Source organism: Arvicanthis niloticus, chromosome 8 (genome assembly GCF_011762505.2).
Source record: "Arvicanthis niloticus isolate mArvNil1 chromosome 8, mArvNil1.pat.X, whole genome shotgun sequence".
Classification (NCBI taxonomy): Eukaryota; Metazoa; Chordata; class Mammalia; order Rodentia; family Muridae; genus Arvicanthis; species Arvicanthis niloticus.
This window is the reverse complement of record NC_047665.1, coordinates 8,873,790-9,008,789: the sequence shown is the minus strand read 5'-3', so window position 1 is coordinate 9,008,789 and position 135,000 is coordinate 8,873,790. Positions and strand designations below refer to the sequence as shown.

The window sequence follows — 135,000 nt, the reverse complement described above, 5'->3', positions numbered from 1 at the left end:
ATCTAGTTCAATCCAAGGAAGGTTTCTGTGTTCTACCTACACATCAGTCAATCAAGGAACATATACATCCTCTACCAAAATTCTGTCTGGTATAACCCATATCCAATGAAGTACTGTATGAATGCAGTAATGACAGCTACAGGTGAGTTCCTACATAAACCCCAATCCTTACAAAATCTTCAGTGTTCCACTTGGTGAGGAAGATTAGAATAGTATAAGCACAGCTGGTCTCCTCTGCTTCACTAGGACTACCTCCAGCTTCTACTGGGTTCAGTACAGGTGATATAAATATTTGTCTCACATCAAAAAATATCTGCTTATAAAATCATATTTTCTTGCCAGACAGTGGTGGCGCACACCTTTAATCCCAGCACTTGGGAGGCAGAGGCAGGTGGATTTCTGAGTTCAAGGCCAGCCTGGTCTATAGAGTGAGTTCCAGGACAGCCAGGGCTACACAGAGAAACCCTGTCTTGAAAAACCAAATAAATAGATAGATAGATAGATAGATAGATAGATAGATAGATAGATAGATAAATAGATAGATAGATTAAATCTGAAAAAACACATATAACCTGGTAAAATTTATATAAAGGTCTTCTAAATCACCCAGAAGGGATCTCTAAGAAGACTGTCATACAACTAACTCAGGCAAAGATTTGTGTCAAGGCTGCCTTCTCTCACTGTGAGGTTCAATCACAAAGTGATGTTTCTCACCAGAAGATTCTCATTTAATAAGTAAATGCTTTTATTTCATTGATAACTTGTAACTCAAACACTCGTGTAATTATGTTGATAGTTCCTAAATGTAAGTCCTTACAACCCCCCAAAACCAGACATCATTGGGTCCATTTTAACAATGAGCACATATTAAAAGCTTAGCAGTCTCAAGTTTGTATATTACTCATCTGGAACATGAATTAAAGTCAGAGAGACTCCAAAGCCAGTACTGCAATGCTAAAAAAAAAACCATCCCTGCTCAGGCTGCATGCAGTAAGTTCAAGTTTAGAGACGAGCTTGCCTATTTCCTCATGGTGGTGGGGATGCAACTCAGAGCCTCATGAATGCAAAGCAAATCCTCTACCACTGCTTACATTCCCAGTTTCTCTCTTAAGAGATGCATTTGAAAGAAAGTTCATCTCTTGACTCTAACATACAATGCTGCTATAGTTACCTCTGTGCCTAGTTTGTTCAATGTCTTTCCTAATAAAGACACAAAAGTATTCATATAAAAATATTCTTAGGCTGGAGAGATGGCTAAGACATTAAGAGCATTGACTGCTTTTCCAGAGGTCCTAAGTTCAAATCCCAGCAACCACACGGGATCCGATGCCCTCTTCTGGTATGTCTGAAGACAGCTACAGTGTACTCACACATACAAAATACATCTTTAAAAAATATATATACTCACCAATACTAGTTTACACCTTGAAAACACACAATTCCATATATTTGGATTTGAAAGTTCAGAACAATTAGATTTTGTTTGTTTGCTTTTGTTTTTCAAGACAGGGTTTCTCTGTGTAGCCTTGGCTATCCTAGAACTATATCTGTAGATCAGGCTGGTCTCCAACTCACAGAGATCTGCCTACCTCTGCCTCCTGAGTGCTGGGATTAAAGGCATACACCACCACTGGCAAGCACCACTTAATCATAAAATCATAAAAAGACCACCAAACAGTGTGTCCCTCATATCTTAATTCAATATGAGATTTACAGTATCATTCATGAAACACACTTGAAAGACTCAGAAATGTATAGGACTTATAAGGCCCTACCAGAGGTTTGACAAAACTGTAACCAAGGTGAAACTGCTGACAGGTTGGCTAGAGATCTTCAGGGATGAAGGTTCTGTGAGTGCTTATCCACTTGGGGGTGGAATGTTCCATGACACAACTGCCTAAGAGCCACCCATGCACCTATTAAGTAACCCTCAAAGCTCACTCTTTACCAAAGAAGACTTGAATGGGATCATTTCTTGGTCTGTTGTTGGTGTCCTATCTGGGGTTACACCTCTCCAAGAAAAGAAAAGTCCCACAACACTGGCTTTTCAACATCAAAGCAGTGAGTAGGGCAACATGGGTCAGTGTTAAAAACAAGATGACAAAAACAAAGATACTGGAGATTCTAAGTGGATTCGGCTGTAGGCAGACAACAATGTGTTTTTCATTATATATACATTATATACACACATTTTCTCCTGCAGCCCAACAACAGTCTCTCTGTATAGTCAAGGATTGCCTCTACTTCCCAGCAGCAGTATTACAGGTACACACTACCTGTACCTGGACATCAATCCACACACCATATCCATCACCAACTATATATCCAACTATGGAGTGGCATAAGCCTATAATTCTAGCACTCAAGAAGCTGAGACAGGAGGATTGGCAGAGGCTCAATGCCACCCAGGCTTCAAACCTGCAGTCGTCCTGCCTCAGCCAAAATGTATTTTTAACTTGTACCTACAGAGTACAATATATGAAACTGAAATAAACAAATAAATAACTTTGAAAAAACACCTTCTCCCATTCTGAATCTATGAGCTCAGGTTACATGTGTCTACTACCTTCCACACTGCCCACAGTACCATGTTAACTGTTGCTCTATTCTGTACATGCCTTAAAAGTTTGTATCTAAGTGATTTATGTTATCTTACATTAGTGCCCCTTTCTTTTAAATTTCCAATAATGATTTCCTCTGAAACAACACAGGATCCTCTTTGTGTAACTCCCTGAGTAGTTTTAGCATGAGATCACAGCTATTGATGCACACTTCTCGTCTATCCAGCTAAGCCATCATGTCCATGAGACTAGCACCTATTTCTAATTTGTGTCTCTCCCCACACCACCTGTCTCCTAAATCCACATTTTTTTCTATTAAACCTGTCCCATTTTCACAACTGTTAACACTTTAAAATAGGTACTAATAGCAATATAGTTAATCTAAGAATCCTGAGTACTACAAACTCCACACTAATACAAGAAAGATCACTGGAGAGCTTCACAAATTACATTCAGATCAGTCACAAACAGGCATATAAGACAAAAAAAGGCCCAATTTTGTCTAACTTGAGAAATATATCATGTATGACTCTATACTATAACCATCTACCTAGGCAAAAAGTAAACACAGTTAATGCATGTAGCTTTCTAAACCCTACTACTATGTATCTCTTACTAACTTATTTTTGTTTGTTTTGTTTTTGAGACAGAGGGTCTCTACCCAGCCCTGGTTACCCTGGAAGTCTCTGTGTAGACCAGGCTGGGCTTGAACTCACAAAGATCCACCTGCCTCTGCCTTCCAAGTGCTAGGATTAAAGGCATGGGCCACTACTCCTGGTTTAACTTAGTTTTACCATTTTGACTCTTAGGCCTTGATGTCCTTACTTGTACCCAACTTACAGCCTATCTACTCATTAAAAACACATACCCTAAAAATATTACATAGACAGTGTCAGGAGCCATAATGGGACAAGCTAATAATTAGCAGGTGATCATCCTGAAATGCTTGCCTTGGATTATTATATAATCTGCGACAAGTGAGCCCTTATTCAGCAAGGCTGTAAGGGACTTGTTTTAGGAAAGATTCCTGCTATTAATATGCTTTTCCTATTATTATTGTCATTATTATTATTATTATTATTAAACAAATATAACTATCACTAAGCAATAGCACCCCGTTGGAGCAGATCTCTGCAGATCCATGAAGATGTACTGTCTTGTGTGATGCTGTGTAGACAAATAGATTAATTTCTTAAGTCTTAATGATGATCCTATAGGAATTCCTAGAATTATATCAATGATTATTATTAAGCTCTTTTATATCGGGACTGCTATTAGGTCCCTTTCTGATAGTCAAAACTGCAATGAGAATTCTGCCAGTCTCCCAAATGTCATCAGTTAATTGCTCTTAGATAGTAACCAGACTTTCTCCTGCTCAGAGCACATTCCAAGAGGTTGTAAACAATTAACCAAAGGTCACTAATAGGGAACTAACGATTTATTATAGGTGCTGGGACAGAAGATAAAATATTACCTGGGTTTATCTACACAAAACTTCACTAATTTCTTATAGTTTTAAACCTTCAGTGAATCTGTGGAACTAGACAGGTGATGGATGTTTAGCCAGATAATTACTCCTAATGGATATGCATGTAAACATTCTCTGTTGTAAACTTCTATTTCAATTTATGATTTGATTTTTGGTGTGAATCTGTGATAAACTTTGAAACATATGATGAACTTTGTATCGTGTATTCTGAAGGATGTGTAAGTACTGAAGACAAAGACAGAGAGAGTCGTTTGTCCCTTCCTTTCCTTTTCCCCTGCTTAGAATTTTTTCTCTTAGAATTTTTCCCTTATTAGAATTTTTTCCTTTTGCCCACTTAGGACCTTTCTGCTTTTCCCCTCATATAGCTTTCATAGGAAACTTTTTACACTTAGTAATAAACTCTATAACTTCTCTAAGTGTCTTTTTCTTCCTGCGACCTCAGACTAGCAGGAAGTTTAGAGCCCAGCAGTTCCTGCTGAGATAGAACAAAGGCCACATTGCCTAATCCTCGGCTATTAGGCTACAGGTGTTAATCACCTAAGCCTGCAGTCTTTTACCCTCAGAAGTTTTTAGGACTTTTTAGAGATTATCATCGGCATTTCAGTACAGGTCAGAGAGCCAGAAAACCTTGAGACCCTCAGACTTTAAAGCAATCACCAGAATCCTACTCTGTGCCCCTGCCACTACCCCATCTGGGCTGGGAGGCTCCTGGCAAGACAGGAAGAAGTAGTTCATAATTTATTAAATACCTTGGCATAATGCTTTACATATCTAGCCACGTACATGAGTGCCTCAGATTCTCATGACCCTACTGTTAGACTAATTTTATAGATAAGGAGCCTGCTTCTGAAAGAGGTAAATATTACTCAACTAGCAAATATTACTGATAAAATTCGAATCTCAATATGGCTAGCTCCAAAGCCTACATTTCTTCCACTCTATCATACTGCCCAAACCAAAATGTAACCTCAAGTCTCTTAGCTCTACCCTGGTCCCCATTCTAATAACCCATTACCCAGCAGCAACCTGAGTGACATTTTTCTTAAATTGCCATCCTCTGCTTAAACATCCATTCTTTGCTCAAGTCTTTCCAGTGATTACTCTCAAGAGGAAAAGTCAAAGTCCCTTTTAGAGCCTAGAGCTCTGTGATCTACCTGCCCCTTCCCAATTTTTCTCTCATCTCTTGTCTCTCTTTCATTTGTTCTACTCCAGCTATACTTAACCCTGTTCACATGTGACGGTTCTGAAGCTACTTTTTCCCTCTCTATCTCTAACTGTCCTAGTTAGGGCTTCCGTTGCTGTGATAATACCTAAAGCAACTTGGGGAGGAAAGGGTTTATTTCAGCTTATAGTTCCATATCACTGAAGGAAGTCAGGGTAGGAACCTGAAGGCAGAAGCTAGTACAGAGGCCATAGAAGAGTGCAGCTTACTGGATTACTCTTCATGGCTTACTCAGCCTGCTTTCTTATAGCATCACCAGCTGAGGAGTGGTACTGCCCACAGTACCATCTTTGAAGTAGGCAGACATACGACTTTGATCCAGATCTTAAGGCAGAAAGACACACCTTTAATCTGGGCCATACCTTCTGCAACTCTATTTAAGGGCACAGAAGGAAGAGTATGCTCTTTGCTTGTTTGCCCTCTTCTTGCTAGCATATCTATTCCTGCATCAGAGCCACATCTTCAGAATCCAGCTGGGACAGCCAGCCTTGTGGACTGCGACTACTGGATTCTCAGACTTTACATTCACAGCTTGTGTGCTCAGTTTATTCAGTGTGTGTGTGTGTGTGTGTACTATACACACACACATAAAGAGGGGAGGGAGGAAGGAGGAGGGAAGAAGGGAGGGAGGGAGGGAGGGAGAGAGAGAGAGAGAGAGAGAGAGAGAGAGAGAGAGAGAGAGAGAGAGATTGATTTTCATTCTGTAAGTTTTGTTACTCTAGAGAACCCTAACTAGTACACTTTCTCACCTTAAAATTCCCTCATTTCCTTTAGGTCTCTATTCAAATGCCACCTTCTTTTTTTATTTTTATTATTATTATTTTATGTGAATGAGTGTTTGCCTTAACATACACATGTGACTTCAGAGGTCAAAGACAGTGTTGAATCCCCTGGACCTAGAGTTATATTTATGAGCCACCATGTGGGTGCTGGGAATCAAACACAGGCCTCTGCAAGCACAGCAAGTGATCCTAACTGCTGAGCTACCTCTCAAGCCCCAAATGTCACACTATCTGAAATGGGACCTTTCTGACAACTATTTTAAATTGTTACACTGTTACTCTCTATTCCCTTCTTGTGCTTTGGACTTTTTTTCCCTAAAATACTTATCACCGGGGTAGAGAAACAGTTTAGGCAGTCACATGCCACACAAGCATGATGGTATATCCTTGTAATCCTAGCATTAGGGAGGTAGAGACTGGAGGATTCCTGGAGTTCACTGGCTAGACAGGCTAGTCTTAACTATCAAGCCCCAGGTCCTAGTGAGAGACCTTGTTTCAAAAATTGAAGTGGATGGCTCCCAAGGAATAACAGCTGAGGTTGACCTATGGCCTTCATACGTATGCACACACATGCACACCCACACAAAATAAATTTTAAAAAATGTATTACCACTTGACATGTTACTTTCTTTGTTCTGTGGTTTACTTTGTTCTGTGGCCACCAGAACGTAATCTTCATGATAGTAACTTCTATATTAATTCAATGTATCTGATATATAGTAGGTATTAATACATACTGAGTAAGTAGGGAGCTTTATTTTGCCTATGTGTTTACATAAAATGATCTCCAATATGTTTTCCAGAAAATAAATAACAAAGGCAGTTCAGTCTTATCCGTTCTAGAACAATGTAGTGGATCTTATCCCCCACAAACAATCCTTTAAAAGAACATTCTATTTTTTTATAGTTCTGATCAGATATGTTACTGGATAAACTTGAGCACACAAGCTAGCTTAACCACAATGTAGTATTGTAATCAAATAAAACTTACAGCAAAGTTAATCAGACACATCTTTAATGACATGCATAATTGTTATTGTGCTGCACGGTAACTAGGCATAAATGGCAGACATTCCATGTAAATGACGCTAATTACTATTCCTGTTACACGGCAAACCAAGCACGTCTAGGATCAGCTTCAGGGAGACATAGAAGGGAGGGAGGAACCTGGGTATATAACTGAGAAGTAAGAACTCTCTTACTCTACTCCTCAGGAATTAGATAAATAGTCTCCAGGCTCCATTTTGGGGCTTATTCCCATTCTCAAGATGAGAAACCTTCCCTCTTTGGTATGAGAAGCCTGCTATTCAAGATTTAGAAATTACATTGAGAGGAACAAGAAACATCACTAATTTCTGCCTCTAACAAGGAAGCTGTGAACACACAGGCAAGCTGGCAGAGACTGAGAGATCAGATTTGTTGAGAACCAAGTAAAGGCCACACACACTAAAGTGTTTCACATAATTTCTAACTTGCCCAGCCTATCTAGATCCCCAAATGGTTCCCAAGACAACAGGAGTAAGCAGACTATGGGATGGTTCCAGTGAGAATTCTCTACTCCAAAATCTACAAGGCCTAAAATGGCAGTTTTCCTGATCCAGACTAAAAATGCAGTGTCTCAGGACATGGTCTCATCACTGCCCTCCTTTCTCTCACTGCAATCCTTGTTGCAGGGACATTTACTCTAACCAACTGTAATTACTTTCCTGAGTAAAAATTTACTTTCCCAATAAGACCACAAACCCCTTGGTAGCAGAGATCGTGTTTTAAAACTTCTCTAGTAACCTACATAAAAGGCTTGCCAACAATTTCTTTAAGTGTTCCAGGGCCTGGAGATGGCTTGGTGATTAAAAGTGTCATGAAGACCAGTACATAGTACACATGTAACATTTGCATATGCCTATAGGCTCATCTCTGATCAGAGGAGGAGGATCAGTGGAGCTTGCTTAAGTCTAGTCTAGCTGAGAGAATGTGAGTCCCATGTTCAAAGAGAGACTCTGCCCAAAGGAACAAGTGGAGAAGAGGATACTCAATGCCCTCTTCTAGCCCCTACATATGTGGGATTCAGGGATCAAAAATAGGTTATCACACAAGAGTACTGCTTCCTATGCCTGCCTTGCTCTGAATAATAACGTGGAGACTAATTATAAGCTTTCAGTACAATAGCTAAGCAGACTCTGAGGTATCTGAGGTTATTCTGTATAATCTGACTATGCTGGCCTGCCCTACTTCCCAGCCATGTGGCCTGTTACCTGCCATCTGAGTCTCACCCTGGCTGCTCCTTCTTCACCATGTCCCTCTGTCTCTTTCCTCCCCTCCATCTCCCTCTCTGGGCTCAGAAGTCCTGCCTTTTCCTCTCCTGCCCAGCTATTGGCTATTCAGCTCTTTATTTAACCAATAAGAAGGTGATGGAGAACAATGTTTACAGAATACTGAGTCAGGAGATGCTTCATAATAATGGCAATACCAAAGTCCAGACTGCAACCAGATCTCTGGGTACAGAAATCAGTATCTGAATACACAATGCACAGAAGTATCCCCAACATTATCAGGTTTAGTAGCAGAAGCCCTTACCCACTGGCTATTTTACCTGCCCTAGGATCTCTGACAGTTATGACATGGGTGATAAGCAAAGAAATCCAGCAGAATACTAGTTTACTCCAGGTATCTTTGGGAAGGGCACTCCTGAACCTTCAGGGTCATGGATTGCTAGGCTGACAACTCATCTATCACCACTGTAGCTGAGGCAAGGGGTCCTTTCTGATAATTTTAATATATAAAATACTCCACACAAATACAATTTCAAATTTAAATATATCTAAGTTATAAAAACCAAGAAGCATGAGGAAGTCTGCAACACTTCCAATTACCTAAGGCTTACATGTCATTTATATGTTAGCTCAGGGAGAGCTAGCTATGTTGACACTATCTTGTTAGACATTAAAACGGTAGAAAGGCAGAATCCAGATGTTATATCAAGGGATATGATTAACAAAAATATTTTCTTGGCCAACATCTCACACTGTATAATCTTTAAAAGGCAACACATTAACTTCAGTGTAACTCAGCAGATACATATAGGACAGAAATATAAATTACAGATATTTTTAATAGCTATTTCTAAATAGAATGTCTGTTGAAATAAACCACCAAGAAATCTATTTTAAATAAAAAATGGACCATTCTAGAACTTAAGCTTCAAGTTCCTCAAGAATGCCAATATTTAAACATGTAAGTTAAAAGAAAAGGTCCACTGCATTGTATTGGCTTTTCAGCTATTCACAGTAAACAGCAAACGGAACATTAAAAGAAAAGGCTTTTCCCTTTACCTTCTTCTGAGGAACTTGGTACTAGGTAATACACCTACTATGGACAAGGAACACGAATGTACTAGAAAATTAACTAGGTATAAACAATAGCAACTTTGAGGAAAGAGCTCCTGCACCGTATTATATGGGATTATAAAAAGTACCATGCAAAAAAGTTAGGAGTTATGCTGTCAGCTGGGTATGGTGATTCACACCTTTAACCCCAGCATAAGGATGCAGAGGCAGAAGGATCTCTGAGTACAAGGCCAGCCTGGTCTACATAATGAGTTCCAGGCCTGCCAAGGCTATATAGTAAAACCCTATCTCAAAACAAAAAACAGCTAGTCTCTCCTGGTGAGTTGTTACCTGTTTCCTGCTCCATCAGACCATTGCAGTACATGGCATGTTGTTCAATCTTTGTGGGAGGAAAGTCTTGGTTACACAGTGGGCAGGATACCCGGGTACTAGATGAGCCTGCAGCAGGAGGATTTTCTTTCTTACCATCTTCCCTATTATCAACCTAGAGAGCATAGCAAACAGCAATTGTAAATGACAGCTTTATTATGTCTTCTCCCACAAAGAAGAAGACACATTTCATTTACTTTCTAAGAAACAATACCTATCAAATTTTACCAGATTTGAAACCAAAATTGAAAGCAAAGACTTAAGTATTTAAAGATCTAAAGAAGTCAATTAGTTAAGACCATCAGTTTTACTGAAGTCACTTAAGTTTTCTCTCTTGCTCCTATAGTTGCTAGTACCTTACATAGATAGTTTTCAACTTTTGTTTATTTAGGATATAAGTGAGTGTATTTGTTGTGTATGTCCATGCCATATGTGTATACATGTGAAAGTTTGGAAGTTGGCTCTCTCTGTGTCCCTTGTTGAGGCAAGGTCTCTCTTGTTTCTGCCACATTTTATATTCCAGGGTGGCCGGCTGTCTGTTGCTGTGATGAAACACCATGACCAAAAGCAACTTGGGGAGAGAAGAGGTTATTTCACTTACAATTCCCTATCATAGTTCATCATCAAAGACAGTCAAGACAGGAACTCAAACAGGACAGGAACCTGGAGGCAGGAGCTGATGCAGAGGCCATGGAGGGGTGCTCCTTCCTGGCTTGTTCTCATCACTTGCTCAGTTTGCTTTCTTACAGAACCCAGGACCAACAGCCCAGGGTTGGAACCATACAAAATGAGCCGGGCCCTCCCCCATCAATTGCTAATTAAGAAAATACCCTATAGGCCTGCCTACAGCTCAGTCTTCTGGAGGTATTTTCTTAATTGAGGTTTCCTCCTTTCAAATGACTGTAGCTTGTGTCAGGTGACATGGAACTAGCCAGCTCTCAAGCTTCAGTTCTACAGTCTCCACCCCTCTTCTTGTAATAGGAGTCCTGGGATTATGCATGTGCAGCACCCAGCCTTTAATATGGGTTTCAGGAATCAAACACAGAGCATCAAGCTTGTACAGAAAGCACTTTACCTGCTGAGCCATTTTGCTGGTCTAAACTAATTGTTCTGTAGGAAGTCAGAAAATTAAAGTGGGTCTGAAAGTTCTACATGATATTCCAAGGTTAATCACTAAGTTTCTTACAAATCTAGGTTCTACTGTTCAAAGATCTTACAAGGAAACACTATAATGTACATGCAAAGCTATTTGAGCAAAAAGAGGAAAGAACATACACCCTAAATTTGCAAGCAGTCTTGAGTTACTGAAGGTTAGTGGTTACTGAGAAGCTACTTGACATTCTAAAGTTCACTAAGCACAAAAAATGTGGTATAAAAAAAGGAATGTCACAAGTGCTCACAAAAACACTATACTGCTTTGTACTCATCTGCCATTCTAAAAACTACAGTGAATGTACCCATAACTATTAATGTATTTAAGAAGAGGGAGTCTTTCTATTATTGTCTCACTGTGATTGAAATGACTTCTAACAACGTTATACAAAACTCAGAACGTTTCTAAAAATTCTTATCTTAAAAATAAAGACATTTTCCTCAATACCACTGAAAAGGTCTATTTAAATATTAACTACCAGAAAGGAATTACAAGGCAGAAAGCATGAGCAAAGCACTTTTCTTTATTAGGATTATGTGACTGATCAGACTGGTCTCTAAGAGCTGTTTCTTTTGTTTTAAAATACCATCTAGGCAAGATGGCTCAGAGGGTAAGGATGCTTAACACCAACTCTGCTGACCTGAGTTCAATCCCTAGAATCTACATGAAAGGAAAAACCTATGTCCTGAAAACAAACAAACAAACAAACAAACCTATCTCCTGCAAATTGTCTTCTAACTTAAACACACACACATACACACATACATACACACCACATATGTATAAAATAAATAAGTGAAATACCACACAATGAGATATCAAAAGTGGTACTCAAGACACAGAATTATAATCCTTTGTAGGTATGTCCAATATGTGACTCTCAGGCCATATCCCAGGAGAGAAATGAATTTTACCTACTATATTTATAAATGACAATATCATGTCACTATGTCAGAACTGAAAATCTTTTTTTTTGGGGGGGGGGGCGGGGAGAAGATTTTGTTTGTTTGTTTTTCAAGACAGGGTTTCTTTGTTGAATCTTGGCTGTCCTAAAACTCATTCTATAGACCAGGCTGGCTTCAAACTCAGAGATCTACTTGCCTCTGCCTCATAAGTGCTTCTATATGACTCTTAATTCACATAAAAACTTACTAAATTATCAGTGTGGCTTGGAACAACTTCTCCTAACTCACCTGGAAATGGTATCTATATGATAATACACCTAAAAAAATTCTCAAAAACAATAGAGAAAATATTATTCCATTATTTACAAAGAAAGTTGACTACTGTGAGAAATCAAATCAAGAGAGACTGTAGTCATAACAAGGATGCTCTCCATAAGTCAGTACTACCAATTGGCTACCCCATTAACAAGCTAATATCAGTGAACAGTGAAAAAACTTTCAAAGCAAAAAAACTATTCCTATATGTACACTTCTGCTTGTGTCAAATCAGCTATATGTTTTATACTCTGTGTAATTAAATATTTTAAGAAACCCAGTTTTTAAAAATGTATTTGGGGAGCCAGGCAGTGGTGGCACACATCTTAAATGCAGCACTCAGGAGACAGAAGCAGCAGACCTCTAAGTTTGAGGCTAGCCTAGTCTACAGAGTGATTTCTGGGATAGTCAGGGCTACACAGAGAAAGCCTGTCTCATAAAATGAAAGCAAACAAACAAAAAGAACCTGTTTCAAATGGCAAGGTATAGTACATTGCTTTTTTAATCCCAGTACTCAGGAGACAGAGGCAGGTAGATTACAGTAATCAAGGCTACTCTTCAACTTCCTGTAATGGAAGCTTCCAAGATTAGAGACATATACAAACATAACCATAACAGTGAAAAGGGCTCATCTGATATGCAGCAGTCCAGACACGCACATTATAAATTCTAAATAGGGCTTATGTTCTTTGGCCCAAAGAACAGTATGTTTTGTGGTTATAAATGGGTACGAAAGCAGCCCTGATAACTAAAGGCCTGTAGGGTTCCATCTGTATGTTAGGATAACTGTATTACTAACACTCTGTTCTTTATGTATCTTCAGCAGATATGCGCCAGAACCTCATTTTTCCTGCACTACCATTAAGAAATCCAGGCTCCAAAAAATTTATATGATTCATGAAAGCAAAGGTTCTAACCAATTACCTGCACTGCAAACACTAAGAAAGGGATCTAACATCTATTGTGAAAGTTGTTTCCAAATATCCCTTTACAGTATAAAAAGAAATGAGAGATTTAAGTCTCTTTTAAAGTGTTCAGGACCATAAACATAAGCAAAATTTTTATTTCTATAGAAAAATTTATTCAGTTCTCCATCAAACTGCTTTTCACAGCACCAGGATTACTGGGAATTACTTAGTCAGCCCACATGAAAATGCAGTGACAGACCTAGAGAGACAGCTAAGTGGATGAATCCTTAGTAATCACAGAAAAGCTAGTAGTGCATACCTGCAACTCCTGCACTAGGGGGGGCAGGGAGGGGCAGCAGAGATGGGAAGGACCCAGGGGTTGGTTGGCCTGCCAGTTTAGCCAAAATAGTGAGCTCCAGAATCAGTGAAAGACAGATCCTGTCTCAAAAAGTTAAGAAGGAGACTGACTGAGGAAGATAACATGGAATACAAACAGGTGAATGTGTGTGTGTGCGCGCACACACACACACACACACACAGGCTCTCTTCTCTTCTCTTCTCTTCTCTTCTCTTCTCTTCTCTTCTCCTTCTTCTTCTCTCTCTCTCTCTCTCTCTCTCTCTCTAACTCTAAGAATCTTTGTCTTCAAAAAAAAAAAAAAAAAAAAAAAAAAATTTCAGTTCTCTGTGTAGCCCTGGCTGTCCTGGAACTCACTATGTAAACCAGACTGACCTGGACCTAAGAGATCCATCTGCCTCTGCTCTTTAGTGCTAGGATTAATGGGATCCTGGATCACTCTAATAATCTCAACTTGATGGCTATGGCCAGGCCTGTGTGGTCAGGGATGGTTAATGATGCAAACAGAGATTCATTTATTTGTCTTCCCTTTGTATTTCTGATAACATTTATAAATTAATGTTGAAAAATATGTTTATGTTATATAGTGATTCCTCCATTGTTCATTTCTGCTACTTATCTGTATGTAATGGAAAATGTCTATAGATTTAGACACAAATCTATGTTCAGGTTCTAGTTCCATCATTAATAGTAATATGCAATAGCAAATCACATAAGCATTCTAAATCTTTCTTTTCCCATCTCTAACAGAAATAATGAAAGTACTCAAGAAATGGGAAGTGTCCAGCCTTGGTGGCACACACACTTAATCCCAGCACTTAGGAATCAGAGGCAAGTGGATCTCTATGAATTTGAAGCCAGCCTGGTTTACATAGTAAGTTCCAGGACAACCAGGGCTATGTAGAGAAACCATGTTTTAAAAAAACAAAAACAAACAAACAGAAGAAATGGTGATATTTTTAAACAGTGCTGAAATGATAATTTATAAAAATTTCTGAGATAAGTGATCCTAAAATTAAAACCCTATTACACCAAAATCTTCTAAGACAAGGTGAATGCTATATCATACAGAAGACTAATTGCATAAACAAGAGAAATTATAGAGAAGAGTATTCACCTGCTTATCACTCACTGCCATTCCTACTTCAATGGGGAGCTCTCTGCTATCTGGAGAGTCTTCTCTTCTGAGGTCAAGGGGCTCAAGGGAACTTAACTGTGTCTCTGTAATTAAAGGAGAAAAGGAAATACCAATAATTTTAATTTTGCTCCTTGCACTCTAAAAATTAGAGTATGATAATACTTCACTGACAATATAGATCTAGTTTATTTCCTCCTGAAGTTTTACTGTGACTTAATTTACATATAACAGAATTCACCATTTTTTCAGCTTGTAATTTGATGGGTTCTGACTAATTTATACTATGGAACTACCATCCAATACAGAAAATGTTTCCAGCATCCCATTAAAATCTTCCTGTGCCCTTTGAAGTTAACTGTACAAACCTACTGTATGCTCCTGCTATTTTGTCTTTCCTGGAATATCATCTAAATGGAATCAGCCAGATATGGCAGCACACACTGTAATCCTAGATATTCAGGAGGCTGAGACAGGATTCAAGTTCAAACCTGGGACAAGATAGTGAGACTTGTCTTTTAAAAATATACAATTCACACAGTGTATAGTCTTGAGTGTCATCTATTACTTAGTACCATGTAACTAAGACGCAACCATGCTGTCAGATGCTTCAATGATTCATCCCTTTTTTCTGGTAAGTAATACTCTATTGAGTAAATACATCACAGTTTATTTATCTATCTACCAGTCAATCTCCTTGGCTTATTTCACGGTAGTCCTAGTTTCAAAATCTACTGATTTGACAGAAACCAAAAACTCCCTTTAACTCTAAGGTTAAAGGGATAAATAGGAAAAATATAAAGTAGGGCAAAAAATAAGAATATGCATTCATTACAAAGAAATGCCATGGGGCTGGAGAGATGGCTCAGAGGTTAAGAGCACTGACTGATCTTCCAGAGGTCCTGAATTCAATTCCCAGCAACCACATGGTGGTTGACAACCATCTGTAATGGGATCTGATGCCCTCTTCTGGTGTGTCTGAAGACAGCAACAGTGTACTCACACATATAAAATAAACAAATCTAAACAAGAAAAACAATAAACAAAAAATTTTTTAAAAGATATGCCATTCTTTAATATGTTCTTTAAGCACTATCTACTAGTTCAACAAATATTAATAAAATAACAAGTTCCAGGCATTGTACTACTACTACTAACTCAAAGATATAGTGTAGATCAGGAGCAGCAAACTACTGATACCTTCTGGGCCCAATATGGCCAGCTGCCCGGTTTTGTAAATAAGGCCTTATTGGAACAAAGCCATATTCATTAACTATGTATTGTCCGTGGCTACTTTTGCAGTAAAACAGAGATGAGTAGCTTTTACAAAATATCTAGCCTAAAGAGCCTAAAATATTTACTAATCTTAAAGAAAAAAGTTTGGGGGAGGTTTGGTGATTTAATTCAAAAAAATTTTAAGTTTGCTAACTATAAGTTCTAGACACCTAACAATATAACAAGCGAATGCTAATTAAATTCTGAATGACAACAAATCTGGTAAAGAAATGTTATAAACTCAGTGCCTATGTCCCATTTGAATGAAGGATGCCATCATACTACCAATGATGGTAACAGGAAGTAGGAGGATTTTGGTCATAAGAGTGAAGAAATAAAAAGATGGGATGAGTGTCTTTACATCAGAACACTAGAGGCGGCTCTCACTCTCCATGTAAGGACACAGTGAGAGGGTACATCTGTGAGCAAGGAGGTGGGTGCTCACTGGTGAGTTCTGTCCATGTCTTGATCTTAGACTCCAAAACTCTGAGAAATATATTCCGTTGTTTATAGCAGTCTATGGCATTTTCTTTCCTTCTTTTTTAAAAACTATTTTAAAATTTACTTTCTTTTTTTTATTTGTTTGTCTGTATATATGTCTGTCTGTTGGCCATAGAGGTTGGAAGAGAGCACTGGAGCCCCTAAAACTGTTATCACAGATGATTGTGAGCCACTATATGGGTGCTCACTTATTTGGGTGAATGCAGGTCATTTGGAAAAGCAGTCAGTGCTCTTAACCTCTGAGCCATCTCTCTAGCTCCAATGCTTCCCTAATGTAAGTGTAACTAAGATAAAAAAATCCCATCCGGAAGATAAGCCCCATAAGTTCTACACTTCTGACACTTTCATGCCTCACAGATACAATGAACAGAAGACACTGGGCAAATAAACAATCCATAAAATTCTAAACTATCTTCAAAATGATAAGTTACTAAATACATTTATAGTATTAACTATATTTGAGCTGGGCAGTAGTGGCGCACACCTTTAATCCCAGCACTTGGGAGGCAGAGGCAGGCGGATTTCTGAGTTCGAGGCCAGTGGTCTACAGAGTGAGTTCCAGGACAGCCAGGGCTACACAGAGAAACCCTGTCTCGAAAAAACAAAAAACAAACAAACAAACAAAAACTATACTTGAAAACTGGACACACACATACTTTTTCCACTTTGGTGGTAAAAAAGACTCAAAAACTGCAAAATCACCTGTGTTAAATTTCCCTGAAAGAGCTTACCACCAAACACACTGTAAATCACTGTAATACACCAAATCACTCACCATAGACTACTACAGTAACAACAAGTATGAACAGATGAATGGTCTAACTATGAAAACACTTAAGAACCTTGGTGCCTCAGAAACAATACTGGTAGCATGCTGTGGCAGTTAACCTTGATTGTCAACTTGACTGAATTAAGAGTCCTAGAGATTAAAAGGCACAGATGGGTGTGTCCGTGACAGCATTTCCAGAGGCAATTAGACCATGAAGGCTCTGACCCAAAGAATGGGGTAACCTATTGGAGATTCACAGTGATGGCTTCATCAGGTGATAGAGGGAGGAGGGAAGCCAGATTGAAAACCATAGGCCACTCATCTTATGTCCTTAGGGAAGTATGGTATCACTGCTTTATATAGCATGAGGTAAAGAAGCTTCTTTGCCACACGTGCCCACCAGGATTATGTTGTGCTCCAGTGCAGGGAAATACGCAACTACTGACTAGAGCCCCTGAAACTGAGTCAAAATAAATCTTGAGGCTGGAAAGATGGCTTAGTAGTTAAGAGCACTGGCTGCGCTTCCTGAGGACCTGGGTTTAATTCTCAGCATCCATGTTACAATTATTTGTAGTAACAGTTCTGGGGAATCCAGTGCCCACCTCTGGCCTCCATGAGAACTGCATGCACATATGCATGGTGCAGACATGCATGTAGGCAGAACACTCTGTATATGAACAAACAGTGCTAGCTAATGAAAGGGGAAAGTAAGCTCTTCCTAACTAAAGTTAGGTAACTTTTATGATCATGACTTCCTATCATTAGCTTATAAATTCAGTCTTCTGACCTAAACCCCTTCCATCTGGATGCTGGGATTCAAACCTGGGTTCTCTGGAAGAGTAGATAGTACTGCAAGGCATGTCTCTAGCCCCTAGGACTTTCTTTTATTTTTTTAATTAGCATACACAACAATGGCTTTCGTGATCACATTTCATACTTGTTTTTATGACCCGCCTCCCTCACTCCCCGTCCATCCCCCTCCTCTCCTATTCAGATCCTTCCTTCCCCAGGTAGTTCTCTTTGCCTTTCAGGTCATGTGTATTCTATTACCTTATTTTTTTTCTTAGAAAATCTTTTTGCCCTTCCATGGCCCCTTTTTAGTTTTATCTCCTATCCCACACTCCCTTACACATGTAAAAATTAAAATCGATTCACTAAGACTTTCATGATCATTTCCTGAAAGATGCCACAATGACATCAGATGCCATTATCTCAAACAGGTAGACTGACTTCCCAGAAGGGTGGCAAAATTCATCAATTCTACACAAAGAAGGGGACAAAGTTTTCTTTTTACAAAGACAGCACCACATTCTTAAGTGCCCTTGCCATGGAGTCTTTTAGTAGGTATCATTAGGCAGTAATCCAAATACATTTCAAATGTATTAAGAAACCACTTTGATTAAAAAACAACAATACTTACATTCTTAAAACAATAAAAACCTTTTTGATGGGCTGCCAAGTGTTTTAAAGTATTTATAGGATTTTTCCTAGAGTGCATGTTAACTAAGTTTTAGCCTTTGTGGAAAAAATTAAAATAAGAAAACTATGACTACTCTGACAGGGCATATATGTTCTAAATGAAAGGCAAATATGACTGACTTGAAGTGGCATTTGTACAGTACTTATTTTCCAGTGAGTTTAAGTATCTATCAGTGAGCACTTCCTTTAACCTCACATGAATGACATTCCTGATGAATACAATGGCATCTTCTTTTAAAAACAAAAGAAAGGTAAACTAAAACAAATACCTTAGAAAATAAAAGTGGTTCATTTAGCAAAATAATTCTTCAGATTATATAATAACTCGCCAAAGAGTTCCCTTAGACAGTGGCTCTCTTAGCTCATTTTACATTGTTCTATAGATAGAAGTCCAGCCACGTGAAACTCTCAATTAGTGTATCTTATGCCTAGTCAAGGTATATACTTCCATCTTTATAATGACAAACTAAAGCATTTAACTAGGTCTTGTCTATGATTAAAACTATCCCAGTCATGAAACTGCACAAAAATTCAGTTCCCAAACTTATAATAACTCATATCAAAACTAACTAGTAAAGGGCAATGCTTAATAATGAAGGTGACTTGAGAACAGCCCAACTTTCTGAAAACACATAGACTAAACGTTTCTAAGTCCCCTGGGCTCTGAATTCACTGTTAAGTAAGGATTATTCTTGACTTTTTCCTGCTTCTTCAGATCACATAGTAGACAAGCAAGCAAAAAGCCATATTAATTTCAAAACCAAATTACTCCTAAGCAGAAAATAAGGTTGATAACAAGAACCTGTGTCCACTAGAAACAAGTATATGAGCGTGTATGTAGTGATAAACACATAAACACATAAATCATAAATAACCCTTCTCAGAATGGTTTGAATAGTCAGAAACTTAATAGGAATAAAAATGTAGGTAAGCAATATCAGAATTCAGTAAAGCCGTGGGGCACTCACCAGGGCAAACAGTGATTTCTTCTGCAGAACTTTCTGGCATAAGAACTAAACTTCTCTTACTGGTCAAAGCTGCAATACTGAAAACAGAATCAAATGACAAGTGAACTCCTCATAGAATAAAGCAGAGCAAAGGCCCACAAGCAATGGTGGGTCCTTTAAATATCTGCAAGTGAACAGATATATTCTGTACAGTGTCACAATCAGAAAGCAAGGCATCCATAGTGCAAGTAGCCAGACAGAGGGAAAATAAGAATGCTTTCAACTTTGGATCCAGTGAAATTAGTAAATGAAACGAAGCTCCCTTTGTTATCTTCACTCCAGAAGGTTAAAGGGTAAGGAATACCAGTAACTATCAGAGACGACCAAAATTATACTATAGTATAAAAACGTCAAAAGTGTTTTGCAGTCTGGCTACCAGTTACAGCCTTGAGAAGAGAAGAGACATATAAACGCAGAAAACCTGGAGATTTTCCTGACAGCACAGTACTTTTTCCTCACCTTACAGTTAAAAGTTTCTCTTTATCTTGATATACAGCTTTCCAAACAACAAAAATAAAATCCCAGACTATCCTACAGCAAGAATCTGCCCACCCAAGTTGAGTATCTCTTCTGGGAAAAACTTAATTATGAATGACTTCCCTTATCCAACCTTCTGGTTTTTCCTGCCTGTTTATTCATGGAGTGTGATCTCTTCCTGACACCACAACACATGGCTGAGAGATCTGAGAATCTGAAATAGTCCCTCATGCTTCACAGAGTTTTACGATTAGTTTGATCAAGTATGCAAGAAGACACTTTAAAAACACAAATCCTCACGTCAACCAAGAGCCACAGAGAAGAGAGACTAGCCACCACTGAGACTCATGATAAATAACTAAACCATGACAGGAAACCACAAGTGATTTCTCCCTCTAAATAAAACATTTCAGAACATTTGTTATAAACCCAAGCTAGACACAGTTTACGCTGCATGTAACATTAGGGCTCTATTCAAAAAGTCTATCATAAGACAATTTGCTGACATTTATAAAATGGGCTAATCAATTTGAAGTCAAACCACATTGTATGTGATTTCAACTCTCTCCTGGTGACAAAGTGTATAATCATTTATTAAAGCCTACATCTGCTCTGCACAGGCTCACCACAATAAAACAGAGAGGCCTACAGGGAGCAGAAGACCAACTCCAGTTTAGAACATTTCCAAAAAGTGTCTTAACAGCAAAAGAATCAAACTACCATCATATTCTTCAGCATAGGGATAGATACCTGATAGTATTCACAAAAGCTTAATAAAGACCACTACCTAAATTACAGTGATAGTAACTGGGCCTTAAACTCCATATGAGAGATGACAGTCACTCAATACAGAGATCAGCTCTTGAGAAATCCTCCAACTGTCAGAAAAGTGGAAAAGTGGCTAGAAACCTGACCCAGTTAATAACCAATTAGCCATTATCTATTATTAAAGAAGACTTAGAAGATAAAACTCCATCAACTAATCAAGAATGGAAGTATGCAAATATAGTAGCAGATAAGACACTAACCAGACACAAAGTACTGAGTAAAGGTGGTACAGAACTTGTGTGGCCTGAATAATATACAAGCTTAACAAATAGGATTTACGGGGCTGAAGAGATGGCTCAGTGGTTAAGAGCACTGGTTGTTCTTCAAAAAGACCTGAGTTCAATTTCCAGTAACCACATGGCAGCTCACAACTGTCTGTAGTACCAGCTTGAGGGGATCTGATGGCCTCACACAGACATATATGCAAGCAAACACATAAAATAAAAAGAAATCATTAAAAAAAGAAGTAAGATTTGGAAATGCATATAGTAAATGCATAAGCAGACCAGTAATATGGCTGTCTCTGTGGAAGCCAGTAAGACCATCAGAATAAGAAAAATCAGAATGCCAAAAAAGATAGAGGGAAACATTTGAAAATCTACCAAGTAAGTGAAAGCATACTGGAGAACAAAGGCATACTAAGTGCCTATCAAGCTGAGCACATTAACTACACAGGTCCTAAGTGCACAGAAGAAACTCAGCAGCCATTTCAAAATGCAAGCCAGATAAAAGCAAGGTAGGTCTACCCCTAGGATAAGTCTCAGTCCTTACAAGCCTCAAATCCAGTTTCAGATTTCCATGAGGCAGTGATTTCTCCAGTAGACAGATCTGTAGTGGAGACAAATCCCACTTGTGTTATACCATATGGCTTAGAATGCAGTGGGCAGGTGCCATTTTGAGGGAGTTGGGTGGGGGGGAATCTATTCTTAAAAACTGAACTGAGTCTGGAGAGGTGGCTCAGTGGTTAAGAGCACTGACTGTTCCTCCTAAGGACCTGGGTTCAATCCTCAGCATCCACATGGCAGCTCAGAAATGGCTGGGAATCTGATGCATTCTTCTAGCATCCCAGGGTACCAGACACAAATCTACATGCAGCTACAACACTCATACACATAAAAATAAAAATTCAAAAAACAAAAAACTGAACTACCCTGGGGGCCTGAGATCAAGGAACATCCACAAGATAGGAAGCCTCAATTTGGTCTGCACAAACCTTCAGTCAAGGAAGCCTCTTAAAAGCAGTTGTGGACAGCAGCAGGGCTGGACTCTGGCCAAAGGGTACAGGCAACATGAGACTGGCTTAGATTGGATCATGTTTAAGGGGAGACAATCCCGTCCATGCTCTGTGGTTGAGAAAAGATCTCATCAACAAGAGCTATGCTGGAGTTTAATAGCTCTGAGCCTTAGGCCAGTAAGCAGATCAAACTTTACAGTCACCTACCTAAATTCATTACTGTTAAGCTCAAGAACTCTGAAGTTCCTGGGGTGTAATGATACCAAAAAGGCATCTCTCCACAGGATGATTAATATACAGGAGACCTTGAAAACATGAAGGCAGGTCTTTTGCCTGAACCAATCTCAGTGCTATGATATGATTTCTACACTCCTTAGATAAACAGCCACTCAGGAAGATATAATATAGGCAGGCTAAAGAGGAGGAAAAACTCTGCCCAGCCCACAGAATGCAAAACTAAGTGAAAATGGTTGTGAAGAGAGCTCTGGAAGATAGCAATACAGACTTTAGTTTATGCTAACTGTAACAGCATAAACCAAAGAAAAGACGCCAGCAGTTCACAGTCAAACTGACCCTCCTCCTGCCTCCACAAGCATTACTCAAGGATCCAGAAAGAAGCTGCTGCAACAGCTCATCTCTTCTTTCTCTGCGTTTATATTTTGCTTTGTGTTTATGTGTGACTTTTCCCTACATGTTTACAGGGCCTTTAAATTTTTCATTTGTATTACTTGTGTGCATGCACACACGCACAGGCATGGGGATCAGAGGACACTTTTTCGAATAAGTACTCTCCTTCTACCACATCATCTGGGGGTCAAACTCAGGCCATCAAGCTTGGGGACCAAGTCCCTTTAGCCCTATTATCCAGAATTTTTTCTTGTTCCGTTTTGCTTTTTGAGACTGAGTCTCTCTATGTAGGCCTAGATGTCCTAAAACTATGTAGACCAGTCTGGACTCAAACTCAACAAAATCCTCCTGTCTCTGTCACCCTAGTAAAGGAGTTCTTTTCTTTTTTGTGTGTGTATGGGGGGTGGGGGGAGGGGGGAGAAATACTGTAGTTAAATATTTTTAAATGTTTTTACTTGTTATTTCTCTTCGAACATTTATCTAATTTTGTTTACCCGTTGTTTTTTCATTTAGGGAAAAACTTTTCCCTAGTTTCTTTTCTTAAGACAGGATCTCACTGTGTTGCTCTAACTAGCGTAGAACTCATTATGTAGACCAGGCTGGCCTCCTAGAAAGAGCTAGGATTAAAGGTATATATCAGCAGGACCCAGCTTTCTTTCTCACTCTTTTCCCACAATGATGTCTTCTTTTCCCCCTTTTAATGTCTTAAGTTTATCTTACTGACTTTTTAAGACTCATATTTTTATTCTTTTATTCCCCATCCTACATTTATTAAATTTTGCTTTTGAACTTTTCTATTTAGTGATGCTTTCTTTCTTACTCTCATGTTCTTGTCTCTCCCCTTCTCCCAAATTTTCCTCATGTCTTTTTTTAATTAATTTATTCATTTTATGTATATGAGCACAGTGTAGCTGTCTTCAGACACACCAGAAGAGGGCATCAGATCCCATTACAGACAGTTGTGAGCCACACTGTGGTTACTGGGAATTGAACTCAGGACCTCTGGAAGATCAGTCAGTGCTCTTAACCACTGAGCCATCTCTCCAGCTCCATCTTACTTCATTCTCCTTCTTTTCATCTATTTAACTTTGCTCCCCACTTTTCTCTCCTTCTCCAGTCTCCTTTTCTCTCACTCATTTGCTATTTCCACACTTTCTTTAAAGAGTGTTTAACTTCATACCACATTCTACAGCAGAATGGTACTTTCAGTTATATGATTATTGGTGACTATATATTCATGAGCTGTAATTGATTTTGTATATTTCTATATCTAATACAGTTTGATATTATTGCTGCTATAGCAGTGTGTTTCCTGTGTTTCCTCCCAAGTGTACACCTTCAAGAGTAGGCTGCTAAGTAAGAAGATCCACCTTCAAAACCCTAAAGAGCTAGCCAAACCAACAGATACATAACTCACAACGATGAAATACAAGAAATATATAGTCAGGACAACACAACGCCTCTAAAAGACCATAATCCTCAACTACAGAACTTAAAAGCACCAAAATATGTAAAATGCACATGAAGCTTTCAAATATTTTCTGGTAAAAATAAATGACTCATGATCTAACATGGCACACAAACATAGAAGAAAAATTCAGAAAGGAAATTGAGTTTTTTGGTTTTTTTTTTTTTTTTTTTTTTTTGTTTTTGAAAGGGAGAGAGGGAACAAAGAAAGAAGTAAGAAGCAAGGGAGAAAAAAGAAAGGAAGAAAAGTAAGAGAAGGTGGAAGGGAAAAAGAGAGAGAAGGAAAAAGGAAAAAATTGAAAAGTTTAATGGACAAAAATCACAGTAGAGGTGCTGGAGAGATGGCTCCTTCAGAGCACTGGCTGGGCTCCCAGCATCCATGCAGCGTGAGACCATCACAGTTTCCAAGGATCACAGACATACACACACACAGTAAAACAACTACTATTTTAGTACAGTAGAGGGCATTGCCAATAGACTTGACTAAGCAGAAGAAAGAGATCAAGGACCAAGGACGCCACAGAAGGAGGACAAAGTGAATCAAATACTACATTCAATTACTAGTGAGGAAAAAAATAAATGAGCATTTCCATAACATCTAAGAATTCTGGAATAAGCAGACAAGGTGGGCTAAACCTTTAATCCCAGAACTACGGAGGCAGAGGCAAGTGGATCTCTGTGAACATGAGGCCAGCCTGATCAACAGTGAGTTTCAGGAGGGCCAGAGGTACACGGTGAAGTAAGACCCTATCTCAAAAAATAATCAATAGGACAAAAGACACAGCTGCTATGAACACTAAAAACATAAACTATTCAATGAAACTACAGCAGAAATTTTCCCAAACCTTTTCAAAGAACTAGACCTTCTGTTTGAAGCAAGAGGCATTTATAACACAGACATGTTCAGAGACAAACCTCTGTACAACATGTTATAATCATAAAGTCAAACATACAATGCAGGGGCTGAGGAAACAGCTCACACATTAAAGTGCTTGGCACACAAGTCTAACAACCAGAGTTCAGATCCACAGAAACCTGCTAAAATGCTCCTGAGTGTGGCAGTGACCTGTAACTCTGGTCTCAGAAGATAGGGAATAGGAGACCCCCCAGAGCTAGCTGGCTAGCAAGACAAACGACTGCAGGCTCTGGGCTGAACTGAGACACTGCCTCAGTGAGTAAGGTGGAAGAGTAATCTAGAACGATGTTATACATCCGTCCTGGGCTTCTACATGCACACACCTACACACATGCAAAATATGAATATATACACACATGAAAAAAAACACAAAGCAAAGAAACAATATTCAAAACAGTAAAGGGGAAAACAGCAACTCATCTACAAAAGCAAAAACATCAGAACAATGTCAGTCTGTCATTAGCACTGTTCAAAGCCAAAGGAACAGGAAAGATATATTTTAAGCACTGAAAGTAAATAACTGTCACTTGAGGATATTATATACAGCAAAAGTATTTTCTAAAACTGAATATAAATAAATAAAACTGAAGAAAAATAATAGCATTTCAAGGAAAGTACAAACTAAGGCAGTTCATAACCTTCAAGCCGGCACTGAGAAGACATTTAAATGAATACTATGCACAAAGGAAGAAGAAAAGCAGTCTCAACTACAAGCACACAGGAAAGAATAAATTTTAGGAAAGAAATGACTAAACACAGGAGTTCTAGGAAAAACCCACCATGTCCGACACTGTAAACCAGCTAACCAATAATACTAATAAGGAAGCAAGAACAAACAGCACTCAACTAACCACAAAACAACCAAAAAAATTACGGGAATTAATAAATATCTCACTATAATAACTTTAAATATAAAATGGTCTCAATTCACCAATAAAGAAACACAGACTGTCTGATTTATTCCAAATTTCTGTGTTATCTCCAGGAAAAGCCAAGAGATGAAAAACTCAATCAGTCAGAAACCAAAAAAAGGCTGGTAGAGCTATTCTGGTATTTGATAAAGTATTCAAACCAACTTAGTCAGAAGACATAAAAGGTCACTACATATTAAAAGGGAACAATTTCTTGGGCGTGGCAGCATATGTCTTTCATCTCAGCACTTGGGAGGCAGAGGCAGGTGGATCTCTGTGAGTTCAAGGCTAGCCTGGTCTATACAGTAAATACCTAGACAGCCAGAGGTAAGTAGAGAGACCCTGTCTCAAAAAAAAAAAAAAAAGAAAGAAAGAAAGAAAGAAAGAAAGAAAGAAAGAAAGAAAGAGAGAGAGAGAAAAGAGAAAAAGGGGAGGGGAGGGGAGGGGAGGGGAGGGGAGGGGAGGGGAGGGGAGGGGAGGGGAGGGGAGGGGAGGGGAGGGGAGGGGAGGGGAGGGGAGGGGAGGGGAGGGGAGGGGAGACACCTTTCAATTCTATCTCACTCCAGCCAGAATGGCTACCAAGAAAGCAAATAACAAACGCTGCTCAGGATGTGTGGAGATTTACATTTTACAGCCACTATCAGTATGGAGGTTCCATGACAGACTGACAGACAGACAGATGAAAAAGGAGGGAAGGAAATAAAAGGAGAGAAAGGAGACAGAGAGAAAGAGAGAGACCAGAGAATTACCATACAATCTAGCTACATTAGACCATACCTGGGTATGTACCTGAAGAACTGTAAGTTGACATACCACAGACATACTTTATATCCGTGTTTAAAGTCACACTATTCACAATAACCAAAACATGGAATCAGCCTAGAATGATGGAATCCATCAGTGAATAGATAAACAAGGTTCATATACACAATGGAATGCTGTACAGTTATTTAAAGAAATGAAATCATAACATTTGCAGGAAAAAATAGATGCAAGATCACAAACAAAATAAGCCAGACTCAGAAAAAATAAAGACCACATACCATGTTCTCCTATTCAAAACCCTAGATTTATATATGTAATATATATAAATCTATTATGTACTAAATACATGTTAATGTATATTTGTAGATCATGAAACAAGGGGATTATAAGGGGAGGAAGAGACCTTAAGAGAGGGAAGAATAGAGGCAGGCAGGTAGATCTCTGTGAGTTCAAGGCCAGGATGGTCCACAGACCAAGTTCCAGGATAGCCAGGCCTACACAGAAAAATCTTGTCTACAAAAACCAAAAAGAGAAAGAAAGAAAGAGAGAGAGAGAGAAGAGAGAGAGAGAGAAAGACACACACAGAGAGAGAGAGAGAGAGAGAGAGAGAGAGAGAGAGAGAGAATGAGAATGAATGAATGAATGAATGAATGAATGAATGAATTTTGGACTAACCAGAAGAAAGTGGAAATATCTGGACAAGAGAGGAGAGGGGACACCGAGAGAACAGTGAGCAATGAGGGAAGCAAGTGAATGAGAACAATGATGACATGAAACCTATTGTTCTGTATGCTAATCTGAAAGAAAAAAGTAACATAACAGGAATAAAAACAAAACAAAGAAAGGAAGACAAGCCATAAAGAAGCAGTCTAGGAAGCTGGGAAAGATTAGAGAACAGCAAGTAATAAACTGTGAGATTTATGCTAAGATGACTAGAGTGGGTAAGAAAACCTTTATGATCTCTTCTAGGCTTAATATTTTAGGCTTCTAAGAGATACACATTTGCAAACTTACAGCTAAAAATGATTTCCAATCTCGGCACATAAAGGAGGTAAGAGTTCTCTGGCGAGTTTCTCATGTAATACAGTCTCTTTCAAGAGGTTCCTCTTCCTTACCCTTATGCCATAGGAGGAGACAGGAGACCCACAGCAGAATAACCCTCACCTTTGTGAGGCAGGCACAGAGTCGTCTCCTTCAGAACTCTTCAGAACTTCGTCAGAAGTTTCTTCAACAAATGGACTTTGGGAAGACTGGAAAGATACAGGAAACATCCTGAATACACAGGAGAACGTATTTCTTCCTTTGTTATTTATATAGTGCATGTTTATATGTACATGTGGAAGCCAGAGGTCAATCTTGGATGCCATTCCTCAGAAGCTCTATCTGCCTTAGGTTTTTTGTTTGTTTGTAACAGCCTCACTATATGAAGACCAAGCTGGTCTCCAGTTCACAGAGATCCTCTTCTAGAATTAAAGGCACACGCCACCACACTAAGCCATATTCATCTTGGGTTTTGCTGGTTTTTGTTTTGTTTTACATTTATCTATCTTTGGGGGAAGCGGTAGGGGTACACATGTCACCGGTGCACATGTGGAAGTCAAAGAATAAGTTGCAAGAGTCAGTTCTCACTTTCTACCATGTGGGTTCTGAGGATCAAATTCAGGTCCTCTCTCTTGGTGGTGACAAGCACCTTTTTCTTAAAACAGCCTCCCTCATTGACCTTATTGACTAAGATGGATAGTTAGCCCCAAGGTATCCATCCACCTGTCTCCAACTCTCCAGCCACCAACACACCCAGCCTTTTTTGACATGGGTTCTAGGATTGGAATTTAGATCCTCATGCTTGTATGGCAATCAGTTCCAACTGAATGTTCTCCTCAGCCCAAGTTTCTTCCTCTTAAAAAACAAACAAACAAACAAAAAACCACAAATCTTCCAAATTATCACTTAACTGTTAATAATAAAACAAGCTCTTAATCTCTTACTGTCTTACTCTCCCTCTCTTACTCTCTTGCCTCTCTGTCCCCTCTCCCGCCTTCCTCTCTCTCCACGTGGTCACGGCCGCTGGCCTCTACTTCTCTACGCCTGCTTCTCTGCTTCTCTCTCTCTACCTCTGCCTCTGCCTCTACTACCCTCCTGGCTCCCCTCCCCATGCCTTCAATAAACTCTATTCTATACTAAAAAAAAATAAAAAATAAAAAATAAAATAAAATAAAGGCCAGATATCGTAGCCCAGGCCTTTTATCTTAGCACTTGGAGACCTAGGAGCTCAAGGCTAGCCAGATATCAAGCTCCTGGATAGCCAGAGCTATATAAGGGACCCTGCCTCAAAACAAAATAATAACTCAGACATAATGGTACATTAATGCCAGCACTTGGGAGATAGAAGTAAGCAGATTTCTGTGAATTCAAGGCTAGTCTGGGTTTAAATAGTAAGTTCCATGAAGAAAGCAAGTAATGCTACCTTAAGTGGGCTTTCTAAGAAAGTACCCTGGCTATGCAGCTTCTTCCAGGAAAAGCTTCTTTGACTACTCGATAACATTTTCAGGGCGTAGCATGTCATTGATACCCTAAACAAGTTTGGGCATCCCTCTATGATTCCAATAAATGATGACTTATAGAAGGGGGAAAGAAAGGAAGGTAAAAGGGAGGAAAACTGAATCTATAATCAAAAGAAAAGTTGTACAGCAGCAATGGGCCAGCAAGATGGCTCAAGGGAAAAGGCACTTGCTACCAAGCCTGACAATCAAGAGTTCCATCCCTGGGTCTCGTACACCAAAAGAAGAGAAATGATTCCCCAGAAGTTACCCTCTGACCTAAACACACACACACACACAAATAGATAAATAAAATATAACTTTCTAAAAACTCTTGCATTAAAATACAGCGACAATAAATAATGCGTCCAACTCTTTAAGTAATGAATTTTTTCTTTGAAAAACAAAAACAGGAAACACTGACACCTAGTGTCCACATAACAGAATTTTGTTGACTTAGAGAATTGGAGAGATGGCTCAGAAGTACCCAGTCCCAAGTCAGACAACTGACAGAACTGATTCCTACAAGCATTCTTCTGACAGTCTCTAATGTGGTGTTACAGATACCCCACACACACCATATACATAATTAAATGTCTTTAAAAGTGTATTGCTTTTTTGTTAAGTAAAATGGAAAGTAACAAAGACAATGTCAACCTCTGGCCTCCAACCTCTAACTAACACACACACACACACACACACAGAGAGAGAGAGAGAGAGAGAGAGAGAGACAGCATGCACGCACGCATACATGCACCAAAAAAAACCCTCAAAAGCATTGTACTAGACATTTTATACAAACTCACTTTTATCCTTACAACTACATAAAGATGGGGCTGAAGACATGGCTCAAAATTAAGAACACTTGCTGCTCTTGCAGAAAACCAATTCAGTTCTCCACCGACGTGGCAGCTCACAAACATCCCTAACTTCCTTCTGAATATTACAAAGCATCATAGAACTACAAACCCATCATTAAGTATAATTTTTAGAGTATTCTGTTTTATTACTAAAGTTTTTATTAGTATTTGTTATTAGACTTTGAAATTTTTAGTTTCTCTTGTTACTGTATTTGTTTGGTTTTCCTTACAATAAAGATTTATGAAGTGATAGCTCTTAAAAGTATTCCTAAAGTATAGTTTTGACTTTTGTATTTTAGTGTTGGGGCTGACTTTTAGCAGAAAGCGGCTATCAGCTTTGCAGCCATCTTGAGCCATATACCCTGACATGAGACTTGGATTACAATAGCCTACAACAGCTGAGCACACTCCGATAATCTTGGTTTAGATACCTTGGGTGTGTGAGATTAAAGGTGTGTGAGATTAAAGGTGTATAACTTAGAAGTGTAGAGATCATAGTTAGAGACAAGATCTAAGGGCATGATTAAAGGTGTGACCAAAAGACATGGCTTAGAAGTGAGACATATAAAAGGCAGAGGCAGACGGTAGAGAATCAGACATTAGGGAGACACAGAAGAGAGAATCAGACACTTCAGAGAGAACAACTTGGAGTAGGAATTAGGCATTAGGTAGCAGGCACTTGGAAGAGAACTTGGAAGAAGTAACTTGGAACTTGGAGGCACTAGGAACTAGGAACTAGGAACTAGGGACTAGGAACTTAGGACTTGGGACTTGGAGAGAAGAAGAGACTGAAGAATAAACGGGATTGAAACACACTCTGTCTGGTCTCCATTCCTCGAGTCCGTCCTTACTCTCTCTCTTGCTGAACCCCAACCTGCGGACAGGAGCGGCAGCTTGGGCCGGGATACAGTGGCCGCCAAGCACGGAGTGGAGAGGGCCTCAACATTTTGCTCGGGTCGCAACATTTTAGTAATTTTGTGTCTTTCGCAAGCCATTTAGTATCAATTTTTACATCTATAAAGTGGGAAATAACAATCCCTTTTTTTAAATAGTTTAAAGGAAGGTAGAGAAACAAGATACACAATGTCCATACATAATACTATCTAGCCATATTAGAAATAGACTAAGACAGCAATCTAAATGTCTCCAAACAGAGATTGGGTTCATTAGAAAAAAGTCACCGGAAGCAAAATTAGAAATATACCATGATGAAAAAGAATAAACCAGGAAACTGTCTGAACTTATATTACAGATTATCTCCTCTAGGACTGACACGGTGGAGGAAGGAAACTGACCCCTGCAAGTCATCTTCTGACCTTGCACACTATAGCATTTGTGCACACAGGACACATACACACAAAAAGAAAGAAAGAAAAAGGAAAGAAGGAAGGAAGGAAGGAAGGAAGGAAGGAAGGAAGGAAGGAAGGAAGGAAGGAAGGAAGGAAGGCAGGCAGGCAGGCAGGCAGGCAGGCAGGCAGGCAGGCAGGCAGGCAGGCAGGCAGGCAGGCAGGCAAAAATACTATATAGAGATGTTTTCATCTTTATATCAAGAAATATCAGTCAGTCTAAATATCATGCTGGTGCAGTTTGAGAAGCTAGCATTCATATACCTCTGGTGGGAACACAAATATATTATTTTCTATAGATGGCAATTTGGTAATAGTTAACAAAACTGTAAATATAAGCAGCCTCTGATCCATCACTGTATCTGTAAGAAATTATCCTACGACTATCTCCCATGTAGATAAAGTGTCTTCTGTTCAAGGTACTAACACAGGACTACATGGGATAGAAAAATATTAGACACAACTTACATGCTAACCAGTCAGCTACTGAACAAGTTATGGTTTATCCAATACCAGTATATCCCATATCTCCAAATAAAGCGCTCTGTGTGTGTGTGTGTGTGTGTGTATTATTATAGAATGATTATTGTTATAGAATGATCACAGAATTACTAAATAAAAAAGAACAAAATAATGTATATAGTAAGCTATCATCTGTATAACTAAAAGGCAGAGAGCTACAGATGTAGCTCAGTTGGCAGTGCTTATTTAGCATGCATGAAGTCTTGGATGTCATCCCCTGCACTATATAAAGCACAGAATAAAAAACTTGCCTGTAGCCCCAGTACTCTGGAGATAGAAGCAGGAGGATCACAAGTTCAAGGTCATCCTTGCTACTTAGCAAGTCTGAGGCAAGCCTGGGATACATGAGAACCTATAGGAACTGAAGTTCCCAGAAAAAAAAAAAGCTACATCTACACTGAACACTCTACAAGGCTGTTTAACTGATTAGAACCTCAATGACTGTGGAAAGACTGTAACGTTGCATGTCTGGAACCAAATTTTCTTAGTCCCAAAGAAGCCATTTATTGGTCACCAGTGTGTGAATAAACATTCTTTTGACTATTAGATAATGGAATATATGAGCAGACCCCTAGCTTCCACCAACCCAAAAGCTAAGAATGTCATCAGACAGTATCTGAGGCCTATACAGAAATTTCCTCATTTTTACTGCAATCTACCTGATGTTCCCACCAATGTTATTTGAAAAATGTTTTCTTTTAAAATATATTATTATTTTTAATTGTGTAAAGGTGTGTGTCTACATGAGGATGTATGCACTTTGAGTGCTGGTATCCTCAGAAGACAGAGGCATTTAATCGCCTGGATAAAGATAGAGTTACAGACAGTTGTGAATTGGGAATCACACCCTGTCCTCTGGAAAAGCAGCAAGTGGTCTTAACCACTGAGCCATCTCTCCAGACCACTTAAAAAGTGTTTTGATTTATAACTTTCTTTGTTCAGTTACTATAAAACTGATACCTTGCTGGAACATGTAATATGGGGTAACCTAAATCTGTGTTCCCAGCTTATAGCAAGCAATTCATATTTAGCTGCAGAATAAATAAGAGATAAGAGCTGTGTTTTTCACATTGACACTTGTCAAAAAAAATTGGAAAAAGTGTATATATATATTACATAAAGTATCATGGAAGGATACACTAAAAAATAGCAGCATGGATTGAATCCAAAGAGGGGAAATGTCTGGCTAGAAGGTATAGCTGAAAGATAAATATATATATTTTAATTTGCATTTCCTTGAATATTTTAAAACATCATCTGTAGAAAAACAATTTAAAAATAAAAAGTTTGGAAAAGAAAATATGGTATATACTAACAAGATGGAATAATGTCTTAATGTATATCAAATAAGTGGAGAAAGATTTCTGGTAAATTATAAAGTGAAAGAAATGAACAAAGTTTGTGCAGAAGAGTTTCCATTTTGCTTAAAATTTAAAATAAAAATGTGTTTTATATGTATAGAAATGAAGGTGACTGCCTTTTGGTGGTTGGATAGCAGATAACTATTGTATTTTTTTTTTTTTTTTTTTTTTGAGACAAGGTCACACAATGCAGCCTAGGCTGGCCAGACTGCTCACCCTCCTGAGTGCTAGGATTATAGGTATACTACCACAAGGTTCTTTCTTTCTTTTTTAAACTCTTCTTATTTTATATAGTAAGCATGTATTATTTTAATAAGCAGATAGAAGAAAAGTCCACAAAAAAATAGTTAAAATAATTCTTATTTTATCTGTAAATCCTTAATTACAACACCACTGACCCTTACCTGACCATGACTGGTTGTTGGTTCTTCCTCCAACAAAAGTTTCTGTTTCAAGCTTTTAATAGGACTTTTTTGAAAATCCTTGGTTTCTGAGTGCCAGACAGATGCCCTAGATTCCTGCCTTTCCTCTTTGGCTTCATCTCCCATATCTTCTGAGATGCCTTCATTTTTTTCACTAGTCTGATCTTCTTGGCCACATTCATTCTGGATCAGAAAAGGAGGTCTAGGTAACACTGGTTCCCCAAACCCTCTTTTTTTAACAAGCTGTCTCTGAGCCATTTTCAGGCTCTTCTGATAAACCTCCAACTGGCAGAGAATGACACTGGTGTATTGATTAGGATCTACTCCAGCAGGGCAGAATGGAATACCCCAGTAGTAGTGCACAGTGCCCCCAACGTCCTGGAGATCTTTGGTGTCTGCTGGGATAGAAAGGCATTGCCTAGACGTGTCCCCCCTACCCTGGACAGCTTTGGAAAAAGCATAACCACTCCCAGTACTTTCCTGTGGCTTCCCACACTGTGTGTGCTCAGCCAAGTGGCCAGTACATCTGTCAAAACATTTAACGTTCTCATTCTCAAACACTGGCTGGCTTGACTGGTCCCAGCTTCCTGAGCTGCCAGAGACCGGCTCCTCTTCAGTGTTTTCATTGTGGTCCCAGGGCTCCTTTCTTTCCTCAGCCTCGTTTCCCTGACTGATAAGTGAGTCTTTACACAGAGATGGAGGTACCAGCTGCCATATGCCTGTAGGTATTTGAGAAAAAGTAGGGCTAAGGACAAATTTTTTTTTTTTTAAATTAAGACAGCTTGGTAAGCTATCACTTACCAAGAATTACAAAATGTGGCTATGAAAAGCCATTCTTTGGCTTTAGCCAAAGGGTGTTTTTTTCCTTGGAGATAAAAGTATGTTTCTTGAATATTAATGAAATTTCAACTATTTCTGTTTGAACCTCTTTAATATCAAAACAAGAATTTGGGGCATCTCTGTATCTACTCTCAGCAGAAGTAATATAGTTATACTTGATGTGTAGGAGTCAGAACAGGAAGACATGCCTTCAGTGGTTCCAGAATCTTTGGTGTTCTCTTGATGAGAATGTGAAGATGGTCCAGTAGCCAGAGGTCGAGATCTAGTAGCAGAATCATCAGAAGACCAGCAACTCTGAAACAAGTGATCCCGTACCAGACCAGGTTTATTATTAAAATAGCTGTACATGAAGAGTCACAGGAAGGACAAAAATAGGAGGCCAATGTCCCTAGGAGTTTCTCTTCAGATATAGCTGCTCAAGTCAAATGGATTCCCCAGTGTAAAGTGAATACCTATATATATTTACTATACTGTTCCTAATATGGAGGGTATATAGTATGTACTATGGTATATAGTATGGTCCCTAATATGGAGGGTATAGTATGGGTATACAGAATGGTTCAGATTAGAGATATATATTCACATGGTGATATATGCCTCTAGTCCTAAGCTTTTCAGAAGGCTAAAGTGGGAGACTGCTTGAACTTCCAAGCTGAAAGCCAGCCCTTTCAATTCTAGGAGGCTCTAGCTCAAACAAACAAGCTAACAAGCAAATAGAATCAAGGACTATGCAGAATCTGCCACTGGCAAGTATCCTTATTGTTTAGATTAATTTCTATTGAATATATCTGTGTCATAATTTAATATTACTTGGGTTTTTCTGTTTGTTTTTGTTTGCTGTTAATTGTTTTGGTTTGGTTTGGTTTTGGTTTTGGTTTTGGTTTTGGTTTTTTGAGACAGGGCTTCTCTGTATAGCCCTGGCTACTCTGGAACTTGCTCATAGACCAGGCTGGCCTCAAACTCAGAGATCCAACTGCCTCTGCCTTCTGAGTCCTGGGATTAAAGGCATGTATAACCACACCTAGCTATTTGATTATTTTTAAACTGTCCATTCTTTTTTTCTTTGCTGTCCCCACAAATGAGGGACGTGAACACCTGACCCTGAAGCTTTTGGAATTCTTGGTATTCTACAACCCTTTAGAAGCTGCCCATCTCTCTGATTCTCTTAAGCCACTGACTGAGAAGTCTGTGGAGCAGAATCAAACTCATGTGGTAATAAAAACACTTTGACCAGATTAATCAGCAACATGGACTTAAAAAAAAAAGTACTGAGATATTTTTATTAACTGAAAACTCTATAAACTACCAAAGCTCATTTCTCATACAAGTATCCCAGCCACTAAATAACTGAGAACATTATTAATAAATCCCACAAACTTTCAACACAGCATATTTACATTCAGGCTTTCAGCAATGGCTTTCCTCAAGAGTTCCTCTTCTTTCTCCTCCTGGTTGTTCACCTCCCTAGCTTCCTGCTCACTCATTTTGAGAGCCAAAGCAAATTGTTCTTCTTCTGACATCTCTGTAAGAGTGTAGGGAAGGGAAGAATACCACAAACAGCAAATTAGCATGAAAGCAAAAAAACAGAATCATTAAACTGTCAACTGGTAATACTATAAACCATATAGTATGATTTGCACTCCAATAAGGAAAGTCATATAAGGTAAGCTGTGGTCAAGATCATTAGTAGCATGCCAGGCATTGGAGGCACACATCTTTATAATCCCAGCACTCTGGAGGCAGAGGCAGGCAGATCTCTGTGAGTTTGAAGCCAGGAAACATGACATAAGCTGGATGAGTTATGTCTTCAGCAGTGTGATCATCTCATGTTCCAGTGGAGAGCTCTACACCCATCCTTACAAGGACAGCCCTAGTTAAAATCAGTATGTCTCTGTGATGGTTATTCTTGGTTGTCAACTTGACTATATCTGGAATTAATTTAAAATCCAAACAGCTAGGAATAGCTGTGAGTGATTTTTAGTTAATTGGATCACTTGAGGTAGGAGATGCGTCTTAAATCCAGATCATTTGGGGTCAGAAGATCCTGCCTAAATCTGGGCCACATCCTCTCACAGCAGCCTACATTAAAGACATGGAAGAAAGCAACTTTTGCCTTCTGCCTGCCTGCCCTCATTCTCATGGCCAAGTTCCGATAACCTGCTGTTGAGGCAGGTGTTAGAGCCTTCTTGGGGATCCTGATGTGAACTAAAGATTAGCTGAGACATCCAGCCTCATGGACTGAACAACCATTGGATTCTTGGACTTTCTCCATTGAAGACACTGTTAGACCAGTTGGACCACAGCCATAAACCACTCTGGTAAATCCTATACATGTATACATATAGGCACACACACATAATCAGTTCTGTTCCTCTAGAGAACCCTGAATAATATAGTCACAAAACAAAATAAAAAACAAAAGACATGAAAGCAGGAGAGGAATTTATAGAGGAAGCAGAATTGAGGATAAGAGAAGTAGGAGTGAATATGATCAGACTGCACTATATACATGTGTGAAATTGCCAAAAAAAAAAAAAAAAAAATTCATTTTAAAATGCTGCAATAAAATTTATCTCCAAAGATGATCTTAGCATGTCAATGGTCTATTTGCTCCCACAGGCACATAAGGGCAGACAGTCAAAGATGTATACATACACAGGTGCCCCTATAAATAAATAAATAAATATATATATATATATATATATATATATATATATATATATATATGTATATATGGAATGTACATATATATGGAATATATATATACATATATATACATATATATATGTATATATATTGTTTCAAATCAGTTCTTAGAATCCCTCCTTTTAAATCTAAGCAATCAAGACAATCTACCAGATATCAAAGAAAAATCTTTAATATGAACACCTAAAATCTGAAAATGTGAAAAAGTAATAACAAAAAATACTAATAATATCCTCCAGAAATAAGACATTGGACAGTGGATCTCTGAACACACTCACGATGCCACAAATAAACAAAGAACATTAGAGAACTATTAAGAAATTCTGAGACTGGCCAGGCTTGAGTTAATCCCAGCACTTGAGAGGCAGATACAGAGTCAGGCAGGTATCTTTGCGTTCAAGGCCAGCCTGTCTACAAAGAGAGTTCAGAATAGCCAGGGCTCTTTAACAGGAATGACCTCAAAAAAACAAAACAAAACAAAACAGAACATTAAAAAAAGAAGAAAAAAAAGAGTAAAAAGAAACTCTGAAATGAATGAAAATGAAGATATATATTTTTCAAAACTTGTAAAGATAAAGTTAGCAATTTTTACAGCCAAATTTGTGGGTATATAATGCTAGTATGTAAAAAAGATAAAAGACATAGCTTGGTAGAGTGCTTACTTGTATGAGGCCTTGGGTTCAATTTCAAGCAATGATGGAATCTTTTTTTTTTTTTTTTGGTTTTTCGAGACAGGGTTTCTCTGTGTAGTCCTGGCTGTCCTGGAACTCACTCTGTAGACCAGGCTGGCCTCGAACTCAGAAATCCGCCTGCCTCTGCCTCCCGAGTGCTGGGATTAAAGGCGTGCACCACCACCGCCCGGCCCAATGATGGGATCTTTACATCTACATTTTTTTTTCCTTCTTATTCTTTTTGAGTTTCACTCACATTGTGCACCTAGGCCCACTCATCTTACCATTCCCTCGAATCTGCCCTTCACTCTTGCAACCTCCCCCCAAAATAAAAAACAAATCAACAAGCACAGAAACCATCCCATCATGGAATATGTTCTAGTGTGTTCCATGGTCTATTCCTCTGTCCACACATCTTCACTTGCAAATGTTCACTGCTATGAATCATTGGTCTGTTTTGAGGTCTCTGGCTTCTGTGACACCATCACTATTGGATCTTTACAGGAACTCCTCCCGGTTATCCTGTTGCCCTGTGTCATGGAGGTCCTGCTGCTTTGCATCAGCAGGCCCTTTCATGAGTTCCAACCATTCACATATGATACAGATTTTAGGGTAGGACAACTCTGAGCCCAGGATATGGGTCTATGTGGTAGCTATGCTGGTCACCCTGCCAGGCTCTCCCTTATCCACATCACCAGGATGAGCTCTCCAGCACTGCTCCCACTAAGCACCCAATCCCACTACTGGCAGGAGGCAGGGGCAGCTCTCCTGCTCTGCTCTCCTGCCCTCAGAGGTGCTCTCATCCATGCCTCCAGAGCTAGCTCCACTGTGCTGTCCAGTTAAGGCACATGGACCCCTCTCCCAAGTGCTGTAGCCTGTGAGGACTGGAGAGCTCTCACACTTTTGGGGCTGGGTCACCTATGCCTTCACCTTCATCTACATTCTTCAGAAACAGCAGTCTTTACTTTTCTTGTGGTATCTCCCATGGACCTAGTATCATACTTAAGAAATAAGTTGGGTAGTATTCCCTCATCATCTCGCATCTGTAAGAGCTTATGAAGAACTACTAATATTTCTCTCTTTAACAAACATGACCCATGAAGCTTTTTGTTTATAGTTACTTTCTGTTATAGCTGGGTTTTGTTAATTCAATTTTTATTATATTAGTTGTATTTTAAATTTCTTTTTTTCTTTCTTTCTTTCTGTTTTTTTTTGTTTTTTTGTTTTTTTTTTTTGGTTTTCAAGACAGGGTTTGTCTGTGTAGTCCTGGCTGTCTTGGAACTCACTCTGTAGACCAGGCTGGCCTCAAACTCGGAAATCTGCCTGCCTCTGCCTCCCAAGTGCTGGGATTAACGGCGTGCGCCACCACTGCCCGGTGTATTTTATTTTAATTTTCTACTTCTTGAGTCAGTTTTGGTTTGTGTCTTCCTAAGAATTTATCCATAAAGTTCAAGTTGTCTTTTTTTTTTTTTTTTGGCATTGCTTTTTCATGCTCTTTCCCTTATATACAATTTAGTTCTCTTTTCTGTTTTTTATTTTATTTTGAAGTATAATTCAATTTATTTTATATGATTCTGCCTATTCTTTGTCAATTTGACACAACCAAGAGTTATCTGAAAGAGAGAACTTCAACTGAGTAAATCCCTCTATCAGATTAGTTTATAAGCAAGTCTATGAGGCGTTTTCTTGATTGATGACTGATGTGAGAGGGCCTGGCCCACTGTAGGGAGTACTAGTCTTAGACAGGCAGTCCTGCGTAAAGCAACAAAATGAGGAGGCCATGAGGCGAAAGACAGCAAGCAGCATTCCTCCACAGCTTCCAGTGCTGGCTTCCAAGTTCTTGCTTGAGTTTCTGATCTAATTTCCCTCAATGTTGGACTGTGATATGGAAGTGCAAGCCAAATAAACCTTTCTTATCTCAAAGATGCTTTTGGTCATGGTGTTTATCACAACAACAGAAACCTAAGTAGGACAATGGTATAAGGTATAATAACAAGCTTATACAATGGCAGAGATTGTGCTCCAATGTTGGAAGCCATTTCATCTGCTTCTGTGAAAGCCTCCCCTATCAGGCAGTCAAGGCAGGTCAGGGTCTGCTGGCACATTTCCTGGCCTGCTGACTGATGGAACGGTAAGAGGGGATACACTTGAGGCTCAAGGCAAGGGGCTAAACATCCTATTAATCTTGGATCAGGGAGGCAACCAGAGAGGAACAGATATCCTGTGTGCATGTCAGCTATCATCTCTGCTAACTTGTGATTTTGTTTCTCACAGCACTGTAAAGTATAAAAAGCTAATAAAAGTAAACTCAAGGCTGGTATGGTATTAACCTGCAGCCCTCCCGATGTCTAACTTTTGTCTGAGTCTTTGAAGTGGAAACTTAACGGTTCTTTGGAGAGTCAGTTGTGTTGGATAGCGTTTTGCTGGGGCAGACACATGAAGGAGTGTTTTCCTGAAGTGGACACAGGTCAAAGACTAAGGCAGACTCATGAAGGAACGTTTTGCTGAAGCAGACATAGGAGAGGGGATGTTCTGCTAACGCAAACAAGTGAAAGGGCACACGATGAAGGATTCTTTGCTAACAACAAGTACGTATTAGTCTGCCTTACATTGCATATGTGAGCTCCATTTGTGCTGAGGCAAGGCACGTGGAGGACACATAATGTTTGGAGGGTATAAGTAGGAATAACGGAGCCAGAGTTTGGTTTGCTGGTACAGCTAGCTGTGCAATGCTTGTGGGTCTTTACTGGGAAGTCTTCACTGATCATCCTCTTCAGTGATCTTCACTTCCCCGAGAGAGGCACAGCTGAGAACTTCTCCTGGTCTTCCTGTTGGTCCATCCTGCTGACTTGAGCCAAGGCTGAGGCCTGGCTGTCTCTGCTAGGTCATACTACCACTGCTGATCCGTGTTTGCTAACCCTACTCTACCGAACTGTACTGCTGGTGTATCCATAAAGTGTTTGCAGATGGATCAAACTGCCACTGCTTGCTAAACTATAAAGTGAACTGCCAATTTCCAGACAACCCAGACGGGAGTTGCTCCAAAGAACCTTTCTAAACAGGTCTACTTAACCAGCCCTCCTCCCCGTGTCCTTTCTTTTCCACTACCTTTGGTGAGTGGTGGGCTACCAGGGAGGTTAGAGTGTTTAAGAAACATCATTAAAAATAGGTTTTGACTTGATTTTCATCATTTATCACTCCTTAGAGTTGAAACTGACATCTATTTCTTATGTCCAGTGGTATAAAATTTTAGACTGTGATTCTTGTAGAGCAAAAAAAAACTCCCCTTTAAGTCCTTTAATTAGGACCAATTATAGTTTTACTTAGTTTCATAACAAAATAGCTGCTCACAAATGTAAATACTTCCAAACATGGGCAGGATCATACACAACAGTTTTTATATTTCAGATGATCATTCCGAAAATATCTGTAGAGCACACTAGAGTCTAGGACAAAAAGATGGCTGGTCCCAGCCCAACCTGTACCATAATAGGTGAGAATCTGTCTAGAATCCTGGGTTTCCAGTGTTGTCTTACTTGGTTCTTTGTATGGTATTACCTTGCAGTTCTATGACTTTTAATTGCAACTCTTCACTCATACAATATTAGCTCCTTTTCAAGTCTGAATCAGGAAACCTTCTCATAGAAGCCAGTCTTCAGCTCTTTAATTTGGAGAATGTAGTTTTTGTCATCACTTTTATTTTTAGAAACAAATTTCAGCACTGAAAAATGGCTCAGACTTTTTTCCTTTTCAAATGAGTTTCCCAAAGATATAATTTTACTAGGAATTAGTAATCTGAATTATATATTAATTATACATTAATATATAATTGAATTATATCAGTGCAACTACTTAAGAATGTTCTTGACAAGAACTATCCAATACATTTAGAAAGATCAACCAAAAGCCCAAGCTTCTGGCCCCAGAAACATAGGGTGGGTTCCCTATATAAGGCAAAAACAAGTCAGTGCCTCCTAAAAGTTCAGAAAATTATTTTAGCATCAATACTATATCTCAGCCACCCTGCTGCACACCTAACTCTCTAATCAAAGAACAGAACTTGCTGTGGTTCAGGGCAGAGAAATGTATCCAGATATGTAGTGGAGCTAATGTGAGCCACTCATTACGTGGCTGGAGATACGATTTAAACTCTAACAGTGACAGGCACAGACTTAAGCTGAGTCTTGACAAAGCCCTACCACTGTGGCTTTCATCTTTGCAATAAATTGCAATAACACCATCCATGGCAGAATTGCTCATCTAAGCTAACACTAATTTCGACCGGTCCATATTAAAGTTACATTTTTTTCTCAGCATAAAAGCGTAAATCATCTCCCATCATGCCTTTTACTGAAAAACAGAGGTCAGCTGAAAGCTGCAATCGGTCTAAGATCTACGCAGTAAAGAAAAAGAAAAGGGGGCTAAACAAATGGGTCAATGGTTAAGAGCGCTTGCTGCTCTGAGCACCTTGGTTCAGTTCCCAACACTTACACAGCAGCTCAAAATCATTTGTACCTTCAGTTCCAGGAGACCTAGCTCTTTGGGTACCAGGCACATACAAGCAAGCACTCACACACATGGAATAAATGTTTAAGAGGTAAGCAGAGAATCAAGAGCTCTAGTAAGGGTGCCTAGTCACAAGGATCACATTTATAATTTCAACAGTCTTCCTCTAGGGAGGCTTAAAATAACTCTCTAAGAAATTTTCAAGTTTAAAGATTCAGAACAAAGACGAAGCATATATACTCCTAGAGAATTCTCTTCTCCTAATGAAAACACTGTATCAATTCAATTAAAAAAATGAAAACTTACGTGCAACTTTTCTTTTAGCCAAACACTTTGATCTGTTTGACTGTTTTGTCTTCGTTTTCTGCAATCCATTCTCCTCTTTTGTTTCCTGTTGTAAATAAGAAATAAGATCAGAGTAGATGACATTAAAATTAATAATGTTTTTTACTTCTTCTATAGTTCCTTTTGGTTAGTAGAAGCCTGTGAATTATCAGTGATAGTTAATACTGGTATACATAAGACGTAAGAAGGTCTTTTTCTCAATTAAAAAAAAAAAGCATGCAAGATCTAGAACCAATTAAACCATAAAAATAAAAATGTATAATATACTGACATGATTAACTATCATGTTCACAGAAATAAATAAAAACTGACCAATACTATACAAAATAATAGATGTCCACCCAAGATCAGAGACACTTGATTCAGTAAGTGTTTAAACCCAATATATTCATTTATTGTAAATCACTCTTTGGCTGCTGGTTGGTTAACAAAAGAAAAAATAAAAGACTTCTACAAAACCAATTTTAAAAATCTAATATACCAAGCCCACACCACCTCAAAACTTAGTAAGTAGCACTTGAGAGGCAGAGCAGGTGGCTCTCTAGGAGTTTGAAGCCAGTCTGGTCTATACAGTAAGTTACAGAAGAGCTACAGCTCTATGGAAAGACCACCTTAAAACAACAACAAATCTTAATAAGTAGCACTAAGAAAAAAAAAAGAAAACAAAAAAACAAAAACCATAATCAAGATAACCAAAAAAGAAACAGAAAAAGCAATAAAAAAAATAGCTAGGATAAAGCAGATGAGAGACAATACAGGCAAATATATATGTATATAAAACTGGGATCCTGAAGAAAAAAATATTAAACTGTAGCCCAAGAAAATTTTGAGATGGGGAGAGGGATGAGAAATCACAAAATGCCTAACATTCTCTAAGAAAATGACCTGAACAATTACAAACTCATCCTAAAATGCTAAGCAAATAAAAGAAAATTTCCTAAAACGTTCGGATTGACAGACATAATAACTGACCCTCAAAAATGAAAGTTAAGCTGGGTAATAGTGGCGTATGTCTTTAATCCTGGCTATTGAGAGGCAGAGGCAAGTGGATCTCTGTGAGTTCAAATCTAGCCTGGTCTACAGAGTGAGTTCCAGGGCAGCTAAGGCTACACATAGAGAAAGAAAATAGTAAAAAAGGAGAGAGTGGGAGAGAAGGGAAGAAAAAGAAAAAATGAAAGGAAAGTTAGATATCCTAAAATCAGCTTACAAAAGTTAAAAAAAAAAAATCAAGAACCAAAGGTAATCTACTAAAGTAGAAGGCAATACACACATAAACATAGATAAATATATGTTCTATCTTCTTTTTGCTTTCAATACATCCCAACCAGTTACCACTCCTCCCAGTCCCCCACATACCTCCCCTCTCCCCCAGATCCACTTCTCCTCCATTCTTATCTCCTCATAATGCAGAAATTATGCTATTAATAAATAAAATGTAAATATATTGATCAACTACTGCAGATTAAAAGCAAAAGTCAAATAATACTAATCAAAACTGAAAACCCAGATAGTGGCCAAAAGACAATAAAAGAAATTATGAAAAGCATGCTGTGATGGTTTGAATAAGAATAGCCACACAGACTCAGGTGTTTTAATGTTTGGCCCAGAGCACTACTGGGAGGTGTGGCCTTGTGGTGGGTGTGGCTTTATTGGAGGAAGTGTAGGTGTAGGCTTTAAGGTCTCAAAAGCTCAAGCCAGGCTTAATGACTCAGCTCACTTCCTGCTGCCTGTTGATCCGGAAGTAGAATTCTCAGCTCCTTCTCTAGCACCAAGCCTGAATACATGCCACCATGCTTCCTGCCATAGCAATAATGGACTAAACCTCTGAACTGTAAGCCAGCCCCAATTAAATGTTTTTCTTTATAAGAGTTGCCTTGGCCACGGTCTCTTCACAACCATAGAAACCCTAAGACACATACTATACAGGTAATCATTAGAACAACATATCAAAAAAAAAAAAAAAAAAAAAAAAACTATCAGTATTCCCACTGCTACTATAAGCCATGAAAACAAAGAACAGTCAGAAAATGAGACCAGAAAAAATAATTTTAAAAAAAAGTGAAGACAGCAGTTGGAAGGCAGAGGCAGGCAGATGTCTGTGAGTTCAGGGCCAGTCTGATCTACACAGTAAGTCCCAGGCCAGACAAGGCTACAAAGTGAGACCCTGTCTCAAACAAACAACAGATGAAGGAACATAGACAAAATCACCCTTAGAAAGCATGGGTGCAGTATTAGGTCCTTCATCAGGTACAGTAAAGATCCTAAAAGTAAAAGAAACCCAGGTAGGGATGCAGTTTGGATGTGAATGCGCTCCACATGCTCATGTCTGAATCCTGTCTCCCAGCTGGTAGCCCTGTTTGGGAGGTTGTAGAACCTTCAGTAGTAAGAGTCTCATTGCAAGAAGTGGGCTGTGGGGAAGTTGAGGCTTTACAGCCTACCCTACTTCCTATTCACATTTTGCTTCCTGAGTGTAGAAGACTATGAACAACAACTTCCTGCTCCTGCCACCATGCCTCCCCTATCTGCTGGGATGTCTTCTATGCCATGATGGACTATATGACTTTAGAACGCAAGACAAAATAAACGCTTTCTTCCTTAAGTTGCTTTTGTTGGTGGCACTTTATCACAACATAAAAGTAACTTAAGACAGAGCCTGGTACTCAGAAGTGAGGCCACTGCTATGATAAGCCTGTCCATGTGGTTCTTAGACCTTTAAAACTGGTTTGGGAGGAGAAATGTGGAAGTGTTTGGAACTTTGGGTTAGAAAAGCCTTGAAGTACTATAAACAGAACTTAGTGGACTAGTCTAATGGGAGACTGTAAGACAAGGATATTGAGAAAAGCATGAACAGTAAGGACTCAATTAATGAGTTTTCAGAGAACAATGACTATCAGGAACTGGGATGGAAGTCATTTATGTCACACTTTGATCATGAATCTAGCTTCATTCTGCCTGTGTCCTAAGTACCTAAGTAAAGTTGAATTTAAAAACAATAAACTAACTTGACAGTAAGAATTTGAAGGCAGAATTGTATCTAGCATTGAAAACTGTGCTACAATGGGGCACTAACAAAGGTGTCCTCCAGGCAAAATCCATTGGCGGCTATCATGTGAAAATCAAAATTCATTTAAACAAAGAAAATATAAACTAAACTCCTCCTCAAAGCAACTACTTAGGAAAGTTTCTTCAGGGTATGTTCACAAAAGCTGATACAGCTGCATCCCAACGGGGCCAGGCTGCATCTTGAGCTGGCGGCAGAACTGGGCAATGCCTTCTTTTCATACTCATTTTGCAAGCATAGAAGAAACAAGAGTAAAGAAGTCACAGAGTCTTGTGTTCCATGTTTTCTGAAAGCAGCTGAGGTCACGTGATACGTGTAAGAACAGAGTCCCTGTAAGGAGACCCTGAGCTGTGTGTGAAACTATAAAGGTGAGGCCTAGGCTGCAATGGAAACCCCAGAATACTGGAGGTACTAGAACCATAGCACAGGTGCTGAAGAGAGCTGAAAACATGGAATGAAGGCCAACCCAAGAGAAAATGTGTGCTGAAGGAAGCCCAAATTACATCATGATTATGCTATCACCCTTACATTTTCTTGGTTTCTTGGGTACTTTTTGTTTTGAGTTTTGTGGGGGTATGGGAGTTGTTTTTAATTTTGTTTTGCTTTGGTTTTTGAGACAGGCTCTCTCTGTAGCCCTGGCTGTCCTAGAACTCATTATGTAAACCAGGCTAGCACTGAACTTACACAGATATACACCTGCCTCTGCCTCTTAATGCTAGGATTGAACTGTGCACCACCACTCCTGGTGGGTTTGTGTTTTACAATGCTGGCAATCAAACCTTGGAGGCCATTACTCATGCTAGCCAAATGTTTGACCACTAAGCCATAACCCAGGTAAGATATTTTCTTAAAGAAATATTTAAATAAAGCTAGATATGGTGGCTCATACCTTCAATCTCAGTACCTGGGTGGCAAAGGCAGGAAGATCTCTGTGAATTCAAAGCAAGTTCTAGCTAGGCTGGTCAGGGGTACACAGTGAAACTCTGTCTAAAACACTGAGAAAAAAAGGAGGGGAAGAACCATTAAAAAAAAAAACAAAAAGAAAAAAACCTGAGGTCTGAGGTCTGAGTTAACTCAGCAGTTAAGAACACTGCTCTTACAAAAGCCCAAAGATTGTTTCCCAGCACCCTTATCAGGTGCCTGTAACTTCAGTTCCAGGGCACTCAACGATACCTACATACATGCAACACATGTAAACTCATGCAAGAACACATACATACATACATACAAACAATAAACAATATGGTTTTAAAAAATAAAAGAAAAACCCAATGCAGGGTCTTCTAAGAATGCTAAAGGCTGGGCTGTAGAGATTGCTCAGTGGTTAAGAGCATTGACTGCTCTTCCAGAGTAGTCAATTCCCAGCAACCACATGGTGGCTCACAACCATCTGTAACAGAATCTGATGCCCTCTTCTGGTATATTTGAAGACAGTGACAGTGTACTCACATATATAAAACAAGTAAATTGTTTAAATAAAAAAGAATGCTAAAAGCTAAACACTGTTGACGGGTATTTAACTTACAAAATTATTATCCTTCAGAAAAACATAGTCCAATAATAGAGGTTATAAAATATCACGGCAGGGGCCAGAAGATAGCTCAGAAGTAAATGAGTTTGCCACCAATCCAGATGATCTGAGTTCCATCCATGATCCCACATCATAGGAAAGCCAACTCTAAAAAGTTGTTCTCTAGCCTCCACAAGCATGCACCCATACACAGTCACACAAATTTAATTAAAATGTCATTTTTTAAAAATTTTAATACAGTGGCAATTTCAAAGCATGACAAATAATACCACAGAAATAAGCACAAGTTCTATGGAAAAACATAAGAGATCAGCCAACTGACCTAGCCTTACAAGATCAACAATGAAAATCAAAAGAGCTGACACCCAAGCTGAGAAACAACTGAAAAGTACTGTAGGCAATACAAGAGTCAGAGAAATATAGAATAATTCATGTAAACTTTCAATTGAAAAATCTAAGAAGTTTCTTCCCCTAATACCAACTGCTTAATATTCTAAAACAGTTTTTTTTATTTTTTTTAATTCTTTTTTTTTCAAGACTTATATATTTATTTTATGTATTCACCATTGCTCTCTTCAGACACACCAGAAGAGGGCATCAGATCCCATTACAGATGGTTGTGAGCCACCATGTAGTTGTTGGGAATGGAACTCAGGACCTCTGGAAGAGTCAGTGCTCTTAACCACTGAGCCATCTCTCTAGCCCTAAAAGTTTTTTAATGTATTTTTTAAAAATGCAAAAATGGTAAATGAGGAAATGGGGAGGACAGAGAGATGGCTCAGTGGTTTAAAGTACTTCCTGTTCTTCTACAGTTCTGTTCTCAGCACCCACATCAGGTGGCTCACAACAGCCAACTCCAAGGGCTCTGACACTCTGTCCTGGCCTCCTCAGGACCTCTGCTAACATAGTATACATTCACAAAACACACACATAAACTAAGGAAAAGGGCCACACCTGCAAGATCAGTGTCTTGTTCATCCATCATCAGAGAAGCTTCCTTCTACAGGAGATGGGAATAAAAACAGAGACCCACAATGCAACAATATCCAGAGAGCAAGAGACCTAGAAACACCCAGTCCTAATGGTGTTTCCTCAGAGCTCAGGGAATCCTGCCCAAAAAGAGGAGGGAAGATTGTAAGAGTCAGGGGGGATAGAGGACACCAAGAAGCCTTTCAAAACACAGGATTAACGTACATATGAACTCACAGAGACTATGGCAGTATGCACAGGGCCTGCACAGGTCTAAGCCACATGGGGTTCCAGTGCTCAGAGGGAAAGTGGATTTAAGCCTCCATCCCAAACCTAGAAGCTATCTCTCATTAACAACTGCTCACAAAGGAAAAACTAGGTCTCAGTGGGTATACAAACCACTTTTAAGGATAGACTCCATGCCCAGCAGTAGAAGACTTAACACAAAACAAACTCAATAGCACCTTTTGGAGGTACTCTGTCTCATAACAGTTTGTCTGAGCGCTGTCTTTCTTTCCTCCTTATAGGTCTTTAGGTATATATTATATTAGTTTCCAGTGTTGTGTTTTTATAAATTGCAATGTGTGAACTTGTGTGTCTCAGCATCTAGACATTTCTTAGCCTTTTCTTTGGTTCTTTTTCTTCTGTTTGTTTTGTCCTATTCCAGTTTGTTTGTTATTATCTTACTATTTTTTTAGATGCCAGCATGTACTCTAATGAGAGAGAGAAAGGGAGGGGATTAGGGTGGATGGGGAGTTGGGGAGAATCCAAGAAGAGTTAGGGGAACAGAAACTAAAAGCAGAATATATTATATATAAATATATAATTTTCAATGCAAAAAAATAAAATTTAAAATTAAAACTAAGGAAAGGCAAAGGAAAGTAAAACAAATATAACAATGAGTAGAAAGGAAAACGATAGGAAAGGGACACTCTAAAAATGACAGTTTCTGCAGTGATGAATACAGAATAAATTCATGTTAAGCTTCCCATGTATATGAACTCTCACCCCCCACACACACGCATATCTAAATAAATAGTTGCAGTAGGTGAAGTAAAATGTCAGGAGGAAAACAGGACAGAAGAGACATTTCAGAGTCTATTGCAAGTCTACATAACAGATGAACAGGCAAAGAAATGGAAATGGAAATAAACTGGAGTGTCACTTGAGCGTTAAACCTAAAGCATGTGGTGACCAATCAGGTATAAAGCATGAAAAACGAGAGTCAAAGGTGATTCTGAACTTTACAGTCAGAGAAAAATGAATGATTCTCCCACTGAGTAAAATAAAGGATGTAAGACACACTGGGTTGGTTCTTATGTCTGGACCTGATCTAACACACAGGTAAAGAAAGAAAGAGAAATGGTAAATAAAGGGGAAGGTTTACAATCTAGACAATCTCTCTCCTGGAAGCCTTTGCATAATAACAGTATGTTCTTGGCCAAGCAGGCAGCACGGTTCCCTAGCACGTAGGAAGCCTGGGATCTATCCCAGGCAGCTGTCACATTTTCTTCCACTTTTCAAACACACAAAAATTACACTTTCTATTTGATTTTACTCTAACAGTTCTAAAATCACATTGGGTTAACATATTATAAAAATGAAAACTTATCACTTATCACCAGCCAAATAGCATGGCCACTTTCTTTTAAATAATCCATAATTCCCTTTAGAAATCAAAAGAAAATCAAGTAAGAACCAAATGAATTCAGCAAGCTAGTATGAAGGTACAGTCAAAACAAAGCCTTGTGGGTAAAAAGGATTAGCTTGAGACCCACAATTCCATGTCAAATACCGACCTCTCCATCACTATCAGATATCACTATGAGTAAGTCCTCAAGTCTACGCTTCTTCTTTATACTGACAGAACTGGTGGTTTCCAAATCCTTCCTCTCCAAGTTCTGGCTTTCAGAGGCTTCTTTAATTTTTTTCTTTCTTCGTGGCATCCTTTTACCTAAAATGCAAGTTCAATATTTACTCAAAAATAAGTTTCTAATCTAGAGGTTACTCAATTTGGTCATACAAGAGCAAATGACAGCCATATAAGGGAAATAAATCTAGACTTTAGAACTTTTCTATTATTCATTAAAAATTTCACTTTTTTTCTTTAAGGGAATATATACATGTATATATACACATTTCTATATAGGTGATAGACATATGTAAGTCTGTACATCTATATACATAGAAAACGCTAGTGAAATTTCAATAGCATTAAAAACAATTTATCTTGGTTCCTTATATATTAATTTACACAAGTAGTTTCCTCAAGTATTCAGTAACAGTTTACCTAAAAGATCTTTTTTAAAAAATACTAATATTCTTAGTCAGATGCAGTGGATCACAGCACATCAGGAAACAGAGGCAGAAAAATCACAAGGTAGAAGCCAACCTAGCCATTATAACTACTGTGTCCAAAATTTTAATAACAAAAACAAACCTCAATGCCTCAATCTGTTAAGGAATCTCCCCAAAATATCAGTTAATGTTTATATATTTATGCAATAATTTAGATAGTATATTTGTGGTGATTTGAATGAAAATGGCTCCCAGAGGCCCACTATTAGGAGGTGTGGCCTTGTTGGAGTAGGTGTAGCCATATTCAAGCAAGTGCTTGACAGGGGTGGGATTTGAAGTCTCAGATGCTCAAGCAAGGCCAGCAGCACTCTCTGTTCATGTTGCCTGCTGATCTGGATGGAGAACTCTCAGCTCCTACTCTAGCACCTTGTCTGCCTACATGCTGCCATGCTTCTGACCATGATGATAATGGACTAAACTTCTGAATCTGTAAGCCAGGCCCAGTTAAATGATTCTAAGAGTTGCTATGGTCACAGAGTCTCTTCACAGCAACAGAAATCCTAACTAGGACAACATTTAAAGGTAAACAACTGAATTATTTCTCTTCAAGACAATTAACAGAAAAAACATGTCTGCTTTGGCTGTTTCATGTGCCTGCTTACCTGCAGGCTGAAGCAGGAGGGTTGCAAAGCGGAAACAACACAAGAAAAATAGTGAAACAACGCCTCAAAAGAAAAGGAAAAAAAAAGTCTGCTTTCATCAGCAAAGATTATACTGGAGGTTCTAGTATAATCCAGTTAATCATTAAGGACGAAAAGCAAATTTAAAAAAAAAACTCTGACATTTAAAAAGTAATAACTAAGGAATCCACTAGGAAACTATTATAAGAAAGCTCATTAAGGTGGAAGGATATAGTGCCAATAAATAAAAGCCAAAAATGAAATCAGTGTTATACATTAGTAATAAACATAACTTTTAATAAAATTCCTTCTAGGGTCTGAAGGGATGACTCAGTGGTTAGGAAGGAGTAATAGATTCTCTTCTAGAGGATTTTGGTTCAAGTCTCAACAAATACATGGCTCACAACCATCCATTATCCAGCCTCAGGGAATCTGATGCCCTCTTTTGTCCTCCTGGCTATCAGGTCCACACACAGCACACAGATATACATTTAGACAGACAGACAGACAGACAGACACACACACACACACATTAAATGAATTTAATTTTTTTTTCTTTTAATTTTCCTTCTGCCTCTTCAAGGTAAAGATATTTGCCACCAAGCCTGAGGATCAGAGTTCAATTCCTGGAGCACACATGGCGAAAGGTTGACTCCCACAAGTTGCTTTTGGGCCTCTGTGGCACATAACACACACACACAAATAAATAAATGTAAATTTAATTTTCCTGCTTCAAAATTTTTATGTATTTACTTTATATATATATAACTGGGTTTTCTTTTGTTTGTTTTGTTTTTTGTTTTGCTTTAATTGTTTGGTTGGTTTTTCAAGACAAGGTTTCTCAGTGTAACTTTGGCTGTCCTGGAACTTGCTCTGTAGACAAGGCTAGCCTCAAACTCAGAGATCCGCTTCCCTCTGTGTCCTAAGTGCTGGGATTAAAAGCATGTACCACCACTGCCTGCTGTGTATGGATGTTTTGCCTATATGTATGATTATCACTTGTGTGTCTGGTGCCTCAAAGGCCAGAAGATGACGGTCCATGGAACTGGAGTTACAGGCAGTTCTAAGTCACCAGGTGGTTGCTGGGAATTTAACCAGTGTCCTCTGGAAGAGCAGCCAATACTCTTAAGCACTGACACATCTTTTTGGATGATTATTATTGATGATGATCATGAGTGTTTTGCTTGCATGTATTTATCTGTATCACTTGTATGTCTGGTGCCTTCAGAGGACAGAAGAGAATGCCTGACCCTCTAGAACTGGAGTTATGAACTGGTTATGAACCAAACCTTAGTCCTCTGTAGAGCAGTATGTGCTCTTAAGTGCTGAACCATCTCTCTATACCAATCATTCTGAAGCTTCCGAATGTTGCAACCCTTTAATAAAGTTCCTCATGTTGTGGTGACCCCCCCAACCATAAAATTATTTTCATTGCTACTTCATAACTATAATTTTGATATCTGGTATGTAACCCCAGTGAGAGAATCCCTCAACCCCAAAAGGGTCACACCCCACAGACTGAGAACCACTGCTCTATGCCCTAAATTCTACTTTTAACAGTATCAAAAATAATAAAATTCTAACCAGTAGTGGTAGCACAAGCCTTCAACCCCAGCAGAGACAGGTGGATCTCTGAGTTTCAGGCCAGCCTGATCTACAGAGCAAGTTCCAGGACAGCCAGGGCTACACAGAGAAACCCTGTCTTGGATGATTATTATTGATGATGAAACAGAAGAAGAGGAGGAGGAGGAAGAGGAGGAGGAAAATGGCAACAACAATAATAGTATCTTTTTGAGTAAATTTAACAAAAAAGCATGTTAAATTTAGAACTAAAAATTTTAGTGTTTTTTAAAAGAAGAAGAGATTAAATTCAGTGTTGTGGCCTGTTCTGCTCTGCCTGGCTAGAGACAAAAGACTTAACAATGTCTGAGTAGTTATTATAACAAAAATGTTGTGACCTGTTCCCTCTGCCTGGCTTGGCCTCCCAAGTGTTGGGATTAAACGTGTGTGTCACCACTGTTCAGCCCAAACTGTCGCTCCAGTCTTCGGGTCAGGGGAGGGGGAGAGGGAGAGGGAGAGGGAGGGGGAGGGGGAGGGGGAGGGGGAGGGGGGGAGGGGGGAGGGGGAGGGGGAGGGGGAGGGGGAGGGGGAGGGGGAGAGGGAGAGGGAGAGGGAGAGGGAGAGGGAGAGGGAGAGGGAGAGGGAGAGGGAGAGGGAGAGGGAGAGGGAGAGGGAGAGGGAGAGGGAGAGGGAGAGGGAGAGGGAGAGGGAGAGGGAGAGGGAGAGGGAGAGGGAGAGGGGGGAGAGGGAAAGGGGGGGAGGGGGAGGGGGAGAGGGAGAGGGAGAGGGAGAGGGAGAGGGAGAGGGAGAGGGAGAGGGAGAGGGAGAGGGAGAGGGAGAGGGAGAGGGAGAGGGAGAGGGGGGAGAGGGAGAGGGGGAGGGGGGAGAGGGAGAGGGGGGAGGGGGAGGGGGAGAGGGAGAGGGAGAGGGAGAGGGAGAGGGAGAGGGAGAGGGAGAGGGAGAGGGAGAGGGGGGAGAGGGAGAGGGAGAGGGAGAGGGAGAGGGAGAGGGAGAGGGAGAGGGAGAGGGAGAGGGAGAGGGAGAGGGAGAGGGAGAGGGAGAGGGAGAGGGAGAGGGAGAGGGAGAGGGAGAGGGAGAGGGAGAGGGAGAGGGAGAGGGAGAGGGAGAGGGAGAGGGAGAGGGAGAGGGAGAGGGAGAGGGAGAGGGAGAGGGAGAGGGAGAGAGAGGGAGAGGGAGGAGACAGAGGGGGAGGAGTTCTGATCAAGTCTCAAGTCTCTTTTATTGAAAGGAATACACTTTTGTCATGTGCCTTGCAGGTGTGGATATGACATAAGCCTTACAGGCGTGGATACCACGTGTGCCTTACAGGCATGTATGGCATGGATAGCACGTGGACAGCACATGAACTGTATGCCTTGCAGGCATGGCTATCACGTGTGCCTTGTAGCTGGGGCCACTAAACAGCAAAACAAGATATATGGAATATTAGAGTGTGCTTCAGCTGTTGTAGGCTGTTGAAAAACAAGTCTCTTATCAGGGTATATGGCTCCAGATGGCTACAAGGATGATAGATGCTTTCTAGCCGCTTTCTACTAAAAGTCGGCTCCCAACAATTCAGTAGAAGGTGTGTGTATGTATGTCAGTGTGCAGGCATGAAAGAAATTAAAGGAAATCTAGATAAATGTAAACCTCCCAGGTTCATGAGTAGAGGATTTAATCATTGTTAGTATGATAATATACCCCAGCTGCTATTTAGTTATAGTCTCCAATAAAATCTTATTGGCCTTTTTCTTTTTTATTTACACTGGTGCTGTGTTCTGCCTCCATGAATGTCTGTGTGAAAGTGTCAGGTGTTGGAATTTGAACCCAGGTCCTGTGGATGAATAGCCAGTGCTCTTAACCACTGAGTCATCTCTCCAGCCCCTTCTTGAGGAAATAAACAAGCTGATCCTAAATGCAAGGGTCCCAAAACAGATAAAACAATATTGGCCAATAAAAAAAACACTGCCTATCCTGTCAACTAATTATATAAAGGTGTTAATATAATAACTTTTTTATATAATAATAAAATAATTTTCAGTGAAAAAGGCCTTTAAAAATGGTACTAAGACAACTGAAGTACATGTTTAATAAATTAAGTTATACATAAGTCCTTGCCATACATATACACAAAAGATTCATGAAATGAATCAAGGGCCTAAACCTAAGAACAAAATACATAAAGCTCTTTAAGGCATAAACATTGGCATAAACATAAATTCTTCTCACCTAGGATAATAAACAATGGCATGTTAAATATAAAATATGAAAGCACAAGCAATAAGAAAATAGAAAGATTATATCTAAATTAAAACTTTTGTGCTCCAAACCATAAAATTAAGTATAGCTTTAATGAAAAAGATACATAAAATTTGTAATCTGAAAACAAAACATTGTTCAAAGAAATTAAGATAGGTGGTTAGGGCTCGAGAGATGGCTTGGCTCACTACTAGCTATAACTCCAGTTTCAGGAGAACCAACACCTTCTTCTGGCTCCCACAGGCACCAAGCACACAAAGGATGTAAAGACATCTGTGCAGACAAGATACACATAAAATAAAAACACATCTTCAAAAATAAACTACACAAATGTTGACAGAAGCATTATTTAACAGTACTCTAAAGTGGAAGCAATTCAAATGGCCACTAACTGGTAAAATATGATATATATTTTATGACTCACCATAAAAATAAAACATTTATGATCTAAAGCTTGAAAACATCACAATAAGTGAAAGAAGCTAGTTCTAAAGGACCACAAATACTTAAGTAATGATTCCACTAATATAAAATATCAACAGCAGTAAATCAAGAATCTGTAAATAATTATTTAGGACTGAGTTGGGGGGAATTGGCAAAGTAGATAGTGATATGACTGAATGGGTGGGATTTTTCTTTAAGATAAATTTAACTGCTCTGAATTATGATAGCTACTCAATCCTGTGATTATACTAAAAAACATATAACTGGTGACTAAAGGTAGATACACTGTATATGAATTATGCTGAAATTAATTTCAAATGATCTAAATCAAAACACTGGTTACTACTAAAAATCTCACTGGGAAGGACAGAATGAAACCTTCTGGGTTGCTGAAAATGTATTATTGCCATTTGGGTGGTAGTTACATATGTACCTTAAGTTACAGTTAACAATGGTTCCTTTTACTATATGTAACGATACCTTAAAAAACAATTTTAACCCAGCACTTGGGAGGCAGAGGCAGGCTGATTTCTGAGTTCGAGGCCAGCCTGGTCTACAGAGTGAGTTCCAAGGACAGCCAGGGCTACACAGAGAAACCCTGTCTCGAAAAACCAAAAAAAAAAAAAAAAAAAAAAAAAATTTAAGCAGTACTATGTATTTGATGAGTGAATACTTCAAGCCATTCTAAGAACTCTGAAAAGCATGTCATTATTATGTGGAAACAAGTCCAGGAAGGCCACCAGCCCAAACAGTAAAGCTCGCCCATTTTTTACCTCCTAATCCCCAAACCTAACTCCAACATCCTATTATCTTCTTTGTTGTTGTTGTTGTTGTTGTTGTTGTTTTGTTTTGTTTTATTTTTCAAGACAGGGAGGGTCTCACTACAAAGCTCTGGCTGTCCTGGAACTCACTATGTAGAACACACTGGCCTTGAACTCACGGTAGCTGCCTCTGCCCTGCATGGGCTGTAATTAAAGGTGTGCACAACCATTCCTGGCTCCATTACCTTTATATCACCTCTAGCAAGAATCTCTACTTAACACATGGTATGCGTACATAAATATTTGCTGAATGAATCAGTAGCATAAGTAGATATTTAAATTATTAAATGTTTTATTAAAAGGACTGGGGTATAGCTCAGTAGTAGGACATGTTATTGTTACTTACAAGGCTTTGGTTTCCATCCTCAGCAGCTGCATGAATAAATAAGTAAACTATAGAAGGACAAGACACAGAGGACATTAACTGAAGACAGATAGGGGTGGGGGCTATAAAACACTGGGAAGGGCTAGAGATGTAGCTCAGTAGCTAGCCACCCAGCACGCACAAGGTTCTAGGTTTGATTCAGCACCACCACAACATCAAAAACAATGAAGCAATCTTTAAAGCTAGAAGAGCATATGATGTAAAAGAATGAATTAGTACAGGAGAAGCCTGGGGAATTAATTAGGACCCTAGGAAAATACCCTTTATGAAGTGGCTTTTAACTTATTAAACATTTCCTATTCCTGTTGTATTATTTAAAACAGTATGCCAATAGCAGCTATATCTTCAATACAAGTAGTTTTTCTAAAATTTGTAATTTATGATACCTATAGCTGACATCTTTTTTAACTTTATTTTTTATTATTTTTAAGTGTGTGTGTGTACAGGTACTAACACATTTTTAATTATTTTTATTTTAAAATTTAAAATAAAAAAATAATAGTGCCTTTAATTCTACCACTTGGGAGGCAGAAGCAAGAGGATCTCTGTGAGTTTGAGCCAGCATGGTCTACATAGCAATTTTCAGGCCAGGCAGAACTACACAGTGAGATTTTGTCTCAAAAACATAAAACTTAAAAATGCACAAGGCTCTTGGGGTTGATCTCCAGCACAAAATAAGAAGTGAGGAAGGGGTAGCTTGATAGAATAATCTTCCTTTATCAATTGATTACAACAATCTATAATCTCTCTCTCTCTCTCTCTCTCTCTCTCTCACACACACACACACACACACACACACACACACACACCAGCAACAGAATTCAGGGGAGATTACTCAGTGGGTAAATTACAGTTGGATATTGAGTAGGGGGATCTCCGAGGAAGCCAGCCAGGCGTATCAAACAACTCCAAGAGACCCTACCCCAATTAAGATAGACACTTAAGATTCCCACAGATGTCGGTGTGGTGGTGGTAGAGAATGTGTGTGTGTGTGTGTGTGTGTGTGTGTGTTCATACCCACGTGTGCCCACATGTGTACAAAAACAAAAGATTTCAGCTGGGCGGTGGTGGCACACGCCTTTAATCCCAGCACTTGGGAGGCAGAGGCAGAGGCAGGCGGATTTCTGAGTTTGAGGCCAGCCTGGTCTACAGAGTGAGTTCCAGGACAGCCAGGGCTACACAGAGAAACCCTGTCTCGAAAAGCCAAAAAAACAAAAAACAAAACAACAACAACAACAACAAAAAAAAAAAAAAAAAAAAAAAAAAAAAAAAAACCAACCCTAATGTGCCCTAACACATTAAGAAATTTAGTAAAAGAGTAATTGGCAAGTGGCTATGCTGGGAAATGACATTCGAGGCATCTGACTCCACAAGTAGACTTTCTTTGACTCGACTACAAAGTACCAGACAAACAAAACCCTAAACGTTGGGGCTCACTTTTTCCGCAGCGTTGCCGGTTTGTGATACAATGACTAGATGCAAGAAGACTGGAGTAAAGTGGTCCAGATTCACACCCAGCTCCATCTCTGAGGAGACCAACGCTCTGGTCTCACAGGTTTCTGACACACAGCCTGTCGTCAGCCACGAGAGAAATGCACCAGGCTCGACTGGAGACGTTAAGGGGTAAATAATACAGATTTCCAGGGGAAATCTTTCTCGGGAGACTGAGGCAGGAGGATGGCGAGTTAGAAGCCATCTTGGGTACCCTGTGAGTTGAAAGCCAGACGGGGCTCCACAGAGACCCGGGTGGGAACGGTGTCTCGGGTGGGCAAAGAACTAGTGAAACCAACTACCACTAGACAAGCAAAGTAACGTGGGGAAGGCGGCAGGCCTAGCGACGGTCCTCGGAGAGTCCGTTAGCCGGGCGGGCGACGAAGCTACCAGGAAGCTCGGAGAGCAAGAGAAGGCGCCCGGAGGACGATGGCCGCCCTCAGAGGGAGGGGGAGGCCGGGGGGCGCGAGAGCCAGGGCCGCCCGGCAGTGAGAGCAACCCGGCGTCGGCTCCCGCCCGGCCAAGAGGCCTACTCGCTGCGAGGCGCGCCTCAGGCGGAGCGACCGCCGCCGGGTGGACAGCGGGAAGCAGGCGGCCCCGGACGGCTGCGGAGTGCCGAGGCGGCTCGTACTCACCGCGAAGCTGGCCGCGCCGCCCAGCGCCTCCCAAACGCTGGGGGTCGCGAGCGGCTGCAAGTCGAGAAAGTGGAGAACGCGCGCCAGGGCGCGAGACGGCGGGGGCGGGGCGGGCCGAGGGGCGGGCCGAGGGGCGGGCCGAGGGGCGGGCCGAGGGGCGGGCCGAGGGGCGGGCCGAGGGGCGGGCCGAGGGGCGGGCCGAGGGGCGGGCCGAGGGGCGGGGCGGCGTGGGCCGCTGGAAACTCGCGGTATCCCTGCATCCTCCAGAGTGCTGCTAGAAGTTGGTTTGAGGGAAACCAGGGAAAACCAATAGAGTCCCCAGATACCCTTCAAAATCAACTCTGCTACATCAAGCTTCCTCTAGTGCTTTATTTGCATGAATCCAACATTACGTTCAAATTAAATGTTCACATGACTACTAAGAAACTCTCGGATGGTATAACGTTAATTAATGTCTGATGGATCGTCTCAGTGGAATTCAAGCATCCTAAAACACAGCTTAAAAATACTGAAAAATACTCTCTTTTGGGGAGAGATTACAAGCGTGAAGGGCGGGTACGAGAGGAGGGGGACTGGGGTACATGATGTGAAATCCACAAAGAACCAATTAAAAGTTAAAAAATAAATAAATAAAAATTACTGAGACTTCTACAAGTTTCAGGCCATTTCCTTGAAATATATGTTCCAGGAAGCCCATTTCCTTGAGGGAAAAAAGGCAACAGCAGAAATATCTAGTATGACAAAGATGAATAAAATATGAAATATTCCTACAACAAAATTCAACAAATAAAACTCAATATTTGTTAGCTCCTAAAAAAAATCTTACTGAAGCCAGGTCTTTAATCCCAGAACTCAGAAGGCATTGGCAGGTAGGTTTTTCCCCCTCCCAAAAAAAGGAGGGGTGGGGTGGTAGTGATGGTGGTGGTAATTTCACTGAAATAATAGCAAGCCGACAAATGTGAACACTCTTAAACAATTTTCATAAACTTACAAAAAAGCAGTATATATAACTGTGTAAGCTGTTCACAGCTTGTGGAAAACAGTATTATTAAAAGCTCAGGTTGGCCTATCATGGCCGCCTCCATGGCCCGCAGCGTGAGCGCCCGGGTCCTGTTACGGGCGGCCGGGGGATCTTGGGGACCCAGGGCCGGGCACGTGGCTGTAACATCTAGGACGTTCGGAACTACAGGCGAGCGGCATGCTGGCGAGCACGAGGTGGACGGCCCGGAGGTGCCCTGGGATGTGTGAGTGCCCGCTGTGCCACGCTTCCCCGCCCTGTCACTCGTTCTCAGGCCAGCCTCCGGCTCAGCACCTGCACCCTGTTTGTCCCCAGGGTCAACGTGGTGTTCGTGGACCGCTCTGGCAAGCGGATCCCGGTGAGGGGCAGAGTCGGGGACAATGTTCTGTACCTGGCCCAGCGCCACAGGGTGGACCTGGAAGGGGCCTGCGAAGCATCTCTGGCCTGTTCCACCTGCCATGTGTACGTGAGTGAGGCCCACCTGAATCTCCTGCCTCCTCCTGAGGAGAGGGAGGACGACATGTTGGACATGGCTCCACTGCTCCAGGAGAACTCGAGGCTGGGCTGCCAGATTGTGCTGACCCCTGAGCTGGAAGGAGTCCAGTTTACTCTTCCCAAGATCACCAGGAACTTCTATGTGGATGGCCACATTCCCAAGCCCCACTGACATGAGGCCACCGGACCGACTAGAGCCATTGAACTGAAAAGAAAAGCCATGCTTCCTACCACAGAGCACAGACTGCCTAAGAAAGAGAAGTTGGACCCACAGTGTGAGACCAGAGCTGCCACTGGGGACAGCCAGTGTCTGAACCCTGGGGGGGATGGGTCTTGGATGTATCTGTCTACCAGAGAGAAAATCGAACTATAAATTAAGGATGGACTCAAAACCAGAGCTGCAATAAAAAGTCATACCCAAAAAAAAAAAAAAAAAAAAAGCACAGGTTAATGGACCAGATGATAGATGGATACAGGCCATGGTAATGATACAGCAATGGGAGGAAGATGCAAATAGGAAGTGGTATAAACAGGACTTCAGCTAGGTATTAAGACCAGGACTCACAGCACATGCCTACAATCCAAGCACTCGGGAAGCTGAGACAAGGGCACTGCTGCAACTTTGACTCTGGCCTGAGCTACCCAACCAGTAATAAGCCAAGCAGGGGTGCATTCCACTTGGCACCTCCACCCCTTTATCTGTATGGACTTGCCATGCCTTCCTCTCCAATACACCCTGCAATCTCAAAACCTCAACCCCAGCCAGCACCAGGCTGTGCACACTCTTATCTCTGAACAGTTTCGATTTACGTGTGTGCCCAATGTATTCAGATATGAAGAACAGAAGGGCCAATCTAGTCTGAACCGGTTTTTGAATGATGTGAGGCAAAGTGAAATATCTAGAGAACTTTCCGAGAGAATTCCCCATTGACCTATGCATAGTTGTGTGTGAAAATTATATTAGATTCAGATACCTTAAGGGAAGAAACATGTGCACTAGGAAAAGTCAATGTAGGGCCTAATCTACCAATCACAGTAGACAACCACCAACTATAACCCTTAGTAATCAGCCCCCATGGTCCTCAAGACCCAATAAAGACAGACCCCAGAGTGCATCCTGGGTCCTTCAGTGCCCTCACTCATGTGACCTGCTGTCAATTATAACCATGTATCCCTCTATAAAATGTATTATTGCTTGGCTCCAAATAAAGTTATCTTGTTTCTTTTGCAAATCAGTGTGAGCCCTTACTTACTGGTTGAGTGAGAAATGCTCCCACTGGTTCACACTTGGTCCCTAGCTGGTTTTGCTGTTGGGAAAGGCAGTAGACGCTTTAGTGGGTGGAGCCTCACTGCAGGAAGTACAGCACACAAGGTGGGCTTTGAGACTTTATAGTCGTGCCCCACCTCAGTTCCCACACTGCTTTTGCAAGTGGTTGTGACATCTGAGTGATCTCTAATCTGGCTGGCTACCTGCTGCCATGCCTCCTTTCCCGCTATGGACGCTCCCTCTGAACTGTGAGCTAAAACCAATGCTGCTTTCTATAAGTCATTTTTAGTCATGGCGCCTCGGTTCTGTGGGTAAGAGGCCTTGCCCCTGCCCATGCAACCCCAACTGCTCATGACACTTACACCATGCAAGAGTCCAAAGGATCAAACACTGGATGTCAGGCTTGGTGGCAAGCACCTTTACAGGCTGAGCCATCAAGCCCTTTTCTCGTTTTATGAGTCAGTTTGTGTATCTCAGGTTGGCCTTGAACTACTGACCTTTCAACTCTATGTCCCAAGCTGTGGGGTGACTGGCCTGTCCCACTAGCCCAGTCTATTGTTTCTTGTTTCTTCCTCTGAGATGTCTTTAAGAAGACAAGCACTATCTCTATAGCAACTTTGGCTTCTTTGACTATTTTGAAATTACCCAACTCTCAGTCGACAGGAAAAGCAAACTGGATCCCTGGGTCGGGGGCATCTGTCAGTCCAATGTTGCCTCAGTTTTCTGTCTTTTTACAGTGCCTCAAAGTGAAACCTAAAGCCAGGCATGGAAGTACAAGCTTTAGTGTTAGTCTCAGCACTTGGGAGGCAGAAGCAAGTGGATTTATATGAGTTCAAGGCCAGTTTGGTCTACATAGTAAGTCCCAGGACAGCCTGGGCTACAAAGATTCTCTCTCAATAACAACAACAGAACCAAATAATAATAATAATAGAACCAATATTACAGCAATATAAGACCAGCCTGTGCACTATTTTACTGTTATCATGTGAAACAGTGTTCTGTTTGTTTTCTACCATGTAAAATGGACAGAGATTTCATTTTTCAAGCAGCTTTTGACTCCATTTTGAGGGTAGAAGTTAAGCGTATGCCTCAGTGGACCCAAACTACTAGCTTCTTGGTACCACTCATTAGCACAAATTGATAAATGACTTATTCCTGAGAACAGAAAGAACAATACATCATAAGTTTATTGGGAGTGCATTGAGAACAAGCCCAGAACTTATCAGACGCTGCTGACCAAGGAGAGGGCCTAACTCCTTCATCCAGACCCCATAAAGTGGCTAATATTAAGATGAAGATGTCCCCCACACTGGCCTCAAATACATCATGGCAATCCTCCTGCCTCAGCCTCCAGAGTGATGTAATTACAGGCATGCACTACATCCTACCTTTTTATTATTTGGGTTTTTGTTTGTTTTGTGGGGTTTTTGTTTGTTTCGTTGAGAGATGATCTATTACTGGAATAGAAGTTTGTCTTGAACTCCTGGTCATCTTAAGATGACACAGAGTGCTTTGACCACAGCCTTAATTATCTTTTCTTTCGAATAAAGTTTCTTTTCTCCAACGTGCACTTCTCTAACCTTAATCTTACAAATTTTGGAATTGCAAGTATGAGCCACCTTGCTCAGCTACTAATAAATGTTTTAGCTTATTAGATAGGGTCTCAGGTAGCCCAGGCTGGCCTGGAGCTCCTAATCTTATAGCCTCCACCTCCCATGTATTGAGATGAAGAGCTTGTACCATTATGTCTGCTTTAACAAACTCCTAAGTAAAACATTTTTAGAATCTGTGCCTTAAGTTCTCTACCAAAGAAATGGGAGAAATGTTCCCACATAGAACAAAAGGAAATGAGGTGTCCGTCAGTGGCTCACAGTGAGCAAAGATGACAGCCCTGAGCTAAGAACTGTCCGGAAGGAAGGGGCCTGGACTTAGTGACCGATGTGTACCGTTTTTCCAATTCACTGGACTCTTCCTAAGGTGCCAGAGGCAACGAAACAAAATGAGCCTCGGGGCCCCGCCCCCTCAGGGGCCCCGCCCCAGCGGGATCTGCAGAGCCCAAACTTCGCGAGAGTTGCTGGCCGTGTCAAATCCCCGCCCACCCACTGCTAGTGGTAGCGGGCCGCATGCGCAGCTCTTCAACGGCGCCGCTAGCCGAAAAGATGGCGTGTCCTGCGCCCGATGCAACGGTGGCTGCGGACCCCGGAGGAGCCGGACCGTTCAGGAGCTCCGAGGAGCCGGAGGGTCGGGAACCGGACGGAGTACGCTTCGACCGCGAGAGGGCGCGCCTCCTGTGGGAAGCTGTGTCCGGTGCGCAGCCGGCCGGGAGGGAGGAAGGTGAGTCGGGGGCTCCGGGGTTCGCGGCTGGACCGAGGCGGGATGGCCTGCCTCCTGTCACTCCCCTGGCGCCGGGCAACCTCTGCACCACGATCCGGAGCTCCGAGCTCGCTCGCTCTCTCTCTCTCGCGAAGAGTGCAGGACCTCGTAACTCGCTACCCTGCGGAATTTTTCCGTCCTCCTTTCGGGGGCGTTCACTTGAGAACAGTCTCCCCCAAATTCTAGGTCTTGTCCTCTTGGAGAGCTACAGGACTTTTCCAGCCTGGCTCGTAGCCGAGCCAGCTTCCATTCCTGTCTGTCCTTAATTCCACAACTCGACATTACTTCTCTTCCCTCGAAAAGCCCTACGGTTCCGACAGATCCGAAGAGCTTTATTTAATTTACTTTATTATTGTTTATTTTGCGACGCTTCTCACTGCTCAGCTCGTGGTGGACCTCCTGCCCTCAGCCTTCCGAGTGAGAGGACCAGTGTGAGCTTTGGAAGGTCTTCCTGAATCCCAGCTTCCTCCTAGGCTTGATGACTGTGACCTGGCTTGCCATGTTTCTTCCTTGGAAGACTTGGCTAACCTTGAACTTGCATAGGTCCCCCTGCCTCAGCCTCCTTAATGTGGGCATTCCTGGCTTGCACCACTATGTCCTTCAATACCGTATTTCTGTGTCTTGTTGCCAACAGTTTATTACACAGAGGAGGCCCAGGAGCCGGGGAAACTTGCCTAGGTATTCATCTTGCCTCTAACTGCTTTTTATCTCACACTCAATGCAGAGTTGTGGAGAACAGTGTACTCACTCAGAGTGCACTTCTCAGAAGAAACTTACCAGATGGCTTTGTTTGACCCAAAATTGGGTGGGTAACAAGGGATCGAGAGGAGTGCAAGGGGAGCTGGCCTCTTTCTCTGTCCAGAGTCCTTTCCAGAACTAGCTACTTAATACTAACCCAAATGTACGAGAACTGTATCTGGGTTTCTGTGCTAACCCATTAGGTCTCTGCAGAGAAACAGGATTTCTATACTGGTTATATTGCTTGCTGTGCAGACTAATCTTGGGAAGTTTACTGTGTTTGTGAACTGCTTGCCCTGGATAAAATTGGAATTTTTTACCATATTCAAGGGAGATATGTTGAAATTTTTTTTTTTTTAAAATGTGTTTTTATCTTATGTGATGTGTTTTGCTTGCATGTATGTGTGTATGGATGATAAGTACCCAAGGATATCAGAAGAAGATATCACATCCCCTGAAACTAGAGCTACTATTATAAGCTACCATGTAGGTGTTGGGAACGGAACCCTGGTTCTCTCCAAAAGCAGTACATGCTCTTAACCATTCAGCCATCTCTCTGATACATTGACGGTACCCAAGATACATTGAATTTAAGTGTATACATCTCCAATCTAATACTGTTAAGTCTATCTCCTAAATAAATGTATATGCCATTTCTGAGTCTCTACTTCTTTTGTGTTTTTAAAACTTTTTTTTTTTTTTTTTTTTTTTTTTTTTTTTTTTTTTTGAGCCAGATGTGGTAGCACATAAATGTCATTGTCAGCGCTCAGGTGGTGGAGACAGGATCAGGAAATCAAGCCAGCTTCAGCTATATACCAAGTTTGAATCAGGCAGTGCTGGTACACACCTTTAATCCCAGCACTTGGGAGGCAGAGTCAGGTGAGTCTCTTAGTTCGAGGACAACCTGGTCTACAGAGCCAGTTACAGGACAGCCAGGGCTACACAGAGAAACTCTGTCTCAGGGAGAGGAAAAAAAAAGTTTGAGAGTAGCATGGGCTATACAAGACTCTTGTCTCAAAAAACATTTTAGTACAAAGTTGTCTCCTTGACCCAGATTTCCTTTGGTTAATTTGACATTCCCAGGAGCAGCTGGACCTCCAAGCCTTAGGGATGAAGAAGATACTGTTCTTACTCTGGAGTAGCTTGCAGTCAGTCCGAGAAGCAAACACCAAAACAGTTGTATGACTTTAATTTTTTTAAATCTTGTTTTTAATGATGGTTCTTAAATGCTTTAACCTCCCTTGTAGCCCACTTCCCACCAGAGGTAGTGGAAAAGAAAGGATATGGGGGAGTGGACCTGTTTAGATATTATTTTTGGAGCAACTTCCATCTGTGTTGTCTGGAAATCAGCAGTTCAGGTCACAGGTTAGCAGGCGGCGGCAGCTTGATCCGCTCACAAACACCTCATGGATACATCAGCTGTCCAGTTTGGTAGATTGAGGTTAGCAACAGTGGTGACATGACCTAGAAGAGACAGCCAGGCCTCAGTCTCGGCAGGAGGGACAGCAGGAATACCAAAAGTTCTCAGCTATGCCTCTCTCAGGGAAGCAAAGATCAGTAAAGACAAGAGACCTACAAGCATTGCAGCTAGCTGTACCAGCGAGCCAAGCTCTGTCTCCATCACGCCATGGAGTCCTACTTATACCCTCCCAACATCATGAGTCCTCCACAAGTCTTACCTCAGCACATGCATCCAGTCAGTTCAAGTCCAAGGAGTCCAGACAAATGCAGCTCAACTAATGTAAGGTGGACCAGTACGTGTGAGTCATTAGCACAGTCCTTCATCACGTGTCCTCGAACGTGCGTGTGTTAGCAGAACATTGCTCTCTTGTGTCTGCTTTAGCAAAACGCTGCTTCATGAGTCTGCCTTAGTCTTTTGCCTGTGTCCACTTCAGGAACACCCAAAACACCACCCAACACAACTGATTCTCCAAAGAACCCTTAAGTTTCCACTTCACAGTTACCGTATAATGTAAGGGGAGGAGGGAAGAGGGATGCCTCAGAACTGGAGATGCAGCAAAGGGAAGTGGTCTTGGAGACGGGCAGTGTGCCCTGGACCTTAAAGTAGAGCACTCAGCAGCTGCTTACATACATATGAGTGTAATAATTCGTGCCCAGGTAATGTTTCTGTTGAAAGTTCTCCAGTCACACTTAGATACCTGCAGCATTTACATTCTAATTATGTGTATGTGTGTGCCCATGTCTGAGTACAGACAGATGTGCTGGATCCCTTGGAACTGGAGTATAGGCAGTTGTGAACCAACATGGGAGCTGTGAACCAAACTCAAGTCCTCTAGAAGAGCAAGCAGTACATATTGTCACCGGCTAGTCATCTCTGCAGTCCCAACTCAGTGACTTTTTTTTATGTGTATTTAGAGAGTATGTGGTCCACACATTCACACATGTACCATGGTGTGTGTGTGGAGGTCAGAGAACAACTTGCAGGAGTTGGTTTTCTCCTTTCCTAATGTGGGTCCAGAGGATGTTGCATTGACTAACTTGGAACTCTGTATAGACCAGGCTCTGGTCTCAAACTCACAGAATGCTGGGATTAAAGTCATACGCCACCATGTCTGGCTATCTTCTTTATTTCTTATTACACTCACATATATGTGTGTGGGCATATGTGTATCAGAGCACTCATAGAGGTTAGAAGACAACTTGCAGTAATCAGTTCTTTCCTTCTACTGTACAACTCTGAAGGATTGAAGTCAGCAGTTCAGATCAACCTTGGCAGCAGGCACTCCGGCCCACTGAGCCATCTCACTAGCTCTTGTGTTTGTTTTAGAAACAGTGCCTTTTGAAGCATAATTAGCTTCTAGTATATGAAAGAGCATGCAATGCTTGTTTTCTTTGCCTTTCTGTTCTCACTTAAAATAATACCCTGCAGTTCTATTCATTTTGCTGCAAATGACATAATCCACTGTTCTTTATGGCTGTATAGTATTCTATTAGGTATCCATACCGTGTCTTCTATATTCTTTTCATTCTGTCTGTTTGTGAGTGCACACTGATGTGGACCTGGCACAGCTGATAGAGCAGTTGGACACAGTTGCAGGAGCATTCTGTCCTCTGTCAAGTGGGCTCCAGGAATCAGACTCAGGAGCTCTGTTTGGCAATAGGTACCTTTGTTTCCTGAGCCAAATGATCAATCTCCCATTTTCTATACTGATCCGTGTGGCTGACTTCATAGCTTAGCTGTGGCCGATTGAGCCACTTCACATGTGGTCATGCAGCTATCTCAACATGCTAGTTTAGTTGATTTTTTTTTTAAGTTTATTTAATTGTTTCAAACAACTCTTGTTGGCATTTTGTACCAAAATAGTTGCACTTGGAGCTGAAGAGGTGGCTCAGTAGATAAGGATCTGTCTTGATCTTCCAGAGGAACCCGAATTTGGTTACCAACAACTACACCATGTGGCTCCCAACCATTAAGGGAACCTGCACTTCTATAAACATTCTCACAAACAAACATACAAACATTTACACAATTAAAAATAGTAAAAAAAAAAAAAATCAATCTTACAAAGAAAGAAAACAGGTGCACTATGAGGTTCTATTTCTCCTAACTAGCCCTAGCCCTAAAGAGACCAGAAGAGAGAAAAATACAAGTTAGAATGTTCAGTCACAGGCTCAGAAACATTCCCTGTCAGTGGCAATCAAGAGAAGCTTTGGAGGATCAGCATATGCCAGCCCACAGACTAAAGAACTCTCACAGCCAGATGACCGTGGCCAGAGTAAAATCCCCCAAAAACAAAGTTTCAAAATCATATAAAAGTTTAATGTAAAAAATAAGTTTTATATATCAGTTATGCAAGATACCTTAGCACTGATTAATCCAAAGCACAGAGATGACACTGCAGCTGCACAAAGTAGTGAGATGGTCCATGCCGCTAAATCAGTGGCAAAAACTTTCTCCCACTCCTTCCCCCGTGGTCTGTCTGTCTGTGTGTCTCTCTCCCTCCCTCCCTCCATCTGTCTCCCCACCCCCAACCATGTGTATGTCTGTCTGTCTTTCCCAGAAGAAGGAGAACACTAAGTTGTCCCTTCAGCATTGAGGGGTGCGTGGTCCATCTTGTGAGCAGGGAACAGGGTAGAGATGAGGAAAATTTGGCAGTTCACGACTGTGACTTCATTTCCCTGGATCCAGTGCCATTGCTCTTGGCCTCCATGGTGCACAGACATGCATGAAAGCAAAAGATTCATATACATGCATAGGTTTAGATTTTTCAAAACCTACTTTAATAAAGATTCTTAAGTGCTTCATCCTCCTTTCTAGCCCACTGACCAAGGGTATGGAAGGAAGATAGCTAATAGGACAATGGGATGTACAGACCTGTTTAGAAATAGTTCTTTGGGACGATTCCAGTCTTCATTGTCAGGATATCAACAGTCTCATCCAAAGCATGAGCATGGATCAGTAGGAGCAGTTCAGTCCAATAGCAAACACTAAACACAAGTCAGTAGCAGTGGCTTAATCCATTAGAAATTGCAGGAGTCCTTAGAAGTGACAGGAAGCAGCCAGAATACCACAAGAAGTTCTTTGGCTCGTTTCTCTCTACAAAGGCACTACAAGTGAAGATCAGTGAAGACCAGCAAAACAAAGCATTTCAATGCAAATCAATGCAAGAGTGTTGTTCACTGTCTGCTGGGTTATATCCTTTGCAAGTATGCATCCTCACAAGTGTCAGCCTCAGCAAAACATCCTCTCATCAGACAGCTTCCAGGAAAATATCACATGACACAACTGAGTCTCCAAAGAAACCTGAAATCTCCCCTTCACACATGAATAAAGTAATTTTTAACTCAAGTGTTCAACTGTCTTATAACTAAACTCATGTCTTAGGTGTGTACTGTCCTTTTCCTAAATACCTATCTCTCCTCTAATACTTAAGTCTACATTAAAACAGTTGGCGTCATTGTTATTTCAGACAGGAATTCATTATATAGCCCTGTACAGCCTGGAACTTAACTGTGTAGACTAGGCTGGCCTTGAACTCAGATTCACCTGCCTCTGCCACCTGAGTGTTGTTATTTAAGGTGTACATCTCTACATCCTGCTTTAAGGCTGCTTCATGAGGCCTCAGATACACCTTTTTTCTAAAAAATTACAGTGCATGATGTTATGGGGCTATCGTCATACCTACCAAGGCAGAAGGATCTCTTGAGCCTGGAATTCGTGGGCAGCATAGGGCAACCTCATCTCACATAACAATATGACTAGGTAAAGAATATTGGCCTGTATCAAATAATAATGCAGGAAGTTTGTAAGCATAGCATGACTCGTGGAACTGAAGGGCAGATCTGCGTATGTCACTATGGATTCCATTACTTGGCGCCTATGTTTGAGACAGATCAGAGACAGTGCTATTGAGATCACATCTGTCAACTTGCATGATTTCTTTTCCCTCTATAGTGGAACACATGATCCAGAAGAACCAGTGTCTCTTCACTAGCACCCAGTGTAAAGTTTGCTGCGCCATGCTGATTTCTGAGTCTCAGAAGCTAGCACATTACCAGGTAGGCCATTTCTGCTATATTTATGCGTTTACCTTCCAGGTCCAGTGCCAAACCTTCGCTTCTGCCTTGCAGAAAAAGCTCATTCTTGCATAGCTACAAGATGTTTCTTTCATGTATGTTTGCTAGGGACTTGAAATTGACTTGATTCCTGTGACTCTCATCTCTCCCATTCAAGTCAGGGTTGTTATATGTGGACCTTTGTGTACAACTTGACACAGTAGGAAGTGTGAGCTTTGGATTTACATAGACCTGAATTTGAAGCCAACTCTGTTACTCATTTTAGGCAAGACATTTCACCATGCTTGGCCTCGGCTTCTGCATGGATTTTCATAGATTGTTGGAGGCTAAATTGAATAGCATGTAAAGGGCTTAGCACATGGTCGGAACTCAATACATGAAATTTCTTCCCCATTTTCTCTTCCTCAGAGGTTTTTGTGAGGATGAATCAGGTGAGACTCTGGTATGGCCTGATTGTCTTCTCTATGAAATGACGTTTGGCTATCTTCAGTCTTTTTGTTGGGTTCTTGCAGAGTAAAAAACATGCCAACAAAGTGAAGAGATACCTAGCAATCCATGGAATGGAGACACTAAAGGGGGACGTGAAGAGGCTAGACTCAGATCAGGTAACACAGCCGCCTCGTGGAGACCGCCTGCTTCCCAAGCAGCTTGGTGTGGTGTGAGCATGAGCTTTGTCTGATTCAGACTAACTTGGCTGCAGGTCCCAGTGTTGTTCTTTATCTTGGGCAAGTCTTATAACTCTTAAGCCTTGATTGCTTCCTGTCACAAAAACAAGCATACTTCCAAGGATGGTGGTGTACACATGTAACCAAAGCACTTGAGAGTGGAGGCAGGAGGATCAGTAGTCTTAGGTTATGTTTGGCTGCATAGCAAGTTTAAAGCCAGCCTGGGCTACATAAGAGACTGTCTCAAAACAACAAACAAAGTATAGCTACTTTTCAGGATTTTTCTCTCTCTTTTTTGTTGTTGTTGTTGTTTGAGATAGGGTTTCTCTGTGTAGCCCTGGCTATCCTGAAACTCACTCTGTAGACCAGGCTGGCCTCAAACTCAGAAATCTGCCTGCCTCTGCCTCCCAAGTGCTGGGATTAAAGGCGTGTGCCACCACTGCCCAGCCTCAGGATTTTCCCTAAATTGAGAAAAGACTTTTAAAACAACACCAGACCCAAAGTCTGTCATGTAGCAACAGTTCAGTAAAGGGAGTCGTTAGGCTCCGCCCTCACCACCCAGAGGGTTATTGAAGTGGGCAAAGTAAAGGGACACTGATGTTCTTGGGCTGTAGAGGAAAGCAGACATTCAGCATTTACCTGAGCAAAGAAGGCAAACACGTGCCTCCTCCGACACAGCGAAGATACACTTATTTTATCTCAGAATTACTGTAAGAATTACAGAGAAACCAGTCCCAGGTCCTGAGTGTGCTGTGCCTCTTAGAGTGTGGGAGTTCTGCACAGCATGGTGAGAAGTCAGTGGGCAAGCCTCCTTAACTTACAGATAGGAGACTCAAGCAGTCACCTCACCTCTCGGAAGTTCACTCATAAAATGGAGGGGGTCTTGCTTCATTAGTGTTGTGAGGTAAAATGTCAGTACCCAGTAATGGTCAGAAACTAAGTGGTTACTCTAGACCGCTGGCTCCTGTTACAGTGGCCAGTGGTTTAAAGGGGCCAGGCGTGTCCCTTCCAGAAATCACCTCCTGGTTGCTCTTATGGTTTAGACCCTCAGGGCCACAATCATTTCACCTTTCTGCTTCAGTTCTTAGATGACTGAGTAGCTCAGGTGAGATCAGCACCACCACCAGCTAGGAATCCCCAAGCCCAAACCGTCTGTGGTGTGAAGACTGAGAAATGTTGAAGAAACACCTTGTTCAGAGGACAGACTTCCTCCGGAAGATTGAAATACACTTTCTAGCATAACTGTAGTAACAAGTGGAACCCGACATGTTTGTTCTGAGAGCCCTGGGTATCTACTGTGTGCTAGACCCAGCAGGGTACAAGGATAGGAAACAAAGATAAGTCAAGTTGTCCACATCCAGTGCTGCGCTTACGCTCACACAGAAGGCTCTTCTGCTGTGATGCTGTCGGTTTAGGGTGACAAAGGCTGTAATAGAAGTCTCATACACTCTGGGAACACAGGTGAGGAACAAGGTTAACTCTTCCTGGATATGCACAGCAGGGGCTTAGTGATTGTTTAGTCTAGTTTTTTAAAGTAAAAGTCACTGAATGGCTGGTAGCAGACCTAAGTAATGCCAGGCAGAAATAAGGAGGAACATTCTAGACAGTAGGACTAACCAAAGCAAATTGAGGAAGTAACAGAATAAACTGGGAAATTATGCATGGTACCTGACATGAACTAGCTAGAGAAGACTCTGTAAAGGTAAAGTTAACATGTGAAGGGGGTCTTAAATGTCCACCAGCCAATGGGCAGTGGGGAACCATTGGAGGTTTTCTGGATGGGCACTGGCATGATCAGACCTGTGTTCTCTCTCCCAACCAGAAGAGCAGCAGAAGCAAAGACAAGAACCACTGCTGCCCCATCTGTAACATGGCCTTTTCCTCCCCTGTTGTGGCTCAGTCGCACTACCTGGGGAAGACCCACGCAAAGAACTTAAAGCTGAAGCAGCAATCCACTAAGGGGGCAGGTACTGCTTTTCCTGAGTAGTGCTTTTGGGACCCCCTCCCATCCTCAGGGCACCATTGCCAGGTGCTTCCAGAATGCTCACTGGAGCCTCAGAATACAGACTGGGACTCAGATTTTTCAGGCTTTTGAGAGCTCTGAAAAACCCAGTACAAGTTGGGGATGTACGTCAGTTGGTAGAGTGCTTCCCTAGTGTGCACAGAGCACCCTGGCGGCACTCACCATGGAGGCGGCTGCCATATGGACTTTGAGCAACCTGGGCTACATGAGAGCCTGCCCAAAATACATATATACCATAATAGACCCTGCTTTGCTGAAATTGGGCCTCAGACTTGGTTCACTTTACCCCCTTTGTGTGGTTCTATCAGATGTTATATAGAAGCTTCTTAGCCCTGTCATAGTTTTTAGCCTATAATTACTGTCCTAACCAGTAATTATAACTCAGGAGGGCCAAAGGCCTGCTGCATACTGTGAGCATTCTGCCGCTTGCCTCTCTCTTAATTCTTTCCTCCCACCAGCCACCTGCTCTTACTGCTAAGAGTTGCCAGTTGACAGCTAGATCCTCCTCTTCATGGACTCAGGTTATGCCCTGCTCACTTTGACCTGCAAAAGCTACCTGTTCTAAATGCAGGCTTGCCTTCAAAGCAGGACACTGGCAAGCTGTTTGCAGCTGCCATGAATCCACTTCCCAGCGCTGACTTCACGTTTAGCCTTCTTTATTCTCTCGCTGTTGGCACAGCTATCACTTTCATCCTGTTAACCCTGAATCCTGAGGTTTCAACCTAGGCTAACTGCAATTAGTCACGAGTGGGAACCCTTTGATTTCTGTTTCACTGGTGTGCATGTGTGTGTGTGTGCATGTGTGTATTGTTCTCTCTTTTGGACCAAGACCACACTATTGATAGAATTTCTGATCCTTTTGTCTTATTTCATCATTGAAACAAAGCAACAGTGTTTGAGAAGGTTTTGGAGATATGGAAAAATCTATCATCGCCATGCCCTCTTAGCATACCCAAATGTAGTTATTCATGGTATGAAACAATAAAATATAGACTTAGAGTCAGAGCAGCACAGATTTAAGTCAGACGGTTTTCTTTACCTTTTGTGTCTGAACCTCTGCACCTGTAAAGTGTCAGTGCCATCTGCTTTAGAGCTTTTGAAGATAATTATGACTTCCAGACATAGTGGCACACACCGCCAATCCCAGCACTTAGAAGTGGAGGCAGAAAAGTCAGGAGTTCAAGGCCACTTTGGCTGCCAGTTTGAGACCAGCCTGGCCTGTATAGCACCCAAAAGGATAAGAGGCAAATACCCCCCACCCTCAAAAAAATGTCTAGGGTACAGCATATTGTCACTAAACAACAGCCTTCATTATTGTCGTCATTGTTAAAAAGCCAGTTGCATGGGATTCTCTTGTGAAATGCAGTCACTAATGAGGAAGCCACCCTCACAGAGCAGTGGTTTTCAGCCTTCCTGATACTGCAGCCCTTACCACAGTTAGTGTATTCAACAGCTCCTCAAGTTGTGCTGACCCAACCATAAAATTCATTTTGTTGCTACTTCATAACTGTAATTTTGCTACTGTTATGAATGATAATGTAAATATCTGTGTTTTCTGATGGTCTTAGATGACCCTTATAAAAGGGTCATTCAACCCCAAAGGGGCCATGACCCACAAGTTGAGAACCACTGATCTAGAGCATGCCATTGACCTTGATTATGGTTGGTTTGTTGACTGTGATAAGTATTGATTGATTTTGTCTAAAGTGAGAGCCAGTAAACAGTAGCAGCACGACATGTAAGCAGTAGACCAAGGAAAGTTATCTTAAAACTGAATTTGTAATGTCACAGACTTACCTTCCCACAAGTGGGAAAATGTTGTGAAAGATGCCTCCTCCTGATACTTCTGTTCTAAACAGTCGGTTATCTTCCATACTCACTTCCAGCCATTGCCACATAGAACTTAGTGTTAATCAACCATTTGTATTCTGCTATTACTTCTCATTTAGCCTTATAGTTTAAAAATACGTCTATATTACTTCATGGGTTTACTGTAACTCTAGTCCTGAAACTGAGTATCTGTGTGCTATAAAAGTGAAACAAACATGCTGTAGAAAAAGTGGAAGGAATTGCCATAACTTTACCATTCCAACTTAAGTGCTGTTAACCTTCTAGAGTCCTGTGTTCTTCCAGCCTTGTGCACTACGTGTATTTGTGTACCTGCTTGTATTATATTTGTTTCTGTTCATCCAGGTTGACTCCATATATGTGTTTGTAAATGTAGAACACATCATTTCTGTTTCTGTAAAAATTATACATATATGTGAATAATTATAATTCAACATGCAAAACATTCAGAGAAGCAGGTAATCTGCCACCTGTGTCTTACTTCTAGGAAGAGCATTGTCAACATCGGCTCCTGCTTATAGGGCATTGTAGTTACAAGCAAGTTCTAGGCCAACCATATGTCACATGGCATGCAGACATATATACATGTACATATGTGTGAAATGTGTGTGTGTGAGTAGGTAATGTTTTTAAATCCTAGTATATTTATATAGGTTACACAAAAAACTTTAAACACTGACATGACCATATAATTATATTAAACCTTCTTATATATTTCTTCACTTAATATAACATTTCCTCATGTTGGGGGCTAGAGAGATGGCTCAACAGTTAGGAGTGTGTTCTACTCTTACAGAGTTCCCAAGTTTGGTTCCCAGCACCCATGTGGGGTAGCTCATAACTCCTGGTGACTCTAGCTCCAAAGCAATCCGTCCCCTCTGGCTTCCATGAGTCCTGTTCTCACATGCACATATCCACAGACACATAAGTTCAGAGAAAATCTTTGATACAAAAGGAAAACACATTTCCCCAGATTATTACAGAGTTTTTGTAGATATTTTTAGCAGTCATACTGGCCACTGATGTCATACTAGCCATACATGGTTCTTCCAATGTTGAATTTTTTATATTTTCCTCCCCCCTTTTCTTTGTGTTATAATAGAAATACAGTAGGCATCCCTAGAGAGCACGCTTTGCATATTTCCAGTTTTTCCTGAGAGACAGCTCTAGCTCTGGCTACCGTGGTTAGAGCTCACCATGCTCCTCCCTCCAGTGTGGTGTTCTTTAAACAGTAGTATTTATTTATGTATATGACTGTTTTATCTGCTCATATGTCACCGTGTGTGGGCAGTTCCTGCAGAGGGCATCAGATCTCTAGGACCGAGTGAAGTTGCAGATAGTTGTGAAGCTGCCATATTGTGTGCTGGGAATTGAACCCAGGTCCTTTGGAAGAGCAGTCAGTGCTTTTAACTGCTGAGCCATTTCTTCAACTTCACCCCTAGAATGTTTTAAAGAACAACCTTGGACCTACAAGATGGTTCAGTGGATCACGGTGTGTCGCTACCAGTTCCGACCCGCAGAAAGGAGCGACACAACACGGGATTCTTCCCAACGAAGTTTACTCAGGAACCTTTTTACAATATCTCTCTGGAAGCCCCAGATCCCAGTTCCACTTTCCCTTTTATCCCCATGCCTGGTCACTCAGAGCCTGCCACGTGGGCACACACCATTGGCACACGTCAAATGGCCTGATTCTGCGTGGCAGCGAGTCTGTGCAGTAGTTCTGCAGACGTGGCTCTGACCGGGTTGTGTGAGGAAGTCAGGCACCATTCATAAAATTTGCCAGGTGCCATTCATAAGCTTTGGCAGGTGCCATTCATAAGCTTAGGTGCCATTTTAGCTGGCCGCCACACCCACTCCCCACAATGGTGTTTGCCACACAATCATGGGGGCCTGAGTGTGGAGGTGAGAGGAGAGAACTAACTGGATCACAGAGTTGTCCTCTAACTTCCACACATGTACTCTGGCATGCACACCTATGTGCACACACACCTATGATTGCACAAACACATACACACACTCAATAATAATAGGTTAAAAATTATTTATTTACTTATGTATATGAGTACACTGTCTCTGTCTTCAGACACACCAGAAGAGGGCATCAGATCCCATTACAGATGGTTGTGAGCTACCATGTGGTTGCTGGGAATTGAACTCAGGACCTCTGGAAGAGCAGTCAATGCTCTTAACCGCTAAGCCATCTCTCCAGCACAGTGGTTAAGAGCACTGGCTTCTGCTGGGCGGTGGTGGCGCACGCCTTTAATCCCAGCACTTGGGAGGCAGAGGCAGGCGGATTTCTGAGTTCCAGGCCAGCCTGGTCTACAGAGTTAGTTCCAGGACAGCCAGGGCTACACAAAGAAACCCTGTCTCGAAAAAACCAAAAAAAAAAAAAAAAAAAAAAGAGCACTGGCTTCTGGTTTAATTCCCAGCACCCACATGGTGGTTAACCATGTGTAACTCCAAGGGATCTGATGCCTTCTTCTGGCTTCTGTGGGCACTAACATACATTCAGGTAAACATACATATAAATAAATGAACAAAAATTTCAAAATAATCTAAAAGATTAAAAAAAAAAAGAAGAAGAAGCCAGGCAGTGGTGGCTACACCTTTAATCCTAGCACTCCTGGTCTCTGAGTTCAAGGCCAGCCTGGTCTACAGAGTGAGTTCCAAGACAGCCAGAGCTACACAGAGAAACCCTGTCTCAAATAAATACATAGATAAGTAAAGAATTCGAAGGGGCAGGAAGCTGACAAAATGGCTCAGCAAGTAAAGGTGCCTGCTGACAACCTGAGTTACTCCTGGACCCACATGGCAGAAATCATGTGACAAGACCCCCTGCAGTTTGTCCTTTGAACTCCACACGCACACCTAATAAATCAATAGAATGTGATAGAAATTTTAAAAGAATGATCTTAACTTTTATAAGTCCCAGCATTCTTGAGGCTAAAGCAAGGAGGATCTTGTATTAGAGGCAGCCTGGGCCATCCATAGATATGCTGTCTCAAAACCGTCATCATCATCACAAGCTAGACATGATGCTTCACTCCTGGAATCACATACTTGGGAGACTAGGGCATGAGGAGTACACTAAGTTTGAGACTGGCCTGGGCTACAAAACGAGACCCTGGTCTACAGCACTAGTTCCAGGACAGCCAAAGCTACACAAAGAAACTGTCTCACAAAACTGAAAACAGGAAAAAAAGTTTTATAATCTATTTTTTTTTTCAACTCAATACCAGAAACTAAACATTCTCATAAACTATTCTACCTGTATTCCACTTTCTGAATGACTTGCTTCCACCATGCCCACGGCCAGAGACTGTGACTAGTGAGTGTTGTCTGGCTTGCTGCAAATCCTCAGTGCTGATAGAAAGGATAAGCAACGGAAAAGGACCTGAAAGCCTCCTCTGTGAGCTCTGCTGACCCAAACCCCTCTCTCCCACGCCTGGGAGCAGGCGGCTGGTCCCTCCATGCCTGCAGCAGTGGCTGTTAGGTTAATACCATTCCAGCTGACCACACGAATTTGTTAGTCATGGCGTCTACTCTGGAAAGCAGCTATCTGGCCTGCTTTCAACATCAGCACTCATACATATGATGCCCATACCAGACTCTAATTAGCTGGTTCCAGTTTTAAAGAAAAGATTCATCTTTATTTTTTAAAGTGAGTGAGTGTGTGTGTGTGTGTGTGTGTGTGTGTGTGTGTGTACACTTTCCTGCAGAAGCCAGAGCAATAAGATGCCCTTGCACTGGAGAGTTAAAGGCACTTTGCAAGCCACCTAACAAGGGTGCTGTGGATTGAAGATCCTCTGGAAGAACAGTAGGCGTTCTTAACCACTGAACCAACTCTTTTCAGCCCTTGACTAAGTGAATCCTCTGAGTAGAGTAGATGTTTTCCGAAGGTGAAAGCATCAGTGGTAGCCTTCAGATCCACTTGCTTCTCTCTTGAGCCTGGCATACGATAGCCTTGGGGTCCCACAGTCTAGAGGTCTCTCACTAACTTGGTGATCTTGAACAAATCATTTTTACTATCTAAGCTTTGGTCTTCTCTGTAGTACGGCAGAATGGTACCTACTTCATTGGAGTACTTCTGAGAACTTAAGGGAAACTGAATATAGAATGTGTTCCTCACATTGCCTAGAATTTGATGTGGTCTATCAGGCATCTACGCCAGGTGTGGTGACACACACTTTAATCCCAGCCTGGCTTATATCTTGAATTTTAGAGCAGCCAGGGAGCTACATAGTGAGACTCTTTCTCAGAAAAACTACAAATAAAGAAAGAAAGGCATTCCTGATCCACTGGCCTGCCTTCCTGTGTATGGGCTCAGAGCTTGAATGGCTTTCTTCAGCTCTATAATAGGTATTTTGAGAATGGAAATGAAATATTTACCCTTCTTATCCTACTTGCTTTGAAATTCCAAGGAAATCTGAGGGCTAGAGACTGCAAGTATGCAGTCAGGGAACCGGCTAGCACAGGTTCCGAGCCTCCTCAGTGTGAAAGCGTTAGGGCTCAGTGCGGAATGCTGGGGAACAAGTCGGTTGCTCACTGAGCTCCTGCCACCATTCCCAGTTAGAGCATTGATGGGGACCCTTCACAGCGTGACTTTTTGAGGGAGGGCTGCATCTCTCAGGGTGATGGCTGGCACTGCTCTCCTTCCCTTGAAGTGTACTCAAAACCTGGGCACCTTCTTTCCTGTGTTTCCATTGTTTGTGTTTGAACTCTCTTACCACGGCTTTGTTGAAACACCTTACAAATTCTTTCCTTGTGGCCCCACTTTAGCCTTGCAGCAGAATAGAGAGATGCTAGACCCAGACAAATTCTGCAGCCTCTGCCATTCAACATTCAACGACCCTGCCATGGCTCAACAACACTATATGGGGAAAAGACACAGGAAGCAGGAGACTAAGCTCAAGCTCATGGCGCACTATGGGCGGCTGGCGGACCCTGCTGTCTCTGAGTTACCAGGTGAGAGGGCCCGCTCACATGCAGATTTGGATCAGGGACTGAGCACTAGAATTCCCTGGGCTACCTACGCATGTACTGTTTCTTGCATCTTCTAAAGCCGAGTTTGTGAGCACAGGGAGCAGACAGACAAGCAAGACTTGGTGGTGTACACTGTAATCCCAACACTTGGGAGGTTGAAGCAGGAGGAACAAGGTCAAGAACAGTCTGGAATACATAGTAGGAACCTGTCTTGATAGGATGTGGGGAAGAAGCAGAAATGGAATGATAGGGTCCAGAGAAGGCATGGGCAGCAGGAGACGGTGAGCAACCCCAAGGCTGCACTGCTGTCGCTCCCTTTCAGTTCGCAAAGTTCTGTGGAAGCCAGCCACGGTGCCACATGATTAATCTCAGTACAAAGGAGACAGAGATAGCTAGATTTCTGTGAGTGTGAGGCTAGCCTGGTCTACATAATAAGCTGCAGGATAACCAGTACTACCTAGAAAGACCCTGTCTTCAAAACAAACAAAAAAACAAAACAATACAAACCCAGACTTGTGTAGGAGTTTCTTGTGGTTTTATCATCATTATCGTTAGCTTGGTTTCGATGCTGGACATGAAATACAGGGCCTTGTGTGTTAAGCAAACATTGCCACTGAGTTATAGTCCCCACTCAGATTCCCCTTATTTTTAAATATGTGCCTAAATTTTAGAAATTTTAAACTCTGAGTAAAACCCTCTCTATAAGTCAGATTTTAGTCAAAAGCTACCAGCTTTTAATCTCTGGTTTGAAGGAATTTTTGTTTTGGTTTGATTTTTGAAATTTATTTCTTAGCCAGTGGTGGTATACACCTTTAATCTTAGCACTCAGGAGACAGAGGCAGGTGGATCTTTGAGTTCAAGGACAGCCTGGTCTTCAGATCAAATTCCAGACCTGGTAGGGCTACACAGAGAGAGAAAGGGGAAAAAAGTCAATTTTAATCCTGTGTGTCTGTGGGTTTGTAAATGCTGGTGCCCAAGGATGGGAGAATAGAGAGTTCACTCCCTGGAGCTGGACTTACAGATGGTTGAGCCACCCGACATAAATGCAGGGAACTGAACTCAGGTCCTCTGGGAGAACAACAAGTGGTCTTAACTGCCTAGCCATCTCCCTAGCCCTAAACTCGGATCCAAACTCCCTCGGTAACATCCACATTGCTAGACTGAAGGCCTCAACAGCCTTTCCAAAGTTTGAGCATGTTTAGGGCATCTCTTTCCATAGCATTTGAAACCTGCCTGTATCCCTGGGGTATCAAGGTGAAGGAGGAGGCTATTCTAGTGTCCTTAATCTCAGAATGTCACCTGGCATCACAAGAGTGGGCATTCACAATTAGGGGACCTTCCTGGTATGTTTGGGACTGGAAATGTCACTCTGTTGCTGGAGTACTTGTCACATGCACACAAAGCGATGCCTTCCCTGACCACCACATAAGCATGGCACCCTAGTGCATCCCTCTAATCCCAGCACGTGGGAGTTGGAGGCTGTTAGACAGATGCACATATGTAAGCAATTAAATAAATAAAAATGTGAAAGCAAGATAATCGTTCTTGTTATGACAATAACATGCCAGTCTGTAAGCTCAGAGCAGGTAGGCCTGTTGTAGTTTCTTTGGTTTGGGTTTGGGATTTAGGGTTTGTTTAGTTTTGTTTTCTGAGACAGTCTCCTATAGCTCATGCTGGCCCCAAATATTTTGTGTATCCAGAGATAACGAACTTTTGACCTTCCTGCATCCACTCTTAACTGTGCTGATTGCGAGGCTGTGCTGCCATGCTTGGCATAAACTCAGTCAATCAGTGGGAAAAAAACAAAACAGTCTGGACCCAAAGTTACATCTCCATTCCGCCCTCCACCTGTGAGCTCCATAAGACAGGCTTAGGCTCGCAGGTCCTCAGGCTCCTGAGAAGTGCTATTTCCTGCAGAGTCAGCTCACTTTCCCTTCGTGTTGTTACTAAATGAGTATTTCTTAATGTTGAATGTAAAGGTGGCCTTTGGCTTTTCTCTAGTGCTCTATCCCTGAATGTATACCTGGCCCTTCTTTATTTCTTAACATTTAACTTTAAATATATTGTAACTGATCTGGACTTTTTTGGTCAACTTGATACAGGAAAAATTTAAATTCAGGACTATTTACAGTATATCAAGGTAATTATAAGGAATCTAGAAGAAATCTGATCTCACGGAGTATTAGACTGCTAATTAGATGAGGAGAAGACAGTCTGCCCCAGTCTCGTTCTCTGTGTCCCTGCACAGAGGTCTTCTGCTGTGAATCAACCAAGATAGTATTTCCCTTCTCTCTGCTCTGCATTCCTATTGTACCCACAAAACACATCAGTAGTTAGATCAAGGAAGTGAGTAGGTGAGGGGTCGCTTGCTGAATCCCAGCACTCACAGGCCTATGACAGGAAAGTAGTGAATTTGAAAAAGCGTGGTTGTGGTGGTGTCTGCCTGTACCCAGCAGTTAGGCAGAGTGGTGGTGAGTTCTAAGCCAGCCTGTGCTATAGAAACTATATAGTAAGACCCAGTCTCAGAACCCTAACAAATTCAGTAAAGTGTCGCAATACCATAAACATTAAAAATCAGGTTTTCGCAGCGGTGGCACACGCCTTTAATCCCAGCACTTGGGAGGCAGAGGCAGGCGGATTTCTGAGTTCGAGGCCAGCCTGGTCTACAGAGTGAGTTCCAGGACAGCCAGGGCTACACAGAGAAACCCTGTCTCGAAAAACCAAAAAAAAAAAAAAAAAAAAAAAAAAGAAAGTGAAAGATCTCTTTAATGAAAATCATAAGACTGGTCAAACAAATTGAAAGGATCTGGGGAGATGGCTCAGTTGAAAAGCGCCTGCCCCACAAGCAGGAAGACCCCAGCCCCCACCCACATGAAAACTGATGGTGCACATCTATACCATAGCGCTCTGCGGCAGAAACAGGTGGATCCTGGAGCTCCCTGGCCAGCCATCCTATTCAGTTGGTAATCTCTAGGTTATGTAAGAGAAGCTATCTCAAAGAATAAAGAGAGCTGTAGAGGAACACACCTGAGGTCAACCTCTGGCCCCCACAAGCATTCGTGTGCACACACACACATTGTAGAAGAACTGGACAGAGTGACACACAACTGAGACTTAGGCAGGAGAATTGCCTCAACTTCAAGGGTCTGGGATGCATTCTTGTTGAAGGTCAGCCTGGGTAAGACTCTCTCCCAAAAAACAAACACCAACTAGCACCATCCCTAAAATGGAGATATATCATGCGTTGGTAAAATTAGTACTAAAATATCCATACTACTCTGAAGTGGTTTCTGTATTTGGAATAGTTCCTATCCAGTGATAGTCTTTATAAAAGTAAAGAAACGCTCTGTGGTGAGTATGGCATCCCATGTCACTTCCAGCAGCAAAGGCAGTCTTGAGAAAAGAGAGCAAAACTTGGAGCACTGTAAATACTATGAAGTTCTGTCGAGCCAGGCAAGGTAGCACTCCTCTAATCCTAGGACTTGAAAAATGAGAGGAGGAAGATCAGGAGTCAGAGGTCATTCTTGGCTACATAGAGGATTCAAGGTCAGCTGAGTTACATAAGACCCTCAAACTGCCCATCATCTATAATCCAGTGCTTAAAAGGTGCAGGCAAGTAGATTAGGAGTACAGGGCCAGTTTTAGCTATGTCCAGAGTACAGGCCAGCCTGGGCTACCTAAGACCCTATCTAAGCAAAGGGAGGGGTTTACCTAAAAAATAGTAGATTTCATTGTGACATTTTCATACACAAATCATTGTATCCCTTTAATCCTCCTTGCCCATACCAAATACTTTTTCATTTTCTTTTTTTGTTGTTTGTTATGTTTTGTTTTATGGGGCAGAGTCTTATACAGCTCTATCTGTCTTGGAACCCACTCTGTAGATGAGGTTACCCTCGAGCTCACAGAGATCCCCCTGCCTCTACCTCCCAAATGCTGGGTTTAAAGGCCTGTGCTACTTTATCTAGCTCAAATGACCTTTTTTAAAATATAATTTTAGAGAGGCAGGTGGATTTCTGAGTTCGAGGCCAGCCTGGTTTACAGAGTGAGTTCCAGGACAGCCAGGGCTACACAGAGAAACCCTGTCTCGAAAAAACAAATAAAATAAAATAAAATAAAATAAAATAATTTTAGACTGTCAAGGCTAATAGTAACAGTAATGCTATTTTACATACCTGGAACTCAAATCTCAGAGAAGCTCCATGTTCACTCACAAGAGAAAGTGAGCTGTGTGCATAGTGATCTCACCAGAGCTGTGAGGTTGAAGGTGACAGAGGCTCCAAGGCACCAGAGCCACCAGGGCCTCCAGGATGTGTAAGTGCTGCATATCCTACTCAGCTAGCCCCTGGCAGGCCAAAATAAGTCCACCCTTCATAGAACTCTGTCCCGAGACATGCTGTTTCTTATTTCCATATATATTGTATGTCTATGCATGTAGCTGCTCTTCTCACAGGATGTGGAATAAGCTGATCATGATGATACATGCCTGACATCTTGGCACTTGGGAGGTAGAGGTTGGGAACAGAAGTTGAAGGTTAATCTGAGCCACATAAAATGCTATCTGTAACTTTAATTTTTTAAAATTGCATTTTTAATGATGAAACACTGTAACCTCCGTTGTAGCCCACCACTCACCAGAGGTAGTGGAAGAGAAAGGATATAAGGGAAGTGAACCTGTTTAGAAAGGTTCTTTAGAGCAACTCCCTTCTGTGTTGTCTGGAAATCAGCAGTTCAGTTCACAGGTTAGCAGGCAGTGGCAGCTCCATCCATCTGCAAACACCTCATGGATACACCAGCAGTCCAGTTTGGTAGAGTTGGGATAGCAAACACGAGTCAGCAATCATGGCACAACCTAGGAGAGACAGCCAGGCATCAGCCTTGGCTCATGTCAGCAAGAGAGACCAGCAAGAACACTAGGAGATGTTCTCAGCTGTGCCTCTCAAGGAAACGAAGATCAGTGAAGATGTGAGACCCACAAGTGTTACACAGCTATCTCTATAAGCAAGCCTAGCTCAGCTTCTGTCACTGTGCATTGAGTCCTGTTTATACCCTCCAAACATCACTTTTGGGTCTTGCCTTAGCATGTGAGTCTGTCTCAGCTGACATGACTCTGCCAATCAGCCCGGGTCCTCAGAAGCAGCAAGAAACTGCAGCACACCACCAGAAGGTTTTTTTGTTTGTTTTGGTTTTTTTTGTTTTTCGAGACAGGGTTTCTCTGTATAGCCTTGGCTGTCCTGGAACTCATTCTGTAGACCAGGCTGGCCTCGAACTCAGAAATCCGCCTGCCTCTGCCTCCCAAGTGCTGGGATTAAAGGCGTGCGCCACCACTGCCCGGCCACCAGAAGTTTTTTGGTGCGTTTCTCACTATGGAGTCCAGACAAATGCAGCTCAACTATGCAATGTAAGGCGGACCAATACATGCATGTCATTAGCAAAGAATCCTTCTTGACGTGTTCTTTTATATGCTTGCTTTAGCAGAACATCCTTTCTCCTGTGTCTACTTCAAGGAAGTGCTCTTTCACGAGTCTGCCTTACCCTTTCACCTGTGTCCACTTCAGGAAAACACTCCTTCATATGTTTGCCCAGCAAAACATCATCCAACACAATTGACTCTCCAAAGAACCCTTAAGTTTCCACTTCAACTATCTCAAAAGAAATTGTAGGAAATACATGACAAACATTTGATATATAGTAATTGCTTTGTCCTGGCATGGTGATACATGCCTATAATCCTAGCACTCAAGACCAAGATAATAAAATCACCATGGCTTTAAGGACAGCCAGAGCTACATAATGTAGTGAGACCTCATTTCACAAATGAAATCATAGCCCTAGAGAGATGGCAGTTAACACCACTTGCTGGTCTTACAGAGGGCCTGAGTCCAGCACCCAGGTGGCTTACAGCCCTCTCTAACTCCAGTTCCAGAGGACCTGACACTCTCTTCTGGCATCTTGGGCACTTATACATACAAGCAGACAAACATATGCATATGAATTAAAATTTTAAATCCCAAGACATAGCTATTTTATCCTAAGCATTCTGAGTATAAAAAGTATAATAGGTGGGGGCTGGAGAGATGGCTCAGCGGTTAAGAGCACTGACTGTTCTTTCTGAGGTCCTGAGTTCAATTCCCAGCAACCACATGGTAGCTCAGAACCATCTGTAATGGGATCTGATGTCCTCTTCTGGTGTGTCTGAAGACAGCTACAGTGTACTCATACATAAACTAAATAAATACTTTTTAAAAACATAATGGGTTTATGATTGTGAAAAGCTAAGCATTGGGGAGAAAAAGATTTAGCCAAGTTACATGAGACAGCCAGAGATCCAGTCTGACCTACTCTTGAAACAGCCAGAGATCCAGTCTGACCTACTCTTGAAACAGCCAGAGATCCAGTCTGACCTACTCTTGAAACAGCCAGAGATCCAGTCTGACCTACTCTTGAAACAGCCAGAGATCCAGTCTGACCTACTCTTGAAACAGCAGAGATCCAGTCTGACCTACTCTTGAAACAGCCAGAGATCCAGTCTGACCTACTCTTGAAACAGCCAGAGATCCAGTCTGACATACTCTTGAAACAGCCAGAGATCCAGTCTGACCTACTCTTGAAACAGCAGAGATCCAGTCTGACCTACTCTTGACTCACTGTTAGAGCCACGTGGCAAAAGGCCACTGTGTCACTGGAAGGAACCTGCTTGTAAGCCAGGGTGTCTGAACCCCAGTGTAGAGGCAGATTGATTCTCATAACAGCTTGTACCTTTCAATTGCTATTACTGCAAGCCCAAGGAGCGTGGCCCTTGAGAGATCCAAGAGATCTCTCGGTGAAGGGGGTGCCCTTAATGAGTCCACTTAGTAAAGGAAGAATTGAAACAATGGTCCTCTTTATTCTGTGGTTATTACTATTATATTTATTCATGTTGTTGAGGCAGGACACGTGTTGTGGTGCACGTGTAGAAGTCAAAAGAGTCAGCTCTGTCCTTGTACCTTGTGGGCCCAGGCACTGAACCCAGCTCGTCAGGCTTGGATGCACTTCGTCACCCACTAAACTACCTCAGGAGTTTATTCTCTGTCATTCTTTCATTTACTCAGTAATATCTCCTCTGGTTGTTTGCTGGGACCTCTAACTGGGATTATTTAAGGAGAATAAGAAGGTTGCAGCCCCAGGATATGGTGTTACACAGTCTTGCCTCCAGAGCAACCAGGCCTCTCAGTTCCAAGCCATCGGTCCTCAGGAGGGCTTATGCATGCTCTGTGCAAGGCATTGTTCCTCTGGTCCCTTCCCATTGGATGACTAAATCTCTTCATTTTGATGTGTTTCAGCTGGAAAGGGCTATCCCTGCAAGACATGTAAAATAGTGCTGAACTCCATAGAACAGTACCAAGCTCACGTCAGTGGCTTCAAACACAAAAACCAGTGAGTAAAGTCCTTTTGAATTTCATGAGTCTCCAGCAGGAGTCAAGGGTTTCTGAGTCAGGTACTTCCTGGCATAGATGGACTGACTCCAAGAGCCTCTCAGTCACTGAGGTGTCTCCTGGGTCTCCTCCATCAGCCCCTCCTCTAGCATTTGCACTGACTGAAATCTGCAGGAGAGATGGAGAGGTGATTGGTTTCCTTTATGCTTTCAAACAGTGCCTGGATTTCCTGGCCTGGAGCAACCTAAAGAGGGAAGCATGATTTTCCCCCACTGGTCTGAGTCCAGACTGAGTCACATGTGACCCTGTCTAAAAACAAACACATAAAAAGCTTCTTTGCATAGTTAAAATGATTATAAAGAAATAAGATGGGCCAGGTGGCACATGCCATAATCTAGCCCTTAGCAAGTAAAAGCAGGAGAACCAGAAGTTCAAGGCCAGCCTTGACTATGTAGATAATTAATTAGGGGCCAGAATGTGGTTCATGAGAACCTACCTGTCTCAGAAAATTGAATAAAAAAAAGCTGGGCAGTGGTGGAGCACACTTTTAATCCCTGTACTCTGGAAACAGAGGAAGCCAGAGTTCAAGACAGAGAAATCCTGTCTTCAAGGAAGGAGGGAGGGAGGGAGGGAGGGAGGGAGGGAAAAGAAGGAGGAAAAGCAAGCCAGGGGCCAAGTAGTCAGGCATGGTGCACACCTATAATCCCAGCAGCTGGGAGGTTGAAGCAGGAGAATCAGGAATTCAAGGTCAACCTGGGCTACTTGCAAATCTGAATGAAAATCACAAACAAAAAGTCAAATGTGATGGGCTATGCTTAGCATCCCATGCTGGGAAGACAGAGCTGAAGGTCCCTGGGATCACTGGCCAGCCAGTACAGCCTGCTTAGCAAGTTCTAGACCAATGAGATAGACCTTATCTCAGAAAGACACAGCACCTAAGGAATGACAATTTAAGGCCATCCTCAAACGCACACGCACACGTACACGCACACGTACACGTGTGCACAAGAAATTATGTTTGATGGAAAGTAAATGTAACTCAAAATCATATTAAGCAAGACAAGCCAAATTCAGGGAAACAAATGTAAAAATCATGGCTTTTTCCTCCTCCTTTGCGGATCCTAAATTTCTAAAGAAATATTTTAAGCTAGTTAGTTAAGCTTTCTGAAGTTCATATGTAAAGTGAGCATGGTCTTTCCATGCAGAATTGACTTGTAGTTGAATGAGATAATATCCTAGTATTCAGTAATCCTCAGTAAAAGGGAGGCCGCCAGGCCATTGTTCCAACATATGAGGGGAACCGTACCACCTTTAGAACAAGCTACTGAGTGTACCATGCCACATGCTTACCCTGTGTCTGTGTTTTCAAATTACAGGTCACCCAAAACATTGATGACATTCGGAAGCCAGATGCCAGTGCAAACACAACCCACTCCAAAGGATTCAAGCACAGTGGAAGACTAGAGCTGTCTGCTTGGTCAGTCTTGGTGGGACAGCCACAAGCCAGTTCCTGGTGACTGTGGTTAGCCCATAGCTCCTCCCTCCTCCTCTCTTATATCAGAAGAATATGGAGGCACAAAGCCAACTTGGGCTGCAGATCTGCAGATGGCCCCTGACAGCTCCTCCTGCCCCTCCTCTTTAGCATGGCCCTGTGGTCACGGCAGGAGACAGGGCACTGGGAAGACTGAGGTGGTGGTGTAGAGGTTGGCCTTCCCTGCCCCTCCGGGTGTATGTCCTACAGTCCCAGTGTCTGTTTTCTCTCTCAAGGTCAGTTGGGAGCAAGGTCCTGCAGAAAAGGGAGAGCACTGTCTCTGGGCTCCAGGAAGCTTGGTGTAGAAACTTGGAGCTCATGTGTCATTCCCTGTCCCTCAAGTATGCAGGCTTGCTTGGTATAGATCCTGCCAACCATGAAGTCTCCTGGAACACACAAAGACTTGGCAGAGCACTGCCATCTCTGCTGCCTGTCTCTCCAGTTCCCAAGTGGTGCTAGGCATCTACAGAAGCTAGGAGCTTGAGGAGACCCCAGTGCCCAGTGGGATCATGGGAAGCACCTAAGGGAGTCTTTGTCCAGAGGTGCTCCAACCAGGGTCATGTGAGAAAGTCTCCCTCCTGCTATGTTCCTTGATTCTGTGCCCTTATAGGTAACTGCCTCCTGACAGCCTACTAAAAGATCACTTGGTGTTAGCTCTATGCCCTTGTGTAGTGGGCTATCCCTTGTGTAGTGGGCTATCCCTTGTGTAGTGGGCTATCCCACCCCGTTTGCTGTGGTGCTACCCCTCCCTTGTCATCCTCAAGAAGATTCTAGGGGAACTGAAAAGGAATGTAGAACTAGTGCAGGTTCTACAGTAAGCAAAGGGTCCCTAGACCCTCAACTGAGATTCCTACTGGGTTTGCATCCTGGGAATCCACTGCAGTGGGGTCTCATATGACTGTGGAGCAGGGCTTCCAGGAAGTATCCCTAAAGCTTTTAGAGATAAGAAGGTTTCCTTGTTAATGCAATTGGGTACCATGTAGGGATGGGGCAGGGCTTAAACTCTTGTTCTTTGGTCACACAACCATCCAAATAAAGAATTTCTTGTGTGACTCAGGCTGTAACCTCAGCCCTGGTTACAGCCATGTTGATACTGCTATGGCCCCCAGTGTCCTCAGTAACCATCTCACCCCAGGAAAAGTCTCCCTGGTGCCCAACCCCAATCCAGCTTATCCCCCCAGCTATCCGATTTATTCTTGCAATAGTCACTCTGGCTACTGAGTGGAGGACTGCAGAGAGGCCAGTATAGAAGCTGTGCCTATAAGGCTGTTTGTCCTGGGGTAGTTCTTCAAGGTAGATGTCCACTAACCTTGTGTCCAGGATGCTGTGTCTGTTTGTTTGTTTGTTTGTTTGTTTGTTTTTCGAGACGGGGTTTCTCTGTGTAGCCCTGGCTGTCCTGGAACTCACTCTGTAGACAAGGCTGGCCTCAAACTCAGAAATCTGCCCGCCTCTGCCTCCCAAGTGCTGGGATTAAAGGCATGCGCCACCACTGCCCTGCCCAGGATGCTGTTTCTTAAGTTGTGGATATGTGGGTGATTGGGTGGCAGTGTTTAAAGACAGGTGTCCTTTCTCACTCCACTTAAAGAGCTGTAGAGGTTCCCACGAAGTTCTAGGCTGTCTGGTCCTGGGGAGAGCCTTTCCTTTCACTGGAAAATAGCAGGGCAGAGAGCATTACAGCTTGGAAACTGATGCAGATGGGCCAGGCCAAGCACCGAAGCCCCAGTTCCTTGCAGCACATGTTCTCGGCACCTGTCCCTAGCCAGCTCCTGACTTAAGCTCTCGACTCCTAGAGTAGGATCTCTGCTCTCAGCTCCCCAACTGTAGGCCACCTCAGCAGTCTCCCTGGGTTCTGTGCAGCCTGGTGTGTCAGAATTAGTAAAGATTGTGAGGTAGGGAATTGAGGTCATGAATGGGCTGACTGGCCATTAACCCTTGTCTTATGAGACCTCTGTGTTTACATAGATTCAGGAGGCCCTACCAGCTGCATGTCTAGCAGTGTGGGTGTGGAAGCCCTAGAAGTAGCTCACTGTTGCCCTTTGGAAGCTCACATACTTGAAAATTAGGATTTGGAGAGTCATATGGGGCATTTGAGAGTGTCCAGGACGAAAGCAGTAACAGCCTGAAGTAGAAGGCGGAGAGAGATACTGCTGGTCTGTGTAGCTTTGGGGGTTTGTTTTCTAGTTTGTTTCATGTAGCCCAGGCTGGTCTCAAACTTGTCATTTAGGAGGCTAGCCTTGAGCTGCTGATCCTCCCACCTTGACCTCCCTAGTTGAGGGTTGGTAGGCATGCGCGCCATGTCTGTTTTCATCCCTGTGTGTCTGGTTGCCTGGTTTGGTTTGGTTTTTCAGGACAGGGTCTCAGTATGCAGCCCTGGCTGTTCTGGAACTCACTCTGTAGGCCTTGACCTCAGAGATCCGCCTGCCTCTGTCTCCCCTCCCAAGTGCTGTGATTAAAGGCTTGAGCTACCATGCCTGAGAAGTGTTTTTAATACTATCTCATAGTCCTTTATTTGAATCAGTCACAGCCTACCTTTGTACTGTTGAACAGTTGTGTTGTTTTTCCTTGAGGTTATCTCGAATAAAGCTGCTGTAAAAACTATGTCATTTGATGTGTGTGTTCCTCCACTCAGAAATGGGAATAGGCACTTTTTACTTTTTTGGTTTTTTGGGTTTTTTTTTTTTTTTTTTTTTTTTTTTTTTGGTTTGGTTTGGTTTGGTTTGGTTTGGTTTGGTTTGGTTTTTTTGTAGCCAAAGTAGTTCTGGTGTTCCTTCAGTTCGTAAGGGCCCCAGTTCCACTTCTTCTTATCAGAACTAATTATTTTCAGTCTTCAAAGTTAGTTGTTCTGATGGCAACCCAGAAGTTGTCTCCAAGGGTCCAGTCCTTTAATAAAGAGCGCTGTTATTTCAGCACTAAAAGCTGGGTTAATTAGCTCCCACCACAGCACCATGTGAAACAGGGCCTACCTCAGAGACTGCCTGTGCCGAGCCTGAACTACAGAGAACCAGATGTCCCCTGTAGCACTGCCCAGGTCACTATCCCTCAGAAGCTTTCAGTCATTACAACCATTATGAAAGTGGGCTGGCTTTACCGTGCAGTGACCCCTGGTAGCCACTAGGTGGAAGGCACTCCCTTTTTTTTTTTCTTTTTTCTTTTTTTTTTTTTTTTTTCTTCTTTCTTTAATTGGGCAGATGACACCAACCCCAGGACAGTAGTGTTTAATTCAATGGCAAAGAGAATGAAGCGGACTTCTCCTAAGTCTCTGTGTTTGATATTTCACTTAACCGTCAAGGCAATTGGGAAAAGCCAGTTTCACCAGAAAAACAGGAGCCCTGTGTTAGGTGACCTTACATAACCAGGCTAGCTGCCTTGGAAAGAGCCGACCTGGACTCCCAGTTATTCCCTTGTTAATATTAGTGTATTTATTACCATCATTATGGTTATTCGGGCACATGCATGCCCCTGGGGATACATAGAGGCCAGAGGACAACTTTCCTCTCAAGTTTTCCTCTCTTGAGATTCGGAGATCAAGCTCAGGTCAATGGAATTTTAAGCTTGAAGCAACTTCGGCTAGCTCCTAATGTAAATTGCTGTCTGTAGTTCCAAGGCTGGCTCACTCTTCCACCAACCCACTTCTCTTGAAGGGCCGCAGAATTAGCCATCTGCCTTGGAGCAGCCTGTTGTTTGACTTTCTTGGAATCCTTTCTTACTCTACTTTAGGTTATGATAGGGTCTCATAGCCTGAGCTGCCTCTCAGACTTTGGGGTAACTGGCACATGCCGCCATGCTCTTTTTATTTTGTTTTGCTTTTTTGTTTTCATTGAAATCATGTATCATTGTGTAGCCCAAGCTGGCCTTGAATTCATTATGTAGCCATGTTTGCTTCAACCTCACAGCAGTCCTCCTGCCTCAAGCCTCCCAAATACTGAAATTCCAGTACTGAGCCACCACATGGGCTTCTACATCCTTTTGTTCAGCCGCCCCCCTGGGGAGGGGCACATTTCTGCAGTGGTCCAGGGGTGTGTTCCCACCCTATTCAGCAGAGTGGCCTGCCATCCATCCTACACAATCAGAACGTACATTTGGAGCTGTTGGTGACTGCCTTTCCCAGTTTGCAGGGAAAATCTGCCTGAGAAACCAACACAAAGGAAAACAGCCTAGAAGTGAGAAGACACAGGTTTCTGAATGTGTACCCTGTATAGCCATGCCCAAAACTATAGAACCTTTTCTTTTTAAGATTTATTATTTATTTCATGTATGTGAGTACACTGTCGCTGTCTTCAGACACGCCAAAAGAAAGGTATCAGAACATTACAGATGGTTATGAGCCATCATGTGGTTGCTGGGAATTGAACTCGGGACCTCTGGAAGAGCAGTAGTCAGTGAGTGTGCTTAACCACTGAGCCATCTTTCCAGCCCACCCCAGAACTTTCTAATTGACTTTTCCTTGAACCTGTTTGCCTTGAGTTCTGATCACTTTCAATGTAGAGTTGTACCTGGCGGCTGGAGACACACCTCAAAGATACAGCCCTGTGTAGGAGAAGCTCTGGCTTCAAGCCACTCAGCTGGGGATTGGAGTAAGGAGTGAAGTGTGTTGGTGTTGTTTTGTTTGTTGTGGTATTAAGGACTGAACCAGGGTGGGCAGTGGTGGCGCACACCTTTAATCCCAGCACTTGGGAGGCAGAGGCAGGCAGATTTCTGAGTTCAAGGCCATCCTGGTCTACAGAGTGAGTTCCAGGACAGCCAGGGCTATACAGAGAAACCCTGTCTCAAAAAAAACAAAAAACAAAAAAAAAAAAGGGACTGAACCAGGGGCCTTGCTAGGCAAAGGCTTTACCACTGAATTACTAACCCTAGCCCCAAGAGGTCATCTTGGGGTCTCGGCATTGAAAGTCTGCAGTATAAGCAACCCTGATGTGACCCCAGAACTACCAAGCTGAGGCTAGCCAATCCTCAGAATTGCAAATCAAAATTGTTTAGTCAGTCTTGGGATTTCTTTTGCTAAGATAAAACACTGGGACCAAAAGCAACTTGGGAAGGAAACACTTTATCTTAGCTTACATTTCCAGGTAACACTGAAGGAGTTCAGGCCACCAACCTGGAGGCAGAAACCGAAGTAGAAGCTATGGAAGAACAACCATTTACTGGCTTGCTCAGCCTACTTTCTTATAGAACTTAGGACCAGCGTCTTCTATAGCTCTGGCTACTCTCTGTGTAGACCAGGCTGGCCTCAAACTCAGATCCACCTGCCTCTGCCTCCTGAATGCTGGGATTAAAGGAGTGTGACACCATGCCTGGCTTAGGGGGCAGTTTCTGAATTGAGGTTCCCCACCCTCAGATCACTATAATTTGTGTCAAGTTGACATAAAACCAGCCAGTGCAGTTACTAAGTTTGGAATGTTTAACAGTTTAATAGTTCTGGTTGTCCTGGAACTCATTCTGTGGATGGAACCTTGAGCTCACAGAGATCTGCCTGCCTCTGCCTCCTGAGTGCTGGGTGGGATTAAAAGTGTGCTGGGAACTCTCTATGTAGACCTGCTTCAGATTTGTGATAATCTTCCTGTAGGTGGCCTTTGTTACCTTGTGGGTTCTTCTTTTTCTCACACTTTACCCTCCTCTCACCACCCCCAGATCTACCCCCTATCACTAGGTAAGAGAGAAAGAAGGAAAGAGAGAGAGAAAGAGAGAGAGAGAGAGAGAGAGAGAGAGAGAGAGAGAGAGAGAGAGAGAGAGAGCGCGCTTTGGAATCTAATTTCTTCTTGGTCCTTCAAGCAAGCCTACTAACAGACCGTAGTCAATCCCTCCGAATGACCAACAGTCACCCACCCTGCCTCTCAGGGTTCTAGCATTTATGTCCCAACTGAAAAGTTCCCAGAATGCCAAAGGTCATGCAATCACAGAAACTATGGCTGGGAAAACCATGCCACTGCTAGAGCATGAGGCAAATCACAACTGCCGAGAACAGTCCAAAGTAGTCCCATATCCCCACACCTGGAGATTCTTATAATGTTTCTGTGTGTGTGTGTTTTAAAGAAACCAAAATTCCAAGAGTTTCCCCATATCCTCCTGCTTCCACTTCCTGACAGGTGTGTACCACCACACCCAACTAGAGAATGCATCTTGACCACACAGTTGGGCTCCTGGGATCCAGCTATTCTTGAAACCTGAGCCACAGCTGGACACTAAAACTTCCTGGGCCGATACTTTCATTGTTTCCTGTAAGCGGATGTGAATTGGATTATCTGTTACTTGCAACTGAGAACAAGAGTTCCCTGAAGGTCAGAGAGTTTGATAGGCACTTAGCAGCTTCAGGGATGAGACAAAGGGGAAGCTCGAAGGAATGTAAAAAGGAGAATGTTTCTTTTACCTCAGCACCTACTGTATGCAGAGCCAAGGTCCTGAAGCAGGACCTCAAAGTCTCCTGGCTACCATTGTGATAAAAGGCTACAAAGAAAAATCCCAGTGTAGCCAAAGTATGTAACAGGACACAAAACTTCCTCTGGTCTGAAACAAACCAGGTCTCCTTGAGGAATTAACTTCTTTTGTCTGGGGATGTGGATCCAACCTAAGACTTTGTGCATGTATTTCTCCATTCTGACACCGAGCTCTACTCCAGCCCAGGAAGTGACATTTAAACTGGTGCTGGACTGTAGTTGAGTTGGTAGAGGTGGATCAGCAGGTACCACATAAACCAGGCGTGGTGGCATAAGGCTATAATGCCAGCATTCGGAAGGCAGAGGCAGGAAGATCGGATGGCCAAGGCTATCCTCAGATACATAGTGAAGATGAGGCCAGATTGGCCTTTATACCCCGTCTCAAAAACAAAGCAAAATGAGACAAAATAAAACAAGATAGAACAAACTTGCCCATGCATGACTGTATATGCCTTTAATCCCAGCACTCAGGAGACTGAGCCAGGAGGATCACCAGTTTAAAGCCAGCCTGAGCTGGATAACAAGTTCTAGGCCAGCTTGAAGTAGTTTGGGAGACTCTATTTCAAATTAAATAATTAAGTTAATTTAGCAGAAATAGACTGAGTTTGTATATAGGAGTGTAGTTCAGTGACAAGGAGCCACTTAGCATGTACAAGGTTCTGGTTCCATTCCCAATACAACAAACAGGGTTGGGGAACTAAGCAGAGATCAATCAGGACATGAGCCGTTGGACAGCACCTGCCAAGCAAGGTCCCTAGGCAAGAAAGCACAGGTCTCCTGGGGATCTCCTGGGGAAGCAGACCTGATAAAGAGAGGCTGGTGGGAGTCAAGTCTCTCAGAACATGTCAGCCAAGGCCAAGGCAGTAGCGGCCAGGTCAGTGTGTAAAAGCGCTTGCTATGCAAGCCTCATGGCCTACTTCTAGACTCCAGGAATCCGTGTGGTGGCTGGCATAAGGACTGACACCCAAGGTTGTCTTCTGACTTTCACACTGTCTTGATCAGGGTTTATGTTCCTGCACAAAACATCATGAGGAGGAAAGGGTTTACTCAGCTTACACGTCCACATTGCTGTTCATCACCAAAGGAAGTCAGGATTGGAACTCACACAGGGCAGGAACTTGGAGGCAGGAGCTGATGCAGAGGCCATGGAGGGATGTTACTTACTGGCTTGCTTTCTTATAGAACCCAGGACCACCAGCCCAGGGATGGCCCCACCCACAATGGGCCCCCCACCCTTGATCACTAATTGAGAAAATGCCTTCCAGCTGGATCTCATGGAGGCATTTCCTCAAGGGAGGCTCCTTTCTCTGTGATAACTCCAGCTTGTGTCAAGTTGACCCACAAAACCAGCCAGTACACACACATATGTCATGGTGTACACACACACACACACACACACACACACACTCACTCACACACAAAAAAACATGACTAAATAATAGATAAATACATTTTTAGAAGATGAAAGCATTAAGTACCAGGAATAATCCGAGGAGCTTTAAGTTCAGGGAACTATCAGCAGCACTGAGGAACAGGGCACAGACTACATGACAGGAACCCTGAATGTTTCATGGAGTCCAGCTGTCCTCCCAGCTGGCCCGTTGACTGTTACATCCCCTCGTGGTGGGGTGGGAAGTGTCACAAGATCCTCACCTGAAGATCCAGCCACTCCCTGCTACCTATTGTATGCAGCCCTGCTTGACCCCTGCATGTGCTCTAGAGTATAGGCTAAGAAAGACTCCATCTACACAGCTGTGAGGAAGCCATCATCCTTGCTGTGTAGACTTCCTGGTGTGGCATTTTCAGCGTGAACACTGACACTAGGAGTACTCTTCAAACCTAGAAAAGGGCTCAGACAACACAGATTCACCTATAGGGTGCTATAAGCTCGGTAAAGAGTAGACCTTATAGAAGTTAAAGAAAACGTCCACCTTCCTTCCTTCCTTCCTTCTTCCTTCCTTCCTTCTTTCCTTCCTTCCTTCCTTCCTTTTCTCAGAGATGGTAGCCCAGACTAGAGGGTTAACCTCAGATTCATGAGGAGCATTCTGTCCCAGCCTCCCAGGTGCTTGGATCTCAAGGAGTGGCCATGGTGCCTAAAAGTACATCTCTTTTACTTTCATCTTTAGAGGTGCCATGGCTCCAGCCCAGGGCTTCGAATGGGACAGCAGCCAGCTACATTCCAGCCCCCACATCCTTTTCAAGATGTCTGATTTAACATTCACCGTCTAATGGTTGACTCACTTAAACCAAATAGAAGTAGGCAGGATGACCAGATTGTTTGGACTGCCTGGCAAAGGCTCAGAGGTTAACAGCATTTGCTTGCTGTTCTAGAGGATCTGAGTTTGGTTTCAGCTCCCACACGGTGGCTTACAACCATCTGTAACTCCAGATCCCACGTTCCAGGGGATCCGGCCCCTTTTAACTCCCAGGCACTCACATGATGTACATATAAACATTCTGGCAAAATGTCCATATAGATAAAAATAAAATAATTCCATCTAAAAATGGCCACAGTGTGATTCCTGATGTGTGTCATAGCGGCCATTGCACCAGCCACCTTCTCTCTCACTTCTGATGCAGGGGCACCAGCTCGAATGTACTGAGGACCCTCAAGTGACCCAAGGGGAAGGCACTCAAGGAGAGAGATGGAGACCTCCTGCTAATAACTAAGATTCTTGTATACACAGACTCCCAGCCCTTCTACTAGCCCATCTGTGCGTTTCCTTGTAAAATTCAGTTTTAGCAAAGAGCTGGGGGCTGGAGAGATGGCTCAGTGGTTAAGAGCACCGACTTCTCTTCCAGAGGTCCTGAGTTCAATTCCCAGCAACCACATGGTGGCTCACAACCATCTGTAATGGGATCAGATGTCCTCTTCTGGGGTGTCTGAAGACAGCTACAGTGTACTTATATAAATAAAATAAAAAATATTAAAAAAATAAAAGAATACCCTATTCACAGTGTCATCTGACTGGGCTATTTACCCTCCACCCACTCCCTACCCACTCCCTGACCACCCTGACCCCAGCAGTCTGATCTGTCTGCCATGTCTACAGCAATATTCCCATTAGATCCATTGAACTGAATGTCCGTTATCCCTAATGTCTCCTCTTAGTCGTTTTCTGTCCCAGAGGCCCTTGGCTCTAAGATCTCACCTAACTATGCTGCATTTAGAGTTGTCCCATCTTTGTCCCCAGTATGAGACCAGGTACCAGTCTCTGTCCCTATTAGAATGGTCCTAAATAAGCTCTTCCTCATTAATCTGTACCAAATATGTCTGCCATGGGCTTTATTTGGTTGTTGTTGTTGTTTTGTTTATTTGTTTGTTTTGTTTAGACACAATCTCATGTAGCCTAGGCTGGCCCCAGCGTCACATCTGGAAGAAACTGAAGAATCAGAAGTTCAAGGTCATCTTTCAGTACTGTGCTCAAGGCCAGCCTGGACTTGATACAAGATACCCTGTTTCAAATTAAAAAAAAAAAAAAAAAAAAAAAAAAAAAAGTGCAATCAGCCCTGGGCAAACCTGTTTTCTTTTCTTCTTTCCTCACCACACACAGGCCCCATGTGGAGAGCACAGCCTTTCCTTCACTGCCTCCCTCTGCTTCTCTCTCCTGTCCAGTCTGCCTCTCTCAGTGACACTCTATGTTTTCCTGCCTCAGGAGGCTCCAGACAGGCCATCCAGAATCCATCTGAGCCGTTGCCACCCTGGCACCTCTGCACCTGCTGCTCTTATGCCTACCAATGGCCCCCCTCAGCCATGCCTGCCTCTTCCCCTCTGTCCAGATGTCCCACCAGATACCTGCCACTCAACATCCTGAACTTCCCCCTGACCATTTCTGACTACACATCTATTCCCATGTCCCTTTCTGGTAACAACAGTCTCTCTGTTCTTCGCTATGCCCTGGTCCTCTGTCTATGTGAATTTGCCTCTCTGTTGTGGAATCCATGTGTTCCCAACCAGCTATGTGTGGTGGCTCCCACCTGTAATCCCAGCACGCAGGAGACTGAGGATCAAGAGGAGGCTATCCTGGACTACACTGTGTTCCAGGCCAGTCTGGACTATATAGCTGGAGAGATGGTTCTGTGGTTAAGAAAACTTGCTGGGTTCAATTCCCAGCACCCCCATGATGATCAAGCATCTGTAACTCTAGTTCTAAAGGGTCCTATGCCCTCTGGTGGCCTCCCTGGTACCAGGCACACACACGGTACACGTGTACATGGAAGCAGAACACCTACACACATAAGTACATCTTCTTGTTTTGTTTTGTTTTGTATTTGTTTTAGGGGGGTAGTGTCTCACTGTGTGACTCTGACTGTCCTGGAACTCATTATGTAGACCAGTCTAGCCTGGAACCTACAGAGATCTTCCTGCCTCTGCCTCCCAAATTCCAGGCTTTAAGGCATGTGCCACTACACCTGGATAAATCATCAAAAATAAATAAATAGATAAATAAATAAATAAATAAGAGGTAGCAAGATGGTTCAGAGGTTGAGTAAAGGCACTGGCCCGAGTTTGATCCCCAGAACCCACTTCAAGGTGCAGAAGAAAGCTGACTCCACAGCGCCTGCCTCTGGCCTCCACGCTGCTGCTCTGTGTAGCACAAGTCCCCCAATAATAATAGATGTAATTTAATTTATAAAGGAGTATTCTGTCTCTCGGGCTATTGTGATTTTAGAAATGAACATAAACATAAACCCCAGGCCTGGGAACCATCTGGGTCCTGTTCTGGGACTAATTAAGACTCTCCAGGGAGCTGGAAATGTGGGGGCCTAGAGCGGCTTCGGGGAGCTGCCTTTGAAGAAACCAAAACTACCTCCCCTCCCTGTTTTGTTTGTGGGGTTTTTTTTTTTTTTTTAAATAAGCCTGGCTGATTGGAACTCACTGTGTATATATACAGCAGGCTGGCCTCAAACTTGTGGGAGACTCCACCTCCATTCTGCTTCCTTTGTGCTGGGACTACAGACCTGGACCACCACACCCAGCCTACCACACAGACAAGGCTGACCTCGACTTTGCATCCATCTTCCTGCCTCTACCTCTCAAGTACAGGTTTGCAAACATGGGCCATTGTGTTGGCTCCTTGTAGTCTTTTCAAGTCCCTCTTGGTCACAAGAACCATGTCTACATTTCTGGGTGACTTTTGGGTCTAACGTGGCTATGTCCATATTGACCATGCTTTACTGAGCATACACTGTGTGCCACACTGGTCTTGTGCCTCTCACACCATCACAGTGGATCACCATGAAAGCAACAGACTTCACAGAAAGTAAAGAAGGCTTGGAATGGCTACTTGATTTTCAGATCAGCCTTTAAACAGCCATCCAGGGGGCTAGAGAGATGGCTCAGTGGTTAGGATCACTGGCTGCTCTTCCAGGGATCCTGAGTTCAATTCCCACCAACCACAGGGTGGCTCAGAACCAATGCCCTCTTCTGGCCCACAGGCTCTATGCAGGCAAAGCACTCTTGTTTGTTTTTTAAATATTTATTATGTATACACTGTCCTGCCTGCATGCCAGAAGAGGGCATCAGACCTCATTACAGATGGTTGTGAGCCATCATGTGATTGCTGGGAAATGAACTCAGGACCTCTGGAATCACAGTCAGTGCTATCAGCCTCTGATCCATCTCTCTAGCCCAATACGTAAATCTTTAAACAGCTGTTCGGTTGCTATCACTGGCCCCTCTATTCTGATCAGCGCACCAGACCTCCTGAAGCCTGTGAAAGGAGTGGGTGGAGGATGCTCAGTGGTTGAGAGCCTGTACTGCTCTCGGAGAGGACCTTAAGTTACACTCCTAGCCGGGCGGTGGTGGCGCACACCTTTAGTCCCAGCACTCGGGAGGCAGAGGCAGGCGGATTTCTGAGTTCGAGGCTAGCCTGGTCTACAGAGTGAGTTCCAGGACAGCCAGGACTACACAGAGAAACCCTGTCTTGAAAAACCAAAAAAAAAAAAAAAAAAAAGTTACACTCCTAGCACTCCTGTTGTTCACAGCTGCCTGTAACTCCAGCTCCAAGGGATCCAAGAACATCTGCAAACATACACATGCACATATACAAATAATAAACATACGTCTTTAATTATTAAAAGAGGCTGGAGTGGGCTAGAGAGATAATGGCTTAGCAGTTAAGAACATGGATTGTGCCGGGCGGTGGTGGCGCACACCTTTAATCCCAGCACTTGGGAGACAGAGGCAGGTGGATTTCTGAGTTCGAGGCCAGCCTGGTCTACCTAGTGAGTTCCAGGACAGCCAGGACTACACAGAGAAACCCTGTCTCGAAAAACCAAAAAAAAAAAAAAAAAAAAGACCATGGATTGTAGCCTGGGTGATGACACATACCTCCTTTAACCCCAGCATTTCGGAGGGAGAGGCAGGTGAGTCTTGGTGACTTTGAGGCCAGCCTGGTCTACAGTGTGAGTTTCAGGACAGCCAGGGCTACACAGAGAAACCCTGGCCGGAGAAAAAATAAATCACTCATTGTTCTTGCAGAAGACCTGAGTTTAGTTCTCAGCACTCATAACTGCCTGAGTCCAGCTCAGGGAATCTGCCTCACACATACACATTCAAACACAGAGACACTCATGTACACACATAATTTTTTAAAAATCCTTAAAAAAAAAAAAAGGTTGTAAACTAGTATTCATGCCATGTATCTTTAATCTCAGTGTTTCAGAGATAGGCAGGAGGATTGCTACAGGCCATCCAGATCTACCTAGCAAATTCCAGACTAACCAGGCCCTCATAATGAGACTGTATCTCAAAAGCAGACAAACAAAACAAAAAGACTTAGACTACAAACCTATGTAGCATATTATTGTACTGAATACTGTAGACAATTCTAACACAATGTTACTTGTGTCTCTAAACATACTGAAGTACAGAAAAGGACCAGTGGAATTCCAGCCACTGAAATTTTCTCTCCACTCCCATCCTATGGGACCACCATTGAATATGTGGTCTGTGGTTGACCAAAACATTCTAATATAACATGGGACCGTACTTTGAAACCCTCTCAAAATAAAAATTGCTTTAAAAGAAAGAAATTAAACAAAGAAGAAAGATGAGGCCTAGGTCAAAGGATGGAATCAGAACTGAGGCTGGATTGGAGCCCAGGCAGGGATTGGGCTGGCTCAGTGGCAGCCCTTCCACACAGAGCCCAGTGTTTCCTGAGCCAGGCTTCGGGCCAAGAGCAATAGCACTGGCATCAGGCAGCCTCTGCCCTTTCCCCCAATAACTGTACCCCCCCCCAGCAGGTGGGGGGTAGGTGAGAACTGTCTTCCAGAGACCTTCCTCCCCCTGCCTGGCACTTAGGGGCACAGAGTCTGTAAACTTCTGCCCATGGCTTGGTATGTCACGGGGAAAGAAGCATCTGCCCCAACTCCCACATCCCTTGTCTTCCTGGTGCCTTCTAGTGAGTCTCTACCTTCAAGGAAGTGTTGGGAACCTGGAAGTCAGTATGGCGGTTCACACCTGTAATTTAAGTACTCAGGATTAGGAAAGAGAATTACTAAAACTTCAAGGCTAACCTGATCTACATAGTGCATTCCAGAACAACTGTGGCTATATAGCCAGATTTTGTCTCAAGAGGAAAAAAAAAAAAAAAACAAGTTAGGAAGGAAGGAAGAAAAGAAAAAAGATGCAAGAGCCAGAGGAAGATGACCTTCCCTCTTCCTCCCCCTTTACCCCTCCCTCTTCCTGTCTTCCTCCCTACAGTAAGTCATCTTACTTATCTGCCCAGAGGTGGTGTCTGCTTTTACTGCCTTACCCATGGAATTTAAATTAGTTCACGAAGTCAGGGTGTGGTGGTGGTGCACTTCTCCCAGCACAGGAGAAGAGTGCACACAGGAAGCTGAGTGACCTAGAAGTGAGCCAGGTCCCACAGAACTGGGCACATCACATAACAAACCTTCAATAAAATACTTGTCAGGTGAGTGAGTGGGTGAGTGAGTGACAGAATGATCCTGTGAGAGTCAAGGTTATGGAACAGTTCAGTCAAGAGATTTAGAGGATATATCCTGGGAACTGGGGGCAATCTGAGGGCCTTGGGAACCTTGAGAGACAGTGGGGTTACAGGAAGCTCCTAGTTAATTAGCACTGGGCTCAGTAAACACCCCAATGTTGGAATGAAATCTGTGCTGTAAGGTCTAGCTCCTGCTCTCAGCTCACCAAGGACCACAAGAACTGTATAAGGAGTCCATGGAGAGCCAGAGGAAGAGAGTCCTGGAGTTCTGAGGCGATCTCTACAAAGCAGATCCTCCAGCCAGAGGTCTCCTTCCTCCTGGACACTTTTGAGGGTTTAGACTGTTGACTAGGGGATCATGCTAAACTTTTTTTTCTCCCCCTCACCCCTGAGTGTGTGCATGTGTGTTTGGCACACATATGGTGACTCACAGACATCCATAACTCCAGTTCCAGGGGATCCAAGATCTTCTGGCCTCCAAATCATCACATGAGTTCGGTGCACAGCCATACATGCACACAAAATGATGCAATTAAATTAAAGCGTGAATAACATTAAAAGTAAAGCTAGGAATGGAGAATTGGCTCAGTGGTTTAGAGTGTGCACTGCTTCTTCCAGGACCCCACACTGATGGTTCATGATGACAGTAACACACGCTTGCACACATGTGCACACACATGTTCACACATGAATTATTTTTAAGGAAGGGGAGTTGCTGCTTCTCTGGCAGGTTTTCATTCTTGGGTGATAACTAGGAGCTGGGCAGATGACCTGAATTGTGATTTTTTTTCCAAAGCACTTCAGAGAGGCAAAATCTTGGGACTTTAAGTGAAATTTAGCCACAGTCTACTTGCTCGAAAGAAGTGCTGGTAGAGGAAATAGACCTGAGCCAGGTGAGGGTGGAGCTCTCTGAAGACACCTACTGTGTGCCAGGCATCTGAGATACAAAAGTGAAGTCCACGGATTCAGTTCCTGACTCCCAGGAACTTAATGGTTCCCAGTTGCTTACATGAATAACTATTTAGTTACAGTCTGCAGAGTGTGATGAAGAAAGCATGGCTCTTAGCACTCACAGTTCAGATATGAACACATGAATCCTCCTTTCAGCAAGTCTCTTCAGAGGCTTATATCATTTACTGACTTGCTGAGGAAAAAATGAAGACAGGATGAGGCTGATAGATAGTCCTGAGATTCAGGGCCCACTTCTTTCTCCATCCTAACAAAGGGAACTTGACAAATCCCCAGGGCTGTCCTGGGGCTCACAGAACCAGACTGACTAAGAGGGAGCAGATCAAACTAGGAACAGGGGATGTCTGTGCGGGGACCCAGGGATAGGATGGGGAGCAACACAGAAGGAGAGAGGCATGCACGTATGGACCAGATCACCACGGCATGACAATACTATCCATGTAAAAGCCATGAGAAAGTATTTTTTTTTTAAAAGAATTATTTATTTTATGTATGTGAGTGCACTGTTGCTGTCTTCAGACACACCAGAAGAGGGCATCAGGTCCCATTACAGATGGTCGTGAGCCACCATGTGGTTGCTGGGAATTGAACTCAGCACCTCTGGAAGAGCAGTCAGTGCTCTTAACCACTGAGTCATCTCTCCAGCCTCCCAAGAAAGTATTTGAAGATTCATTGGGGCCTGGATGGTGGTTCCCACCTGTATTCACCCACCCACGTACAAACCAGGCTCCATGTACTTTCTGAGACCATATGAATCTAGGGTCCTGTGGCCACAGACATTCCTATAATCTCAGCACTCTGAAGGCTGATGCAGGAAGATGATTGCAAGGAGGACAAGCTGGCCTTCACAGACAAGCTGGTCTTCACAGAAGTGGCTCACACCAGCCATGATTACATGACAAGAGCCTGTTTTCAAAAAACCAAAACCAAATAAACTTAGCAGTAAAGTTTAAGGGCCAAAGAAAAACTTCCATGACTAAAAGCACTGGTTACCATTTCAGAGGATCTGGGTTCGAGTCTATGACTCCAGTTCCAGAAAATTTGGCCCTCTTCTGGTATCTGCAGGCAATTAGACAAACATGCAAGCAAAACATAATGTAAAATTTAAAAAAAAAAAAAAAAAAAGTAAAGCTTTTAAAAATAAAATTAAAACGTTTTAAAATGAAAATTTAAACTTTTAAAAACAAAAGCACAGGGCTGGAGAGATGGCTCAGTGGTTAAGAGCACTGACTGTTCTTCCAGAGGTCCTGAGTTCAATTCTCAGCAACCACATGGTGGCTCACGACCATCTGTAATGGGATCTGATGCCCTCTTCTGGTGTGTCTAAAATGAGTGACAGTGTACTCACATACATAAAAATCTTTTTAAAAAGTTTAAAAAGAGCACCCAAGTTTTTACAAATTAAAGTTTAAATTTTAAACTTAGAACAAGGTAGGGGGTGGTGGCCGGAAAGATGACTCAGCAGTACTTGCTGCTCTTCCAGAGAACCCAGGTTCGATTCCCGACACCCATTCGGCAGCTCACAACTATCTATAACTCCAGTTCCAAGGTATCTGACACTTGAACACAGACATACGTGGAGGAAAAACACCAATGCACATAAAATAAATAAATAACTCGTTTTTAAAAAGGAAATTCTAACATTTGTCTTTTACACTAGGATTTAAACTTAGAGCCTCACACCTGCAAATGCTTGACCTCTAGGCTGCGATTTCAGCTCCCTGTTTGTTTTATTTTTGTTTTTGTTTTCTTTTCAGATATGGTCTCATTAAGTTGCCAAGTTAGTTGTGCCTTAGCCCTCTGAGTACCAGGCCTGGCCTAGATATGTATTTTAATTTTATTTATTTTAAATTATTTATATATATATATATATATATATATATATATTTGATTGGTTGGTTGGTTGGTTTTTTTGTTTGTTTGTTTGTTTTTGGTTTTTTTTTTTTTTTTTTTTTTTTTTTTTTTTTTTTTTTTTTTTTTTTTTTTTTTTTTTGAGACAGAGTTTCTCTGTGTAGTCCTGTCTGTCTTGGAACTCCCTATGTAGACCAGGCTGTCCCGAAATCAAAGATCCACCTGCCTCTGCCTCTGCCTCCCCAGTGCTGAGATTAAAGGAGTGCGCCGCTGCTGCTGCCGCTGCAGCCACCCGGACCGAGATGTATTTTAAATATCCTCCGAAGGTCGCTGAGGCAAAAAAGGAGAGGTCAGGTTTACCTGATGTACTGCAATTGCACGGAAAACCGGGGAGCCTGGTGAGTTCCAGATTGATAAAGAAAAAAGGATAGAGGAAGTAGCACGTTAGACCTTGCAGGTTGGATCAGAAGCCCTGGAGCGGCTGAGCCTGGGCGATCCAGTCCCAACCGGAGCTTGTGCGCAAGGGTGCCAGTCTGAGGTTAGCTGGGTCTCGGACCACGCCTCTCAGATCAGAACTGGTCCAGAAGAGGCGGAGCCCAAGGTGGGCGGGGCAGGAGGGGCAGCCCCCAGCCACGCTGCAGTTACAGGGACATTCCTGGCTCTTCGGCCCGGGGCGGAGGAGCTCCCGGCGGGTGAGTGTACCAGCCCTGCCGGGATCGAGACCCGCGCGCGCGGGAATCGGGCGGCGGAGGAGCCAGGTGAGCCGGGCCCCTGCACGGGGAGCCGAACCCTCTAGCTTTGGGCGAGCCGGGCCACACACCGTGAGGACAGCGGCCGTGGAGCTCGGGAGCTGCCCCCTCAGCCCCGGGGACCTTGGCGCCCGCGCGGCGGGAGTGGTTGGGTGGAGGGGGCGGTAAATCAGTAACTCGCAGCGCACACAGAGCCTTTTGTCCCCCTCCGTTCAAAGAGCACCCTGGTCACCGCTCTGGTTACTTATTGCCCACCGGGGCGGGGGCGATGGGCCAGCTGTCTATGCTACTCCGCACCGGGACCTCTAACGAGCACCTCCCTCCGAGGAGACGGGGTCGGGGCACTAAAAGTAAGAGCACTGTCGCCCTTGGGCGGGTGACAGACGCGCTCTGGCCAAAAAGATGAGGAAACTAACGCTCGCAGTCACTTGCACAGAGCACCTTATCGCGTGAGTGCAGGAGGGTGAATAACTCAGCGCTCTCTGATGACAGTCCCAAGTGCTAGCGGTCCTCAGTGGCCAGCCGAGGTGACTACACTAAGATTCTGTGATTGAGAGTTCAGGGCAGCCTGGGAGTGGGAATAAAACCTCCCCGGACCTGTCCGCCCAACCCAAGCTGGAGACAGAAGATCGGCCCTCTCTGCTTAGCAGGGTGTGGTAGGAGTCTTTTGCAGACAGGCCGACCAAACTAAGGGTAGGAGACAGGTCAAGGTTTTAAGACCATAGCTAAGCCGGTGGACAAGAGGAACGAGGGACACAGAGGTACAGGCAAGGAAAGAAACATGCTGGCTTTTAGAATTTACTGAAGGGACAGAGTGAAACTAACAAGGTTGGCGTTTAAAATGAAGGCTAGAAAAGCTGGGCCGGGCATTTGGGCCTTAATGGGAGCTAGCCAGGCTGAGGCAGGAGCCTCACAATTTGTAGACCTGTTTGGTTTACAGAGTGAGTTTCAATGCCAGTCTGGCTGGTCAACTTTAGGGAGAAATTATCTCAAAATAATTTTTAAAAAATGAAAGAAAGAAAAAAAAAGGAAGAAAAAAGAAGAAAGGTGACCTGCAGTTAATCCTTAGGGGCTTGTAAACTGGGTAACAAATCAAACAAACAAACAAACAAAAAATATCAAAAAAACTAAACAACCTACTGGACAGTGAAGAACTAAGATTTGCCAAGATACTTACTAAGTAGGGCAGGGGAGCTGAGAGACACTGAGGAGATCAGTGGACTGAAGGCTTAGGCCTGAGTCTTCCTCAGCAGTGGGCTGAGAAGAACCGGTATAATGGGGTCCCGGACAGGGTTCCCAGTTTGGTAAAGTATGGAATGCATCTTCTAAGAGTCACGCCGTTTTCTTCAGCTGTACACTTATTAAAGTTGGCCTGATATGGAGGTTAGCATGGCCCCTGTGCAAAGACGGTGTACACACTCACAAAGTCCTTGTCCAACATGAATGGGGTTCCGGAGAAAAAGAACACTGATCCAAAGATGCTGGCGATACCTGGTTGTTATCCAGGACTAGGTAACAGCCTGTGCATCTCTGGGCCTCCACTGGTTCCCTGGTCAAGTTAGGGCTTAGGTCTGAGTCTTCCTTTTGGGGGACAGATGCCCCACTATAGTCTCACTAATGCTCTGTCTGTGCCATCCCTCCATGTATGGCCTCTTTTTTATCCCTGAAGCAACCCTATGATAATAATGGTTCAGAAAGGGACAAAGGTAGGTCTTGGCAGGAATCAGGATTTGAATTTGTCACTACCAGACATGTAAAATCTGTGTCAATTACAAAGCCAGCTAGACACTAAGCTCAGGGGCAGGGGGTTTGCTTAGCATGCAAGGAGGTCTTGGGTTCAATCCACAACTCTAAAAACAATCAACGAAGCCAAACAAGCTCCCACATTGTCTGAGATGAAGCCGTGAGGGTACAAACCACCAGAAGTGTCCTCGGGTTGCTTTCCTGGCTCGGAACAAGGAAGAGTGTCCTTGATTTGGACTGCGCCTCATTAGAGCACCCACGCTGGAGGTATCCCCCAGCTGGACATGGAAGTGTCAGTACAGCTAAAGAATGGGGTCCCGTGAGATGGCGTCCAGATGCTGAAGGCTGGCTTCGTATTAGGTTTCCCCTTTCTTTGAGTCTTCAGCAATGAATTCATTTATTCAGCAGAAAATAAATGATGTGTGTGGAGTGAGCAAAGGATAAGTCACCATCTCTGCTTCCTTCCAAGAAAAGAATTCTGAGACTGCTCTCTCTGTGAAGACATGCCAGGTCGCAGTAGGACCCAAGACAGCAGGAAGTCCGCACACGCCCTGCAGAACCTCCTTTGGGGAGGCTGGGGCTCTGCGGAGCAGCCTGGCTCCAGCCTGTGCCCCACTACTGCCTTGTGGGGTTTGGATGAGCTTACTGACTGCTTCCTGTCTCTGGGTCTCTTCATCTGCAAAACAAAGAATGGGACCAGCGTCTGACTGGGGCTCTTCTCCCCCAACCCCCTGTTTTAGGAAGGTGGTCAGTGGGAAGTCTGGCCTGGGTCCGGAGAACAGCTGGGAAGAAATGTGGCTGCTGTTGGTCCTATTGAGCACCTTTCAAGGGACACCAACCTTGTCCCTTGAGGCCTCTGAGGAAATGGAGCAGGGTATGGCTTCTAAGGTGGGAGAGGGTGGCAAGGATGTCAGGGACAGGCACCAGAAAGGGGCTTCTGGCTGAGCAAAACTGGAGAGGATCCTGGCCCTGGTCCCAAGAAGGAGGCAGCAGGGCAGGGCATTTTGTCTCACTCCCAGCAAGCACACTCCTATCTGTATTCTACAAGAGAGGACTAGCCTTACAGGGCACAGAACCTGGGCTAGGCCGCAGAGTCAGTGGTGAGCCCCTTGGCTGTGTATGTGTGTGTGTGGTTCTATGCACTGGGTGTGTCGGTTGGGAGGTGCAAGCAGCATGTGATATATGAACCGAGTATAGTGTGCCTCAGAGGTGTGGCATGTGTCCTGTATGTGACACCTGTAGCATGTGCCTTGTGTGTGTGTATGTGTGCATATCTTGGGTAGTAGCATGTCTAGCATGTGTGCCAAGTGTGTGTGTATGTGTGTGACAACTCTCAGAAAAAGTGTGGCATTGGCCCTGTGCAAAGCATTTGTAGCATGTGGTTACGTGTATGGGAAAGGCATGTATCACAGGATCCTTGTGTCCCGTGTGTATAGCATGTTCTCTGTATTGCGGGAAGGGGCGGCTAGCCTCTGATGGAGCTATGGGTATCAATGACTTCTGCCATCTGCCCTCAGAGCCCTGTCTAGCCCCAGTCCTGGAGCAGCAAGAGCAGGTGTTGATGGTGGCCCTAGGGCAGCCTGTGCGGCTATGCTGTGGGCGTACTGAGCGTGGTCGTCATTGGTACAAGGAGGGCAGCCGCCTGGCATCTGCTGGGCGAGTACGGGGTTGGAGAGGCCGCCTGGAGATCGCCAGCTTCCTTCCTGAGGATGCTGGCCGATACCTCTGCCTGGCACGTGGCTCCATGACAGTCCTACACAATCTTACTTTGCTCGTGGATGGTAAGAGGATCTGGCGGGGGTTTAAGGGTTCCTTGGGAGAGAAACCCCTCTTCTCTTGGATTTCAGATGCCTTCCTTTGTCCCTGAATAGACTCCTTAACCTCCATCAGTAATGATGAGGACCCCAAGACGTTTGGCAGCTCCTCGAGTGGGCGTGTCTACTCGAGTGGGCGTGTCTACCCACAGCAAGGTGGGTGCCTCCTCCCAAGGACTCTTCACCACCTATCTGGTCACTGAGGAGAGACTTGTGTGTGAGCCAAGGTCACCTTAGGGTCCTAATTACTCTTTCTTTTCCCTCTAGCACCCTACTGGACACACCCCCAACGCATGGAGAAGAAACTGCATGCAGTGCCTGCTGGGAATACTGTCAAATTCCGCTGTCCAGCTGCAGGAAACCCAATGCCCACCATCCGCTGGCTCAAGGATGGACAGGCCTTCCACGGGGAGAATCGTATTGGAGGCATTCGGGTGAGTCTCTGCTTTCCAAGTCCATCTTCTCCCCCATTTTCATTTCCCCGTATAGCCCCTCACATAGGTCGATAAATGACAAGGAAGGTAATCCCAGAGTCCCAGACCATGGACAGCTCTGGCTCAATCTGCTACTCTCTCACAAAGTGTGACCTCTCGGCCTCAGCAAAGACTAAGTCCTGGTATCTTCTGGTAGGGTTTCATTGTTGGTGATGATGTTTATGGCCAAGGGGTGCTAAAGGATTATTTTAATTATTTTTATTTATGTGTAAATAAATACCATGTACATGTGTGCCTACAGAGAGACCAGAAAAGGGCATCGGATCCCTGGGAGCTAGAACGACAGAGGCAATTGTGAGTTGCCTGATGTGGGGCAGCTAGGAACCGAGCTCAGGTCCTCCAGAAGGACAGCAAGTGCTCCTAACCACTGAGCATTCTCCAGCCCTGATGAGCTGGTGTGGTTTGGTTTTTGAGATAGGTCTTTCTATGTAGCCCTGATGATGCTGGTGCTGGGTTTGGTTTTGTTTTTGGAGATGGGGCCACTCTATGTAGCCCTGCTGGTCTTGGAACTCACTATGGAGACCAGGCTGGCCTTGAACTCACAAAGAACTAGCCTCCTTGGACTAAAGGTGTGGGTCATCTCACCTGGGGTGATTATGCTGGTTGATATATACATATACTGTAGCTATCTTCAGACACACCAGAAAAGGGCATCAGGTCCCATTACATATGGTTGTGAACCACCATATGGTTGCTGGGAATTGAACTCAGGACCTCTGGAATAGCAGTCAGTGCTCTTTTTGTTGTTGTTGTTGTTTTGTTTTGTTTTTTTTTTTTGAGACAGAGTTTCTCTGTGTAGCCCTGGCTGCCCTGGAATGCACTCTGTAGACCAGGCTGGCCTCAAACTCAGAAATATGCCTGCCTCTGCCTCCCAAGTGCTGGGATTAAAGGCGTGTGCCACCACTGCCCGACTCAGTCAGTACTCTTAACCACTGAGCTACCTCTCCAGCCACCAATGATGCTGGTTTTGAGATAGGGTGTCATTATAGTGTTCCTCCTGAGTAGCAGCTCCTTTAAGATGGGAAGAAACATTGAACAGTAGGCTTTAGCATGCTGTCAGGAGGCAACTGAGACTGAGAGCCAGCAAAGACTAGCACAAGGGAGCACTCCTGGGGAGGGTATAGCTAAACTTCAAAGACTCAAACCAGGGCTCACACAGTTTTGTTTTTTTTTTGGGGGGGGGCGAGTTGTTTTGTGGTGTTTGTTTAATTTGTTTGTTCATTTGAGACAGAATCTCACTGTGTAGTAGTCTTGAGTAGCTTGGAACTCCATCTGTAGACCAGGCTAACCTTGAATTCCTATCCTCCTGCCCTTCACTGACTTCCAAGTGTTGGGTTTAAAGGCATGCACCACCATGCCTGGCTACACAAGAATGTCAGATCCCCAGGAACTGGAGTTACAGCTGGGTGTGAGCCACCACCATGTAGGTGCTGGGAATCAAATTGGGGACCTCCGGAAGAGCATCTGCATTCTTAACTACCAAACAGTGCCTCCAGCCTGGTGGAGATACTTCTTACAGCCTTTTTCTCTGTCCAGGGATCTCTGGCCTCAGCCTGATCCTCTCAGAGACTAGGAAGATTGAGAAGAGCAGATCCTGTCCTCCCCCTGTCCTGGCTTTCCCGGGTCCCCTATGGACACTTTCTCTACCCCTGTCTGCTTCCAGCTGCGCCACCAACACTGGAGTCTGGTGATGGAAAGTGTGGTACCCTCAGACCGTGGCACATACACGTGCCTTGTGGAGAACTCTCTGGGTAGCATTCGTTACAGCTATCTGCTGGACGTGCTGGGTGAGTGGGTGTGCTGGGGAGGTGGGACAAAGAATTTGGCTTATCTTCAGCTTTGTCCTGCCACTAGGGTGGATATCTTGTCTTATCTTGTGTTGGAAACTAGATGGAGTCAGTTTCAGACGAATGAAACAACCCCAAGGGTCAGAAGGAAGCAAGGGGGGTGGGGTGTGGGCTGAAGGAGCAGAAGTCTGTCTAAAGGGAACAGGAGAAGGGCGTCCAGGCAGATGGCACAGGCTGAATTCAATTCTTAAGTGCATTTGTGGGCAGGTATACGCCATGGGCGCAGCATTTGTGGGGGTGGGGGACAGGCAGTAGACATTTTTGAATGTGAGTCTAAGAAGTTGCCCTAGACCCAAAGACAGTAAAGCCATAAAGAGCTGAAGGAAGGTGAACAGAAGATAGCCCAGATCTGAGCTGTGTGTCCAGAAGGTCCTTCCCCTGTACTAGGAGGGCGGCTGGGGGCAGGTAAACTGGGTGATTCCGTGGGTGCCACTGGTCAGGGTTGACGGCCTGGCCTGGCCCCCAGAGCGGTCCCCGCACCGGCCCATCCTGCAGGCGGGGCTCCCAGCCAACACCACAGCTGTGGTTGGCAGCGACGTGGAGCTACTGTGTAAGGTGTACAGTGACGCCCAGCCCCACATCCAGTGGCTGAAACACATCGTCATCAACGGCAGCAGTTTCGGCGCCGACGGTTTCCCCTACGTACAAGTCCTGAAGGTGTGCTTCCTGTTAGTGCTCGGGCTGGGCCCCATTCTTTCCCTATTAGGGTGGGATGGTACCCAACTACCCTCCCAGCTGCAGTGTGGCCCAGGGTCTTCCGTGACCCGGTGTGTCCACTGCTTCAGACAACAGACATCAATAGCTCAGAGGTGGAGGTCTTGTATCTGAGGAACGTGTCCGCTGAGGATGCAGGAGAGTACACCTGTCTGGCGGGCAACTCCATCGGTCTCTCTTACCAGTCAGCGTGGCTCACAGTGCTACCAGGTGAGAGGAGCCTGGGAGGGTCCTGGGGGGAGGCTACAGGACGCCTCTCTGGTCCATTGCAGCCTATTAGGTAGTCAGTTTCCTTGGCTTGTGGGAATACAGTATTTGGTTTTTGGCACTGTGAATGCTCTCACTGAATTCAGCAGGGATAGGTATTTGATTGTACTTGACTGTCCATGTGACCTTCAGGGATATAAGACTATGTATAACTATGACTTCTTCAGTGTGTGTCCCTATTTGTGTTAGTAACTGTGGGGACCTAAGCTGGGGGGAAGGGCTGGTCAGTCTGACCACTGACTGCATATTTTCTCTGTCTACATTCATCTAACGAGCAGAGGAAGACCTTACGTGGACAACAGCAACACCTGAGGCCAGATACACAGATATCATTCTATATGTATCTGGCTCACTGGCTTTGGTTGTGCTCCTGCTGCTGGCCTGGGTGTATCACCGACAAGCAAGCCACGGCCACCACTCTCGCCAGCCTGTTACTGTACAAAAGCTGTCCCGTTTTCCTTTGGCCCGACAGGTACTGTGCCTGTTCCCCAGACCCCACCATGTATGGCTCTCAGCCTGACCCCAGCAGGCAGAACAAATCTCCCACTTTGCAGTTCTCTTTGGAGTCGAGGTCCTCTGGCAAATCAAGCTTGTCCCTGGTGCGGGGTGTCCGACTCTCCTCCAGTGGCCCGCCCTTGCTCACGGGCCTTGTGAGTCTAGACCTACCTCTCGACCCACTTTGGGAATTCCCTCGGGACAGGTACACTGAGCAGGCTAAGAATGGGGGTGCCAGCTCAAGAGTGGTACCCACAGATCTGAGCATGGGTCTTCTTGGTCTCCAGGCTGGTGCTCGGAAAGCCCCTGGGTGAGGGCTGCTTTGGGCAAGTGGTCCGAGCAGAGGCCTTTGGCATGGATCCCTCCCGGCCTGACCAAACCAGCACCGTGGCTGTGAAGATGCTGAAAGGTACAGCCTGGGCAGGGCATGTGGGGCCACGCAAGGGGCTACACGAACTGCCCGTACTGGGGCCACACAAGGGACTATAGGGACTGCCTGTGCATGAGAAAAGGCCACAGGTTTTCCACCCGTGGGCCTGAAGCCCAACCCTACTGCTGGCCCTGGCAAGTGACTTCTGAGCCTCGGTTTCCTCCTATGCCTCCACGGGGATGAATAATGGCCCCTTACTCTCAGGGACGGAGGTTATAGATGTTTCTGATACATAGTAACTTAGTAAAATTTTGGTGTAAGGTGTGGAACTGGTTTTCTTTTCTTTCTGTCTTCCTTCCTTCCTTCCTTCCTTCCTTCCTCCCTTGCCTCCTCCTCGTCCTCCTCCGCCTCCTCCTCCACGTCCGCCTCCTCCTCCTCCTCCTCCTCCTCCTCCTCCTCCTTCTCTTTTGGTTAGGGGTTTTTTTTTTGTTTGTATTTTTATTTTTTTGAGACAGGGTTTCTCTGTATAACCCTCCCTGGCTGTCCTAGAACTCACTCTGTAGACCAGACCAGTCTCTGCCTCCCAAGTGCTGGGATTAAAGGCATGCGCCATGTTTTTTGCTTTGTTCTGAGGCTGACCCAGAGGCCACTCTGTAACCTAGCCCTGCCTGGAACTCATAGCAATCCTCCTGCATCAGCCTCCCGAGTACTGGAATTATACCTGACTAGCTCAGTAAAGTTTAGCTACTGGGTGATTGATGATCCTATGAGATGTGTGGTGATCGGAGCTTAATAACCCCATTAGCTCTGGGCTCGTATCTCTTTATCATCCTCACATGTTTAATGCCTCATCCCCATCAATCCCACTAAATAATACACCTTCAGCACATATTCCCCCTGTTCCTAGTCTGTGTCCTTAGTAGAGAACAGTCCCAGCCTCAGGACTGGAGAGATGGCTTAGCCACTGAGAGTGCTCGATGCTCTTGCAGAGAACTCAAGTTCAATTCCCAGCACACACATCTGGCCACTCAAAAAATAAAAAGTCCCGGGCTGGAGAGATGGCTCAGAGGTTAAGAGCACTGGCTGCTCTTCTAGAGGTCATGAGTTCAATTCCCAGCAACCACATGGTGGCTCACAACCATCTGTAATTGGATTTGATGCCTTCTTCACAATAAATAAATAAACCTTTTTTTTATTAGATATTTTATTTACACTTCAGATACCATCCCCTTTCCCCATTCCCCCCCTTAGAAAACCCCTATCACTTGCCCCCTTTTTCTTTTTGCACATATACATTTTTTGAAAAAATGTTAATCATAGGCTTTATAAGTATGGTATTGCTCAATCAGAGGTGTAACCCACTACCCAACCTAGATATATCAACTATCTTTGACTGGTGGAGATACATGAACATCTGCCTCCCTGTCTCCCCCCTCTTTCTCTTTCATCACCTCGCTTCTCCTCTCTTTCTTCTCCTCCTCTTCTTACTCCTTCTCTTCCTCTCAGTACTCCTCCCACCTTAGCTCCTCCTACATATCACCCTTCCTGTTAAAATGAAACTTTTCTCTCAAAATACAATTAGAGCTTAATTATGCCAATTTATACCTGTGAGGTACAAGATAGTCCTCATACCCAGTCCAACTTTTTGTTGACTAACCAGAACATAAATCTTAAAAAAATAAAAATAAAAAGTCCCAGGTTCAAGCTGGGACTGGTGGCACAAGCCTGTAACCTTGGGTGCCTGGGAGACTAAGACAGTAGATGGTAAAGTGCGGGAAGCTACAGACAGAGCTAAGTGCTGCCTGGACCACTTAGTAAAACCCTGCCCAAAATATGAAGAGGCCTGGCTGAGGGGGTAGAACACTTGTCCAACGGCAGGGAGAGCCACCCTGTGATCCCCAGGAACAGTGGAGAGGATAAGGAAATGTAGACCTCAGACAACACCCCCAAAGTGTATCCTCAGCCATGTCATGCAGCCGCCTGGTATTTGCCCTTGGAACCTATTTTATTTTTTTCTTTATTCTTAAAAGCTTATTACATTTTCAAACAGGGTGGCACTATACAGTCCTGGCTAGCCTGGAACTTGATAGACCAAGCTGAACTTGAATCTATAGAGATCCACTTACCTCTGCCTCCCAAGTGCTGGGATTTAGGGCGATTTGTGTGTAATATGTGTGTGAGTGTGAGCACATATCATAGCCTGTGAACATAGCGTAGTCAGAGAACAGCTTATGAGATCAAAGTCTTGTCATCAGGCTGTGTGCCATGCCATCTTGCTGGCTCCTTTAGGTTTTCTTCTGTGAGTTTCTTATCTGTTGTTTTGTTCTGTGTAAATCATATCTTCACGTTATGCTTTCTCGGTCTCTTGATGTTTAGCGGTGTACTCTGGGGTCCTGGGTGTCTTGCCGGCCCCCATTAGAATCTGCTGCTGCTGTCCCTGCTGCTGCTGTCCCTGGCTGCTGCACTCTTCCCTCCCTCGCTCCCTCCTCTCTGCCTGCTGGAGCCAGCTGGCACTTTCTGTGAGGCAGTGATTGTGAAACAGGCTTTTCCATATTGATGTATGGCTAGGATAAGAGTTATGTCTTTGTCCCAAAGACACAGGTCAGCTCTGGGAGCCTAGTCCCTGGTCCTTAGCCCAGTCTTCCCTAGAGAAGTCACAGAAGTCTCTTTCCCTAATATCTAACAAAACCTCAGGGCACTTCCTGCCCCTAGGGACTGTTACCCAGGGACCAGTTAACCCAGCTTCCTTCCTGTCTGGAACTTCTGCCTCTCTCCTTCCCCTGGACCTGCTCACGGGAAGGTCAGTTCTTTGAGAGTCTTCATGTGTTGTCCTTGCAACTTTTGTGGGAGGGTGTTCTGCTGCATATGAGTCTGAGGTTCAAAGAGAGTGAAAGACTGTGGGTATGGATGCCAGGTGTATGTGCATGTGGATATAGGTGTAGGTGTTATGTGCATGTGGATATAGGTGTAGGTGTTTGTGCATGTATAGGTATAGGTATATGTGCATGTATGGATACAGGTATATGTACATGTATAAGTGCAGGCATATATGCATGTATAGGTGTAGGCATATGTGCATGTATAGGTGTAAGTATATGTGTAGGTATAGGTGTAGGTATATGTGCATGTGTAGGTGTAGGTGCATGTGCATAATAGGCATAGGCACATGTGCATATATAGGCATAGGTGTATGTGCATGTATAGGTGCAGGCACATGTGCATGTATAGGTGCAGGCATATATGCATGTATAGGTGTAGGCGTATGTGCATGTATGGGTGTAGGTGTATGTGCATGTATGGGTGTAGGTGTATGTGCATGTATAGGTGTAAGTATATGTGTAGGTATAGGTGTAGGTATATGTGCATGTGTAGGTGTATGTGCATGTATAGGTGCAGGTATGTGTGCATGTATATAGGTGTAGGTATGTGTGCATGTATGGGTATAGGTGTATGTGCATGTATGTATAGGTGTATGTGCATGTATCGGTGTAGGTGTATGTGCATGTATGTATGTGTATGTATAGGTGTAGGTGTGTGTGTGTGTATATAGGTGTATGTGCATGGATAGGCATAGGTGTGTGTGTGTGCCTGTATAGGTGCAGGTGTATGTGCTTGTATAAGTGTATGTGCATGTGGATATAGGCATAGGTAAATGTGCATGTATAGGTGTGTGTGCCTGTATAGGTGTAGGTGTATGTGCCTGTGGATATAGATGTAGGTGTATGACATCAGGTGCTTCCTCTATCACTCACCATCTTAGTTTTTGAGACACAGTCTCTTGCTGAACCTGAGGCTTGCTGTTTCAGCGACACTAGCTGGCCATCTAGTGCCCTCCTCCACCTTGTGCCCTGAGTGTTAGGGCCACAGCTGCTGCACAGCTCCACCCAATTTTTTACATGCATGCTGGGGATCCGAACTCAGATCTTCCTGCTTGTGCTGCAGACACTTCATTCCCTGAGCACCTCCCCAAACCATCAAGGCAGTTCTTTAGCCCAGGCACAGTGGCACACACCTTTAATCCCAGCACTCAGGAGGCTGAGGCAGGCAGATCTCTGAGTTCAAGGCCAGCCTGTACTACAAAGCTAGTTCTGGAACAGCCAGGGCTACACAGAGAAACACTGTCTTGAATAAATAAGTTTTTATTTGTTTTTGTTTGTTTGTTTTTAGTTAGGGTTTCTCTACATAGTCTCCCTAGATCCGTATGTAGACCAGGCTGATCTCAAACTCACGGAAGATTAATGGTGTGCTTCACTCCTCCTGTTCACTCCTCCTGGCCTGGAATTAATTTTGTTGTTGTTGTTTTTTTTTTTGTTTGTTTGTTTGTTTGTTTTTTGGGTTTTTTTTTGTTTTTTTGTTTTGTTTTTCGAGTCAGGGTTTTTCTGTATAGCCCTGGCTGTCCTGGAACTCACTCTGTAGATCAGGCTGGCCTGGAACTCAGAAATCCGCCTGCCTCTGCCTCCCAAGTGCTGGGATTAAAGGCATGCGCCACCACTGCCCGGCAATTATTTTTTTTTTATTTAAGTTGTTATGTTTGTTTTTGTCTCATGTAGCCCAGGCTGGCCTCATATTCAAGTGCTAGGATTAGATGTGTGCTCTACCACGCCTAGTTTTAGACTGTGGTGAGGACAGAATGCAGACTACTACATGCTAGGTGAACACTCTACAAATTGAACTAATCCCTAACCCCAAAAGGCTCTTTTTTTGAGGCATACAACCCAGCAGGGTTTCAGCCCCGACTTCCTTGACAACCCCACCCCCATCCCATCCCATGCTGCTCTTGTGGCGACTTCCTCAGCCCAGCTGTTGTTTCGCAGACAATGCCTCGGACAAGGATTTGGCAGACCTGGTCTCTGAGATGGAGGTGATGAAGTTAATCGGACGGCACAAGAACATCATCAACCTGCTGGGCGTCTGCACTCAGGAAGGTGGGGCTGGGGCCGGAAGGAATTACAGATGTGCAGTTGGGATGCAAAGGCAGTCTTGCCAAATTCCTCATCCCCTGGTCTGTGTCTTCCCTCTCTGTAGGGCCCCTGTACGTGATTGTGGAATATGCGGCCAAGGGAAACCTTCGGGAATTCCTCCGTGCCCGGCGCCCCCCAGGCCCTGATCTCAGCCCTGATGGGCCTCGGAGCAGCGAAGGACCACTCTCCTTCCCGGCCCTGGTCTCCTGTGCCTACCAGGTGGCCCGAGGCATGCAGTATCTGGAGTCTCGGAAGGTGTGGACAAAGGACAGCTGTGCTGTGGTCTGGACCACTCTAACACCACCTCCACACTTTCTTTCCGGTGGCACTGAATGTCCTCAGGGGCTCCCTTGCTCCCAGCTCTCGGCTCTATCCTTTATCCATCGCTCCCATACATTTACAGCTAACCCTGCAGGTCCCCATGTGTAACCCCGCAGGTCCCCATTCTCTCCACCCATTCTTTTACCCCAGGGCAAGCATGGCGCAGGCGTGGGCTCTGAACAAACTTGCTTCTTGCTTTTTCTCTTTCTGGTTCTGGGGATTCAGCCCAAGTCTTTGCCTATTCCATTTCTCATCTGTTCGGGGGCTGAGTGACTCTAGCCCCTGGGCTTGCTGTGAAATGAAGAACTCCCAGACGAACGTCCTGATTGATACTCCTAAGTTCCCTACCCTGTCCTCAGTGCATCCACCGGGACCTGGCTGCCCGAAATGTGCTGGTCACCGAGGATGATGTGATGAAGATTGCTGACTTTGGCCTGGCCCGTGGTGTCCACCACATTGACTACTATAAGAAAACCAGCAACGTGAGGGACACCCGGGGAAATACATGGGAGTGGGGCGGGGGACTAGGCCTGGCCTGAAAGGGTTAGGTACTATTCACACCACTGTCCCCGCCTCCTTCCTCCAGGGCCGCCTGCCAGTCAAGTGGATGGCTCCTGAGGCACTGTTTGACCGTGTATACACACACCAGAGTGATGTGTGAGTCTGGGGTTCTAAGCTGGCTGCTGCCTGTCTTCAAATCGTCCATCCCCTCTAAAAGGGCAAGGTGCTTGCCAAAGTCACAAGGTCTTAGGAGTTCCTCTGATACTCTGAAAGAAAGGAGTGTCCCTCCCTAACCCCAAGGGTGAATCAGGAATGCAATAGCCTTTGCAAAGCTTCAAGGAGGAAGGAAGGACGCTGGGCCCTGCTGAGCACAGTTCTGCCTCCAGGTGGTCTTTCGGGATCCTGCTGTGGGAAATCTTCACCCTCGGGGGCTCCCCATACCCTGGCATCCCGGTGGAGGAGCTGTTTTCACTACTGCGAGAGGGGCACAGGATGGAGCGGCCCCCAAACTGCCCCTCAGAGCTGTAAGGTCACCCTCCTTGCCCCAGTGTCCAGACCTCATCCTCAGTCCTGACTTTGACGTCAGCTTTTGGCCCTGGCCATAGACCCGTACCGTGTCCACCCACGGTCTCCACTCTTCCTCTCCTCGGCTCATGGTGTCTTGTTCCTACTCTCCCACCAAACTGCCCTGCTTATCCTGGGGGTGGGGCTCCCCAACCTGCCCCCCAGCCCACCATCTTTATTTTGCCCACCCTACACATAAGCTTCTTTGACCCGTTCCCAGGTATGGCCTAATGAGGGAGTGTTGGCATGCAGCTCCCTCTCAGAGGCCTACTTTTAAGCAGCTGGTGGAAGCTCTAGACAAGGTCCTGCTGGCTGTCTCTGAAGAGGTACTGCCCACTCCTGCCCCATGCCCTCCTTTCTGCCCGCTCCCATGACCATGAAGCATCCTGTCCCAGAGGCTGGAAGCTGACCAGCTCTATTCCTTGCAGTACCTTGACCTCCGTCTGACCTTTGGACCCTTTTCTCCCTCCAATGGGGATGCCAGCAGCACCTGCTCCTCCAGTGACTCGGTTTTCAGCCATGACCCTTTGCCCCTGGAGCCAAGCCCCTTCCCATTCCCTGATGGGCAGACAACATGAACCGGGGAACAATGTTGTACCGGCTGGTAGGCCCATGGCTGTGGGCCTCCTAGCTCAGCTGGGACCTGATGCATCAGCATTTGACATTGGCAGTGTCAGGCCTCTGACTTGAGACTACCCCTCACTGTCCCAGATTCTCTCTCTGGCCCTGTGTTGGGGACGCTCATTCTTGGTCCTAGGGTTCATAGTTCAGGCCTTATGTTCCAGCCTTATGATGTTCAACTCAGAGTTCAACTCTAGTCTCAAGATCATGGTCTTGCCCTTGGACTCATCCTCAGAGAAGAAGCATTAAGGCCTACGCAAGCAGCCTCCGTCTCATGGGCTCGCCAGGCCTGGCTGCAAAGCTTTTGTCCTAAACATTTCTAGTCCCCCCAAACAACCTAGAGGCCTCGGGACCTCACTGCCCCCACCCACAAGCCTCACTTCTACTCCACCCCCTTTGCTTGTTCCAGCATCTTGGTGACAGGGGCATCACCTCTAGTGTCCCTGAGAGATGAGAAACCTGTGGGGAAGACAGAAAAACATGACATTTTATAAATTATTTTTTTTTGAAATAAATCTCTGTATGCCTGGTGTCTTCCCTGAGTGGCAGGGCGTAGGGTGGGAAGACTCTCCATGTTGGGAGTTCAGTCTGGGTGACACAGATGACTGAGGGGGGAGGGGGTGCCAGGCCTTTGTCTGGCTTCTGCCTCCAGCTGTGCAGACTCAGAAGCAGATACACACCCTTGCCTTTGTCCGTCTGTCCTATAGAATCATCCTTGTGTATGCAATGGTGAGGGATTGAATACATGGGCAGATGAGTCCACCATGCACCATCTGTAAGGCAGGCCCTGTATCCTCTGCACACGCATACATGCTTGGCCCACAGCTATCCCCAAGGGAGCTGGCGTCCCCTCCCCCATCTGCTCAGCGTTAACCAAACTGACCGTTAACACAGCACGAAAATGTGAAATCAAGCCTCCAGCCACTGCCTGCTCCCACGGTCTGGATCTGCCAGCTCAGGCTCAGGGCTTGTGGGGGCCGTGCCTGCCCTGCCTGGCCCTGGCCTGTCTCCCAGGCAGCAGCTGGTTGCTGCCTGGCTGAGCTGCAGCTGTCCCCACTTGCATGATCCTCCCTGGAGGCTGTTACAACCCTGTTCTCAGCCCTCACCCCACAGGGATCAGCTTCCCAGAGCTCTGAGCCTGGAAACTTACTGGACTCCATCCTGGCGGCTTCAGCTTCTCCCTAACCCTGAAGCTTAGGGTGGATAGGGAGAGGCCAAAAGTGGTCCCAGACTTTCTGCTTCCTGGTTCCCACGATCTCTCTGGAGTGAAGACTGCAAATGTATTTAGGCTTCAGAGACTAGTGTAAGAATTTAAGGGTAGCACTAAAGAGATGGCTCTTTATTTGAGAGCACCTGCAACTTCCCCTCAGGACCCGGGTTTGATTCCCAGCACCCACTACTACCATTTGTAACTCCAGTTCCTAGAGTTCCTCTTTTGACTTCCTTGGGCACTGTACACATAGACACGTACATGCAGGTAAAAAATCCAAATATGTAAAAAAGAAAAAATAAGAATAATTATACATCACACACACATACTTGGCTCCCTGTATAAGTACCATACATAATAACCAAACATTCTGACTGAGACCTGCTTCCAAACTCCGTCTCCTGTTAGGGATTACTAGTCAGTGACTGAGTCCTGTCACCACTCCAGGTGCTCGTTTTGTGCAGATTCCTTGGGTTTGCCTGGGTCTGGAAAAGATTGGGAGGTTGGGGTGAGGTAGAAGGACCATGAGATGCAGGACAAAAACCCCATGGTCCACTGTTCCACTGCTGGCCCGTGGCTACTCTTGAGTCACCCGATGGTCTCTCAGCACAGCTGTACCACAGAGGCTGTTTGCCCTTCTGTGAAACCAACGGATGTGTCTAGTGCAGTGTTACCCTCCTCTAGCCCAAGCTACTAAGGAGACTGAAGCAAGGATATTCTCTCAAGTTTAAGAATTGTGAGTGGGACCGGAGGGATGGCTCAGTAATTAAGAGTGCCCAAGCACATACAGAGGACCTGAGTTCAGTTCCCAGCATCCCCTATGTGTGGCTTACAACCGGCTCTAACTTAAGTTCTAGGGGGTCTGGTGCCCTCTTTTGGCCTCTGCTGGCACCTATACGCAATGTACACATACCCACATTCAGACACGAATACACATAATTAAAACTAAAATAAATATTTTTTTTTAATTAGGAGTTTGAAACCAGCCTGGGATACATGGAGTTCCATGATAGGGTTGAGCTAACACCCGGGGTTCTTAGTAGGCCCTGTCTATGCATATCAGAGGCCAGAACCTGGTTGTTCAGGATCAGTGGGGCAGCTTCTGCCTGATAATTTCTGGGTTTCAGGAGGACATAGTGAGACTACCTCAGAGAGAAAAAGAAAGCCTCCACTCAGAAGGCTGAGCAGCTGGATCAGCTGGAGTTGGAGGCCAGCCTGGGGTAAAGTAACAGACCCTGTCTCCAGAAATAAATAAAAATTCAGGAATGGTGGGTTTAAGCCTGTAATCCCACTCCCCGAGCCCCAACACACACACACACTCACACACACTCGAAGGCAAGAAGATCCCCTCAAATTTAAAGCCAGCCTGGGACACAGAATGAGTTATAGGCCAGCCTGAGCTACAGGGTGAGACATAGTCTTTAAAAAGAAAAAGATTAAAATCAAAGCAGGCCAGAAGTGATGGCACAAGCCTGAAACCCTACAACTGAGAGGCAGATGGAAGTGAGTTTGGGACCAGCCTGCTCTACATAGTGAAGTCCAGTCAGGCCTAGGCTAAGGAGTAAAGCCTGGTAGCAAAAACAAAAACAGAGAGGCCTCAGGCCTCAGATTTGAATACCAGTACTGTGAAGACAGGACCAAACAAAAAACAGGGTTCCCTAGAACATGAACAGACACCCCAAGTTCTCGGCGGGCCTTGTGCATATCGGAGCCCAGAACCAGGTTGTTCAGAGTGACAGGAACAGCTGCTGCCTGGTCATTTCTGGGGTCCAGGAAGGCTTGGATGGCCTGCCCCCAGCCCCTCCTTGCCAATGTCCCTGGCAGGCACCCAGTTGCTGGGGCTCTCTCACATTCCTGATGTCCCATGTCAGGACACAGATGCTGCTAATTCCCCTGTGCAAGCTTCGCTGCTCCATCAAGCCTGCCCTCCACAGCCGGCTCTGGGCAGCATGGCAACAGCTGGGGCCTGGCCCCTTCGTCTGTCCCGGTTCTGAGAAGCTTCCAAGCCTCTGAACAGCACTAGGCTCCACTCCAGCAGGCCACTGGCAGACTCTGCTGAGAGGAACAGACAGACAACACTATGATCCGGGAGACTCCAGGCCACGTACGTACATATGTACGTACATGAAGTTGACATGAACACCTGGAGCAAGGGGCCCAGGTACAAGGGATAGCACCGCGGCCAGTTGCCCTCTCTGAACCTGTTTCCCTGTCCCCGGAACAGGGATGAATGATGACACCTGCCAACCAGAGCCTGAGTGCTTCATAAACAGCGGTTGTTATTGCATGGTGATTAAGACAGGGCCTCTAGGGCAGGCTGCCGCGCTGGGGCGGGGGTGGGGCACTGGCCCGTTCCCTTCTCTCTGGGCAGCCCTTTCAGGAAGGCATTCCCACCGCAGCACTTCAGCACTTTCCTGAGGGGGGACACTGAGGCTCAGAAGTTGGAAGCAATCGGCCGAATCACATGGGGCAGAATAGGGGATGTGGGACGTCAGACAAGCTGGTCTATTCCCCTCTGAGTTCATTTTCATGCCCTAGGTGGTCCAGCGTTTCCTAGTGTTCAAAGCCCCTGGGAAGCACAAAACAGGGAGGCCCGCTGAGCCGGTGTGGCTGGACAGACACTATGCTGAAGCTCCTCTGGGCCTCAGATCGCTGTTTTAACTGCAACCTTGTGGCCTGGGGCCTGTACACACCAATGCCTTCCCCGGGTTTTCCTTCCAAGGGACATTTCTCCTGCCCTTCACTGGGCCAAGCCTGGAGGCTGGGACTGTAGCTCAGATAGGAGATGCTAACTAGCATTCCTGAATCCTGGGCTCAACCTGCAGCACTGCATAAACCAGGATACTGGTACCCAGAGTAAAAGCCAGCGCTTGAAAGATGGAAGGCCTAGAAGCTCAAAGTCATCCTCAGCCGCTGGTCAGGTTGGAGGTCAGCCTAGAACACAGGAGACACAGCTTACTCAGACCCAGGTCCTCATGACAGTGTCCTGTGTCCTCTCCCCTGATGCTCAGACTAACTCTGAGCTGTCCCCATGCAGGGACTCACTACTGAGAAGGGATGCCCTAGGCTGGGGGTTTAGTAGCTCAGCTGATAGTTCTTGCCTAGTAAGACTGAGGTCCTGGATTCCCTCCTCAGTGCCCATATAACTCCCCTCAAGTGACTCAGTGACTCAGCACTTGGGGGATTGAGGGGAGGGGAGGACTTCTTGAGACAACCCATAAGGAGGTCAGCCTGCTTGGATCGAGAATGCTATCTTGCCGGACAGGGGTGGCACACGCCTTTAATCCCAGCACTTGGGAGGCAGATTTCTGAGTTTGTGGCCAGCCTGGTCTACAGAGTGAGTTCCAGGACAGCCAGGGCTACACAGAGAAACCCTGTCTCAAAAAACAAAAAAACAAAAACAAAAGAGAGACAGAGAAAGAGAGAGAGAGAGAGAGAGAGAGAGAGAGAGAGAGAGAGAGAGAGAGAATGCTATCTTACTTTCCTTTGGCTGGAGATTGCACATAGAGCCCAACACATACCCAGCCAGCAAGAATCCTACCACTGAGCTAAACTCAGATCTTTAATGTATTTTTTGATAATGTATTAGGGAAGGAGGGCACGTGTGGAAGCCAGAGGGTGGCTTGCAGGGAGGCAGTTCTCTCCTTCCATCACGTGAGTCCTGGGGATTTAACTCAGGTCTTCATGCCCAGAAGCCAGCAACCTTACCTGTTGAGCCATCTTGCTGAGACATCTCTATAGCCCCTCCTAAGTTTTTCTCAAGTAGAAACTTTGAAACTTTGCCGTATGTCACAGTGACCTGGAGGGTTTGGGTTGCCGGACCCACCCCAGGGATGCTACTGGAAAGATGGGGACCAGCATTTGGGAGCCACAATTTCTGAGCCACCATAGGTACATGTTTTAAACAGGATTTTAAAGCCCATTACTCGTGTGTGCATGGTGACACACAGCAGTAACCCCAGCACTTGGTGGAGGTGAAGTGGTCAGAAGTACAAGGTCTTCCTCAACCGAGAAGAAAGCTCATACTCAAAGCCTGGCACAGCAGCACATACCTTTAATCCCCACACCCAAGAAGCGCAGGCAGGAACATCTCTATGAGTCTGAGGCTAGCTCGTTCTACATAGTGATTTCCAGGACAGCCAGAGATACATAGTTAGTCTCAGAAAAAAAAAAAAAAGAAAGAAAGAAAGACAAAAAAGAAAAGGTGAAAGGAAAAGAAGGAAGGAAGAAAGGGAGCAGGGGAAGGAGGGACAAAAAGAGAAAGAGAGAACAAGGCCCAGCCTGGGCTACATGAGACCCTATCTCAGAAAAGAGGCAAAGAAGATCCAAGGAGCTGGCTTAATGAGGAAAGTGCTTGCTATGCAAGCATGAGGACCTGAGTTCAAATCCCAAGCGTGCATGTACAAAGGCAGGCAGCAGACAGGAGGATCCCTGGGACCTGTTAACTGCCAGCCTAGCTCCAGGTTGAGCAGGAGACCTGTCTCAAGGGAATAAGGCAGCCAGTGATAGAGCAGGGTCTGGCCTCTACAGACACTTGCATAGGTTTACACATGGATGTGAACCTACACACACACACACACACACACACACACACACTTACACACACACTCACACACACTAGAGTAGAGCGGTGGGTGAGGACATTGCTCAGCCCATGCCAGGGCCTGTGCCTCCTTACTGGCACCAAGACTTCAATGGCAGGCAACCCCTTCCTCCCACCCTCTTTCCACATCCTTGTCTCTTGCTGGCATCACCCTTGATCCAGTTAAACTATTACCATTCTTGTTTGCACCCCTAGATCCCAACCCAGGGCACACATGGCAGCAATGGGGTACAGTGAAGTGGTGTGAAGGAAGGGACAGGGACAGAGGTGACCCATTCCCAGGTCTAGGCACCGTCACATGTGTATGGTCGAGCCCATACACAGTTTCCCCTGGCCCACACAGCTGGAACTCTGACTGGGAGCCTCCCCGTCACCTGCTGTGGGATTTGGCCTAATCTAGGAGTATGTGTGCAAGGCAGCTGCAGCTCTCCCCTCCAGAGGAAATATCCTTTTTATTCCCTCACTGCGAAATCTGACCTTCATTGGCACCTGGGCTCCATGGCTGGAGCCTGTCCCCAAGAAGCAGCAGAGGATGAGGCGTGAAATCGACAGCAGCTGGACGTAACCAGCTTTGCCCACATCCTTTCTAGCCTGGTCAACGTTCACATTCCACAGCACCAACTCGTTCCCGGTCCCCTGGTGCCAGGCTACATTGTCCTTTTGCTGGCGCTACAGCACCAGGCTGACCTGACCCTGAGGCTATGGCTTGAACTCTTTATAGCTCTGGAACCTCCAAGTCACCCTTGTACACCCCAGGGCTCAACTGAGTGTCCCCTCCCTTCAAAAAACATGCCATCCTGACCTCACAGCACAGCCTAGGTATTTCACATCTGCACAAAACTGCACACAACCACACCCACTGGTCTACCTCACCCAAAGTAGGGATCTCATGGGACTCACCTCTGTGATCTCAGGCCCAGTGAAGAGCAGACCAGCCTGAGGCTTTTCAAATGACCTGAGAAGCTGAGAAGCTGAGAAGCTTCCTGACAGGAAGATCCTTTGGGTAGGCCCTATCATTCAATGGTGAAGTCCCCTGGGAACTCAAAGGTCCCATTCTTCCCTCATGGAGGCTGGTAGGAGGGAGACAACAATACCCATAACGAACAGCTAGGCTGCCTTCGAGACAGGCAGGCGTGGAAACTAGATGTGCTATGCATGCCTATGATCTGAGCACGCAAGACGCAGAGGTAGGAGCAGCAGGAGTTTAAGGTCAGCCATGGCTACAGCAAGCTGCTGGCTATCCTGGGCCGAGGCTAGACTTGAATTCCTGGTCCTCTCGCCGCTGACTCCTCACTGCAGAAATCTCAGGCCAGCACCACCATGCCCAGGTCTTATTTGTTAATGGATAGTGTCTCACACAAGAGCCCAGGCTAGTCTGGTACCAGAAGCAATCTTTCTGCCTCAGCTTTCCGAGTGCTAAGACTATAGGGGCTGGACTCCTCACCTGCTCCCCATCCCCCACCCCCCTTTATTTTTAGCTGGCCTGGAACCCACAGAAATCTACTTGTTTCTGCCTCCTGAGTGCTGAGATTACTGAGGTAAGGCTGAAATTGCACTTGATATGTAGCCCAGGCTGGCTCAAACTTTCAATCCCCCCTCCTCACCTTCTAGAGTAGCTGGGATCACAGACCTGCATTATCATTTATTGTTTTGTTTTCATGACTTCAAAATATAAGTTTAAAAAGCCATGTACTGAACAACATACTCTGTCTAGCACAGAGGTCCTCAACCTTCCTGATGCTATGACCCTTTACCACATATGGCGGTGATGCCACAACCATAACATTATTTCACTGCTTCTTCATGCTATAATTTTTTTTACTACTGTTAGGAATCATATGCAGGATATTTTATATTCGACTCCTGTAAAACTGTCATTTGACACACACACCCCACATTGGGGTTGCAATGCATAGGTTCAGAACCAATGGTTTAGAGCCTTCAAAAAATGGCTGCTCTGCTCAGAGGGGAGTCCATACCCCAGATCTCAGTGCTCAAGAGGAAGGCACAGGAGGCTTCCTGTGAATTTGAGGCCAGCCTGGTCTACAGAGTTCCAGGCTAGCCAGGAGTACACAGTGAGGCCTTGCCCCCCAAAAAAACAAAAAAGGGAATGTTCTAGATATCCTGATAGCAGATGCAGTTGAGTGGACCGTTGTAGATGTCCTGATAGCAGATGCAGTTGAGTGGACCGTTGTAGATGTCCTGATAGCAGATGCAGTTGAGTGGACCGTTGTAGATGTCCTGATAGCAGATGCAGTTGAGTGGACCGTTGTAGATGTCCTGATAGCAGATGCAGTTGGGTGGACCGTTGTAGATGTCCTGATAGCAGATGCAGTTGGGTGGACCGTTGTAGATGTCCTGATAGCAGATGCAGTTGGCTGAGGTCCTTGGGCTCAACCTACATTGGAGAAGAAAGGAAGGGAGGGAGGGACATCTTTTCGGGACTGTTAGGAAATGACCTCAACCTTGTACCACAGAGTAGAAAAGCCAAGGTGTTGGGATGTAGCTCAGTTGATAGAGTGCTTGCCTAGCATATGCAGAGTCATGGGTTCGGTTCCTACCCCTGCATGAACAAAAGCATGTGAACTCCAAGTGGGTGCTTGCAGGAGCTTTTTAACTTGGGAATAATAAACAGGTAATAACATGGACAGCACCCTCCTGAGAGGGAAGTGACTGGAGTAGGGTAAGCAAGTTTCTAACTTAACCCTTTAGGAGTTGAGTTAAGAGGATCACAGGTTCAAGGCCACCTTTGGCTACAGAAGGCCCTGACTCAGGCCAGAGAGACAATTTACCAGAGAAGGCATCTTTGAGCTAGCCTCATCACCTGAGTTCAATTCTCTGGGATTCACATGGTAGAAAAAAAAGTACCAACTTCCATAAATTATCATGTGACCTTTACATATACATACATGCTCATATATATAATAATAAAAAGCTGACTGTGTACCAGGCCGGTGAAGAGACCAGAGAGCCTGGTGAGGTGGTTGTTATAGTGTTTATGGCTAAGACACAGCTGGGAACTGGGACACAACTTTCTCTGGGGACAAAAGCAATGAGCCAGAGAGTGTCTATAGAACCACAACTCACTCCCTCTCCCATCCCTGGCCTGAGACCTGTACCTCCTGTATTCCAAAGCTCCAGCTTGGACCAGGAGTTTCCAAGTCAGGCACGACTAACTTGCCAAAAGGGAGCCTTTAGTCCCAACACCCTTGAGGCCAAGGCAGGAAGATCTCTATGACTGAGTGTGAGGCTAGCCTGGTCCACATAGTGAGTTCTAGGCCATCCAGGGCTTCATAGACCCTGTCAAAAACAATTTGCTAATAGGGGCAAAAGGGCTGAAGGGAAGTAGGAGAGATGGGGCTGGGCTGTGAGACGGGCTCAGGACAACAGCACTTGCTTAGCACCCACCCGGCAGTGTGAGTGTTTCAGGGGCCTGTGGGCAGACTGCAGGGCAGGTGATGGTGAAAACAGAAAAACAGATGCCAGACCCCCTCCCTCCCCCCCAAAAAAAAAGAGAGAGAGAGAAAGAAAGAAGGAAGGAAGAAAGAAAAAACTTAGGCAGCTTCATTCTGGCTCCATCATTCTAGGGCTTGCTCCCCAGCCATCCCTGACCCTTTACCCGTCATTTTCAGGCATTTTCCTTGACCCCCCCCCCCCCCCACACTACTACCCCTTTTCTTCTCCAGTTTCTGAAGGCAACCAGAACAGAGTCAAGGGCGACATACTGGGATGTTGTCGCCACCTCCTGGTGGCCACAGGGAGTGCAGCATCTTGTTTTGGCCTGGTTCAGTGGCGGTTAGCATTGGGAACGCACAAAGTGATGCCATCTCCAGCTTGTGGTCATCAGGACATTGTTGGAGGGCAGTTCTCTTTCAACTGTTTACGTTTATTTATTTTTACCTCACGTGTATGAATGCTTCATCTGCTTGCATGTCTGCGTGCTTTGCAGAAGTCTGAAAGGAGCATCAGATCACCTAGTCACAGGATCGAACCTGGGTCCTCAGCAAGAGCAGCAGGTGCTCTTAACCAAGCCTCCAACCTTCTTGGAAGATGGTTTTCTTCAGAAACAAGTTTCTAATCCATGCTCAAGGGGGAACTGCAGAGCAGTTGCTTCTACTCAAAACCCTCTACTGACTTCAGAATTATAGTCCATGCCCTTAACACGACCCAGGATTTCAGTCTGGTTCTCCTCAGTCCCAATCCCCTGTGTGGGTGGGTCTTCCCGCCTGTACCTCTGCAATAGCCATGGGTGCTGTGGTATGGCTCCTACAGAGTCAGATGTTTGAATGCTTGGCCTGTAGGGTGTGACACTATTAGGAGGTGTGGCCTCGATAGCGTAGGCGTGGTCTTGTTGGAGGAAGTGTGTCACTGGGGGGCAGGCTTTGATGTCTCCTATGCTCAAGCTCCACCCAGTATGGCACACGGTCTCTTGCTTCCTGTGGAACTCTCAGCTCTCTCTTTATGTCATGTCTGCCTGTGAGCTGCCATGCTTCCTGACATAATGATACTGGATTAAACCTCTGAAACTGTAAGCAGGCAAAATTATTCCTTTATAAGAGTTGTCTGAGGCTGGGCAGTGGTGGCGCACGCCTTTAATCCCAGCACTTGGGAGGCAGAGGCAGGTGGATTTCTGAGTTCGAGGCCAGCCTGGTCTACAGAGTGAGTTCCAGGACAGCCAGGGCTATACAGAGAAACCCTGTCTCGAAAAACCAAAAAAAAAAAAAAAAAGAGTTGTCTGTTCCCAAACTAAGATGGAGGGGGGAGCAGGGGAAAGGGGATGTCTCAGACAATGGGAACAGCAAGTGCAAAGGCTGAGGTATCTCCAAGGAGACAGAGAAGCCAAGGACTGAAGAGGAAACTCAAGTTGCCAGAGCTGTGCCAGCAGCTCTTGGGGCTGTGGTGAGGGGCTGAGATTCACCAGCAGCTTTCGGGGCTGTGGTGAGGGACTGAGTATCTGGTGAAGGGTAGAAGGGGAGGCTTCCAGCAGCAAATGCCATGAGAGCACATGTTTGGAAAGAGCCCCACGGAGCTGCCCGGTATGAGCTGGCAGTTTAGGTAGAGCTGGCAGGGGCACATGGTGGAGATAGATGGTGGAGACGTGGATTCTTAAGACCTTACACCAAGCTGGTCCTGCCTGCATTAGGGTTCCTTTAGCTTTCCTGGAACCAAGACAAGGATCAGGCCTCTGCCTGACCTCCTTAGGGGAGTTCTTCTTACTCATGAGTGCTATGCCAGCCCTGGATGCATTCCATGCCAACCCCCGCCCCCACATCCACCTTCCCAACTTCTGGTAGGAAGCTGAGCTGTGAGACCTGCCAGCCTACTTCGCAGAGGAGGAAGTTTAGATTCCAAGTCAGGGAACCAGCTCCAGAGGAAGAGGTGAGCTTTGACCCAGGGTCTCCGTGCCCTCTCACCATCCCAGTTATAAGCACGACCAGTTATACCCAGGCCTAACAGTTATAGACAGGGCTCCATCCCACTCTGTGACTCAGTGTTTTCTCCTGTAAGATGGGGACACATCAGTTTCTCACTGCTGTGACAAAAGTAACTTAAGAAAGAGTTTGTTCAGGCTCACAGTGAGAGGGTACAGCCCATCTTGACAGTGACAGCATGGTGACAAGAGCGTGGTTATATGACATCCACAACCAGAAAGGATCAAAAGATGAACTCTGGTGCTTCTCACTTGCCATCTTTCTGAAAACTGCTCTGTAGACAGGCCCATGGAGTTAAGTTGATGTTGTGAACCAGTTTCCTCCAAGATTCAAACATTCCACCCTGAAGGGGAGATCCTGTTTTTTTTGGGGGGTTGTTTGTGTTTTGTTTGTTTTATATAGACTAGAGTTTATTTAGGACATGGGGAGGGGAGTTGAGAAAGTGGAGACAGAGAAAGGCAGAGAGAGAGAGAGAGAGAGAGAGAGAGAGAGAGAGGAAGAAGAAGAAGAAGAAGAAGAGGAGGAGGAGGAGGAGGAGGAGGAGGAAGAGGAGGAAGAGGAGGAAGAGAAAAGGAGAGTAGTAGAGGCCAGCCATAAGCACATAGAGAGAGAGGCCGGAGGAGTGTCTTAGTTAGAGTTTTCCTGCTGTGAACAGACACCATGACTAAGGCACGTCTACAAAGGACAACATTTCATTGGGGCTGGCTTAGTTTCAGAGGTTCAGTCCATTATCATCAAGGCGGGAAGCATGGCAGCATCTGGGCAGGCATGGTGCAGGAAGAGCTGAGAGTTCTATGTCTTCATTCAAAGGAAGCCAGGAACAGACTTGACTTCCAGGAAGCTAGGGTAAGTGTCTTCAGCCCACGCCCACAGTGACACATCTACTCCAACAAGGCCACACCTCCTAATAGGGCCACTCCCTGGGCCAACTATACACAAACCATCACAGAGAGAGGGGGGGGGAAGAGGGTGAGGGAGCAAGAGGAGAAGACAAGAGAAGAGAGCAAAGGGAGGGGAGATCCTTAAACAGGAGGAAACAACTAAAAAATAGCTTCAGGGACTCCCTGAAAGAAGTCAGATTCACTTGGCTCCTGTGGTGATTTGAGAACAGATGACCCCATAGACTCACCAGTTTGAATGCTTGGCCACAGTGATTAGCACTATTAGTAGACATGGCCTTGTAGGAGTGGGTGTGGCCTTGTAGGGGTGGGTGTGGCCTTGTAGGGGTGGGTGTGGCCTTGTTAGAGGAGGTGTATCATTGTGGGGAAGGGCTGTAAGGTCTCCCATGCTCAGGACTATATCCAGTGATGCACTCCACTACTACTTCCTGCTAATCCAGATGTAGAACTCTCAGCTTCTCCAGCATCATGTCTGTCTACCTGCACGTGCTTTCCCACCATGATAATAGACTAAACCTCTGAAACTGTAAGCTAGTCCCAATTAAACGTTTTCCTTTATCCTTCACAGCAATGGAACCCCGAGACACTCCTCTCTGACAGAGAAAGCAGTAAAGCTGAGGGTCCTTCTCAGAATGAAGGAAGCTGACCTGGAAAGACCAAACCAGAAGCCTGGCAGAGATTTAGACCAACCGAGGGGCTTGTAAAGAACATTCTCCAGCCTGTTGAGCTGCCTCAGGATATGCAGTACTCCAGGTTCCCAGCCTTGTCAGTTGTCACTCAAGTTGGGGTGGGGCCAGCTTTGTGAACTGCCACCCAAGCTGGGGTGGAGCCTGGTGAAGCAGCTGTCTTTGAGTCAGTTCTGCTTCTGTAAGTAACCCCAATAAAATGCATTCGTTCATAAAGTTGGACTTTGGTGTTGTCTTTCTTTTGGGCTGTAGTGGGATCTTCTTCTAGGGTGAGCAGACAACTGGGTTTCATCTCCTGTGATGGTTTGTATATGCTTGGCCCAGGGAGTGGCACTATTAGAAGGTATGGCTCTGTTGGAGTAGGTGTGGCCTTTTTGGAGTGGGTGTGTCACTATGGGTGTGGGCTTTAAGACCCTCATCTTAGCTGCCTGGAAGCCAGTCTGCTGCTAGCAGCCTTCAGAAGAAGATGCAGAACTCTCAGCTCCTCCTGCACCATGCCTGCCTGGATGCTGCCATGTTCCACCTTGATGATGATGGACTGAACCTCTGAACCTGTAAGCCA

The 135,000-nt window shown here is 44.1% G+C and overlaps 5 protein-coding genes across 16 annotated transcripts in view; 3 read left to right on the top strand and 2 right to left on the bottom strand.

The window, feature by feature from the left end:
• Uimc1 (ubiquitin interaction motif containing 1) overlaps positions 1–59,163 on the bottom strand; it is a 69,758-nt gene extending 10,595 nt beyond the window's left edge. Inside the window, exons 1-10 of one of the 4 annotated variants that reach the window (XM_034510337.2) lie at positions 59,045–59,163; positions 50,271–50,425; positions 42,872–42,956; positions 36,080–36,204; positions 34,871–34,976; positions 33,825–34,561; positions 27,959–28,044; positions 19,531–19,607; positions 14,521–14,624; positions 9,729–9,882 (exon numbers count right to left, since the gene is read on the bottom strand). In XM_034510337.2, coding sequence (XP_034366228.1) covers positions 9,729–9,882; positions 14,521–14,624; positions 19,531–19,607; positions 27,959–28,044; positions 33,825–34,561; positions 34,871–34,976; positions 36,080–36,204; positions 42,872–42,956; positions 50,271–50,417 — 1,621 coding nt within the window. In that variant the 5' untranslated portion in view covers positions 50,418–50,425; positions 59,045–59,163. Of the gene's footprint in view, positions 1–9,728; positions 9,883–14,520; positions 14,625–19,530; positions 19,608–27,958; positions 28,045–33,824; positions 34,562–34,870; positions 34,977–36,079; positions 36,205–42,871; positions 42,957–48,456; positions 48,503–50,270; positions 50,426–59,044 lie in introns of those variants that run through there. The other 3 variants (XM_034510338.2, XM_076938987.1, XM_034510340.2) reach the window with 3 other exon arrangements.
• Positions 59,164–60,112: 949 nt separating this feature from the next.
• Positions 60,113–60,883, top strand: LOC117713757 (ferredoxin-2, mitochondrial-like). The gene is made up of 2 exons (XM_034510218.2): positions 60,113–60,288; positions 60,378–60,883. Exons 1-2 carry the CDS (start codon positions 60,116–60,118, stop codon positions 60,727–60,729), a joined length of 525 nt encoding a protein of 174 aa, XP_034366109.1. The 5' UTR covers positions 60,113–60,115; the 3' UTR covers positions 60,730–60,883.
• Positions 60,884–63,922: 3,039 nt separating this feature from the next.
• Znf346 (zinc finger protein 346) lies at positions 63,923–91,539 on the top strand. Of its 3 annotated transcripts, XM_034510510.2 has the most exons (7): positions 63,929–64,158; positions 70,352–70,455; positions 70,986–71,078; positions 72,961–73,105; positions 79,792–79,977; positions 87,318–87,411; positions 88,787–91,539. In XM_034510510.2, exons 1-7 carry the CDS (start codon positions 63,948–63,950, stop codon positions 88,872–88,874), a joined length of 921 nt encoding a protein of 306 aa, XP_034366401.2. In that variant the 5' UTR covers positions 63,929–63,947; the 3' UTR covers positions 88,875–91,539. The 3 variants fall into 3 exon arrangements, with proteins under 3 accessions (XP_076795101.1, XP_076795100.1, XP_034366401.2); XM_076938985.1 differs by lacking the exon at positions 70,986–71,078 and having other exon boundaries at positions 63,928–64,158; XM_076938986.1 differs by lacking the exons at positions 70,352–70,455; positions 70,986–71,078; positions 72,961–73,105; positions 79,792–79,977 and having other exon boundaries at positions 63,923–64,158.
• Positions 91,540–106,744: 15,205 nt separating this feature from the next.
• Fgfr4 (fibroblast growth factor receptor 4) lies at positions 106,745–122,123 on the top strand. Of its 3 annotated transcripts, none has more exons than XM_076938983.1 (18): positions 106,745–106,905; positions 109,380–109,513; positions 110,157–110,420; positions 110,511–110,609; positions 110,721–110,887; positions 112,611–112,734; positions 113,261–113,451; positions 113,580–113,718; positions 114,054–114,247; positions 114,330–114,475; positions 114,558–114,679; positions 119,455–119,565; positions 119,666–119,856; positions 120,282–120,404; positions 120,509–120,579; positions 120,810–120,947; positions 121,208–121,313; positions 121,416–122,123. In XM_076938983.1, the coding sequence occupies exons 2-18, from the start codon at positions 109,432–109,434 to the stop codon at positions 121,563–121,565; spliced, it is 2,418 nt and encodes an 805-aa protein (XP_076795098.1). In that variant the 5' UTR covers positions 106,745–106,905; positions 109,380–109,431; the 3' UTR covers positions 121,566–122,123. The 3 variants fall into 3 exon arrangements, with proteins under 3 accessions (XP_076795098.1, XP_076795099.1, XP_034366294.1); XM_076938984.1 differs by lacking the exon at positions 106,745–106,905 and adding an exon at positions 106,941–107,246; XM_034510403.2 differs by lacking the exon at positions 106,745–106,905 and adding an exon at positions 107,325–107,345.
• Positions 122,124–129,043: 6,920 nt separating this feature from the next.
• LOC143443248 (uncharacterized) overlaps positions 129,044–135,000 on the bottom strand; it is a 9,650-nt gene continuing 3,693 nt past the window's right edge. For 2 of the 5 annotated variants that reach the window (XR_013112041.1, XR_013112042.1), the window contains exon 2: positions 133,530–135,000. This exon is cut by the window's right edge and continues 511 nt beyond it. Coding sequence is in view for 1 of the 5 variants with exons in the window: in XM_076938982.1 (XP_076795097.1) it covers positions 129,537–129,819 (283 nt within the window). In the remaining 4 variants the exon portion in view is untranslated. Of the gene's footprint in view, positions 129,820–133,529 lie in introns of those variants that run through there. The other 3 variants (XR_013112044.1, XR_013112043.1, XM_076938982.1) reach the window with 3 other exon arrangements.

What these genes read in the sequence shown, in the direction of transcription:
- Znf346 (XM_034510510.2), top strand. Translation starts at nt 63,948, where the DNA reads ATGCGCAGCTCTTCAACGGCGCCGCTAGCCGAAAAGATGGCGTGTCCT. An exon ending in AGAAGCTAGCACATTACCAG is followed by an intron (nt 70,456 to 70,985) that starts GTAGGCCATTTC and finishes GGGTTCTTGCAG; the next exon opens with AGTAAAAAACATGCCAACAA. An exon ending in GGCTTCAAACACAAAAACCA is followed by an intron (nt 87,412 to 88,786) that starts GTGAGTAAAGTC and finishes TTCAAATTACAG; the next exon opens with GTCACCCAAAACATTGATGA.
- LOC117713757 (XM_034510218.2), top strand. Translation starts at nt 60,116, where the DNA reads ATGGCCGCCTCCATGGCCCGCAGCGTGAGCGCCCGGGTCCTGTTACGG. An exon ending in CCGGAGGTGCCCTGGGATGT is followed by an intron (nt 60,289 to 60,377) that starts GTGAGTGCCCGC and finishes GTTTGTCCCCAG; the next exon opens with GGTCAACGTGGTGTTCGTGG.
- Fgfr4 (XM_076938983.1), top strand. Translation starts at nt 109,432, where the DNA reads ATGTGGCTGCTGTTGGTCCTATTGAGCACCTTTCAAGGGACACCAACC. An exon ending in GTTTTCCTTTGGCCCGACAG is followed by an intron (nt 114,248 to 114,329) that starts GTACTGTGCCTG and finishes CCCACTTTGCAG; the next exon opens with TTCTCTTTGGAGTCGAGGTC. An exon ending in TGGGAATTCCCTCGGGACAG is followed by an intron (nt 114,476 to 114,557) that starts GTACACTGAGCA and finishes CTTGGTCTCCAG; the next exon opens with GCTGGTGCTCGGAAAGCCCC.